The following is a 144,179-nucleotide window of genomic DNA, read 5'->3' as shown; positions in this document are numbered from 1 at the left end:
AATTATCCATTTCTTTTAGATTTTCCAGTTTTGTGGAGTAGAGGTTTGTATGACCTGATGATTCTCTGGATTTCCTCTTTCTCTGTTGTTATGTCCCCCTTTTCATGTCTGATTTTGTTAATTTGGATGCTCTCTCTCTGTCTTTTGGTTAGTTTGGATAAGGGCTTGTCTATCTTGTTGATCTTCTCAAAGAACCAACTCTTTGTTTTATTAATCCTTTGTATTGTTCTCTTTATTTCTATTTTATTGATTTCAGCCCTCAATTTGATAATTTCCTGGCATCTGTTCCTCCTGGGAGACTTTGCTTCTTCCTGTTCAAGGGCTTTCAGGTGTGCTGTCAAATGTGGTGTATTCATTTTCATTGACCTCTAGGAAGTCTTTAATTTCTTTCTTTATTTTTTTCCTTAACCCATTGGTGATTCAGTTGAGCATTATTCAGTTTCCATGAGATTGTAGGATTTCTGTAGTTTTTTTCTGTTGTTGAAATCTAACTTTAAACCATGGTGGTCTGATAGAACACAGGAGGTTATTCCAATTGTTTTGTATTTGTTGAGATTTGCTTCGTGGCCAAGTATGTCATCAATTTTAGAGAAGGTTCCATGCGGTGCTGAGAAGAAGATATGTTCTTTTTTGTTTGGGTGGAATGTTCTGTAGATATCGATTAATTCCATTTGAGCCATAACATCAGTTAAGTCCATTATGTCTCTGTTAAGTTTCAATTTGGCCGATCTGTCCAGAGGTGAAAGCAGGGTGTTGAAGTCTCCCACTATTAATGTGTGGGGTTTTATATGTGATTTAAGCTTTAGTAATGTTTCTTTTACATATGTGGGTGCCCTTGTGTTTGGGGCATAAATGTTCAGAATTGAGACTTCATCTTGGTGGATCTTTCCTGTGATGAGTATGTAATGTCCTTCATTATCTCTTTTGATTGATTTTAGTTTGAAGTCTATTTTGCTGGATATTAGGATGACTACACCAGCTTGCTTCTTAAGACCATTTGATTGGAAAGTCTTTTCCCAGCCTTTTATTCTTAGGAAGTGTCTGTTTTTGAATTTGAGATGTGTTTCTTGTATACAGCAGAAAGATGGGTCCTGTTTTCGTATCCATTCTGTTAGTCTGTGTCTTTTTATAGGTGAATTAAGTCCATTGATATTAAGGGATATTAATGACCAGTGATTGTTTGTTCCTCTTGTTACTTTTATTATTTTGGTGGTAGTGTGTGTGTACTTCTCTTCTTTGGGGTTTACTGCTGTGGTGTTATTTATTGCCTGTGTTTTCATGGGTGTATCTGCCTTCCTTAGGTTGGAATTTTCCTTCTAGTGCTCTCTGTAGGGCTGGGTTTGTGGATAAGTATTGTTTAAATCTGGTTTTGTCTTGGAAGGTCTTGTTCACTCCATCTATGATGACTGAAAGTTTTGCTGGGTATATTAGTCTAGGCTGGCATCCATGGTCTCTTAGTGTCTGCATTATATCTGTCCAGGTACTTCTAGCTTTCAAAGTCTCCATTGAGAAATCGGGTGTTATTCTGATGGGTTTGCCATTATAAGTCACTTGGCCTTTTTCCTTTATTTATTCTGTGCGTTTCGTTGTTTAATTATTATGAGGTGAGGGGACTTTTTTGGGGGGTCTAGTCTGTTTGGTGTTCTATAGGTTTCTTGTATCTTCATAGGCATTTCCTTCTTTAAGTTAGGAACGTTTTCTTCTATGATCTTGTTAAATATATTTTCTGTGCCTTTGAGTTGGTATTCTTCTCCTTCCTCTATCCCTATTATTTGTAGGTTTGGTCTTTTCATGGTGTCCCAAATTTCTTGGACATTTTGGGTCATGACTTTGTTGGTTTTAGTGTTTTCTTTGACTGATGAATCTATTTCTTCTACCGTATGTTCAACACCAGAGATGCTCTCTTCCATCTCTTGCAGTCTGTTGGTTATACTTATGTCTGAAGTTCCTGTTTGTTTACTCAGATTTTCTATTTCCAGCATTCCTTCTGCTAGTGTCTTCTTCATTTTTTCTATTTCCCTCTTTAGGTCTTGGACTGTCTCCCTTGCTTTTTCATGATTTTCTTTCAAGGACTTATTGTTTTCTTCTGCTTTAATTGTCCTTTCCTCTAATTTTTTATAGCGTTCTTCCCATTTTTTGTCTGTTCCTATACTTTATTCTTGATTTCTTCTATATAAGGCTCTAGCCTCTTCATGATGTTACTTATAAGGTTGTTTTCTCCTTCCTCTTCTTCTTCTTCTTCTTCTTCTTCTTCTTCTTCTTCTTCTTCTTCTTCCATTCCGTGATGTTGAGGTCTAGCTGTTGGAGAAGGGCTAGGTTCTGGTGATGCTGTATTGCTCTTTATTTTGTTGTGTGTACTTCTGCCTTGACATCTGCCCATCTCCTCTTGTGTTTGTTCTTGGTCTTATCAGTGTGCTTGGTCCAGAGAGAGCTGACAGATTTAGGGAGCCTCTCTCTGGTCCAGATGGAAGCTCTGGGCCAGATGGGAGCACTGGCCCAGATGATTCAGAATGCTGGCTGGATAGGAGCTGTGGGGCTGGACTCTGAGTCTCTAGAAGTCCCTGGTGTCTCCTTATTTTGTCCAGATGGGAGCTCCTCTTGTCCAGATGGGAGTTCCTCTGGTCTCTTGTCCAAATGGTAATTCCTCTGGTCTCTGGTCGAGATGGGAGTTCCAGGGCAGGATGGAAGCTGGGAGCTGGTCTCTGATTCTCATGAAGTGGCTGTGGTCTCTCACAGATGGGTGTGGGGGCAGGGTGTGGAGATTGCAAGGTCTGCCTGCAGTCTTGGAAAAGGGGAGCCTTTCTGCAGGGCCTGCCGATTGGCTGGACACTGGGGCCAAGTTGGGCAGTTCCTCCCAGGATGGCCTGTGTCCAGTGGTGGGACCCAGGGGCAGTTGCCTCTCTGGCTATAACCCCAGGCACTCACCTCTCTTCCAGATGAGAGTTCCAGGGTGGACAGGAGCTGGGGGTTGGTCTCTGAGTCTCAGGAAGTGGCAAATGGGTGTGGGGGCAGGGTGTGGAGACTACAGTGTCTGCCTGCAGTCTTGGAAAAGGGGAGCCTTCCCCCAGGACCCGCCAATTGGCAGGAAACTGGGGCCAGGTTGGTCAGGTCCTCCCGGAGTGGCCTGTGTCCAGTGGTGGGACCCAGGCGCATTTGCCTCTCTGACTATAACCCCAGGCACTCACCAGCTTTTAGTTTTTAATTAAGTAAAAATTACATGATCTTTGGACTAAAAACTGAACTGGGACTTGAATGGAATCAAGCTAGATTTGTCAACCAAACAAAAAAAAAAAATGACATTGTAACAGTATTGTGTTTTCTTATTCTCCATGGAGATATTATTGTTTCTTGGGCTGTCTTTAATTTCTGTAAGATATGTTTTCTAGTTTTCAATGTAGATGCTTTATAAACTTTTTAATTTACCTTCAGATATTTTATAGTTTAATTTCTGTTATGTCATGTTGTTACTTTACTCACTTTTAGTCATTTATTGCTGGTATGTAGAAATAAAATTCATTTTTATACATGAAGTCCTTATTAAATGTATCATTAGTCCTTGCTAAATTCATTATTTTGTAGATTGTTTTGTATATTACTTAAGGCTTTATTTACATAATCTAAAATCTCTATTTTAGGGAGAAATTATTTAGTGTTTCACTAGTTAAAAAGTGCAAAGGTAGATACAGATTTGTTTTGTAGATACTTGTAACAAGAATAAGAATGTTCCCTTCTTTTCCTAGTTGAAAGTGTCCCCTGCTTTCTGCTTCTTGAGGGAGTTAGTATACAATTTCTTCTTTGACTATGATGTAGAATTTGCCAGTTGGATCATTTGGGCCATTTTTTTTTTTTGAGGGAAGATTAGAACTACAAAGTCTTTTGTTATAGGACTACCCAGGCAGTCAATTTCTTCTTGAGTGAGCTTTGTGATTTGTGTCCTTTGAGGACTTTTTCCATGTCACCTAAGTTGTTTAATATATAGTGCAACACATAGTTCACCATCTGATCAGTTATGCTCCTACCCAAAATGTGGGGCAACTCTCAGCATCAATCAGAGTCTCTTTTAGTGGTATAGAATGGTCAGAGCAGGGATTCATAACTCCTCCTGGTGCTGAGAATATCATTATACCAAGTGCCTGGACCTTAACGGGCATGTTTATCACCTACTTCAAGGCGAGGGAACAGGGCAAAGCAAGGGTGAAAAGACTGTGAAAGACAGAGGGTGGCAATAACAATTGCACAGTACTCCCTTCTAAATGTACTTTGCTATATTTTTAGCCCAAAAGTGCCACTGTTTTTTCTCTCATTCCTCATGTCATTAATTTGTATCTTTTTCTCTCCTTTCCTGAAAAAAAAAATCCATTGAGGTTTTAGCCATTTTAACAAAATACTCACATGAAGAGAATCTTAAAAAAAATAATAATAGAAATGTTCACCCCCAGGCTCCCACACCGCATGCTAGCATGCTAGAAACTCATTTTAAACCAACTTAACTGTATTGAGAGAAGGGCTGGGGAGATCCCAGCGGCATCTCTAGTTAATTTAAAACACAGCTTTATTATTTCTCCTAATAATTAAGGAAATCCTAGCTATTAAAATGCAAGCATTTTTTGAGATGGTGACGTTTTTCATTTACCAATATTATTATTTAATCAAAGATGAGCTGATCTGAATCTTCCAACATGAACAGTTTAAATAGCTCACTTCAGAACAGTTAAATGTTAATCTTGAAAGAGAAGAGGTTCTATGTTTGGAACTTTTAGTAGGAGTGGAAAGAGACAATCCTGGATGCCTGTGCCCTATATGAAGGGCTGTACAGTTAGAAAATGACACATAATGGAGAGAAACAATTGCAAAATAGATATGTAATTAAGCTACCATCTAAGTATTTATGTTCATACCGCAAAAGTGGTGCAACTCTCAGCATTAATCAGAGTCTCTTTTAGCAGTATACAATGGTCAAAGCAAGGATTCATAACTCCTCCTGGTGCTGAGAATAAGGCAATACCAAGTGCTTGGACCTGAATGGAATGGAACATGTTTATCACCTACTTAAAGGCAGAGAACAGTGCAAAAAGACAGAGGATAGGAACAAGAATTGCACAGTGCTCTCTTCTGTATAGGATATGGATTTGAAATCACAAACATACCATAGCTATGACTACCTCCATTGACTTGACTTGCACACACACACACACACACACACACACACACACACACACGCACGCACTTACAAGAGAGATGAAAACAGGGGTAGGACTAGTGAAGACAGGGAAGATTGACAGGTATGGAAGGAGAATATGATCACAATGCATTGTATACAAGTAAGAAATTGTCAAAATAAAAAAAATAGTGCTAAAGGAAACAAGTGAAATTTGCTGTAATTTATTCAATCAAATATTAAGGAATTTGTCATGTGTTCTATGTTACACACATTTATGCCTAGAACAATGATGAAAACAAAAGTCTATTCATCCCTCTTGGGCATATAGTCTGATATGGGGGAGTACAAAAAAAAAAATGGCCAAGTAAACATCACTTAATATATATTGGTTTTTCGAGACAGGGTTTCTCTGTGTAGCTTTTCGCCTTTCCTGGATCTCACTCTGTAGACTAGGCTGGCCTCAAACACACGAAGATCCGCCTGCCTCTGCCTCCCCAGTGCTGGGATTAAAGGTGTGCGCCACCACTGCCACAACCAAAAATCACTTAATATTTTAGATGATGTCAAAAGTCAGCTTAGAGATTAGTGCTGTTTACATCCTTGGCCAGAGAAACCTATTTCTGTAGTTCATGCACAGACTCATAACTGATCAAAGTGGTAAGAATAAGTGAATGTTGTCTGTTGAGCCCCAAGTGGGACATCTCTATCAACCACCGTCAGTGTCTGGGAGCACTGAATAAGAGGGAACAGAAAGAATTAAAGAGCCAGAAGATGGGAGGTATGCTGCTGTGGATATCACTCTGTATAAATAAAATGCTGATTGGCTAGTAGCCAGGCAGGAAGAATAGGGTAGGCGGAACAAGGAAGAGGAGAAGGCAGGGAACAGGAAGGTTGGGAGGGAACACTGCCAGCCACTGCCATGAGAAGCAACATGTAAAGACACCAGTAAGCCACAAGCCATGTGGCAAAGTATAGACTAACAAAAATGGGCTAAATATAAGAGTAAGAGCTAGGCAATGGTAGGCCTGAGCTAATGGCCAAGCAGTTTAAATAATATAAGTGTCTGTATGATTATTTTATATGTGGGTTGTGGGACCGCGGGGGCTTGGTGGAACCTGGAGAGAAGCTCTCCAACTACAGTATGCTGTGAGATGCTGCCTTCTACATATGACCTAGTACTGCACTCATGAACTCCCTGCAGCTGTGATCACCCGCACACGATCAAGCCAACAAGACCAGTCAACATTCCAGCTGGCAGCACTAACTGGACTCAGCGAATGAGGTTTTTCCAAGATGGAAAGGCATGAAGGTGGGAGGAAGAACCGTGTGTGGGCGAGTGACTTCTTAGGGAAATAGAAGGGGAGAGCTGGAGGTAGATATAATCAATATACAGTGTATGCATGCAGGAAATTGTGAAAGAATAAAATAGATTCTTTTAAAATTGCCAATAAATTCTTATACTGTAACATTTTTTTTTTCAAAATTCATGGTAAATGTGAAATTGGCAGAAAAGCAAATGAGTGAAGTTCTGCCCTATCTGGGGAAGACCATTCAAGTTCCATTTTTCAGATGAGAAGTGGAGTGTGGCAGGGTGTTCTCCATGTTCAAATAAAAACAGAATCAAACTTGGGTAGAGAATGAACTGAAGAGGTAGTGGGGGCCAAGACAGACACAGTGGATTAGACTGAGATGGGAAGAAAATCCAGAAGGGCATTATGAGTAGAGGAATGTTATCTGTGAATTTCTCTGGCTGCTCATGGAGAAAGACTGTCAAGAAACAGGAAGAAAAACAGATACACCAGTAGGAACTGCTTCACTCATCCCAGTAAGAAATAAGAAGACATTGACTATACTGACAGCTGTGGAATAATGAGAAGTGACTGAAGATATATTTTACTTATAGAGCAGATGAATGGCAAGCTCCACCTTCTTCACAATTTTGGTGAGAGTTGGCAAAATGGGATTGTACTTCACTCTTCTTAGGGCAGTTTTTACACATAGCTAGATGATTGTCTGCTTGAAGGCTGAAGATGTTGAAGACTATGCTTGGTCTAAGACCCTCAGTGAAAATGGAAACACTGCATTTGCACACTAAGTGATGGAAGCTGTTCTGGAGAAAACAAGAATATGGTGACATACAAATGGTCTATGCTAGATTACTCCTTCAACTAGCTGAAACTGCTGAAGAGCATCTTATAGATCTGGGTGCTTCAACTTGGTCCTAAATTACTTTCCAACAGCTTATCCATTGAGTCAAAAAAATGCATGTGACATTTACTACACACACACACACACACACACACACACACACACACACACACACATACACACACACCTTCTTTCCCACTGACAAAATATCTGTTCCTCCTCAAGAATTCTACTAAAGTTATTTTATTTATGAAGCTCCTCTAAGGAGGAGCACCTCTGCCCCCCTTCATATCCCAAACAGCATTTATCACTGGCCACCTCTCCACACAGTCTTGGGCATTTGCCTACTCCTACAGGTTATTTTCTAGCACCCTGGCCTCCCCACTTGGGTGAACCCAGCATATGACATAATATCCCAGATGAATAACAATGGAACTAGAACGTATCATCCTGAGTGAGGTAACCCAGACTCAGACGGACAAACATAGTATGTACTCACTCATAAGTGGATACTAGATGTGAGGGAAGGGATGGCCAGACTGCAACCCATAGCTCCAGAGAGGCTAGCTAACAGGGAAAGACCCTAGGAGGGACACATGGATGATCCTGTGAAGGAGAAGTGGATAAGATCTACATGAGTAGACTGGGTGTGGGGAGTGGTGGCAGAGGCGAGGAGTGGGGGATGAGAACATAGGGAAATGGTAGGGTCAAGCTGGAACAGGGACAGAGTGGGAGGGCAGGGAGGAAGATACTGTGATAGATAAGGACATCATGGGAATAGGAAGAGGTAGGATGCTGGGGAGGCTCTCAGGAATCCACAAGGTTGACCCCACCTTGGTCTGCTGGCAGTGGACAAGAGGGTGCCTGGACTGGTCTACACTTATGACCAGTCTAGCAAATAACCTAGCTGTCATCATATAGCCTTTGTCCAGTGACAGATGGAAGCAGTTGCAGAGATCCATGACCAGGCACCAGGCTGAGTTCTGGGAATCCAATTGATGAGAGAGGAGGGATTCTGCAGGCAAGGGATGTTGAGATCATGATGGGAGGATGTGCAGAGATGACCAGTCACACTAGTGGAAGCCCATGAACTGTGGCCTGGTAGCTGTGGAGCCCCATGGGACTGGACTAGGCCCTCTGGATATAGAAGATGTTTTTTTGGCTTGAACTGTTTGGGGCGGGGGGCACCCAGGCAGGAAAATCGGGATCTGTCCCTGGTGCATGGGCAGGCTTCTAGGAATCTGGTGCCTGTGGTGTGATGCCTTGCACAGCCTTGGTGCAGTGGGAAGGGGCTTGGACCTGCCTAGGATCAGTGTGTTGGGCTCTACTGACTCCCTGTGGGAGACCTTGATTTGGGGGATGTGGGGATATGGGGTGGCTTGAGAGAGAAAGCTGGGGGTGAGAGGAGGGAGGAGGGGGGTCTGTGGGTGGTATGTGGAGTGAGTAGAAAAATTCTAAATAAAGAAAAAGGGGGGAAAAAGGAAAAAAATTTCCAGCATCATGCAATAATGTACAGCCTGATTCATCCATAGGTAGACAACTACTTTCCTTTCTTACTCTCATTTGCTTTCTGCTGCTGTGATAAATACAGTGACTAAAAGCAAGTTGGGTAGAAAGGGGTTTATTTCATGTTACAAGTTACAGTCCTTCTTTGAGCAATGTCAGGGCAGGAATTCCAGCAAGGCAGGAACTTGAAGTAGTCACTACAGAGGTAGGCTGCTTACTGCCTTGCTCCCAAGCTCATGTTCAAATAGCTTTCTTATACAGCCCAGGCCCACCTGCCTAAAGATGGAATGGCCCACTTGCCTGTCACCCACAGTGAGCTGGGCACTCTTACATTAATTAACAATCAAGGAAATGCCTCCATAGACATGAAAACAGGCTAATCTGATGGAGGCAGTTTCTGAATTGAGTCTCTCTTCCCAGGAGTGTCAAGTAGACAATGAAGGTAAACCATCATCTCTCTTGAGACAGAACATTAGAGAGGTTGGATGATTTTGCAATGATCACTGTTCATTTGTGCTGCACTAGCATGAGGCCCAGACTATCTGACATTCTAGCCAAGGTTCTTAGGCAGTGGGCACAGAGTCTCCCACCAGATGGCTCAACAGAACTAGATAGTGCTCTGGACTGTGTTGAGACACTTATGGATTCCTCCAATTTTAGGAGATGAGAATGTCTTTACATGATGAAAGATGAAAGCTTCTGTTGCACAGCTTTGCAAATATACCCCAATGCAACAAATAAATCTTTTCAATGACTTTACATGAAGTTTATTTCATCTAAACATAGTCTGTCAATTTAAATCTTTACAAAGCCAACAAATACAGTAGAACTTTTTTATTTTTTTCACCATAATTGTTTCATCTTTAAAAAAGGAAGGATAGTAAGAAGGTAGAAAATTGAAAACATACCTAGACATATATGCAAACTGGCTATGTTGTATCTGTTGCTGGATAGGCTAACACAGAGTAGTGTGAACACCACTCTGGGTATGCCATGAATTTATGGTGTCACATGCATTACAATCATTGATTTACATAAGTATTACAATTTCTCTACTAGTGTAACAGATTTTAGCTTGAAAGGACCATAAACTGAGATGTTCACTGTAGTTTAGAGCTGGCAGCTGGTGGGAAGATAAATTTGAAGCTAGAAGAGAGAGTAGGCAGGAGGCTCCTGCTGTTTCCAGAGAGGGTGTCCCTGGGTGATACATCTGCCGTGGGAACATCAAAACACATTTCATCATGAGATCCTCCATAAAGACTTAACACACATTTCTTTGACTTTAAGTTTATTTGACAAAATGAAAAGAGACACAGTGTTGTATTTCCTTTTACTAAAAAAAGTCAAGGTCTTAGTTAATGTTGACTTATATGAAACATATGAAATAATGGCCTCAAAATGACCACGTTAAAATATTCAGATATGTGAAGGTGCTACCTTACATGATAAAAGACACTTTGCAAATGTGATTAAATTTAGAATATTAAATCCAACATGGTGATACATACCTTTAATCCCAGCAATTGAGAGGCAGAAGCATAAGGGTCTCTATAAATTGGAGGTCATCATAGTCTACATCTTAAGTTACAGGCCGGAGAGCCAAAACTACATAGTGAAACCCATTCTAAAAATAAATAAGCATTAAGAGAACATTAAATTAAGAATTTTGAAATAGAAAGTTTGCCTTAGTGTTGTGGGTGAACATAATATCTTATCACTTGTCCTTATCTCTGGATAGCAGACGACTCAGAATGAGAGATGTGGGGATGTAATTAACTGTCAGAGTTATGGCACTACAAAAGAAGCCAGATTTAGGAAAGTAAGTATTGCCAATTTTCTTTCATTTGTGGGTGCTATATTTTAAATAGATGGGTGATTAGATGAGAGAGAGAGAGAGAGAGAGAGAGAGAGAGAGAGAGAGAGAGAGAGAGATGATAGATAGGAAATGAAACCAGAAAAGAGAGAAAGATTGGGAGAAGAAAGAGACCAGTAGGATGAGGAAAGAGGTAATAAAAAAAAAACAAAAGGGACGGTGTAGGGGTGAATATGGTTCCAGTATATGATATACCTAAAATAAGTTATCTTTATGGAGCCCTGAGCCATAATGAAAAATAAGGACAACAGTTCTTGTATCTTCATGGGAGTAAGATCATGCTGAACTTGTGTTTGTATCTTCTCCTTTCACTAAGTATAATGATCCCCAATTCTATCTATATCATTATAGATAGCAGCATCACCTCCTTATATAGCTGAACAGCATTCCACTGTGTATATCCACGCATTTTCTCAACTTGTGGATCAGTTGATGAACATAGTGTGCTTCCATTTTATTTCCTTTGAGAGTGTGTTTTCTGGATCATACTTGCGTCTACATAGCTAACTGAATTTAAATTCCTATCAACAGCATGGAAGAGCTCTCTATTCTTTATGTCCTTGTCTGTATTTGTAATCTTTAGTCTATTTGATAATAGCAATTTTATTGGAGTCAGATCATATTTAATTACATTTTTGATCTTTACTTCCTTGATAATTAATGAGATTCAGTATGGATTTGTTTTCACGTTCTAAACAGCCATTTGTCTTCTTCTGAGTTTTTAGGTCAGGTGAGGTTTAGATTTTTATGTCCATTTTCTTAATGAGGTTGCTTGGGAGTTTGGGGGTTTGCTAATTTCTGTTTTGTTTTGATTTTACTTTCTTTCTTGTTCCTAGAGTTTTGTTTTCTTGCTTGCAGTTCTTGTACTTTTAGACATCAACTCCATTTCAGATGTGTATTTTGTGAATATTTTATGCCATTCCCGTTCTGCCCTTTGTCTCTTCGCTCTGTTGATATTTCTCTTCATTGTTCAGGCTTTTGACTTGATGTAACCTCATTTGTCTCTGTTTACTTTTGCTTCTACAGTTGGAGGCTCTTCTTCAAACACTGGTCTTCATCCATTCCAGTGTCCTGAAGTAGTTCTCCTACTAATAAACCAAGAGTTAATGATACCTAGAACAAAGAAGAAAAAGCTGAGCCGGGTGGTGGTGGCACATGCCTTTAATACCAGCACTCAGGAGGCAGAGGCAGGGGAGTTCAAGGCCAGCCTGGGCTACAGAGTGAGTTCCAGAAAAGGCACCAAAATTACACAGAGAAACCCTGTCTCAAAAAACCGAGAGAGAGAGAGAGAGAGAGAGAGAGAGAGAGAGAGAGAGAGAGAGATGAGAAAGCTTCCTGTCTGGAATATCTGGAACAAGATGAAACTTTTTACCACTTTTATTTAACATAGATCTAGTAGCTCTAGACAGAACAATTAGATGAAAGAAAGAAAGAAAGTAAGTAAGAAAGAGAGAGAAAGAGAGAAAGAGAGAGAAAGAAAGAGAGAAAGAGATAGAGACCATCATGTCAACTACCTTACTGTACATATAGACAATCCCAAAGTCTTCAGCAATAAAATATTAATACTAATAAACATGCACTGGAGAAAGAACAGTCTTTTCAGCAAGTGGTATTAATAAAATCTGGTCTCTATGTACAGAAGAATAAAGCTAGATGTCTATCTCTCACCGGTCATAAAAGTGAAACTCAAAAGTGAGAGAATGGCTTGAATATAAGACTTGATTCTACAAACACTGGAAGAAAACAGGGGAAACATGCCTGGGATGCTTAACTCGATTCTTATACCAACAGCACATTGATTTTTAACTTTAGAACTCTTTGTGACCTTATTCTTCATTTTCAACTTTATTGAGCAAGTCAGTTCTTGCTTCAAAACACACATTAAACTTTAATTTACTGATTTTGGAGATAGAGTGTCATTTTGTAGACCACACTGACATCATATCTATAACCCTCCTGCCTCAGCTTTCCAAGTTCTAGAATTACAGGCATGTGTGCCCATGACTGGCTAAGCTTTAATAATTACTCTCTCTCTCTCTCCCTCCCTCCCTCCTTCCCTCCCTCCCTTCCTCTCTCTTTCAGACAACAGAATGCTTTTCATGTTGTATTTTAAACATTCCAACTTGGTGTGCTTTTGTTGGTACATATTTTGATTTCCTGTGTGAAAATCCTGCCACAATGGTAGGGACTTCCTGGATTTCTGTAATATCATTTACAATATGTCTTTGTCAGCTCTGTGTCTTATAGGTGATCTGTGAATGTTTCTTGTCCATGTGCCCCAAGCCTCACTTTAAGAAGTTGTCATAGCTGCCTCTACTTAGATGTCCTAAAGGAAACGAAGCTCAGGAGTGACTCTTATGCTACTAGCTTAGGAACTTTGTGATAAATAGAGAACTTCAGTTCTGTGCAGTGCCTAATTCAAGGTCCTTATTCTGTTATTTTTTTTTCAAGTGAACCCCATTGCACCCTTGATAAGTGAAGATAGTTGCTTCAAACAGAATGTTGTCACACCCATAACAAGCCCTTTCTGGCTCCTCACCTATTAGATGTCCTGCATTTTAAGTCCTTTTCCCTGAGAGAGTGATGGAAGTCCAGCCACCAGAAAACTATATACTCCATCTCTAATTTCTCATTTCTAGACTCAGTTCCTTATTTGCTTCAGATGCCTAAAGATTCACATTTGTTTGTACATTTGTTTGTATTTTTAAGAACAGCTCACTCTAGCCCAAACTGCCCTGGTAGCCTGGTCTTCAATCTTCCTACATCAGCCTCCCACCTGAGATTGTAGGTGTGAGCCACCAAGCATGGCTACTTCATTTTTTATAAATAGAAATGTGTGTGCATTTACTCCACTATTGCCCCAAATTTACATGGAAAACAAAGAAAAAGTTTACATTATGCTGATTGTGGTATTTGACACTGTCATTTAATTTACCTATTTTCTCTATGAATTCTGTTGCCATTGATAGCAGTGGAAGAGACAGTTCTTCCTGCTGAAACCACAGACCTTTGTGCTTTGTGCTGTTTGTATGAAATGTATTTTTCCACTTGGTTTTCCTTTTGTTATATATGTACATGTCTTTTTAATACTACTAAAATACAGTTATGTGTATTCCAATTACTTAACTCTATGTCATCACAGTGAGCATTCAGTTTTATTTAAATTATTGCTCATTTTTAAGCTTAATGAATATTTTTATGGTAAAAAGAATTACAAGCACAAAGCTAAGGAGTTAATAATTAACAGTGGTGATCAATGCTTTTCAGTATGATAAATTACTATCTTATATTTCAGTGCAAATAGCAATTAAAATTATCAAAGTGGTTTTTGATTGGGGAAATATGAAATATCAGGCACACTGTCTTTCTCATCCACCAATATATGCTTTTATTTAATGTACTGATATAGAAATAAATGCTTACATTCTGAATCTGTATCTTGAAATATGTTAGTAAAAGCAAAACTTTGCAAATGTCAAGCTGGAGAAAATAAAATGAGACTAGTTGGTTGTCTTATGAAAACAATTAGTCAATTTCTCATGTGCGTCAGGTAGGTGGGAGATCTAACTTTAGGTGCCACCCACAAGTGCAGGAAGAAATACACACATAATTCTATCAGACCTGTCAGAGCAACAAAAGAAAGTGAGCTCCAGTCTGCTGTACTTCCCTAGTCTTCACAGTGTTAAAGTACTTCCATAAGCATAATTCCTCTTGATTGCCACACTAATGCTCTAATAAAGTCAGAGGGAAAATAGCAGCTTCAGTTTCAGTTTCAGTTTCCCAGTTTCAAAACTTTCATGGTAGATCAGTTAGGTGAGAAGCACTGCTCCCAAGCATGAGCTCAAGGATGCATACTCCTGACAAAGGTACCAAGGGGTCTGACTGTTGGTGTCCAATAGTATCAATTCTTGTATCAATATGAATATAAATATAAATAATTATAGACTAGAAACATGTATTTCATATAAAACAACCTTTTATGTCTAAAAGTATTTAGCAGCTAGTATTTACTTTAGTATCATGCTACCGATAGATAAATCTGTCTTTATTCTAAGGGATGACTTTCCACATTCCCCCTTTTGTTTTATCTCATTTATCCTCCAGGGGAAAAAAATGCAATGCATGCATGTGTGTCATTGTAGTGAAAAGTCTTGTAAATGGCAATACTATGTACAGTCAATGCTGTACTCAAGTAGAATAAATGTAAATTATTTATGATTGAAAAAGTGTCATCAATGAACTAAAGCAATAATGGTTGATATGTTAAGTGATATTATTATAGGGAAACAAGGAGTAATTAAAAATTTGAATCAGTCACATGTAACACCTAGGAAAATATCAACTTCTTATTTACTTGATTCTGTTTTGACAGATGAACCTGTATTTGATCTTTATTATGTTTTAATATTTTGAGGAGTAATTTGCATTCACAGAATGAATGAATTCATACTCTCACACAGTACAAGCCTCACATGTCAGTGAATCATCACTAATGGAGCACACATGTGCAGTCAATCCACAGCTCACTTTAGAGCCCTTGTCAAGTTCCCCATCTCATTTACAACCATTTATAAATTGGCTTCACTCATCCTTTAGATAAGTGCAATATATAGCATTAGTTATTAGATTTCTGACTTCATGTACTCAGCATTTTAAAATGATTTTTAACATGTTGCTGCACATAATTGTGGATTTTCATTCCAATTTCCAAATAGAATTCTACTGTATGAATGTACCATAATATTTTATTCATGTTATTGTTGGTGAGCATCCAGATAGTTCTTTTTTCCCTTTCTTTAGTCCACATATCTTTGTTAGAAAGTGTTAATTGCAATGATTCATTAGTCTAGTTTGAGGCCTCTGGTTTCTGCTACACCCTTGATACTGGGTCCTCACTGGGACTCCTCTTGGATATTTTGTTGTTGCCCTGTGTCATGGAGATCCTGTAGCTTTGGGTCTTCAGGTCTGCCCTTCACATCCTCCAGCAGTTCATAGACAAGGTTGATGTTGGGGTGAGCTAACTCATAGCTCTGGGTCCGGGTCTGGTGGTAAGTAGATTGGTCAGCCCTCCAGCTTTCCCTTAGCATCACTAGCTGGGCCATCTCTCCAGCACTGCTGCAGCTAGCTCATCCAGTGCAGCAGGTAGCAAGGATCAGGGCCAATTCTGTTCTCATGCCCTCAAATCTGGATCACCTGCACCCACACCACCAACGCCAGCTCTACTGGTTTGCCCAGGAGAGGTGCATGGCCTGCTCTCCTATGTGCTGCAGCTGGTAAGGGGCAAGGCCAATTGTCCCATTCTTTTGACCCCCAAGGCCAGCTCTCCCACCTGCCACAGATATCCAGATAGTTCTTATTTTGGAATATGACAAATAAAATCATTGTGAAGATTCACTTACTCTTTGTGGGTATGTGTATGAGTTTCTGTTGGTTGTGACAACTTGGAGCAGGTTTTTCCCCACCTCTGGAAGATTCTCTTTTAGTCTGACTTTGGGCACTCAAATATCATATAAACACTTGGGTCACTACTGCGATCAAGGGACTGATGCAACTGTAATTAAGTAAAAGTAAAATGTCTAGTTAAGAAGGATATCTTAGAGAAGGTAAATTAAACTATAAACATATTATCAGACAGAAACCCCACAGTAACTCATTCCTTTGTTCAAATATCTAACTTCTCCTCCAACCACAAAATTACTCTCATGAAGTATGTGTTTATTGGTGAAATTATTAAGGCCACTCCACATAGTTAAAAGGAAGGTTTATTTTGTGGGGTAACTTATAAATGAAGGGATAGGTTGCAGGGTCTGGGAAAGGTATGACACAGTCCAGCAGTGTTCTCTGGAGAACTCTGCTTGGTCCACCTCCAGTGTCCAGGGTCCTGGAACCAAGAGAAGCCTCTCCTCTTGATCCTGGGTCTTCAGCATCCTCTCTCTGCCCCGCCTTGTAGGCGTGACCATTACCAAAGCCTCAATGGGGGTTGGAACTTCCAGGCCAAGGCTGGAATGGCTACCCACTACATGTGTTAATCATTCCCTTGGTATAATATATATAACATATATATATATATATATGTATATATAGTTCATATATACATATAATTCTTATAGTATCTTTGATATCCTTTTTCAGTAAATATTAATTTTTATAATATCCATTCATTTAGATGCTTTTTTTTAAAAAAAAAGGGTAAAACCATAAACTCAGAAAGTGCTTAAATAGATGCACAAGTCAAGGTTCAATCAGAAAAGTTAGATGGCTGGAGAATGGGTGAGAAGGTTTACTTTGGGGACTTGGCTGCATGCTGTTCTGAGAGCCAACTTAGTTCTCTGAAGCTTGTGTCTGGTGCTGGAGATGGAAGCAGGACATGGTGAAGGAAAATGGATTTCAAGTAGGTAAAGTAACTATAGATAAAATCCACACACATGAGATCTAGTAGGGGAAGCAACAGTAACTGGAATCCACACATGTGAGATCTAGTAGGGGAAGCAACTGTAGCTAGAATTGACACACATGAGATGGGGCTTACAAGGGCAGCCTGAGACCATTGTGTGTTCTTATGGCCCTTTCTCTGATGCCATGAGTTTCTCTTGGATAGAGAACCCTTCATAAACCTGCCTGTGCAACTGAGAAGCTAGTGGAAGACCCAGGAAGGGTTACTCTCATGTCAGTGACAAGCATGAGGGTAGGCAGACCTAACTTCTGCTTCACCTCTACACTTCAGGTCTCATGGCAGCCCCTCTCTTGTTGCCATCTAAGCCTAACTTGAAGCATTCAAGGAAAGACAACCTAGAAAGTATAGTTTTTCCACCAGAAAATAAAAGTCACTGGGTAAGCTGCCATTTGAAAGAGAAGAGGAGGAGGAGGAGGAGGAGGAGGAGGAGGAGGAGGAGGAGGAGGAGGAAGAAGAAGAAGAAGAAGAAGAAGAAGAAGAAGAAGAAGAAGAAGAAGAAGAAGAAAAGGAAGGAAGAAAAGAGGGAGGGAGGGAGGGAGGAAAGAAAGAGAAAGAAAGAAAGAAAGAAAGAAAGAAAGAAAGAAAGAAAGAAAGAAAGAAAGGAAGAAAGAAAGAAAGAAAGAAAGAAAGAGGAAGGAAGAAAGAAAGAAAGAAAGAAAGAAAGAGGAAGGAAGGAAGGAAGGAAGGAAGAAGAGCACTAACATTTTGAAGAAATAATCAACCTGTTCCCTTGAACAAAAGTCAGAACCAGCTGCAGTGACTCTCTGCAATAAACATTTGTCAGTAAAACTGATGGAACAAAAAGATGTACTATATGGCAGACTGAAGCCTCCATTGCCACCAGGACAAATGAAGAGGTGTTGGAGAAGCAGGAAGGACAAGCCAAGAGATTGTTCTGTTGAAGTGGTTTGTTGTGTTTTGCTTTGTTTTTTCTTTTGCTTTGTTCACTTGTTTGCATACTTTGATTTATCTCCTTATGTGGGGGGGGGGCAGGCTGGGATGAAGGAAGAATATGGGGGGACCAGGAGGCAAACATAATTGGGGTGCATGATGTGACACTCTCAAAGAGTCAATAAAACATTTTTGAAAAAGGTCAGGAATTCTCCTCTCAGCTTAGGAACCCAGCTCGGCTTTGCCTGTCCCTCAGCTTTATTCCCTGCCTCTTGTAGCATGGTCTCTCTGTTCTAAGGCAGTGAACCTGTTTTCTGGCCTTTTTCTTTGCTTTGTTTTGCTCTTAGAAGTAAAACTCATATAGCATATAATCAGTTATTTCAAAATAATAATCAGTGGCTGTTAGAACATTCACAGTACTATGGATTCTACCTCCACCTATTTACAAAACATTATTTTCTTCATCATTAGAGAGAGAGAATCATTATAGTTAAGCAACTGAAACATGTCTCTCCTCACCTTTCAGTCCATAATGATGAACAATCTTTCCTTCAATGGATTTACCCATTCCCAATAAAGGGAACCATATAACATGTCCTTTTTGTGTCTGGCTTCTTTAATTTAGCATAATCAAAGTTCATCCACAATGTAATATAAGTGAATATTTCATTCCTCACTAAGGCTGAGCAGTGTTCTGTCATGGATGTACTATGGTTGGTTTACTCATGCCCTACCAATGGGCATGTGATTGCTTCCATATCATATGTTATACTTGTTTGTTGTTCTCTGTATTGAGCAGCATTTCTCTCCAGGCAAAGCACTAGGACTTAACTTATTAGGCATAGAGCTGCTCAAAATACCATGAAATTTAGTCTGTAACCTAATGAGACTGAGTTCTGCCTGGTGTAATTCAAGAGTAAGCTACTGTTGCAACCTCCAGGAAGTGCTTCAAAGAGAGGAAATATTCTCTTCTCCTTATTATGGGCGTTTTTGTAGCTTCTTCTAGCCTACAAGTAGGAAAATATTCCAATCACATCTAACTCTCTTCTGCTGGTAGCTTTGTCATTTGTTGCACATCATGTAGGATTCTGCACATATTTCTGAGGTAACCTCACCCTGAGACTGGAGACTGCCTTTCAGGCTCCGATTCTAGTCTTGTCAAATCTCCTGAGATTAGTAAATCCCACTTTTCTTTAGTTAGTAATGGCCAACTAGAATTTATAGACAAGTTCACATCTTTTAGATGTGTTGCCTCCTTTCATTAGCAGCCTGATTGGTCTTTGTCAGAGGTGAGTCTTCCAGAACAGAAGCCATTATTTCAGGGCCATAGTGACCCCCCTTCTTTCTTTGATTTTTGAAAATTAATTCATCAGTGATTTCTACAATTTGTTTCATTAATATTAATATAACAAACATTGCAAAGTTTAAAGCTATGAGATTAAAAGTCCTTGCAGGTAATCAGACATCCCAAACAATATTTAATACAACTCTCCTATAGTAAAACAACGTCAATTATGCCCTCTTGTCAATAAAGCTTTGTGTCTTGGGCCCTTCTTTTCAAATTCAGATATTCATTAACTAAGACAACTTAACTAGCAAATCTGAAGGATGAGATTGTGTACTTGAGAGCCCCTGGGGATAAGACTCTCTCCCTGATCTAGACTTCTGACTGCTGTATATGTAAATACCCAGATCATGCAGATTTGAACTAGGTGTTTAAGGGATGAAAGTACAAAGTTCTGGAGAGGAAATAGAGAGACACAAACAATTAACACTATTCAGTGGCAAAGAAGACTGCCCAGGAAAGGTGTCAAGAGGGTGTAATTCTTGAAACTACATGAAATGTGACCATTGGAGGGAAGGAGGAAAATGCTGACACCATGGGAGAGCAACATATACTGTTTATGAATGGCCAGTGTTTTGGGTGTTGGTCTACAATCTTGATTCTAAATAAAGAGGGTGGGAAGGAAATGGAACCAGTCAGGAATGCTGGCTTTGGGTACTAAAGACTAAGATTCCCTGATAGAAGACTGGAAGAGGACACATGGTGACTACATTAGACAGTAACCATCATATCTCAAAAAGTCCCTAAGGTGACTTAGACCAAGTTTTTAACCATTCATCAGGAAATGAAATTAACAACTCCATTTTCCTGAAGAGCTTTTTCATTGAGTCTTCTGCCCCTGCTTGGAGCCTCTCCTCTCAGTCTTTGCGTTATTTCTCCCCACTTCCTTTATTTTTCTTGAACCAGGTATTTTTTTTTTTAGAGCATTAAAATACTTTGTCTTTCTGATGCTTCACATTTTTAGACAATCCTGGTGAAATGCATTTTCATGAGGTGCTTTTGAAAGGGAAGATGACTGAAAATCATCTGACTCAAGCCTCTTTCCCATTGTTCGTACTTCAATCCTCAGAATATAAATCCATTTTGTAATTACTCCGATACCCTCAGCTCAGAAGCTTCGCCGGACATACCATTCCATATGTTTATGATTCTCTGAATGAAAAAGTGTTCCCTGACAACCATTCCGATTTTCCCTTTAATTTCCATTTATGCCTTATTGTCTTATAATGTTCGACTGAAAATATATGTTGCAATATTGTGTGACATTATCAGTATTACTTAAGATTTTATACACCCATATATCAGCCAAACATCAGATAAATCTCCCTATTCTTCTTCCATGCGTCTTCTTTGCTGGAAGACCACAGGTAATAGATTCAATTTCTTCTCTGTGACAAGTTGACTTTAAGCATTTCTTACAAACTGAAGAGAAGAATCAATTTGCATTTGGGGTCGAATTATTTCTAAAATAAGAGCTGAAGATGAAATTTGGCTTAAGGTTTGTGCAATTAGAGTGACGGTGATTGCTGCCATGCTTTTTGCTTCAACTTATTTCAGGGTTGATTTTTAAGGACTACTGCAAAGCCAGACACAAGACTAATTTGAAGGTCTTGCTAATAAATAATGTGGTTAAAGGAACAGGGGGTGCTCTGATGATTTGTAATCCTGCAATAATGGCTTCTAAATAGTTAAGATTAGTCTGAGAGATGAGATCCTTTCCACCCTCTATGCCACATGCCAGCAAGGGACAAAAATCAATCTTGCAGGGGCTCTGATTACTTCTGCCGCAAGTTTCTTGTCAGCAGATTCAAAATGTGCAGGGCCATGAATCTTCCACAAGGTAGAGGCGCTGCCCATCAGCGGGAAATCTCTTTCTCCCAACTTCTGGTAGAATATCTGCGTGTGATAAATTAAGAGGAGAGCAGAAAATAGAAGACTATTTGGTGCTACGATTTTAATCCTGGGTTATCGGGACAAAGAGAAAGTGACACCAGTTTCTATGGCTTGGAAATGAAAAATGTAACCTTGGAAGGAGCAAGCTTGAAAGTTAAGGAACAAATGTAATAATGGTCTTTGTCATCTTAAACCACCATGCTGTTTAGCAAATGATCGAGGGAGAATCATACTAAGAATTGAAACTTGAATTATTAAATACTAATGTTGAAAGCAAGATGTCTACATTGGATCCACATTGGCAGCAGTATGCAAAAAAAGAAATTGAAGTTTGATTGTCCTAAAAGACAGAGATGTGAACAATACGAGGAACAAGAGAGAGGGTTGATTCCTGAATCTGTCTACATTCTAATCCTCCAAACTGGATATATATTATTTTACATGGCAAAGGGGAATTGGTAGTTTTGTGATTAAGCTGTATACTTTTATCTTAGATTGTCCTGGATTATGAGGTGGTAAATATGTTATCATAGGGTCCTCAAAACAGAAGAGGGAGACAGAGGAGCTCAGAGTAGTATGAGCAAAATTCAACTCACCTTTGCAGGATTTGAGGACAGAGGAAGGTGCAGGAGTCCAGAAATGCATCATCTACAACCTGGAAAAGGCAAGAAGACCATCTGACCAGTGCTACAGATGTTGATGTAGCATTGTTCACAACTAGATTTCAGCCCAGTGAGGTTTGCATGAGATGTGTGGTCTACCAAACTATTGAATGTTGTCTAGGTCTTGTTTCAAGCCACTGAAGAGAATTGGTTAGAGCAGCAATACTTGGGAGGCAGAGGCAGGTGGATCTCTGTGAGTTCAAGGCTAGCCTGGTCTACAGAGTGAGATCCAGGAAAGGTGCACAGCTACACAGAGAAAACCTGTCTCAAAAAACCATATATATATATATGAAATAAGGAAAAATTTTCAAATGTGTAGTGCAAGTTGGCCATATTATCACTGTGTTTGGAGTGATCTTCCTATTAGGCATGAGAAGGTATTCTGGGACAGCCCTTTCCTGTCTCTGGTTGCCTTTTACTTCTCTCAAATATGTTAAAATCATTCACACCCTTGGTCAGAAATTGTACTTGTAGGAATTCAATAAAATAATTAAAGATGAATAATATGGTTATTGATAAGACCACTTGCAATTGTCTAAAAATGAAGAGTTCAATGAAGCTATTTAAACAAACCTTAGCATAACCTCCAACAATATATTATCACAGCAAGGTAGATGTGCTTATGAACACACAGTAGTTGTGACAACCTCAGCAAGGCCTGTGCAAGTCAAGACAGATAAAATACCAGCACAGGGGCTGGAGAGATGCTTCAGAGGATAAGAGTACTGGCTGTTCTTCCAGAGGTCCAGAGTTCAATTGCCAGCACCCACATGGTGGCTCACAACCATCTGTAATGAGATCTGGCGCCCTCTTCTGGCCTGCATGCAGTACAATGTACATATAAATCTTTAAAAAAAAATGCCAGCACAGTGGTAAGGTTAGACACAACGTCTACCACCCTTAACAAAGGAGCTGTTCACAACTGATAGTTGTTTAAAAGGAAGAATCAGTTTAAAGAGTGTGACACCTGGTAGGCTGACCATGCTCCAAAGAATGTTACCATACCCAAGAGCAGCTTGAATTGGACTCCGTGGGTTAAAAAAGGGGTGGCTGGGGCAGAGGGCAGGAATTTGGGTGGGTAGGGAGGTGGGTAGCCATTCCAGCTTTGACCTGCAAGTTCCAACCCCCACTGAGGCTTCAGTAATGGTCATGCCTACAAGGTGGAGCTGAGAGAGGACTCTGAAGACCCAAGTTCTGGAGGCCAGGGCTCACTTAGTTGTAGACCGAGCAGAGTTCTCCACAGAACACCGCAGGACTGCACCATACCTTTCCCAGACCCTGCAACCTACCTACCCCTTCATTTGTAAGTTACGCCACTAAATAAACCTCCCTTTTAACTACATGGAGAGGCCTTAATAATTTCACCAATAGCAGTGCATCAAGGAATATCTGAGGAAAAGGAATATGATCAAAATACTATGGATGATCTTCTTAAAGAACAATAAAATTTCTGTTTTTTTAAATCATGTAGCTGTTAAAAATTAGTTAAATGAAAATATATTTAAATTGGGAAAGTAATATCAATATCTTGATTTACCACCAGGTAAAAAGGTCACAAATTATGATTATACGAATGTATAATGGTAGAAATACTGGTGTCTACACTAAAAATGAAAAAAAATTGCAGTGTGTGTGTGTGTGTGTGTGTGTGTGTGTGTGTGTGTGTGTGTAGGCATGTGCACACACCATGGCACATGTGTGTGTGTTCTGAGGACAACTTAAGGAAGTCAGTTCTTTCTTTCCACCATGTGGACCCTAGGAATCAAACTCAGATCTTCAGGATTGGCTGCAAGTGCCTGTATCTTCTGAACTGTCCCACCAGGCCACAAATGATTTTTTTTTTCAATACTATTAAGATAGTGAATTGCGTAGTTTGTCTCCCCCCACCTAGCCCCTGGGCCTGTATTACACAAGCCCGATGACGTCCAGGGAACAGGTTTTCCAAAGGCCTGCAGTTGGTATAGATGTAAAGGGTTAAGATCTCTCTGAAATGTTATATGTATATTCTTTGAACCAGCAATGCCAATCCTAGGAATTCAAAGAAATAATAGGCAAAATCTCTCATGAGTACAAATATTCACTTGGAGGCTTAGTTATGGGGAGAAATAAATTGGGAAAGTCTTCATGTCCAATAAGAGGGAAATCGGGCAGTAATTTAAAATAATATTTTCAAAGAATATTTAATTATATGGGAAAATGTGTTCAATATGCTGCTAAGTGAATAAGAGCAGGCTGAAAATTGAATATACAATGTGATTCCACTTTAGTCAGTGAAAAAGAAAAACACCAAATGTGAAATGCAGTCGTTTTTGAGAAGTATAACCAGTTTTGAGGTTCTTTTTGTTTGTTTGTGTGTTTGTTTGTTTTTATTGTTTTAAAAGTGTGTCTATTTGGTGTATACAGTAGAGCTTTATGGGTTCTGTTTGTTTGCTTGCTTGTTTTACAATATGCAAATGTTATATTTTTTTTCAATTAAGAAGATGGTTTTGCTGGTTAAAGCACACCGTGCCCTCTGGAAGCAGCTAAGAGGCTGTCAGGCTAATACTGGAATTCAGAAGAAATTGAGGTGTTGTTGAAACTGAGGTGTTCCTGCACGAATGCCTTATAGGCCCTGGTGACTTTGTAATCCACTAGCTACCAATATTACCTCTAATGTTGTCACAGGGTCATGGCACAGGTAGAGAACTACAGCTGCCTCTAGGAAGGCTTCCCCTACAGACAGTCAGGGTGTTGGGCATATCACTGATGACATCACTGTCAGAGCTGATTGATAGTATGTGTTGCATAGTAATTCCCAGGCTTATCCACCCATTCCCCCCTTCTCATACTTGTTTCAAGGAACATCCCAGCACATCAGAGAACACTGCCAGCCTTCCAGCAGGTCACAGGCTTCTTTCTAGTCATAACCAGATCTTGCACATACTGTCATCTATTCCATCAATGACATCAGGGTGCAGACTAGCACAGTATCATTCCATCTCATTCTAAGGAAACTATGGAGTCTCAGTTCAAGAGATCAAAGCTGCATTAACTCTTCCAGTTAAGGCCATTTGCTATCACTTGGCAATCGGGAAGGTAATCAACTCAATGGTACCCAAATGGTCTGGCAATTTATTAAGTGAGCAATTTATTCCTTTCTCCCTCTACTGAGATCAAACTGTTCACCATTCAAACTTGCCACATTCCTCAGAGATAACAAGATGGGAAATAGTCTTCTTAGAGATGGGAAAACTATGGTTTAATATTTAATCAAATGAACAGGCGGTAGAAAAAGGAAAAGATTTTTCTGACACATGCTCAATTCCCCCCAAATACATTGTTCCTGTCCTAATGTGACAACAAGTCATTCAAGCTATAGCCTTCTCATTTGTACAAATATATAGAAAAGAAGCTGATTTGGGGGCTCAGAAATGGCACTAGCCCGCAGGAGAGTGAAAAGGCAGCAGAGCACGGGGAAACATGGGTGAAGACGATGGATGAATCCAGCCAATAAAGTTGTAAATGAGAAATAGCCTCATGAGACATGGAGATCTGGAAAGATTTAAAAATCTTTGTTTTTCATCAGCAGTTATCAAAAGCAAATATTCCAGTTAAATCCATGTTTATGCTTTTTAAAAAAACACACAGCATGTTCTTGAGATTTTATCCATGTGTCCTGCAGTTCACATTAAGGAACACTGGTTTACACACCAACCCTCCTCATCCCCAGTCAAATTGGCCTCATAAAGCCATGGGACTGTCACTCCAGAGTCTGAAGAAATTGCTGATACCATAGGTTATAGCCAGTGACAAAATTCTTGGACTCTGCCATCCTGTGAGGTCCCCTGGAAGCCGCCTCCTTCGTGCAGACAGCAGCTATAATGACAGAATGCACACAAATTCCTAAGATGCACGATCTCATTTGATTTGCACCAAACACTCCTGCAGGATAGGTGGTGGTGTTACTACCATGAAGATGAAAAATAACTGAGATGCAGAGAACCCACTGGTGTGCTCCAGTCACACATGTGAAAAAATTGTAGAGGCCTGTGAAGCCCCAAAACATGGCTGTCTCTGTCTCTTTCCACAGATGACCCATCAGTGTTTCAATCTACTATATGGGCTTTTCTAGTGAAAACCTTCAAAATACAAGGAAGCCACATGCAACATTCCCACAGTGGTGGTGCCCAGATACTAGGCACAGTATGCCTGATATGCATACTTACAGAAACATTTCCAAACTGAGTCTATGTCAAATGTGATTCTGCAAAGCCACTCTTTGTCAAAAGTCGACATGAGGGAACTTGAGATCTTGCCACCTCCATGGAACCAGGTAACTTGTCCACAACCCATGCACAAAGTCACAGTGCAAAATCTGCACTAAATGCAGTCTGTGTTAAGTTCAGAAATTTCTTAAAGAAAACTCAAATTAAACATTCAGGAAATGTCTATTGTTTGTTCATCAACAAAACTTGTTTACCCTTAAGTTATCACTGATATACCAACAACATTTAGTAGAACGGAATATGTCCTAGTGCCTGCCTGATTCACTTCTCATCTCCAGGAGAATAAAGCATATTAGTCACAGACCCAGGATAATTAACTCTATTAGAAAAGCTACGCCCAGAGTTCCATGAGCTACCTCAACATCCAGTATAAAAATTTACTTTCAGAGAGATATATGGAAAAATCTCAGTAACTTTCCTATTTAAGTTTTGTATTTACTGGTTACCTTCAGTGATTTTTATTTCCTCTGTATTTCAACAATAAAACAGTTTGACTTTTTTGAGAAAAATTAGACAAACTGGGAAGAAACTTCCTTCCAATATATAAAAATACTACCAATAAATAAAGGCTAATGCTTATTGCTCATTGTTTAATAAGCAGTAACTTTCTCACAGTGATTCACAAAAGTGGATAATATCACCATTCTACAGAAGACAAAGCTGAGGCATAGGATTGTAGATTCATTTGTCTATGTTCAAAGACACTCAGAAAATCAAAAATGCAGCATTGAAAAAGGCAAACTCATTCTAAAGTTCATATTCTTAAATATTGTATCATTTTATCATATAGCAAATACATTCAGGGTAATGTAGTAATCTAAACCATTTTTTAAAATACAGAAAAAATATGCATGGGAAAAGCCACCAAAACATTGGTGGGTGTTTTCCTGTAACACAATTATGGCTCAGTGGGTAAGGACACTTGCTGCTCTTTCAGAGAACCCACGTTCAGATCCCAGCACCCACATACAATCTCAAAACTGTATTCCAGAGGATCCCATGCTCTCTTCTGGTCTCCATGGCACCAGGTACACATATAGTTCAAAAACATGCAGATAGGCAAAACAATTACACATACAAAATAAAAATAAATATTTTTTAAAAAATCATAATGCAGAAAGGCCCTAGAAAATACTCTCAGGTAAACCTATAAACATTAGAGACAGACTAGTTCATAAAGAACTTTTGGATCAGAATCTTGAGATCTAGCATATAGGTGAGGTCCCAATGAATTCATTTGATGACTCTCGTATACAGTTGAGGAGGCAAGAGACTGTTACCGGGCAGTCTCAAATTATTACAGAAAGCTAAAAATAGGCTTCAGACTTGGTAGAAAATGGCTACAATTTTGGTCCTATTACTTCTGGAATGTTAGTGGGAAAATGGGGGGGGGGGGCAAATTCAGTCAACTCTAATTTTCAGAAGACAGGATAAAATGAAAAAAAAATTTAAAAAAAGATAAAATGAGTCCACTTCCATAAGATGTTCTAAGTAGCCTGGATATAAGAGCAGTAGAGCACACAAATGAGGTGCAGTAGAATATAATGAAAACTATTCATATCATAAACATAGTGATATGTTCCACATCATTCTGTGAAGCCAACATCGAATCCACCAAGCATGTGCATACATACACATACACACACATACACACACACACACACACACACACACACACACACACACACGGCTGGGGGTTGCGGGGGAAGGCATGGCCTAAGGCTGCCTGTTCTGTACTCAGTGAGCCCATCTTTTAATGGTACAGGCCCATCTGTTAAAAAGTTCAGGCATGTCTTGTCTCCTTTGTCCTGTCGCTCTGGGTTCTGAATTTACTCAATGCCTTTGAGTCTCAGGAGCAAACAGAGACAGCCCACATACACTCACTGTTGTCCCTTCTCCGTATTCATTGGCTGTGACCACAGTGGAAGTTATTCAGTTGCCCGGTCACCAGACTGCTCATACTAACTTTTGTTGATATTTATCTTAATACCTAGTACAAAGCTATGAGTCAAGTGGACTACCTGTTGTTTAAACTGAATTGATTTGGACTCTATCATGTATTTTTCCAGGGTGGTTGTGCTTAAAAAGTAGGAGTAAGGGGAGTAGCCTAACTTCTCAAACAATTGCTCAGAAAAGTCAATGTTGTATACATCTGTTTAAATCATATGCATTCATTTTAAACATGAGACATTATTCTGCATGTTTATGATTCACTTTCTAGTTTGACCTATGCATTTGCCTGTAATTCCTTGGATTTAAAAGATTGTCTGCAGTACCAGCTATGATTGTAGTATTAACAGTACAACTAGAGTTTCAATCTTCTTCAGCACAAAACCACTGCAAAGGACTGTGTCCAAGATCACCAGGGTACTTGAAGTCAATGACCTCACAGAGATTCAAAGACATTAATAAATCTTTTCTTGTCAGCCTCAGCAGACACATGATCATCATCAAAGGTGTCCTTGATGTCCCTGGGCACATAGCATTTGTGATTACCTTACAAGACCTAGGAAAGAGCAGGTCCTTCAACATGGCATCATGGATGAGAAGTGGTCCTGAGGATCCATTTACTATTGAGACACTATTGGCAGGTAGTGGTGGCCTGTGGAAAGGTAATCATTTTCTTCAGTGTCTTAGTTTCTGGTAAATTCCTCTTGCTCCAGTAACTACCTCACCCTACCCATGCCCTGTACACTCAAAAATAGGGGAAGGGAATCCTAGTGGGGGAAGACTAGTGGGGATGAGTCTGATTGCAATGCAACCAATTGGTCTGTGAAATGGCTGGATTTTTAAGCTAAAATAATAATAGCAAACCGTTTATGAATAAAGCATGAGGCCAACAGATTACAGTACACTGAAGGGCTTAGATCAAACAGGCTACTCCAGCTTGGCATCTCCTCTTATTGAACTCCATCCACATATACTCCATAATTATAAATTACACCTTAAACTTTAAGCACACTACACACAGAAGGGGCTCTTGGGGGCTAGAGAAATGCCTTCATGGTTACAAACACTGCATTTTTTTTAAATAAGACATGGACTGGGTTCTCAGCATCCACATGGCATGTCACAACCCTTCATGCTCCCATCTGAAGAGGATCTGATGCCCTTTTCTGGCCTCTGCAAGCACCAGGCATGCACTTCATAAAAAGACATACTTGTAGGCAAAACACCTGTACATGAACAATAAAGACTTCTTTTCAGAAAAAGAGAGGGTTCCTTAATACTTTTCTGTTGCTGTCTATGATCCAGCAGGAAAATCTCAGTCTCTGGTTGGTGGCATTTTAAGAGGCATTGGATCAGGAGGCTGCAAAGGATCTGCTGAGGAGTTCATAGACACATGGGCTTCTCAGAGGTGGGACCTTTGGAGAAGAAGTAGGTCACTGGTAGTGTGTATTCGAAGGGTATGCCTTTGTCCCTGGTCACATCCTGTCTCTCTCTTTCTGCTTCCTGGCTATTACGTGGTTAGTAGTGTTTTACCAATTATGCTTCCCCTGTCCTGGTGTTCTGCCCCAATAGCAGCACAGTAATGGGCCAAGCAAGCACATGTGGAAACCTTTTGGGTCCTGAGCTAATATAAATTTTTCCTTCTGAGTTTCTCACTGTGTGACAATGATGAACAGCTAGCCGCCATAGTCTCTCACTAGCTGGTGGGCTATCTCCTACATGGATGGCCTGCTCCTTGGAGTCCGTACTGACAAACTGTCTATCCTGCAGCTCACCGCCAAGCTTGAGCTCTTCTGATTACATTTCTTGCCTCCTCTTTTCATTGACCAAGCATCTGGTGCTGTCCCCTCAGCCCCTCAGCCTTCCACAGGTAACAACTGACTGGATCTCCTCCCCCTCATGCTTTGAGACTTCTGCTTCCATGAAGGAGGAATATCACATGACATGTTCTCTCAGTCCCCGACCTCCTGAGCTCCCTTCAGTCTCTTCAGCATTCAACCCTCTACATAGTGATGTCAAAGACCTCACAGGTCACCACTAACAGCAGCGCCTGCAGAGTTTTAATCTTCAGCTTTCTATCCAGCAATCACCTTTCCTCATTATCTATCCTTTCAGCTCACTCGTGCTAATGAGAAACATTTTGCTGCTGAGAACCAGCCCCACCACTCACTGTACTGTACGGTCTTGCCACTGACCATCTCAGTTCCTCCCTAATGCAGCCAGGATTACACAGATATGCACACCCTCCCAGCAATATTGCAGTGGCCTACTGTCCTTCCATTGCGTTCAGATGGTAAGATGTCAGCTCTGACTACATTTATTTCCTCAGAGTCTGCAAGAAAACTATGAAGTATTGCTGGGTAGGATCACATCTCCACAATTAACTGGCTCTCTTCATTTATGTCTATAAATCTTAGTGCAGGATGCTAAAAAAAAAATAATACCAGGATGGTAGTTTTCAATTCACTTGTCTTCCTCTCTTCAAAAATGTCCATTTCATGGCATCTCACTCTGAGTATAAACTTGAGACAAGTGTAACAAAACCACAAAACCACAGGGTTCTCCCAAAACTATATCTCCTCCTCTTATCCATGCATATTCTACCTAAAAAAAAAAAAATTATTCGGACTCAAAACCTTAAAGCCATTCTCAAATTCTTTCTAACCCTTGCCACCCTTTTATCTAGTGCTTGGTGTTTTTCTTTCCATTGCCTAAAAAACTATTGTTCTTCATTTGTGTTGTGCAGGTACGCACTTGCCACAGTGATGGTCAGAGGACTGCATTCAGGGTTCGATTCTCCCCTACTACTCTGTGGGGACTGGGAACCAAACTCGGGTCCTCAGGCTTGACGAGAAGCCCCTTCACACAGGGAGTCATCCCACCCGCCTGCCCATTCCTAAAGTACACGTGAGATTTAACTAACAGTCAGCATGACCGAGAACAGGCAACTGGCAATTGGAATAGCCCATTGTTGTGGGCTGCTCCTATTTCTGTACAGTCCAAACTCTGTGAAGCAGGGAGTATTCAGAGCATGACTCATGTCGCTCAGCTCACACACGCAAGCACACTCACATACACACACCCCATCAATTCCTGCTGGGCTCTGCTTAAACCTGCCCTAGGGCTTCTAGTTGCACAATAGAATCATAATTTCACTGTGCCATACAAGAGACTCCATCCACCCCTGCCTCCCTCGCTGGCATCACTCACCCTCCAAAAGATTTTGTTTTGAAAGTCCTAGAACAAGACATGTGTCAATTCTAGTATTCTTGTGTTCACAGTTTCATTTTTTTTAATTTAAGGGATTTTTTTATTCATTTTACATAACAACCATAGATTCCCACTCTCATCCTTCCTTCCACTCTCCCTAGCCTCACCCACACCCACATGTGCCCATTCTCCCATCCCCTCCAACAAAATGGTAAGGCCTCCTATGGAGAGTCAGCAAAGCCTGGTACATTCAGTTGAGGCAGGACCAAGCCCCTTCCCCCTGCATCAAGGCTGAGCAAGGTGTCCCACCATAAGCAGTAGACTCCAAAAAGCCAGCTCATGCACCAGGGATAGATCCTGATCCCACTACCAGGGGGCCCTCAAACAGACCAAGCTACACAACTGTCTCCCATATGTAGAGGGCCTAGTCCAATCCCATGCAAGATCCACAGCTGCCAGTCTGTAGTTCATGAGTTTCCATGAATTGGGTTCAGTTGTCTCTATATATTTCCCCATCATGATCTTGACTTGCTTAGATAATCCCTCTTCCCTCCCTTTGACTGAACTCCCAGAAACTAAGCCTGGTGCTTGGCTGTGGATCTCTGCATCTGCTTCAAACAGTTACCAAATGAAGGCTTTATGACGACAGTTAGAATATTCACCAATCTGATTACAGGAGAAGGCCAGTTCAGGACCCCTCTCCATTATTGCTAGTAGTCTAAGCTGAGGTCATCCTTGTGGATTCTTAGGAATTTCCCTAGCACCAGGTTTCTCCCTAACCCCATAATGTCTCCCTCTATCAGGATATAGCTTTCATTGCTCTCCCACTCCATCCCTCCACCAGCTAGACCATCTCATTTCCTCATGTTCTCATCCCCATCCCCTCCCCTTTACTGCTCCCATCACCTCCAGTTTACTCTGGAGCGTTCATCTATCTCCCCTTCTCAGGATGATCCATGCATCCCTCTTAGAGTCCTCATCATTAGCTCATGTTTGCAATTTCTTCTACCTAGGTTTCTTCTCAATTCTTCCAAAGCTGTCCCCTTAATATCAGTAGCTATCACTTTCTCATAAATACACACACACACACACACACACACACACACACACACACACACACACCATTCATCCTCTGTCATATTAATCTGTTTGATCTCCTTCACTGAATTTCTGAGGAATCATCTTCATTAGTCTTTGTTATTTTTCCTCCCTGATGAGAGGGTAAGCTTCCTGAATCCAGGGAATGTTTCATTTGGTCACTGCTGTGCTGCCAAGGCAGTGTCTAGTGTTCAGTATATAGATGCCATTAAATGAAATAGGTTTGACTGGTAGTAATGTCTGGCATCATCCATTTTGGTAAGGTCACAGAGTAAAAACTAGGATGACCTCACATAGTTCACAAAGGAAACTCTGGGCCATGGATGGATGGAGAGTAGGAAGGGTCAGTCATGGTCTTTGAAGATGGAGATTGCTGCTTGAATGTGGTTGTTAACAGAAATTTACTCAACCTTAAGAGATATATTTAACCCAATTAAAAAATATATGATGTCATTAAAATTGGGGTCTCAAATGAGATTTATGACCGCAGAAATAGGGCTACCACCAAAAAAGCAAAAAGAGCAAATGCGGACAGTGTGAGGACTGTTTGTGGGGCCATGGCTTTCTGTAGCCACTATGGAAATCAATGCAGGGGATCTGCAAGAAAATGAAATGAAAATGGAACTACCATTTAATGCACTAGTCAACACAGCCCAAAGTGGAATCAGCCTAGGGGCCCATCAATAGGTGAACTGATAAAGAAATCGTGGTATGTTTACACAGCAGTGTATTATTTACTCATGAAGAACTAAATCTTGCCATTTGCATGAAATAGATAGAAATGAAGATTATAGTGTTGAACAAAATAGGTTATGTATAGAAGACAAATACCAATTGTTTATGAATGTAGACGGGAACTGTTAGGGAAGAAAGGGGTGTGTTTGAAAATGTCACAATGAAACCTATTGTTTTGTACAGTTAATGTATGATAATAAAAATCTTTTAAATATATGTTCTTGAAAATGGATTTATTGGGAAAGTGTTACAGGTAGTTAAGAGTTTGTTGAAGAACAAAATACTTTAGACGTTAAGAGAAGACGTTTTTGTAGAAACCTTAATGCTAGAACCTACCCGGAAGGAGGTAAGATCTTTTTAAGTCACATCCCAGCTTATTAACTACTGGTGATAAGACATTTTCCATGTTCTCTCTTTCAAGCATAGAAGTAATGTGGAGACTCCCACCTGGGAGTCTCCCTAAAAGGTGAAAGTTACCTTGAATTTAGTGTTTATACTGAGAAGAAGTCATCAATTAGTTTCCTAACAATGAGATAATTGAACAGAGGTTCCTAATGAAAATGAAAAGTAGAAATAACCAGAAGGAAGATTTTGAAGAGCCATCTCTCAGTTTTGTAAACTAACCCTTGCCTAATGGCCCTTTTTAATGTAATTTACAGTTTCATCATTACCCTTTTTGTATTAGTAATTATTTCTAAAATACCAAAGAACCATCTTTTTTTTTTTCAAGGGCCTTCCCCTGGTCTGATTTACAGCCAAGCTCAAGTTGGACTCTGTCTTTCTCAGGTTTGACATTTCAAAATATTTATTGCTCTTTTACATTAATGCCTTTGTCATGAATCTGAAGGTGACCATTATTTCTTTCATCACGTTGTAATTAAATGGATCAACTCTGGCCACGTTATTTCTACTCTCTGTCTGCACAGCACATTAAAACCCTCTGATGAGAAAGTGAGACCAAGCCCTGTATGAACAGCAACAAACAAATGTTTCTGAAAATATAGGGTCCTCTTGATGCATCGCTAAAGAAGCTGTTCCAAGCGGAAGCACAAAATCTTTAATATTTTATTGATCAGATCTAAACCTTCTGCCCAAAGTGGCAATTAAATTTCAATTAAACTGACTGAAAGCATCATATTAAATTTCAGCACTTTACGAGCTATCAGATAATGCTGCAGGACAAATCTTTAGTATGATCACACTCTTTTCAAATTATATTATCCTGTTCATTCACAATAAAAGTGACAGTTTTAGGTATACTTTCAATATTTCTTGAATATAAACCCTCTAATGAACACATTTTATTGCCTTTAAATCAATTATTATTGGATATTTTAATAAAGTGAATTGAGCACTTTGTTTTACACACTGCTTAGAAGTTATTATATTTTGCAGTCAGCACAGCAAAAAAAGTGGCTTAGAGAGAAAGAGACGGCTGTATAGCTGATATACAGGAGGCACAGACACAGCCTTCCCGAAGAAAGGCTTCCTGCTTCTCTCTGTCATTTAAATTATGCATAATAAATAGCACCTTGTTAATGCTTTTTTCCCCCCTTTTATAAACTTAGGCTCAAATTCTCAAATGACCTAGTGGTAAAGTAGAAATCACCAAATCATAGTTTGGTAAAATCTCATGTATACTTTATTATAGAAACTGGAACACTTAGGTCCTTGTTTATCTATCTTCTTTGCCCTGTGAGTGTGATTTATAATATTGTATTTTAATGTTTCAGAACAAAATCTGTGTTTAGCATTGACCACATCTGTGAAGATCTGAAGGATGTAGGTAGCATTCTGATGTAACTGGTTCTTTGCTTTGGCCTTTGCTGTGATGAATGCAGACTCCAGGCCTCAACTTACAGTTGAGGTATTCAGAATCGATTGCCAAGATGGAAACAAGGAGGCTCCAGTTATATGTTGCTCAGATTTCTCATCACACCCTTGAGTCACCATGCTGCCTTTGCCTCATATAAGTCTAAAATACTGTTTCCATTGCATACACAGGTATCCATTCACTCACAAGCCAGAAAAATGGAGCAGAAACCCATTCAGAGAGATCACTAAGGGTGAAACTGCCTTCCACTTTAAGAGAACCTAGGCACACAGAAGATTCTGGACTGCTGTGCAAGTTCAGAGAAGCCTTTACTGCTAAAGTTGAAAGAATACTGTAATAACCCCAGTGTAATTCATTGAAGTGTATTAAATTAAAATTTAGATGAAAATCATGGCTTCTTATTGAAATGATTCAATTAGATTATGGTCCCTGAATTTGAGTAATTGAGTCGCTGAGCTACAGGGACTTTAACAAGTCATTAAACCCGTTCCTGTGAGGCACTGGATTAAGAGACCAACAGTGAGGCTATGCACAGCCATGGCACTAATCCATAAAAAAATGGTAGAACATTGTGTCAGTTTACACTGGCCAGCCAAGTCTGCCTTTCACACATAACTCATATAACTGGTAAGCCACAAATTGCTCACCCCCTGAGAAACAGCTTCTGCGAGCCCCAGTTCAAGAACACTATATCCTCACTGTCTTCCTATGGAGCCAGCCCTACTCTGCTGGAGCTGACTCAGGCAGAGTCAACTACTCATTGTGTACTTGAGTGTTAGGAGCCCACTTCTCAACAAAAATATGTTGTTTACAAATGTAAAGGCAATGTATGCAATTTAAAAAGCAGGATGTATCTTTTCTGATTATTTTAGAATTTGTTGTACTTTGGGAAGTAGGTATTAACTAATAGACCTGGTCCCTGGGTGACTTTTCTTAAGGCAAAATCAGTCTCTAATGGAGAAAGAACCCAAAGAAATATGTCAAGTAAGAGTTCTTCTGCATCAGCCCCCACAGGTCATCTTAGGGTCCAGACCATTAGAAATACATTCTCGACCAAAACTAAAATAATTCTCACTGGACAAAGTGGCCCACACTTCTAATCCCAGCAATCAGGAGGCACAGTCTATGAGTTCAAGACCAACATAGTGAGTTCCAAGACTGCTAGGGATACATACTGAGACCCTGTCATTAAAAAATAATAATAATAACAGTTCCCACTATTGGAAAACTTCCATATACATCATCAAAGCCTTAATTAGGCTTCAATCTATTCATAGGGGGTTCTGCTTTGGTTAAACAGAGAAAGTAACAACATATATGTCTGAAAATTCTCACAAATTGAACTCTTGTGAGAGGTCATGTCCAACAGCAACAGACATAGGGGTGGTGTCACAGAGTAACCTTTGTTTGGACTGGTTTTGATTTTGGTTTTGGTTTTGGTTTTTGTGTTTTGTTTATGAGGCATAAAAACTTCAAATTAGTTGTTGACTCCTTCAAAGCTAAAAGCCGAGGAGTGTGTCTGGCTAAACTTTGTCAGGCACTATTAAACAGATGAGGAGAGCAGACCACACCCTAGGCACCTGTCTGCACTAGTCAGGTCCTCTGGGGTTCGTTCTCTTTCCCAATGGTTTCAAAGTGTTCTTAGTAAACCACTTAAGTGAGCATTTACTAGAAATTCTATTTATATTGGTTTTTTATCTAAAACTAAGGAAGACATTAATCTTGATTATTCTTTGGTGTACAGTTAGACTTTGTCAACTATCATGACAAATGCCACAGTATAAGGTACACTGAGCAAAGTATGAACACCACAGGGACCTTTGCATGAAGGCCCGCCCATTGCATCATCTTCAAGCAGCCAGGCCGCCAGGTAACACTACCCTGTGTCACTAAACGAACTCTGATAAGATAAACAAATTGTTTGTTTATTTCTTTACATTGCTTGAGACAGAGTTCCACTATGAAGCTCCAGCTTACTGAAAACTCAAGATGTAGCCCAGGCTGGTCTGAAACAAGTGATCATCCTATCTCGGTCTCCTGAGTGTTGAGGCTATGAGTAAATCCTACGACACTTCAGAGCCAATACTTTTCTCATTATCATCAAAACAGGTTAGCAAATAAGTGTTCCTAGCAACAACCATGGCAGAAGATGTTTGAAACAATCAGGATTACTGTAAATATGAATTCGCATCCAGAGCTGCCAGTAATGACCTTTGCTCTGCTCATGGAATAAAAATGACTTGGCACCTACCTGAAGCCAAGCAGGGCTCTGTCCCCGGAGTTATGGGAGTCAACAGATTCTTCTCTATTCAAGGGACAGAGGAGATGGTTGTAAAATAGATAACACCGTACGGTGTTGCCAAAGGTAAAGGAGAGGACTGAGGCAGGCAGGGGAGAGGGGAATATCAGGGAAAGACTTACATTAACTGGGTTCCTCAGAGAAGACATCACTGAGGAGATATGACCTAGAAAATCCTATCCAAACTAGACAACCACCCTGTGAAAGAAAAATCTACAATTTGAAACTGGAGGAAGTAATTTGTTTAATAACAAAACATTGCTTTAAAATTTCTAAGACACACTTCCAATCTAGTTTGTCCTCTTATATATTTTTCTATGTTATGAAATAAGCATTGGAATTGATATTTGCACCATAAACAAATGTAATCTTTATTTATTTGTTTTTTTTATTCCACCATGCCCAATTGGTGTTGCCCATATGTGCATGGCTATGGGCCATCCACTAGGGCATGGACAGTCATCAGTGGTTCCATCCTCTAACAAAAAAATAACTGTCCCTTCCCCAGCTGCTGTCAACACCAATAGCTCCTTAGCTAGGGGTGGGCTCCTGTGACACCTCTCCCTCCTTCCATACTGGAATTTTGATTGGCTTGATCTTATGTGGGTAACAACAGCTGCTGTAAGACCATAAGTAAGTGCAATAGCCATGTCATATCCAGAGGAAAGTATTTCACAGCCTTACCTCCCATCTTTCAGTTTTTATAATCTTCCTCTCCCTTTTCTCACTCCTTGAACCTTGGGGAGCAGTATTACATCAATGTTACTGTGGTGATATACTGTGTCCCCCAATATATTATGCACCCTAATAAACTTATCTGGGGTCAGAGGATAGAACAGCCACTAGATAGACATAGATGCCAGAAAATGGCGGCACCATACCTTTAATCCTACCATTCTGGAGGCAGAGATCCATCAGGATCTCTGTGAGTTCAAAGCCACACTGGAAACAGCCAGGCACAATGACACACACCTCTAATCCCAGGAAGAGATAACAGAAAGCAGAAAGGTATATAGGGTGTGAGGACCAGAAACTAGAGGTCCTTTTAAGCGTTTAGGCTTTTAGCAACAGTTCAGCTGAGATCCATTCGGATGAGGACTCAGAGGCTTTCAGTCCAAGGATTCATGGAAACAAGATCAGCTGAGGAGTTGGTGAGGTGAGGCTGAGGCTTGTTTTGTCTCTCTGATCATTCATCATTCACCCCAATATTGGTGAAATTATTAAAGCCACTTCACGTAGTTAAAAGGGAGGTTTATTTTGTGGGGTAGCTTACAAATGAAAGGATAGGTTGCAGTGTCTGGGAAAGGTATAGCACAGTCTGGCGGTGTTCTCTGGAGAACTCTGCTTGGTCTACCTCCAGCATCCAGGGTCCTGGAACCAAGAGAAGCCTCTTCTTTTGATCCTGGGTCTTCAGCATCCTCTCTCAGCCCCTCCTTGTAGGCGTGATCATTACCAGAGCCTCAATGGGGTTGGAACTTCCAGGCCAAGGCTGGAATGGCTACCCACTTACACCCCAATACCTGGCTCCAGGGTTTTGTTTTGTTTTTTATTAATAAGACCCTTTAAGATTCATGTTTACATTTAGGGCTGAGCACTCTCAGTCATTTATTTTCAACAGTTTGACCAGGTATCAGTTTGTATGTCATACCCCCACTACCAAGAGAAACTTCTCTGATCGAGGTTGACATTCTTCCCACTCCCTCTTCTACATTGTTCTCTGTGTGTGAAAAGGGTGGTATGGTATAAACATCCTTATTAGGGCTGAGCACTTAGACTCAGTATCTTGAGTAGCCATGTGTCTCTGCATTCACGACCTTTGGTTGGGAAGAAAGCTTCCCTGATTAAGACTGAGTGGCATTAGGAGGCAATGAATGTAAGCATTTATTTAGGAGACATATTGACACCATGTTAATTCAGCTAAAGAACAATGGTCTGTTCTGCTCTTCAGCCATGGGTTTTGAATCATGTTTATACAACCGAACATAGATAACTTCTTGTGGAGCATGCCTCAAGACCAGTCAGAGAGCACTTAATTTCCCCCATAACAATCATACCTCTAGTGGATGCACCTTGCTTGGAAGGTTGCTATTGCAGCAGATAGGGTTCTCAGCTGGATAAGACCACTGTGGCCCAGGGAAGATCCTGATCCTGACCCTAACCCGGCATATGGACAGCCCTGGACAGGGGAAATAGATGAGATCTCCTGGACAGGGGCATGGAGGATAGAGGGCAGGGGAAGAAGGTGGTAACATGAGGGACTGGGATGGTTGAGTTGGGGGAGAGGAGAAGAGCGAGAGCAATGGAAGAGAAATCTTGAGAGAAGGAGCCATTATGGGGTCAGGAAGAAACCTGGTGCCAGGGAAACTCCCAGGAATCCACAGGGATGACCCCAGGTAAGACTCCTAGCTATACTGGAGAGAGTGCCTGAACTGGCCTTCTCTTTGTAATCAGATTGGTGACTACCCTAATTGTCATCTTAGAATCTTCATCCAGTAACTGATGGGAGCAGATGCAGAGATCCACGACCAAGTTCTGGAAGTCTAGTTAAAGAGAGGAAGAAGGGATTATATAAGCAAGGGGGGTCAAGATCATGACAGGAAAACCCACAGAGATAGCTGACCCGAGTTTGTGGGAGCTCATGGACCCTAGACCTACAGCTAGGAAACCTGCCTGAGACTGATCTAGGCCCTCTGCATGTGGGTGACAGTTGTGTAGTTTGGTCTATTTGTGGAGCCCGTAGTGGTGAGACCAAGGTCTGTCCCTGGTGCATGAGCTGCCTTTTTTGACCCTATTCCCTGTGGTGGGATGCCTCACTCAGCCTTGATGCGGAGGAGAGGAGCTTGATTCTGCCTTAATTTGATATGTCATGCTTTTTTGACTCCCATGGAAAGCCTTACCCTTTCTGAGGAGTGAATGTTGGGGGTTAGAAAGGAAGTGGGGAGAAGGAATGAGAGGAGAAGAGGGAGGGGAAACTGTGGTTGGTATGTAAAATAAATTAAAAATAATAAAAATATAATAAAGAAAAAAAGACCACTGTCACCCTTTCTCCCCGACAGCCTGTACTGAGTCTTCCTACACAATGAAAACTGGCCAGAAGACAGGGAGCTTCTAGTTCTACTCTGGTTGATTTTTTTGTATGTTTTGTACCCAGGATACATGGTGTTTTTAGCAATAGGGTCATATCAACTTGTTTTGCTAGACAGCCAAGAGGAAAGGTGTTCACTTTTTTATTTTGGGGGCATCTGGGACCTCCCTGATCAACAACTAATTCTGATCACCAACTAATTTTTAAAAAGATATTATGAAATTTGTAGGTAAATGGGAGGAAATGGAAAAAAAACCATGCTGAGATAAGCTGAGCCCAGAGAGACAATGCCACATTCTTTCTCTCTCTTCTTATATGTGGGTCCTAGCCTTGAATCTTTAGTTTAATGTGTTGAGTTTGGAGTTTGGCGAATCCAGGAAACTAGAAAAAGCTTATTGAGGTGGGTGATGGTAGCAGAACTTAGGTGATATGAAAACAGAGAAGGTGGATAGTGCTGAGAGCAGTCAAGCAGGATTAGGTGATGGGGAAGAAAGGGAGAAAGGGAGGATTAACTGAGAGGAAGGTGTGGGACAAAGCCACATGGAAACCAATTGCTTTGTAAGCCAACTAAAACATACAAAACACAGAAGGTAGAGATGGCCTGCACTGCTGAATGATGCAGAACCTAATAGCCAGGAGTTATTAAAACAGTAGAACATTTATAAGTAAATAAATATTCATGTGCTGGAGATGAGTTCTCAAAAATATTAACTGACAGAAACAGAGAACACAAGACTTTGAAGAGAAAACTCCTCAACTACAGGCAGCACTGTGGTCCTGAAATAACAATGTGACCACTCCTTGTTGAAAGCACACTCACTGTTTCTGATTACCCTAAAAGAGGAATCCAGATGCCTCTTGACTCCTCAGACCCTCTGTGTCCTGGATGTTCCTTCCTCCCATCCCAGTCTCCTTCTTGATCTTTATATATATATATATATATATATATATATATATATTTTTTTTTTTTTTTTTTTTTTTTTTTTTTTGAGACGAGAGTATCTCTCACCTTGTGGCCTTCGCCTCAATTCCCTCCCTCAGAGCTCAGAGAATTCCTTCACTCTCTGGACTTCCTCTTTTTCTTTTGGCCAACTGCACTTGACTTTCTTCTCATAGGTCGCTTTAGAAGGCGCTTTCCTCAAGCCTTCCCTGACTCACTTCTCCCAGCTCGCCTGCCCTCGTTAATCACAATCTGTCTATATTTACTCCAGTGCCTCATATGAAATGAGACAGGAGGATGGCCTGACTCAGAACCAGGCACCGAAGGGGTTTTCCATGCACACATGCTAAATGAGTAAATTATAAGCAAATGGATGTGCCTATGGCATATTGAAATATTGCTAGCAATTTTGTGATATCTCTAGCCATACTTGTGGAGTTTAGAGTTCTACAGAGGGCATTTTTGACATTTTGGTTGCTAGTCTAGACTTCAACAGCTGAGCCACCTCTCCAGCCCCACTGATGGCAGACCTGTGACAGGCTTTGTCTATGTGTCTTTATAAAAGAGCTTTTGTTTGTTTGTTTTTGAGATAGGATTTCAGTGTGTAGCTCTGGCTGTCCTGGAACTCACTACATAGACCAGGCTGGCCTCGAACTCACAGAGCTCTGCCTGCCTCTGCCTCCCAAGTGCTGGCATTAAAGGCATAATCCTCTATACCCAGCTTAAAACAAAACTTTTCTATCCTGAATTTTAGTTATTTTCACCCTAAATAGTGTAAATGTTGATGGCATTTGACAAGTTTACAATGCTTTGGATTGTGTCTGATGTAGAGTATATATACCAGAAATGTTTAACCATATGAAGTCCCTGGGAATGTAAAATATAGCCCTCAGTTATAACAAATCTGTAGTCATTGGTGACCAATTTTCTTAGCTACATGTCTACTAAATAACAATTCTATGTTTATTCTGGGCCACTATTAAAGATGCTATTTATTCAAATTCATAAAGTTGAAATTTCTGTATTTTTTTTTAGTTATTTATCTTTGCGCCATAAACACAGAAGATGAGTTATAGTAAAAACAGCAACAATTTACCCTATAAATTCGACGTGTCTTACACGATGTAGGGCAGGGAGGGGGTTTTCCCTTGTGTAACCACAAGCTAGGCTTACTTCAGATTACCTGCAAGGGGAACTTAATGCAAGAGTCCCAAGACCCCACCTGAGTTAGCACACTCACTGAAAAGGCACATTAGAGAATGAGTGTGACTGTAAGAAACCAGGCATTCCTCCTAAAGAAAGGCTGATCAGTTTTTGCCTGCTGGAAAACATACCAGTCTCTTATTCTCCCAGTGTCCTGATCATGCAAAGCTTTGAGCAGCCAAACAGCACAAGAAAAGAAAACAGGCAAGCACAGTTGTTATGTCTCCAAACTGGAACACTCAGTAGCCAGTCCACATTCTTTTCACAAACACTTGCAACTGAGTGGGATTTTTTTCTTCATGTTTTCCTAAAAGTGACATCCATTTCTAAACAGATAATTAGAGGAAACTGCTAACTTTGACAAAGACAAGAAAGAAAGCAAAAAAGAAAGAAAGAAGGAAGGAAGGAAGGAAGGAAGAAAGGAAGGAAGGAAGGAAGGAAGGAAGGAAGGAAGGAAGGAAGGAAGGAAGAAATCAAATCAACGAATATAAATACAGAATGAGTTCCTATTTATATACAAGGATACATACTCATAGCACTAAGCAAAAACAGCCCAGGATCTGAGCTGCATCTTGTGTTGATAAAGGGTGATATGTTTGACAGAGTAATTTTTTCCCATGATTCAATGTTTGGTTTACTTTTGGTTATAAATACCTTTCTCATGCAAGTCTGCCTCTCCTTCTAAGACACACATATGTACGTACCCCTGACAAACTGATCAAGCTAAGCTGCTAATAAATTCATGTGATGGCTGCTCTTTGCCTCTCTTGCCCCTCCTAAATATGTAAATTCCCAAATGTAATAAAAGACTAATTTTTATTGCGTTTTAATGGGGTGATTTGACAATTTTTTATGCCTGTATTTTATTTCACTACAGTGAGAGATTTCAGAAATGGATTCAAGGAAGAGATGTAAGGAGGCGGGGCAAAGAAGAGGACTCGGAGACAGAGAGAGGAGCTTCCGGTGCATGAAATGCTTTGCGTTTGTAGAGTCTTTCCAATTATTTCCAAGTATAAGCAACAGTGTTGTGTGAGTAAATCTCTTTGCCGAGACCGTCATAATTGAACTTTCCCAGATTTCCAGAGTACGTGGAAGCTGCTGCTAAATCAGAAAGGGAGAGCCTGCGCCATTCTAACGCACTTACTCATCTTCAATGCTATGCTGGATTTATATTTTTGACACTAAGAAAAGAACCATGAATTTTTGTCAACTGCAGCACAGGAATTTACATTTGTTCTATAAAATTCACTGAAAGGACCAGGCTGCTCTTTGAGAACGGGAAATGTAATCTATCCAACTCTCAATAAACTTGAGAATATATATCTGGTTAAACCCACCTCAAATGAGATGCAGTCCTGACAATATGGTGGGCTCCGAAAGGCTGGCAGTAAAAGTAGATATACAGTATCTGACATTGGATTGTTTCGAGCTTAATTTCAGTAAAGTAATAATGTCAGGAAAACAAACGCTTGGTGATACACAGATTGATACCATTAGATAGGAACCCTGCAATGCCTTATGAACACAATCATTTTTGACTTGATATTATGTGTAAAAAAAATAAAGTAATATTCAACATGCCAGCTCCAGATTTGCAGTTATAAAAGACCAGGATAGTGGTCAGGGAGAGGGATAAAATATGGCAAAATATAGTCTTCTATAAATAAAGTCAAATAGGATTATCTTGTTCTAAAATACGTTCTGTATGAATGCCCTCTGTGATTTGCCCTGGGTAACAAGGAACTGCCCACACTCAATGACAAGGAGTTTTCAAACAGGATGGTGAACAAAGAATGTATGTGGATCACAGTCAAACAAAACAAAAGCACCCCAGTGACACTTCTGTCCTCCACAGCAGAGATGCATGGGATAATTAGGGAAAGACAATGGCTATCTTGAGAAACCCAAGCAAGAAAGCATCACTTCCATTTATTTTTCTCTTAAATTGCTTTTCCAGTCAATAAATAATAGTGTAATCCATCCTACTTGCTGGAGAGCATCCCTGGCTACCACCTGGAACAGGTTTCATCTGTGGGCTCACACCCCTCTTCAGGAGCCCAAGTGGCAGGTCTGCCTTTGACTTTCACAGGAAGAAATTTCAAGTGTGTTTCACAAATAGTGATTTCTGGTTTTGCTCGTCCTATACTGAAAAAAGGTGGTTTGTGGGGGAGGGGGATCACTTCCAATTCTCTTTTCCCTATTGGGAAAGATAATTAGTAATAGATCAGGTTTATAGAGACTGGTATGAAACAAATGTGCACAAAGAAATAGGTATTCTACATCCCCCCATACTCTCTCTCTCTCTCTCTCTCTCTCTCTCTCTCTCTCTCTCTCTCACACACACACACACACACACACACACACACACACACACACACACACACATTCTCCAAATATCTCTAGAAGCCTTAACAAAGTAGCTACTTGAAAATAGACCCTTAAGATTCAGGATACAAATAAATGGCCCATAAAATAATTATCCTTTATAATTGTAGAAAATACTATGACAACCTTCAACCAATAGTTAATGCCACAATGTTCAAAATTTCTAAATACTTTTATTTAAATATTATACTCATTCCCAGTTAGGCTATGAAATGAGCAAAAGAGAGATTATGTTTTTCACTTTCATCCCCAAATAACAAAATTATTATTACTGAAAAAAATCAATATTGTTGCTATTAATAGTTACATCTGTAAGCCATTTGGGGGAGAATGTTATGCTTTCCTGTATTTGTACACTGTAGTCTGTCACTCTCTTTCTCTTTAATCTTGTTTGAATGTACAGCTCACTCGTCCCTATTTTATTGACTCCATCACAGGCACACTGTCACTTTTTATAAAATGGTCACTGCAGCATCACATCAAGCAAATTTTTGCTTCTGCAGTCAGTAATTTAGTGCCTTTATGGAATTGCAATTTCAGGGCTCACTGCTTGTTTTTCTAAAATGTACTTTAGGAATTAGTTACTCCAGCCACAAATCAGTTGAATTTATACACAGTTGTAATACAGTTTATGGCCTCATGGTACATTGCTTCAAAAACAGCAGATGTGAAATTATGATAAATATAATGAGTGTTTTTTTGCCTGATCTAGTGGAGTAGAGAAGGATCTGGAGCGTGTTTACCTATCCCATACAGTACATTTAATGTCTTCGTCAGGAGCCCTGACAATGGCTGATTAATGTCCTCATCTCCTTTATTAAAGATAAGAGTAGCACTGCAGTCAGGAGATAGAAAGCACACCATAAATCTTCGTAAAATGAGCAGTCAAATAATCACTCATCAGAAATAAAATCTACATACATTAACACCAACACTCAGCCTTCCATGCACACTCCCATAAAAAGCAAGGGGAGATGACGGTCCCGAAGTTTTAATTTGAACCAGTTCTTTAGCTTGACTATCACCAGCCCTGTAACCTGGATGCAGAAGCTGGCATTTAAAAGCACATGCGAAGGGAGCAGATGCCTCATCATTACATTAAGAGCATGAAGCAGGCAACAATTAAGCGATTCACTGGGAAGACATAATGCTGATCTATGCTAGCAATTAATCACAGAATACATTAGACAATGATGGGTGACCTACAAATTTTTGACAAAATAATTTTTCATCATGTTGGCGATTTCTTAGCCTAATATGCCTGCAAGGCACAGAGTCAAAACCTGTCATTTATTCCATCTCTCCTTGACAGGCGGCAACCTGTCTTCCAGACAAAATGAACATTATCTGTGCTCACTAGACATTTAGTGCAGGGCTTAGCTTATGACTAATGATAATCGACAGACAGAAATGTTAGAGTCTGGAATAATGTTCTCTTTGTTAAAGAAATTTCTCGAGGTAGAATTTTTTTTCCCCAGAAAGATGTATATAGATAAAAACTGTTTTTTATCTGGGTGTTAAAGCAACTCAAAGAACCAATATTTCCCTTCGACCAAAATAAACAGAATGATGGAACACTTTTGAAATTCACATCTCATTTGAATACTGACCCTTGCCCAAAAACCCCTTACATGGTTAGGAACAGTGCTACAAAAGAGAGCTTCAGAGACAGAGCCTTCAACAAGAGACTCAGACAGGCTGGCTGTGCTCTTGTGCTTCAGGTTTTATTTTGAATCTTGTGGAAATAACTTGGAAACATCCTGAGCATGTGTGCTGCAAAATGTAAATACAGAAAGGCTCCACGAGGACTGAACTCCCTCCAAACACTCTTGATTGCCATTCATCACTGGTTTCTTCAGAGCTGAGATGACCTAAAGCATATACTAGGGAAAGACCATTATGAGTTGACGAAATGCATAAAATTGTAAGTTTATTAAATTAATTTAAAATTCCACAAGCAAGTACTTTGTCTTATAATTAATGCAATTGTTTTATGGGCTTCGGATGAAGAGAAATGCATTTTCTTTAGTTATTTTTCTTCTGCATTCCATGTGCAAAATGCCATCGTAGAGGTAGATTTTTCTCTGGATTCAGGCACCAAATTTCGATTAGCCTTAATGGGACTTACACATGCACACTGATGGGCGAATGGACCCCTTAGGCTGGAAATTTAAGAGAACAAATGGCAAGGACATCAAAATAGTAAAGTCTAATTTAAATGATACATAAGTCTGCACAGCTCCTTCCCAGGAAAGCAAACAAATGTTATGCCTTATGATGTCTGGATTGTTTTGATAGCCCTGTAAATACATCCTCTAGACTCATTAGTTAAAGGGAAATCTCTTTATCTAGCAATGCAATCTTTGATCACACACTCTTCGACCATTTTTTTCTATATTGCATAATTCATTGTTGCATGGTAGCACCATGTAGGTGATTGTTTCTTTCACAGTACCCTGCTTGATACCTATTGCAACAGTTTGTATGCCATTTCTTTCCCAAAGATAGATGGAGGAAAACAAAGATTCTTGACCCCAAATTATGGGTGTTTTATCATAGCTGTTTCAAATTCCTTCTGGGAGGAAATTCACTATTGTATGAAAGAAGGGATGGAAGCAAAGACGGGAGGGAAGGAGAGAAGGGAAGGAGAGAGAGAGAGAGAGAGAGAGAGAGAGAGAGAGAGAGAGAGAGAGAGAATGAACCAAAGATTAAACCACAAAGGAGAATGGTCACCCCTTATCCCCCATTCCTGAACCTCACCCATCTCTACCATATTTGAATCACTTCCTTGGTGCCTCTCAACAAGGTGGTAAGAACTAAGGGCTGTGGCAGCTCCTTGAGGACCTCACAACCATCACCAGCTAGTCACCATTTTAGAGTCATTTTGTCATCAGGGCAAAGTCAGGTTTGTATTCACTGTCTATTCCTCTGTGTTGGAAACCTTCAGAAATTCCTTTGTGTTAATTCAGAACTGAAATTTGACCTCATCAAAGCTATGAATGAGAGAGAAGGACCTTTGCAGACAAATGGCTGTTTGGTACTGATAATCTATTAAATGTCACAAAAGAGTAAACTAAATTTATAAAAATAAATAAATTATGGACCAGGGAAATGCCACACCTCTGCTCTTACAAAAGACATGAGTTGGTTCCCAGCATCCATTCCTGACAACTCCAGCATCCATTTCCAACAACTCTCGGTATCTGCAACTCCAGATCCAGGGGGGTCCAATACCTTCTTCTGGACTCAATACACGCCTGCATTCATACATGCACAGACCTACACATAGATACCCATAGGCACATATTTAAAAAATATAAATAGATCTTTTTATTTAAAAGGGGGGCAACTGATATATTAATATTTCCAAGTGTCCAGTCCATGTTGGAGCCAAAGAACCAGAGTTGTGTGTCTGCTAATTCTAACTGTGGAAAAAACATACTTTGTGAACTCACTGCTTGCAGCTTTTATTTCACAGCTTGCTCATTTTTCCTTGTTTTCCTCTCATTCCCATCTTCTTTCTCCACAGTTTCAATCAACAGACTCATAATAGACTGCTTCTCAAGTGAGGGATGTGACCCAGATGAGAGAGCACCTACCTAGGATGCATAAATGCCCGAGTTCAAGTTTCACACACGAAAACAGACTCTTCCTCAATTGCTAAATAGAAATGGATGGAAACCAAGGGTGTGCCATCTCATGGAACAGGTAGTTGACACTGGTGTGATGTGGTGTGGTGTGGTGTGTGTGTGTGTGTGTGTGTGTGTGTGTGTGTGTCTGTGTCTGTGTGTCTGTGTCTGTGTGTGTACATGCTTGGTTATGAATGTATGGAAGACAGAGGTCAGCTTTTTTTTTCTTCTTCTATCATTCTCTGTCTTGGGTTTTGAGATGGGCTCTCCCTAGATATGGATCTCATTATTTTGCTGTGTTGGCTAGCCAGTGGGCCCTTAGATCTGATGGTCTCCCTTCCAGCAGTAGAGTTACCAGGCTGAACACCACACATGGCTTTTTATGTATGTACTGGGAATCTGAAATTGGTCCTCACACTTGCCCCAGAATTAGCTTACTCACTGAGCCATCTCTTCAGCCACACTGCTTTGGCTGTGACATTCATGTGTCATCTGAGTGGTATTTTTTGAGGAACCATCCTCCTCCCAAAAACCAGGCCTTCCAACAAACTGCATTCATCATCATAAAACAAATCAACTGAAGTCCAGTTCTTAGATGCAAAAGACATCATTCTTTTATATCTCACCAGAATCAGGTTTTTGACAACTAGAACATCTCTACCCTGCTCGCACGCCTCTAGTCCTGGAATAAAGATGATCATGAGGATTTTTTTTTAGCTTCTTACTTGTGGTCATCTCTGACAGTGCTTTGTAATTCTTTATGGAAGAATGAGCTAACACAAGGAAAAAGTTACTGACCTCCCCAACAACACACAGAACAGAGGAAATTGAAGGTAAAAGTCCCTGGTATAGAAAGAATACCCCCAAAGTCCATGGGTAACAGGCACTGTCACAAGACAGCTTTGAAGGACTGATTCTGGCATGTGCAGTTCATGCAAATAGCTGTAATTAATGTTATGTAATGATTGTATGGAACAGAGTAGATTCAAATTAGTGATGACCCACTCACTCAGTATGATTGAGCTTCAGGAAGCCCAACCATCATTTAATTCAGTCCCTTCATCCTTCTGTTAAAAAAAAAAAAAAGCATAGCTCACTTCTTCATTCATCTGGTAAATATTTACTGAGTTTCCACTATGTGCTAATCATGTCCCAGGTGCTAGAGAACAGCTAAGGGTGGAAGCAGAGATGACGACAGCCCTGTCTTTATGGAGTTCGCAGGGCCTGTTTAGAAAGGCTTTTAAGCTGATGGGTGAGGACAAATCAGTTTGCAATGTTCAAGAGAAGAGCACTGTTATGGTTTGAATGTGAAATGCCACTCCCAGACTCATGTGTTAAAGGATCAGCTCCCAGCTGCTGGCCTGGTCTTGGAAGTGGTGAAGATTGCAAGTTTCAAATACTATCCATAAGGCAGACTCTCAGTATCTCACAGCCTATCTGCTTGCTCCATATTAATGAGCTGCACCAAAGATATTATAAACATGAACATTATACACTAATCCTGCTCCTCCTGTTTTTGCCTTGTTCTGGAGTATAGGGGGAACACTGTCATCTCCCTGGCAACTCAAGCTAAAATTCTGGGAATCATCTTTAATTTCTTCATTCTGTTTACCCCCAGCATCCACTTTTTCTTCCAGCATTGACTGCATGTGTTTTCCATGAAAGCATATGAAAGCATCATGCCTGCCTTTTCCATCACAGCCCAAACCTCTCAGCCTCAGATTAAAACAATGGCATCCTTGTCAATTAACTTCTTCCATTCTTCCCTCTGCAGATCCACTCCTCCCACGTCATCAGAGAATAACTATACCCTGCCATTCTCCTGCTTCCATACAGATTTCCTACCCAAACCTACATGTTCACCCCTGTGCATTTCTGTCACCTCACTTCTCATGAGCACTTTCCCACTATGCTTGAGTCACCATGAATTTGTATTCTTCATTCTGAGCCATCCCTACCATATTTCTCTCCTGAAATTATTCACTGATACCCCCACATAGACAGCTTTTTCATAAACTTGACAAATAGCTGACAAAACATCTTAGAAGGAGAAAAGACTTATTTTAGCTCATGGTTTCAGAGATTTGATTTTGGTGTCTGAATTATTGAGCCATAGCAAAATGGCAATATAAATAGGGATGACCAAGGGATACTTGATATTTTATAATTAATTGTATAGAACATTGTAGACTATTTTAACACACATAATAGTAAAAACACCTATAGTAATACTACTAATAAGGTAGATATTGTCTCACTTGATCCTCTTCACATACAAACTTAGACTATTGCTTTGATATGACATGTGCCTATTTCAAGATGGTGTGATTTGACTGATGTTGTCTTCTGAGCCCCACAGAATTTTTATGTACATTTTTATGATCATTTTTTTACCTATTCTCTCTGGAAATCTGGACGAATGTCCTAAAAACTATTAGACCAGATTGTATAGACTGTATTTTTCTGGACCTTGAGTTAGTAACTGAGTGTGCAGCAGTCACCCCAGCTGTGAACAATACCATTGTGGTTAGTATATAGTGTGGAGACTTGGGTGACTACAATTTACATATTACATTTTTCTATGTGTTGCCTTTACCCAGCTCACCTGGAGAACTTGAGTAAATGACAGTGTTTTGTAAATTCCTTTCAATTAGTCTTGGCTAGATCCTCAATATATACATGAAGCCTTAATTGTTGAAAAGCTAAGTGGCCTAATTAATTTTGTTTTATTAAAAAACAAAACTTTCAGGGCTGGAGATATACCTCAGTGGTAGAGTCTTTGACTGGCATGTGTCAAGTCCTAGATTCAATCCACAGCATCACAACCAATCAATAGACTTCCATTTAATCTTCCAAACTAAAATTAGTTTTACATTTTACTCATAAATATAAGAAAGCATTCCCCTTATGTAGTTGCTTCATACACTCTCTACATCCCAATATATTTTACATCTATTTTTCTCATATTCTTGCTTAGAAATTCATATCCACAGTACTGTACCAAGCAAAGGCTTGAAATAATTTTTTTGGTCATTTTAAACACATGTTCCCAGGGTAAAAGTAGTCATCTTCAATCGCACAGAGCCTGTGACCTCATACTGTGATGATTTCATGTTACTTATACCAGGACAAGCTTTACCCCAGGTGTCCCATGGGATTACACAGACATGACAAGAACATGTTAGTAACCGTTATCATTTGATATTTGGTGCTTATGGAGAAAACAAGCAAACTGCTCTCCCCTTGTGGGGAGATGCAATCTTTAAGCCATACTCTGCTTGTGTACATCAATATTTGTAGAGGTAGGCATCTCACAGTACCACCCATGTAGTTATTTGTTGATCCTTTCCCCTTGTCCATCAATCTTATTTCAATCCTGGGTTCACAGCTAGAATAGTGTAGTAGACTGTATTGCATCTCTATGATAATTTAATTTAACTGCAGCCTGCTATGGTCTAGATTGCTCCTCTTAGCAGCCAGGGCTGACTGCAAGCAGTGCCAAGGCCTAGGTTGTTGTCAGCAATAATTACTGGCTAAAGAGAGCTATGAAAGAATATGACACTCTACATAAATACCCAGAAATAAAAGCCAGAGTATACATAAGGATACATATAGGGGTATTTTAACAAAACCATACATTTCTTTGTCAAAACAGTTCATAATTGATTAGCTGACAAATTTTCTAACTCCCTTTGCATCTTTATATAAGTCTGTGTACTGGCTGCTTGCTCCAAGCATAATTCTTTAATGGATTTATATGTATGAATAATCTTAGAATGAAGTAGGTGACTGAAAATGTATATGAGAGCCAAACAGAAAGGGGAAAATTCTGATAGCATGTTTTTCTTTTTCTAATCAGAAAAATAAATTCAACTTCAAAAATCAAAGGTAAAAATAAATGCCTCTGCCCTCTCTAATTACTACCTTTGAACAGAGTTGTAAGGACACACACATTTCAGCAAGTGGAATGACTCTGAGTGATGCCATATGATGGTGAATGAAGATGCTCATGCCACAGAGCACTCCATAGTTATGTGATAGATGTCCCAACCCTTGTGTCTAGAAAGTAGGAGTCAAAAAGAAGATAAAAACTATCTCAATGCCATCACTGTAAAAGCATTCTTCCCTTCCCCCATTTTCAAGCTAACTTTGTAGGAAAGTAATTACTGAAGAAAAGAAACTATATGGTTAAGTTAAAATTTTTCTAGTAGTTATGGAAACAAGTTTATTTTCAGATGAATTTGCATTAACTCTGAAATAATGATGAAAACTTCCTTCCAGTGATACTACAAACAATGAATGCCTCATGGAGGATGGGGGGGGTAGTTGGTGAGTCATTTAGGGTGAACACCAAAAACTAGTAAAATGTTAACATAACCTGATGGGAGAGATGGAAAAATAAGGCTAGTCCTAAGGTTACTTTGAACAGTGAGAAGAAAAGGGCATACATTTTTAAAAAAATGTTATCTTGTTGTGAAAATTACCTCACACCATTGTATACGAATTATCTCACACCATTGTCTCAAATAAAAAAGGTAAATAAAAATTCAGGAAGTTTTATGGCCATCCATTCCCTTGCTTGGTGTCCAGGAATCTCAAGACCTAGTAGGAGATGGAGGCTTGAGTAAGGGTGTGGTCATATTCTCCCAAACACTTAGCATCCATCTCAGTGTGGTAATTGCCTCATAGTTAGGTGAAACCTTGAGGTTGTAAAGGAGTTTTAACTGCCATCAAGTTAACCACCCACACTCTCATCATAGCAACATTAATGTGAAGCATTCTTCCACAACTTTGATCTTTCATTTCCTTATCTGTTCAATGGAAAGACTTTAATAGCAAGGAACCTTCTGGAAGAAGATGCCTCAAATAATGTCATCATGGCTAAGGTGATATTTTTACACATTACTTTCTTGAGTTGTAGCAAATAAGTCTTGTATGTTTCCTATTAATTTACTGAGTATCCAACTTATTTCCCCAGCTAATTTATAAGTTTATCAATGATAAAGTCTTTGTCTAATACATAAACTGTTGCTTTTTCCAAAATATGTGGCTCAATGAAAAAGTAAGATTTGTTTATGTATATGGGAAGAATATACATATAAGTAATAAGAATTTTATTTGTCCATTTATTAATTCCACAAACTCTATTAAGAACAATTTACTGGTTTTCTGGTTGGTTGGATGGGTGGTTGATTGATTGGTCCACTGGTTGGTTTTTCTTGAGTGAGGAATCAAATCCAGGGCTCAGAGCTTACACCTGCAAGTGCTATATTATTGAGCTATATCATTCACTCTTAACTTGGACAAAGATGATGATGTGATGGTTTGAATAACAGTGGTCCCCATAGGCTCAAATATTTGAATGTCTGGTCCCCAGGTAGTAGACATGTTTGGGAGGAATTAGGAGATTCAGCCTTGTTAGGAGAGGTGTGCTGCTGGGGGTGAGCTCTAAGGTGTCAAAAGCTCATGTCAGGCCCAGCCTCTTTCTCTCTGCTTGCTGCTTGTGGATAGAGATGTAGGCTCTCAGTTACTGTTCCAGCACCACGCCTGCCTGCCTAGTGCTATGCTCCCCACCATGATGGTCATGGACTCACCTTCTAAACTATAAGCCTCAAGTTAAACATTTTCTTTTAGAAATTGCCTTGGTCATAGTGTTTTGTCACTGAATAGAAAAGTAACTAAGATATATGATAATAATTTTCAAAGTAAAGAGGGAAAGTAAAAATTAGAATCCTTGGAGTATAGTTAACAAATGAATTATGGAGGAAAAATTGAATAGGTAAATGTGTAAGAATATAAATGCACTCTGCCCATAGACAATGCTTTATTGATGTAGATGCCCACTGAGAATCACCTCAAGAACCCACCCTTTCCATAATACTTTGTCTCCATGATTCAGTTCTAAAATTCTCCATCTATCCCTGGGCATATCTGCATCTAAGACATAAGTATTCAATCCATGTGTTCTTTTACCAAGAGTCCTTAGCCAGCGTCCAAGATCTTTGCTGAGAAGAGAGCCCACATCCATCACCCTTCTACATACACTAACAAAAACCCAGTGAACTATTTTGCCAACTGTTGTAGGTTTTGCTAAGGAGTTTGGTCTCGTGTTCATTACTTTTCTAATGTTGTCATAAAACACCATGACAAAGGCAATGTACCAAAGAAATTATTTAATTGGGTGATGGTTTCAGGGGGTTTGAGTCCAGCAGGAACAACTGAGAGCCCACTTTTTTTTGTTTGTTTGTTTTTTGGTTTTCGAGACAGGGTTTCTCTGTGTAGTTTTGGTGCCTGTCCTGGAACTCACTTTGCAGCCCAGGCTGGCCTGTAACTCACAGAGATTTGCCTGGTTCTGCCTCCTCAGTGCTGGGATTAAAGGCGTGTGCCACCACCGCCCTGCTGAGAGCTCACATCTTTATCTTCAAGCACAAGACAGAGAGCGCACACTGAAAGTGTCCGGGAGCTTTTGAAACTTCAAATCCCACCCCCATGACACGTCTCCTCCAACAAGACCACTGCCTAATCCTTCCAAGTTGCATCAAGTGACTGAGGACCATGCACTCAACTGTATGATCCTGTAGAGTTATTCTCATTCTAACCTTCACAGCCATTATCCTCCAGACTAGATAAGCATGATGATTCTTTGTCCAGAAAACCCTAACAAAACAATAAATATTCAATGGAATATAAATGCGTAGCATTAAATGTCAGTCCTGATCTCTAATTCCTGCCATAGTCTTCAGAGAATTAATGAAATGATCAATTGAAATCACTAATCTTAGTTAGTGTTTGCTTGATCCATTATTGTTTTTTGAAAGAAGTATGTGAATCAAACCTTAAAATACACTCTGATCCTACTGTACAATTGCTGGCAATATACAGAAAACCATTTTCTGATATCCATATGCCATTACACAGAGATGATTGATAATCATCAGAACCATTTTAACATGCAGAACATACACAGATTATATAATGCTAATAGCCATGTGCTTTAACACAAGATTTATGTTATAGAATTCTGTGTCAAACATAGGGGTTTTGTTTCTCCTGGAGATCATCTATTCAGAAAAAACTGGCCTTCTGTATCTGTTGTCTTTCTATAAATAAAGAGGTTTTGTGTTGTGACACTAAGGGACACTCTCTGAGCAGTAGCTACATGGCTGATGGTGTGGTCCATCTTATCAAGCACCAAGATGAGTATCAAGTATTCAGCAGTCATAATCTTTCATTAAAGATGGTACTCTGTAGTAAAAGGGTACAGTCATGATTTGAGCATAGTGAGTACAGGTAAAGACTTCCTGTTTCCTGTAAATAATGGAGGAGGTTGGACACTTGCCTGCTCTGGGGATAAAGATTCAAAATCTTGTATTTCTTCATTAGAGCTCTTCCTGTAGCAGGCAGCAGAAGAACCTCCTGGGGGTGAAAAAAGAAGCCTCTTTTGGCACTAAAAAGTAAAACATATGAAGTTTTCCTGTATTTGTTCATTAATAGTTCTTCATTCCAAAACCCATGCTCACTTAAGAGGTGGGCTTGATAGATGGAAATATGAAACCAAATACTAACTCAGAAGAAAAAATACTACTCTAGAAATGTGATTGCAGGTTTAGGGTCCAGAACTGCCTCAAAGTCAAAATTGTCTGACTCACTGATTTTTCTCTGAGTATAACTTTTATTTAAAAAAAAATCGAGCTAAGAATGTTCAGACAACAACCAAACCAAACTAGTGGGAACTCATGAAATTTAGACCAATGCCTGTGTAGCCTCCATGGGACTGGACTAGGCCGCACATAAGTGAGACAGTTGTGTAGCTTGATCTGCTTAAGGGTCCTCCTGGCAGTAGGATCAGGATCCACCCGTGGTTCATGAACTGGCTTTTTGGAGCCCACTACCTATGGTGGGACACTTCACACAGCCTTGAGTGGAGGGGGCTTGGATTTGCCTCTACTGAATGTACTAGGCTCTGCTGACTCCCCATGGGAGGCCTTACCTTCTTGTAGAAGATAATAGGGGTTGGTGGGTAGGGGAAGGCTGGAGAGATGGGAAGAAGGAAGAGGGGCATCTGTGATTGGTCTGTAAAATGAATAAAAATTTCTTAATAAAAATAAAAGAATGGTCAAACACCCAGACCCCACCCACACACACACACATTAATGATTGTTTTACAAGTACTCAGAGAAAGATTTTGAGTCTTTATCTTGTCTTGAGACCAAGCCTGGCACATGGGGACACCATGAGACCCTCCTCTGAGCTGGGATCATTTTACCTCTGGGTACAACAGGGATCACACCAACTTAAAGCAAAACACCTCAGAGGTTACAAAGAAAACAATGCATAGAAACAGGAAAACAGCAGTTGTCTGGACTGTCATAGTTAAAAGACCTTCTAGGGGAAAAATCATTTTTTAATTCTTTCTATTTGTGTTTTTATTTCTTTATTTTTTTAGAGTAAGCAAATTGGGGACAAAGTAAAACCACCTTGTCAAAGGGCTGACCTCTATTTTACATAATGTATAGCTAAAAATCTTATATTCTAAAACATGTAAATATATGCAGATCTGAGCACAAAGCCCTCAGAAGGGAAATGGTTTAGCAAGACAGCAGGGACTATGGAAAAATGCTAGGGCTCTTGAAACCTGGAACTTACAATGAATTATTATCAGAATCTTATTGTGACCTTTACTTCATATCCTGGAAGTTTGTTGGCTTAAGGAGAAGTCTGGGGCTGTAAATATCTCTTATTTATCTGACCTTGGAGATATAGGAATGGGTAAGACAACTGCTGATTCAGCCCAAGAGCTGATATGGCTCTAGTTTCAGGAAAAGCCCAATGCTTTAAGGTGGCTCAGCTGTGCTCAGGACAAAGGGGACTAAATCCTATGCCTGCTGCAAAATAATTCTTTGCTTGGAAGACACTATAACTAATTTGTAAGTATTCTAGACAGTGGCACTAACAAAAGCAAAATGTATACCACTTTTTCCAACCACATCTTTTTGTTGTGATTGCTAAATCTCAGTGAAAAGACAAACAGAATATGAAAGCAATTTGAAAAAAGAATTGGTCTGTGCTTTGAATGCCAAACCTGCAGAGTGAGATGTGCCCACTGATGCAACAGTGGTATAACTGTTATGGAGGTAACCAACTGGATTTTGGAGCTGAGGTTAGCTCTACAACAGAGGATTCATTCCTGGTACTGTAAAGCTAGTCAAAATCCCATGACTGGGGAGGTCTTAGGTCTTAGGAAGAAGTCTGACATTTTTGTGTAGCTAAACTGACATGACTCCAAACTCCCTTCTAAATATTTATGCTTATATTCACAGACAAATGCTACTCTCAGCCTTAGTCAGAGAAACTTCTCTCCGCAATGAGTAACAATGAATGCAAAGATTCATGGCTGCTCTAGGTCATGAGAATAAGTGATGGTTGAGTGCTTAGGCTTAAGCAGGACATTTATACCACTCTCTTGGCTTGTGGAACACTTCAGCAGTGGAGGTGGAAAGAAAATTAAGAGACAGAAGCCAAGAAGTGGGGGCTGTGAAATGTTATCTTCTGGGCACGCCACAGCCATTGCAGTCATTCTACAGTAGCAGAGATTGTCTCCAATGAACCTGCACAAGACTCTGCCTGTCATTAGTCAATTACAGGTCAAGAAGGTCTCATGTGGCCCTATCCCTTCTTGGTGAACTATCAGTTTCTGACAGATTCTGTGGTAGGGGTTAGTTATTGAGTAATCCCAGTTGAGCCTACCAGACTGTAACAACAGTTTCAAATCCATGATCAAACAGTGGGTCCTGCTTAAACTCAGTGGGTAACAAAACAAAGCAAAAAGATATAGATATAATAAGGGGACTTGCAGGGAAAGAGAGTGACAGAAGTATTAGGAAGATAGGACAGCCAGAGTGCATTATGTACATGTGTAAAACTGAATCAGTTACTTTGAAGAAAAACAACAAGACATTTCTTCAAAAGTGGATGAGAATACATGGATGGAAATGGGACCTGCCTATCTGGAGTAAGACTGAGAAATGAGCATAACATGTTCCAAAACCGCCTAATTTCTCAACTAAGGATTGTGGTGCCATTGAAGAGCTGGGATGATTCAGTGCAAACACCATTTCTGAATATTCAGAATTACAGGAGATGACCCAGATTTCAATGCTGTTCAAAGTATGAGACAAGAATTCAACTATCCAGTCCTTCGGACTTCTCCATGTTTGGGCCGCACACATACTATTGGTAAAATGTTCTTTCTGAGTCTCCTCAGTCATCCTTTCTTGTGACTATGTGAGCCAGTTAAGAGTGAGATGAGCTGTGGAAAGCCTAACAGCTCCTTACTGTATTTTCTTCTGTTGAGGAAGAAGTCATGGAAAGGCCAAATTGTGCCCTCCACTTCAGTCAAAGCAGACATGAGTCATGGTTGAAATTGGACCCTACCTTTAATTTTGCTTGTGTACATTCAGTGTAAAATATGTGTCTCACAAATGGATTCTTTCAGAGCAGCAAAATCTTGAGAGGCTATGATTGATGGAAAATTCCAAGAAACCCAATTAACATCCATGAGGAAGTCATCAAATGTGAAAACCTTAGGCAAATTAACTGCCATCCTGAATGTTATGATGAGATGAATAATGGGCATCTAGGGTTTTATTAATGAGTATCTAGTGGGAAAGATGGAACTAGAACCAACAAGTTTAATCCCCAATAATGTATGAAACAAACCTGAGCCAAAGCCAAGAGATCTGTAGGTGCCAAGGCAGATGACCTATAATAGGAAGCATCTTAACACATAGGTGTGTTCATGCAAAGACACATACCAGCCAGCCCAAGATGCACTCATAGCACAGGGGCCTCCACTTCATAAAAGTATTGCCATTATTCTGTTGTCTTGAACTAACACAAGATTATCATATGTTCAAAGAATCACCAGTCAATCATGGCTTCCTGTAGTTGTAAGATAACCAGAAAAAAGAGGAAAGTATGACAGACTGCATAGATGTGGCCATGCCTGGATATATTCTGTTTCATAAAGGCTTTATATTAAGAATATTTCATGCAGGTAGTAGTGACACATGCCTTTAATCCCTGTACTCAGGAGGCAGAGGTAGGCAAATCTCTGAATTCTGGGCCAGCCTGGGCTACACAGTATGTTCCAGGACAGCCAGACGTTCACAGGAATACCCTGACTCAAAAAAAGAACAGAAGAAGAAGAAAGAAGGAGGAAGAGGAAGAGAAGGAGGAGGAGAGGGAGTGGGGGAAGGAAAAAGAAGAATTATTTCAATATGGAACTGGGCTTATTTGTGGCCAGGATGAATAGATGCCTCTCAAGGGATATCTTAAACAACTCAAGATATCTTGAGAAGTTCCTGCTCCTGCCTGAAATGCCATCATTAAATTTTGTTCCCAAGTCATGGACTCTCTTTTCATAAAGTGGTTATTTTCCAAAATAGTAGCAGTTTACCACCCTGTAAGCTGATGGTAAATAGTCACATGAAGGTTTGGGTCTCCTGCTGACAAATAGTTATGATAGAGAAAACAGTAGAAAGGTTCTGATCCAACCCTGTTGCTCAATGGGAATCCACATGAGTTTGGATCCCTAGATCACCACAGCATAGTGCTAGCAGATTTCATCAAGGGAATTGTTTTTAATAAGGCTGAGTCCTGGGAACTCCTCAAAAGTGCCACGCTCTTTTGTGTATCTAATCTCTGCTCAACTTGTTCTCCCCTTATGGAAATGTCTAGCCCACTCTGATTGTCCCACACGTGTCCTGGCTGAGAATGTTTCAAAACTGTGGGTGGAAATCACTTCGTTATTTCATTACCATCACAACAGCTAGAACATTATTTGTGCTTAACAACTTTTTAAATGATACTTAGAGAAGAAGTTAATGGGACAGCTAAAAGCAACACAAGTCCCTCCAATAAAATTGAATTATTTTTCTAGCAGGTCAATGTCAGTAAGATGAAAATGTGTTTGACTAGAAAAAATGTCAACAATAAGTATGATCATATGTTAAAAATCACATTCATCAAATTGAAATCTGAGCCTGGTGGTGATGGGTCATGTTTTAATCCCAGTACTCATGAAGCAGAGATGGGTGGATCTCTGTGAGCTCAAAGCAAGCCTGCTCTACATAGCAAGTTCTGGAACAGCCAGAACTACACAGAGAAACCCCTGTCTCAGAAAACAAAACAAACAAACAAAAAGTTTTAAATCTACATCTATGATTAAAATTATTTTAATTTTTAAGAACACACTAAAAACAAAATAGCCATCAATGCCACTATGCCTGTCTGGGAGAGCATGGCATTACTAAAAATTTTGTTTTAATTTAGAAACTCATTAATATATTTTTTCTAAGTCACATAGACACTTTGAGGAGAAAATAATGAGGATTATTCATATTTTACTAGCCAAAAATTATTCCACATTTTAACTTTCCTATATGAGAATTATATCTGTCCATTTTTTCTAATCATTTTGGTTGCCTTTCAGGTGTGTGTGTGTGTGTGTGTGTTCATATAGTTTTAAATTTTCTGCATGTAGTGTTCAGAAAGAGATAAAACACATTCCAAAGAATTCAGAGACCCAAAGCTTCAACAAGTCTGAAGCCTGAGTCTGCAGAGACATATGCTGCACCTCAAAGATGATCTCCGTGTGAGAGCTGGTCAGCAGAGAGCCTTCAGTCATTCTATTTTCAGCTCATGGTGCTAGCAGTCTCTTAGATAGCAATAAAAGCCTGGTGTGGGCACATTACAGTGCATTAGTTTCTTAGCCAAGGAAGTAAAAGAAGGCAGTTTACACGTGGAGCTTCCTCATGAAAATGTCTTTAAGGTATGTGCTGACAGGGGCAAGAAAAAAGGCATGAAAAGGGCAGTGTGGGGCCCTGGAATTCTAGAGGTGAGAAGTCTTTCCTAGAATGGATCAATGCACAGGTGAGAAATTATTTACTTTATTTTTTGATAAAGTAAATTTCTACAAAATGGAAGATTTTTGCATTTGAAAAAAGTGAAAATATCAGTTGTTGCTTGTCTGTCTAAAGAAAGAAAGGAATGAAGGGGGCAAAAAAGGAAAGAGAAAAATGAGGAAGAAGTTAGGCACTCCAGCACACTCTAGAATGATAATTGTGCTTGTAATTATCAGTCATAGGACTTTGGATCAGGAGTTGCTTCCTGAGGTAGGCTGATAGAAGGTGATTATGCAATATGAGCCAAAGCCTTCAAGCTCTTCAAAAATCTTGCAATAACTCTACTTCTTGGAACATAGTTCAACAAAATCAGTATGTTTAAAATGCTATGTATGTGTGTTATTTGATCTTTCATTATAAAGTCAACTAATTTAAGATGAGAAGTGTTGAGTGAAACAATGCTCTTTAATGATGCAGATGTGTACTGACATGGAAAACATTGGGAGAAAATTACAAAACAATATATATTTATCTGTAATACATATATGTCTATACATATTTCCTAACCCAAAATTATAGTATGTTTTTGAGTGTTTTGCTAAGAATGTTTTCTAGTGTATGTGTCTGCCTCTATCTACCCAAAATGAAACTATAAAGAATAAGTGTGTGTGTGTTCACCAATGAAGTAAGTAATTTAATTGTTTATGTGATATTTCACAATCTTATTTTTTTTAATAATAGGAGTGGTACAGATAATAAGTACAAGCAAACAATAGGGGCTTCAGGCACAACTTAGAATAGACCTAAAATACCTTAGGACAACTTAGCATTCCCAATATCCTATGTTCAATTTGTAGCATCAAAAAAATTAATGTAATTATAATGAAAACTATGGTGCACATCTGTAATCCAAGAGCTCTGGAGGAAGAGGCAGAAGAGTCATTACAAGTTCAAGACCAACCTTGGAGTACTGGGACAACCAGGGCTACATAGTGAGATCTTGTCTCACAAACAAACAAACAAACAAACAAACAAACAAATAGGGGCTGGAGAAAGTGCTCAGTGGTCAAGTACATTGGCTATGTTCCAGAGAACCTGGGTTTGATTCCCAGCACCTACATGGCGGCTCACAACCGTCAGTAACTGAGTTCCAGGAGATCCAATATCCTCTTCTAACCTCTGCAAGCACCAGGCACACACATGGTGGACAAACAGACATGCAATCCAAAAACCCACACACACAAAATTTAAAAACTAAAACAACAACAAAATTGATTGTAGATGTTAAAACTCAAAACTGTTTTATGTTGATAACACTTTTCACTGGTTCCTTTTTTATTCAAAACTTGAAAAGAGCACATAATTTAAAGGAATAAAAATAATTCAACTCCAAAAGTTTTTGGTCCTCAAAGTACTTCTCTCAGACTTGTATTTCTTTGCTATATTTTCTGGGACACGGGTATAGATTGTTTCCCAACTTGGGAATACACAACCCCAAGCTAATATGTAAAACAAATTGTTCTGTCATCTCATCGTTAACAATCGAGAAGAATTATTGGTATTATAAATAATATTCAATTGAAATTTTAGAACAGATATGGTTCTGCCTGAGTAGTTTATTGGAAAATCATTTGTTTCACATCAGCTTTGGCATCCAGTATTCAATGTGAATTATGTGGTTATGGCCCAGTTTATTATATTTCTTTTTGTTCCAGTGTGTATATATGTATCTTAGGCTCTAAAAAGGTAATTTGTGCCCTCAAAATGTATTATGTAACAAACTGCGATTCATGCAAATCACTTTGATTTGTTTTCCAAAAATGTAACCTGCTTCAATTAATCAGTTACTATTCATTTTGCCTGTTTCAATTGCACTCAGAACAAAAGCTCCAGTGGGTTATCACTTACACGGGGGTTTGGCTTCCAGAAGGTCTGAACGGCACAACAATCAGACGTTATACCAAGCATACAATTACAGTGTGTGTCCCACAAACTCCAGTAAATAACGTGTCCCATTATGTCGGACTCCCACCTTCAGAAGTTCTCCACCACCCGAGCCACCTACCTGCTCTAATCACAGCATTCTGCAGGGCGTGGGTGCACAGCTTTCAACCTGCTGGGACCTCGTCCATGATTCCCAATGGGTAGCAGAAGGCAGATTGCTATATCTATGTTCTGCAGCCTGCCCGTCACAGCAAATGAGTGGCTGGGAGTGCTGTGCTTCTGGGGCCTGGACTTGATTCAGAAAAGAAAGCTTGTAAAAGCACAAACAATGTTATTCTCCATTGTGCTTGGAAATGGATGGGGCTCAATATTTTCATGTAGTTGTTTTTTTTTTTTTTTTTTTACTCAAAATGTAAAAATGGACATAGCAAAACCTTATGAGATGCTATAAGGCAAGGGAAGAAAATGTTCTTTTCTATGGAAGTTTTAATTATGGGCAACATAAAGTATAATTACCACTCTGGCTTTTACTTAAGTGTCTCATTGTTTCAACCCTATGCAGAGGACGAACCAGTAATAATGAGGTGGGATTAGCATTTTATATGAAGTTTGTTATTTATTTTCTTTACAAGAGCAGGATATTTAGTGTCATCTAAAATAGAGGGCATTATTAAGTACTTTTCTATGCCAGCTATTTATAAATCACATACAAATAGTTGTAAAATATAGGGTACTGAAGTGACTAATTGTGGTGGGTAGGTGCTCATTATGGGCAAAACTGCCCACAAAGGGAAGCTATGTATGGTGGAATTCTGATATTGCTTTGTTTACCATTGCCAAGTTACTTGGGAGATGATGAGAAATTCTATTTTGGGATATTCTTCTGGGGCCAATTATCATAGAAAGAAGTCATCCCATGAGATGTTAGACAAACTTCTGCCTTGGAAGAATATCAGATCTAGACTTGGTTGTAGGAAGTCTCGGGAGAGTCAATGGAACAGGTGCCCATTGTGTGTCGGGTGATCCCATATTTACATGTTTGACCATCAAAAATAGCAAACCTCAGTTCCAACAAGTTAAAGCCTCCACCAGTACTGAGGAACACCCTGAAACATATCATCTGATCATTGCACTGTTATGTTTTGTGTAGACCCTTCTAGTGTTTCCCATAGAGGTGGTATTAATTTACACATCCGCTGACTGCTCATGAGGCTTCCTTTTTCCTCACATCCTTGCCACTGCTTGTTACTTTTCCTTCTAAGCGTGTTTTGTTTTGTTTCTGAAGGTGATTGCTATCATTGTTTTGGGGTTTTTTTGTTTCTCTTTTATTATTGTTAATAGATACTCTGACTGGAGTAACATGAAATTTAATGTGGCTTTGATTTAACATCCATAGATGCTTTGTGATGTTGAGCATTTTTTATATACTTCTTGGCCATTTGGACTTCTTTTGAAAGGTGTTTATCTGGCACTTGTCTTTTGTTTTTACTTGATTCACTGCTTTTGCTGGTTTTTTTAATAGTTCTTGATGTACTATGAATATCAGTCATTGTAGAAGGCTATCTGGAGCACATATGCAGGTCAAAAGACAACTTGGGGGAATCAATTCTCCTCTTCCACCATGTTGGTCTCAGGGATCAGATACATACCGTCAGACCTAGCAGCAAGGGTCTTTGCCAACCAAGACATCTCATTAGTCCTATTGCCCAGTCCCTTAGCTGTAGAAGAGCCTTCTGCTCAATGTGGTCCTTTCTGTCAATTCATGACTGATTTCCTCAGATACTGGAGTCCCGTCCAGAAAATAATTGTCTATGCCAATATCTTGAGGTGTTGTTCTCTTCATGTTTTCTACAGTGAATTTTAACGTTAGGTTCTTTGATTCAGTTTGAGTTGATTTTTGCAAAGGGTGAGAGGTAAGAGTCTCATTTCAATCTTCTACTTATAGAATTCCAGTTGTCCTAGCACCATTTTTAAGAATATGTCCTTTCAATTGTCTCACTTAAACCAGGCTGTGGGACTGGGACCTATCCTTAGTGCATGAGCTGGCTAGTTGGATCCTTGGGCTTACACAGGGACACTTTGCTCAGCCTGGAAGGAGGGGTCTGGACCTGCCTGGACTGAATCCACCAGGTTGAGCTGAATCTCCAGGGGAGTCTTGGCCCTGGAGGAGATGGGAATGGAGGGGAGGGGCTGGGGGGAAGGTGGGGGTGGGAGGGGGAGGACAGGGGAACCCATGGCTGATGTGTAAAATTAATACACAAATATAATAAATAAAAAGGGAGAAAAAAAGAATATATCCTTTCTGCCATCTATAATTTGTCCAACTCTGTTAAAAATCAATTACCTGGAGATTTATGGATTCATCTAGTCTCTTCCATTGTTTATTCCAGACTTCTGACCTCCAGAATCATAAAATAACACATTTGTGTTGTTTTAAGGTGTTAACATTACAATAATTTCTACAGCAATGATGGGTAGCTCTTAAAGATATAAAAAACCAAAGTGAAAGAAGCACTTTAACATATAACTTTTAAATTTTCTAGAGAACTAATGACTAAAACAATCTTGAGAGGATTAACTCTCCATGTACTTTCTAGAAGACACTCAGGTGTCTGGTTTTATTGTTGAAGAATGGTCATGGAAGATACTAATCTCTACTGGTAGAGCATGAGCGAAATCTGATCAGTTCTCAATGAATTATGAACATATGTCTTCAGATCACAGTCCCAGAGAACCTGAGTCTCTGTAGAAATTAGCTCTCAATGGCCAACTATGTATTATCCATGACATTATCTCTGGGTGATGGTAACAAGAAGTCAAAAGCTAAAGGCAAGAAAAAACTGAGAGAGACTTCCCCTCCAGTAACCTAGTCCTTAACAAAGTTCAGCACAGAGAATACTAAAGACTACAGGTAGAAGGAGTGAAGGAGTGAAGGAGTGGGACAAAGATCGCCTTGGTGGTGTGAGATATTCACTGTGTCTTATTTCAAGTCAGTGGCCACAGAAAGAACACTAGGAGCAGGACAGAGAATTGAGAACATTGTCCTGGGAAACAAGGAAGCAAGATGGACAGAGATTTTTTTCTGAGAAGCAGAAAAGGAGAGGTATAATGGTTCTGGGAAGCAAGACAACCAACCTCTGGTAACTCAAAAGCTGAGAGCTGAGCTTTCAAATGTCAATGCATCTCTGGAGAACAAATATGCTTGTATCTCAAGACCCATATAAGGGAAAATGCTGATCCTGACTGCAAAATCTTTGAAACCAATGGAAACTGAATCTAACTACATCTGCTACATAGCCACTGTGCAGCTCAGGCACAGGAGACACTGATTCAGTACCCATCCTAGCAGCCTGGCAGAGGAATGTAGATTCTCTTTTCTGGAAATTTTGACTCCTCTTGACACCAAATGACTTCCATAGGATGAAAATTAGAAGATGTGAAAAAGTAGCGAATGTGATGAATAGGGAAAATGGCAATCAACAGAAATGGGCTGACAGATGACCCAGATACTGGATTTAGCCTGCAATAAAATGTCTCTACTAAGGGAGATAGAATCTAGTGAAACTTGATGCTGGAAGAACTTAAAAGTTTTGGAAGAAATTTGAAACTGTTTTGTTGTTGTTGTTGTTGTTGTTGTTGTTGTTGTTGTTGTTGTTGTTGCTGTTGTTTTTAACCACAGCTGAATGTTAGAAAAAAAAGTAAGAAACGATGATGCCCTTCAGTAGGCAGAAAAGGGCACACTGGGCAAAGCAGAAGAAAAGATAGGTAAACTGGGTAACAGGAGAGCAGAAATTACAAAGACTTCAATGCAGAGAGATAGTTTCACAACTGACCAAACCCTCTCTCTCCAGCCCTTGTTTTAGTGTGTATGTGCATATATGTGCGTCTATGTGTGTAGATGGGTGTGTATATTCGAGAAAGAGAATGGAGAAGAAAAAATAATTTTAAGAGGTGATGGCTGGGAATTTTCAAACATTTATGCAATGTGTCAAACTACAGATAAACAAAACTTAAAATATTTCAAATCAAACAAATGAAAAGGAAAGCCACTCTCAACATACATGACAAACTACTAGGAATAAAAAAGTCAAACTAGAAACAACCATAAAGAACACATTACATACAAGTGAAGGGAGTGGTAAGAGACAACTGAGTCCACAGCAGGAAAATGTGCAAGGGAGCCAGAAGGCAGCACAACACCATCTTAAAGTGACGAGAGTGAAAATAAAACATGATGGGCAAAAAATCATCCCAAGGAAAAATATTTCAAAATGGAGAAACTATACCTTAGTGATTCCCAAAGAAACGCTTATGAGGTATGAAAGAATGGCCCATAGTAGGAGCAGACATCTGCAGGGAAAAGTAAATACCAGCAGAAAAAGAATGGTGAGCAGTTATCAAAATATTTATAAATAAATTAGTAATATCTTATGAATAATATATATGGTGTATATTTAATGTGTATGTATGCCTCTGTTATTCTAAAAAAGATACAGTAAAAATAATAGGAGAATAAGGTTTTGTTTTTGGTTGGTTGGTTGGTTGGTTGGTTGGTTGGTTGGGTTGGGGTTTTTTGGGGTCGGGCTGGTGGGTTTTTTGTTTGTTTTGTTTTAGTTCTTTGAGACAGGGTTTCGCTGTGTAACAGGCCATTCTGTCCTACTTACTTTGTAGACTAGGCTGGCCTCAGACTCACAGAGATCTGCCTGCCTCTGACTCCTGAAGCGCTGGGATACCATGGGATAACAAGTTTTTAGAAGTGTAATGTATACAGTGACAGGAAAGACAACATGAGGAGTGAATACAAATAAGCTACCACAGGTAGACTAAGTCAGAGCAGAACTGTGGATTCTCTAAATACACACTAGAAAGTTAAAAATAGTCAACTAGAGGCATAGAATAGGACCTTCTGCATTTGTCTTTGATGGATGGGTGTTTTGTTCCTTGGTTTCTGTTTCATCTCTGGTCTTCTGGCCTAAGTGGCCAAGGGTGAATGGAGTAGAACACCAACCCAGGCACAGAAACTTTGATCTACAGTCTTTCCTACCTATGGGATGTGCTGGGGTAAGGGTGGCCTAGAGATTGAGGGAGTGGCCATCCAATGACTGGTCTATCCTAAAACCCATGTCAGGAGAGTAAACCCACCCCTGACACTTCCTAGAGCACTAGGACCCACAGACTGGATGACCCAGAGACCTAGGATAGAATCAAACATGACTGGAGGGAAAAAAATGTCGACATCATGATGCCTAATGATAGTTTGCTATACACATAGTCTACCCCAGTTGTCATCAGGGAGGTTTCATCCAGCAACTGCTGGAAACAGATGCAGACCCACAGCCAAATATTGGGTGGAGGTTAGGGAATCCTGCAGAATAGTGGGGGGAGGATTCTAGGAGCCAAAAGGGTCAAGGACACCACAAGCAAACTCAAAAGAATCAACTAACCATGCTCATAGGGGCTCACAGAGACTGAACTGACCACCAGAGAGCCTCAAGGGACTGACCTAGGCACTCTGCATTTTTGTTTAGCTGTGTAGCTTGAACCTATTGTGGGACTCCTATCAGTGGGAGGAGAGATCATCTCTGACTCTTTTCCTGGCTTTTGGGACCCTACTTCTCATACTGAGTTGCCTTGCCCAGCCTTAGCATATGGAGAGATGTTTAGTCTTACCACAGCTTGATATGCCATGATTTTTTGGTATTCATGGGAGACCTGCCCTTTCCTGAACAGAAATGGAACAGGAATTGATTGGGGTGGGAACAGAAGAGAGGTGGGGGAGGGACTGGAAGGAGAGGAGGGAGGGGAAACTTGGGCAGGATGTAATATAAATAAATTAAATAAAAAAATCACATAGATTGTTGTGCTGGCTGAAAATATGCTTCACAAAAAGTGAGAGGGGCTGGAGAGATGGCTCAGCAGTTAAGAGCACTGGCTGCTCTTGCAGAAGACCCAGGTTCAGTTTCAGCGCCCACCTCAGGCAACACAACCACTTGCAACTCCAGATAATTCAGTGTGTTCTTTTGCCATCTCCTACACACATGTGGCATACACACCCACAGACACACACATACTCATAAATTAAAATAATAAAAATCTTTTTTTTTAAGAGTGTTCTAACTAGACACCAACACTCAGCTTTCTACTGAGTTTGTTGTTGTTGTTCAGTTTTTGTTTGTTTCAGTTTTGGTTTTTCAGGACAGGGTTTCTCTGTGAAGCCCTGGCTCTCCTGAAACTCACTCTGTAGCCCAGGCTGGCCTCAAACTTAGAAATCCACATGCCTCTGCCTCTTGAGTGCTGGGATTAAAGGCGTGCACCACCACTGCCTGGCTAGCTTTCTGCTGCCTTTAGGATAAACATCAGAACAGCATCAGACAGATAGAGTTTGAAAACAGAAGATTAATGTGGCTAATAGAATAGACAGTATTAAAAAAAAGATTAAATGAGAGATTTTCAAGGAGTAAAAAAGTTTATTTTTAATAACAGGGTTTCAAAATGTTATGGACGAATTGCATGAAGAGAGTATGGTAAATATGTTCATGGAATATGATTCAGCTCTAAAAATGGGAAATCTTACAATTTGCAGCAATAGGGGTGAAATGGAAGATTGATATCAGGGTACATGAAGAAATCCCGAAAGAATGACAAATTCCACAGGATCTCACACAGACACAGAATTTTAAAAGTCAAATGCAGAAGCAGAGAATACAATGGTGACTGTGGAATGATGGTTGAAAATAGGACACTCAAAAAATATCAAAAATTTCTCTTGGACAGGAGAGATAACCTCAAGGAATCTAATGAGCAACAGAATGATCACCAAGAAAAGCAATGTGCTGCTTATTTGAACACTGTCAACCACAAACAGGACCAGCACATACGGTTAAAAGAAGAACCTAGAAGGGACAGAACTAAAGAGGGAGCTGGGCAGACCTACCATGAAATCCTTTCACATCAACAGCCTTCCATGTCTGCCTCTGACAGATCACTAGAAGGGTCAGCAATGCAGAAACTTGGGGTGACAGTCTCAACCAAACAGAATGGTGCCGTAGTTCAAAGTCTTTTGATTTGTGTATGTAAATGCTTGTCAACACAGATTGAGTTCTGGGTCATAAAATAAATCTATGAGGCCATCCAGAGCATGGTACGCCATGGGACAGTTCTCTGACTGAATCACCATAAATAAAGAAATCAGCAGTATATATAGAGACCCTCAAATGTCTAGAAAAAAGCCACACCTATCTAAATGGCTCAGATCAAGAAGAGTTTGGTAGTTCCCAGCTGCAAGCCCAGCACTCTGGAGGCTAAGGCAGGAGGATTATGAATTTGAGGCCAGTCTGTGCTACCTACTGAGACCCTGTCCCACGGAATCAGAGAAACAGAGAAACAAATGAGATGAAGACTGAAATACAGAAAATTGTATGCATTTTTCAACAGAATAATTAAGAGTGTGTGTGTGTGTGTGTGTGTGTGTGTGTGTGTGTGTGTGTGTTACACACCACATATAGTGTTTCAGGAAAACATATTAATTTGATTTCCTGATTATGGGAGAAATATCTATCTAAAATAAAGGACTCCAGATCTTATTCTAAGAAATTAGGAAAAATAAAGTGCATTAAGCTGGGAAAACATGGAGAGAAGAAGACACAGTTATCTGACATGACAGGAAGAGAATCAAACAAAAAGGAAACCCAGACCATTCTACAGATCCAAGTGCTGCCTTCCAATCATCCTGCCATACATGAGTCACTTACCAGCAACAGGTGAGTCCTTAAAACAAAACAGCATGGCATGTGTGATCCCCCTTAAAAGACTTCAGCAAAGATGAAAATGTAGGCAAAGAATATTAGCAAAAATAACATGATAAAAATTAAAATGTAGGAGATTCATGAAAAACATTATCAAGCAAAAATTTGACAATTATTGAAGCCTGGTAAATGGAACATACACAGTTGTGAACTATTATTATTTCATGTTGTATGTGTGATGAATGTATAATAATAATAAATTTTATTGAATTATATATAAGCAGGTTCCCCCTACCTTCAGTGAGAGATATTGCTGATGATTAATCAAGATCTTGTTATTCATAATCTTCTAAATTACACATAAATCATTCATTGCTTTTAAATTTTTATGTTGCACTGATCTTTATGTCATTAAATAATTAACACTAATGAGCTAATTAAAGCAAATTCCATAATTGATAAAAGCAACCTCTTTTATTCCTGCAGATAGCACATAATTAAATGACTATTATGTGCATATATAGACATATGAATATTACATGCATATGTATCTACATATATATTTAAAGGTGTGTGAAAGTATGTGTATTTTGTATATTTATATAAATCAGATGCCATCTCTTTTGTTGTTGTTGTTTTGGTTTGGTTTGGTTTTTTTGCCATCTCTTATACTAAGATCAAATTAAGAAACCTGAACTCTGTAAAGCTTCAAAACCGGACCTTTCATCCCAAGGTTTTTTGTCATTGTTTTATTTTTCAAATGAATAAAGTGAAGAAAATTTATTTTTGCCTACACTGACCTCTGAACACTGGTGTGCATTTAGAATTTATCATTTAATATAGACACAGCTAAAAGTGAAGGTAGACAGTCTCTTCTGAAAAATTACAATCTAAATTTGACACACCAAAGATACCTTATTCACCAAGGTAAAACTTCTACTCTGTTCCTAGGCTCAAAGTTCCTCTTTTCTTTCTTCCCTTCTTCCTTTCTTTCTTCCTTCCTTCCTTCCTTCCTTCCTTCCTTCCTTCCTCCCTCCCTTTCTTTCTTTCTTTCTTTCTTTCTTTCTTTCTTTCTTTCTTTCTTTCTTTTTTTCCTTTTCTATAACATCTTGAATTTTTTCTGTTAAAATCCTTCTGGCTAATCATTTAACAGTACTCATCCCAGGCTGAGGACACACTACCATTTTTAAGCTACAATTGCTTCCTTCACCAGTGGCAGCCCTAAAACCTCTGGGTCAACTTTCTGAACTAATTTTGAGCTGTGATTTGATTAGGGCCCATGAAAGGTACAACATAAACCACCAATTCAAACTACAAATGATGATGCTGGTCTGTGGTGATGTTTTATTTGTGCTCTAATAAATAAAGCTTGCCTGGAGATCAGAGGGAAAAAGCCAACCACTATAGTAAACATAGAAGTCAGGCAATGGTAGCACACGCCTTTAATCCCATCACTTGGGAAGCAGGGATCTGTCTGGATCTCTGTTCACACTGGAAACAGAACCAGGCATGGTGGCACACACCTTGAATTCTAACACTAGTTAACTATAAAGGTCTGGAGGTCTGTAAAGACAGATAGGAAGTGACAGAGCTAGGAAGGAGGAAGAAATGATGCAGCTGAGTGGAGAGGAAATGAGATGGCAGAACAGAAAGGCATATAGGCGTAGGTAGACAGGAAGTAGGTCTCTTTGAAACTTGCGAAGTTGGTGAGGTGAGGTTAGCTGTGGCTTTTCCTATTCCTCTGATCTCTGAGGTTTGGTTTGGTTTTGTTTGGTTTTGTTTTGTTTTGTTTTGTTTTGTTTTGTTTTGTTTTGTTTTAATCAATAAGGCTGTTTAGCACTTTGTCTTACACTGGCCTTGTCCTGCCTCTGCCTCTAATAACAGTGTGAACTCCAAGAATCATTTATTCTCTATGGACTTCAAGGATATACCAGTAGAACTGAGACAAAGACACTGACTATTCTGAATAAGAAAGATAAGTTCCCTGCTCCCCCCCCCCCCCCCGCTCTCTCTTGCTCTCTCTCTCTCTCTCTCTCTCTCTCTCTCTCTCTCTCTCTCTCTCACACACACACACACACACACACACACACACACACACACACATATCATTCAAGGCTCAATTTCAACTCAAGCATCACCTGTAATTCGCCCACTCTGCTGCCCACTATCTTCATGCTTTCTCTTCACCCTCATATACTATGATATGCACTACAGTTGTTTGTTGTGCAGTGTGGAGGACACATATGTCATGATGCATATATGACATGTGGAGGTCAAAGGACAGTCCTCTAGAGTCAGTTCTCTCCTTCCACCATGTAGATCCTGAGGGAACTCTGGTCCTCAAGCTTGGCTGCAAGAGCATTTACACATTAAGCCTTCTTGTCATCCCTTTATAAGCTAACATTTATATTGCATATTACCTTGGATCTACTATATGATTCTGCTCTGGGGAGTTTATGCCACATTGTGCAAAAGCCCATTGGTTTTGGCACCAGAAAGTCTAGTTCTTCAGTCAAGCTTTATATATATATATATATATATATATATATATTCTCATTTGTCATAAGTAGGAACAATTCTAATCTGTCTTGCAGAGTTACTCTGAATGAAATTCTCTGTGACATGAATACAGTGCCAAGCTCATAGTAGGATCTCCCATAATGGTTAGTCATTCATATTATTTTGTATTTATTTTCACACATCTCTGTTTCCCATAGTTCTCTGGAAGTTCCTTAAGGAGAATAGGTATGGATGATTATTTCTTTGCATGTGTTCAGTTCCTAAGGAATGAAGGGAAATGATGTTATATTTTAACAAAAAAAAATGTTAATTTAAAAAAATAGAAAAAGGATACACAAAGAAAGGAAAGAGAATGTTATAACTAGAAGAGAAACATTTAACATTTCAAAACAAGTATGTCCATGCAACATAAATGAGTTCACTCACAGAACTGTACCAAGTACACATTTCTCTACCAAGGAATCCAGTGCAATGAGGTTCCAGCCCCTAACACACTATATTCCATTTAAAATACAATGCCCAAGGAGTCCAGTGCCATGAGGTTCCAGCCCCTAGCACACTACATTTCATTTACAATACAATGCCCAATGAATCATTTAGCATTTACAGGAAAAATTCCAACTCCTAGGCTAAGTGCTTCCCTCCTCTGCCATAGTATCACCATTGTTGGAGGACTCTCTGAGCATCAAGAAGTAGAGAATGAAATCCTTGGGTAAGAACATGACCTGCATTTGCTCCCCAGAATGCATGTGGCATTGCACACATGTGCTGTCACACACACACACACACACACACACACACACACACACACACGAGAGAGAGAGAGAGAGAGAGAGAGACAGAGAGAGAGAGAGAGAGAGAGAGAGAGAGAGAGAGAAATAATGATGATAATGACAAGTGAAGTCAATATTTTTAAACAGAGTTTAGAGAATGAACCTACAATGACCTGCAGAAGAGCAATGCACAGGGAGATTGAAAGGCAACTACTACTAGCCAGAGGCAGAGCAACTGGAGGATTAGAAGTTCAAATCTAGTGAATAACAATTAAATATTTCCCATTCTAATTCAAAGAAAGAACAGCAGTATTGTCTAGTAATGATTAAACAGTTCAAAATGTTCTGAGATAACCCAAGCTACACTCACACATGTGGCTGTAAGAGTCTACATGGTTCTTGACCTAAACTGCAACTAATGATCTTTTTTTTCTTTTAATATATGAGTGCTCTGTCTTCATCTATGCCTGCATGACAGAAGAGAGCATCAGATCTCACTATAGATGGTTGTGAGCTACCATGTGGACTCGGGAAATTGAACTCAGGACCTCTGGAAGACCAGCCAGTGCTCTTAACCACTGAGCCATGTCTCCAGCTCCCCAACCAATATTCTAAGTCTAGCTAATATCTAAGGATCCCATAAAATAATCATGGTGATGCAAGGCCTTGCCCTTTCTGAGGAGTGGATAGGAAGGAGGTAGGAAGAAGGGGGAGGGGACAGGAGGAGACAAGGGAGGGAAAACTGTGGTTGGCATGTAAAATAAATTTTTTTTAATGTAGTAATAAAAAAATCATGGTAAGGGCTTAAGACATGGCTGGGTAGTTAAGAGCACTAGTTACTCTTCCAAAGGATCTGGATTCATTTCCCACATAGCAACTCACAACAGTCTATAATTCTAGTCCCAAAGGATCCATCACCCTCTTCCAAGCTCTGCAAGCACACACAATACATAGACTTACATGGAGGCAAAACACTCATACACATTTTTAGGTATCATTTCAAAAAATATCAATATGCATGGGAAAAGATCCAGACTAAATAGTGAAGATGTCTAAATTTTAAAAAAAGGAGGATGACATTGGGATGCAGTCTTTTCAAAGTGGTCTAAGTTGCCATACTGTGGTCTCAGAGATGGCCAATTGATTTACTATGATCTATGAGCTATATGGTCTAACTGCAAACACAAAAGTGTTTTCTTAGAATTTTATAAATACTTACTAAGAATTTTATAAATATTTCTTTTTCAAACCTCTCCCCTGAAAATCTTTTTCTATTCCCAATGTCCCATTCTCATTGAGTCTAAAGGGAAGTCTTTAGTCTAGCCTTATGGAATGTCATGGAAGGTTATACCAATAACATAAATCTTGACACCCCCAAAAAAACTGAAATAATGAAATTATCATTAAAAATAACTCACCTTCAAAGCTATCATTTCAAAAGACACAGAACTCAGGTGCCACTAACTGAAGCTGATATTATCAGAGTCTAGCTTTTCTTGGCTTATTTATGCATGCTGCACTCACAGTAGAACAAAATTATAATGAAATATATTTGCATTATGACCTAAGGCATCCGCGGGTAGCCTGGAGTTTCTGGGGCATATCCAATTCTGTATAATTTTATTCCTTTTAACAAATTAAATGTCACTTCATTTGTATATCTTTGTAAAATTTTTTTCTATAAGAGATTTATAATTCAGAGGGAAAAAAATACCTTCAAGAAAAAGGGTTTAATTAGAAAGATGCCACAACCATTTCTGAGACCTATTTGAAACTAAATTTCCTTCAACTCCAGCTGAATTCCCAGAAAGTGATGTGGGAAGTCAGTGGCTCTCAGAGGCAGTCCTCCTCCAGGTGGGTCCAGGGTTGGCTTTGAATAGTTCTGACCATCATTCTTCACTGGCTATGGCTGCTGGCACTAACCTGGGTTACAATCAGAGCAAATCGCAGTGGCTCCAAGCCATCCAGACTGGTCCTCCAGGTCTCAAAGGAATCATTTTTTATGGGTCTAACTCTCCAGTGGGGAAGAGGACTGAGAGGGGATCTGGCCTGGCAAGGACATGAAGGTATCCTCAACCATGAATACACAGCTGCTTATCAGGCTGCACCAGAAGTAAGCCAAGGAGGTCTTTGTTTCCAGGTTTTGGATGGTTTCCTCCCACTTGTTTCTCATCCACCTCCTGGAAGAGAAGCATTCTTCTCGTCTCCTAACCTGTCATATCTACCATTTTCCTCTGTGGATGTTAGGTCTGTTTTCTTGTCTGCTTCCTTACTTCCTTTTCTTTTTCTTTTCTTTATTTTTAATTCTCACATGATTACCTTCCAGTAGCTCTTTGATCTATGACGTTCTACCTTATAGTAACCTTTTCTTACTTTGAAGAGGCAACATTTAATCTTCTGAAGACACCAGCAATGTTTGTGAAAGTTCCTACCCCAACCTGGACTATTCCCCCTATGAGACAGTTTTTAGTTTATGTCTCCAGTTGTCACATGAAGGAGTTTCCTCATAGGCCAGTGAGCCTTGTTTTCCTACTCAGAGAGAACTCTACTGAAAATAGAGTTCTCCATATTGGTATGAAGTTCCAAGTTCAAGAACTAGGCTTTATGGAAATGAGACTGTGCTTGTTTTACCAGAATAATTCTGGGATTTGCATATTTAAGAAGAGTCCCAAAGAGACATATCACAGGCTCCCAACCAGAGGATCCATCTGTGCCTGGAAAAGTTCTAGAAATGAGTTAGAAGTCAACTTAGGTATATGGTGTCCTTCACATGTGGAAACGGTCATGTATGTTCTGAGTTGCTGCCTCCAGTCTCCTCTGTAGACAGATTTTCTACTTGATTACAGCCTGCCTTCTCTATTTTCAGAGACATGTGAGGTTACCAACTGCTAAAACTTTTCAAGGTTCTGTGACATCAATCAGATTCAACTCACTACTACAGTATTTCTTCTACATGGTCAGAAGTACATTGCCCTTGGCCCTGAGCTTATTCATCTTCTGAGCTTATTTATTTGTGTGCATCTCAAGGGAGGAGTGCTGTGCCCAGCAATACATGGGAAATTTGTAGAACTGGGTTCTTGTCTGTTTTGTTTTAGCTGTCACAATGAGTAGGGGGTACTTGTTAGCATCAGACAGGTACAGTACAACTTTGCTATATTCATTCCATAAACAGTTGGCTTCTAAAATCACATCACAGTCCAATCCTAGACTAAGAAACATGGCATTTTAAAATTCAATATGTTATTATTGATTCTTTGAAACTTTCATGCAATGTATTTTGATTTTATTCACCCATCATTCCTCCTCTTAACTCCTTCCAGATCTACTCCTACCTCCCCACTCATGTCCAACTTGATGGGGTTTTGTTGTTATTATTGTTTTAAATAAGGCATTAAGAACATTTGTGCTGCCCATATTCTCTTGTGTGTGTGGGAAATAGTCAGCCTACCATAGACTTCATGGACTTGAAGAAAAACTGAGTCTCCCTCTCCCAGAAGCTATTGACTATTCATAGGTTCTCAGTTAGGGCTCGTGCTATTGAACTCCTTACTGCTCCATAATGTAATATTGACTGGCTTGATCTTGTACAGGTCTTGGACAGACAATCTGTGATTTCATGAATAAAGTGGTCCTACCTGTCATGTCCTGTCAGGTCCTCCTGAACCTCTGACTTCTACAATCTTTCTTCTCCCTCTTCCACGATGATCCCTGAGTTTGGGGATCATTGATACAAGTGTCTCATTTGTAGATAAGCATGTCACAGACACTTACTCTCAATACTTTGGTCAATTGTGAGTTTCCATGGTAATTACTACCTACTGCACAGTATTTTTATTTTTAGAAAAGATTTATTTTTTTATTATTACATGTATGTGTGTGTGCATCTGCATGTATACATACATTGTTGGATCCCTTGGAGCTGGAATTACAGATGATTGTGAGCTACCAGACATGAGTGCTAGGAACTAAATTTGGGTCCTCTGCATGAACAGGAAAGCCATCTCTCCAGCTCTTACCCACTGAGTCATCTCTCAGCTCCATCATGAGATTTTTTTAATGTACATTTAAAGGGACCCTTTTGCTTTTTTATTTCATTTTGCTCTGATTAGAAGAAAATATTTTCTCTCTCTAATTTGCCCACTTAAAATGCAAATGGGTTATGTTGATTTTATTAATAGCGTGTTGAAAATTTTAGCAAGCTGAGTTTGCAAAAGCGGAAGCTGATATTTTTGTTGCCTTTCATATTTATAATTTAGTGTTCTCTAGGAGAATGCATAATTCATCCTTGAATCTAATTTGCAATAAATATAATTAACACAAATATTTAAAAGAAATTAATGATATCACCCTAAAGAACACAATTACTGAAATCCACAAAACAGCTAAACAAACTTGAATTTATTGTCTTATTTTCTTTACTGACTCCAAAATATGAGTCTTCACTAGCATGAAATGAAAAAAAAGGAGATATGATGGAGGAAGAGACACCCAGCACCATCTTGTGTCTCCATGAATCTGAAACAAAGCATTGGGTGTGAGATGGGTGCAGAGAGGAGGGTGGCCCAGAAAGCCATGCTAGCACAATAGTAAACAGTAAACAAAAACCAAGTGAACCCAGAGATACTGAACTTGCAATTTAGAAAAGAAACAACATGCACTAATATCACATACCAGGCAAAACAGAAAGGAAGGCTGAGGTCCTCTGGCTTTGCATAAAACAAAACAGAAAGTAACAAACAGAATGAATCTGGAACTCTGCACAAGCGTAGTCAAGACCTGAGATGTGTGCAGTGAGCATATGTGGAAAGACCTGAGATGTATGCAGTGAGCAGATGTGAAGATACCTGAGATGTGCGCAGTGAGCAGATGTGGAGAGATCTGAGATCTGTATAGTGAACAGATATAGATAAAGAGCTCATTGCCCTTCCCTCCCTTCTGCTTATTGGTGGAGAACATTTCAAGGCAGGCCTTATAGTCCAGGAAAGCAGAGTTGGCATTGTTATATCTTTCAGTCCCAAAGGCTCCTCACACTGCACTGGATAAGCAACCAACTCTTCCAAGAATCGTTACGGAACCCCAAAGCTGGCTGTGGCGTGAAGACAGATTCACAGACATAGGTCTACTTCCATGGGATGTGTGATCTGTGCTGTAGAAGGGTGTTTGGACTCATTACATTTGCCCAGCATCTTAAGGACCAGAGGAAACAGGTGTGTGGTTAGGAGGAAAGGAACAAGGTGATCCTAGGACAAATGTGACCCTGGGTAGGGCTGCCAGGAATAGTGTCCTTTGTCTCTTCCTACATTGCTTTCATTTAAATGCTTTCTCCACATTCAAGGCCCCAGTAAAACTTTGTGGAATTGTAGCATGCTTGGATATCCCCACACTTCGGTCTATACTGATAGAACTTATCTGTTATGGGGGACACCCAAGTCGAGGGGAGCAATTTGAAAGTAAATACGGTAGCTTCACCTTGCAGAGCATGGGTGTAGAAGACATTCAGGTCATACACAAAGAAAAACATAGCCGGAGCTCAGCTTGAAAATGGGCTTTTCTGGTCCAACCTGTTTAAACCATGGACAGAAATGTTTCAATACCTGGACACTAAGTAAGAGTAAAATGACAAATCTAAGGAAACAGTGAAATTTCTCTATCCTGAATGGAAAGGAAGCAATATTGTCTAGTCTTGTTAGTCTTTGGGGGGAGGGGTGTTATTGTTTTATTTGGTTGGTAGTTAGTATACATGTCTTTATTTTATCTATGTGTAGGAGTATTTTGTCTGTATGTAAGTGTGCATACCACATGCATGTCTGGTGCCCATGAAGCTCAGAAGAGGGTGTTGGATCCCCTGGAGCTGGAATTAGGGATGGTTGTGAACCACCATGTGGGTGCTGGGGACTAAACTCTGGTCCTCTACAAGAGAAACAAGTGTTCTTAACCATTGAGCCGTGTGTGTGTGTGTGTGTGTGTGTGTGTGTGTGTGTGGTGTTTGTAGGAACAGGGGGAAGTACATGCCACTCAAGTATGTGGAGGTCAAATGAAAACTTGCCAGAGTCAGTTCTCTCCTTCCACCCTGTGGCTGACGGGGACACAACTCGGGTTGCCAACTTTGTGGCAAACATTTTACTCACTAGAACATTTTGCCAGACCTATTCTCTTTTGTCTCTTTGGACTCATCTACCCTGTGTTTGCTGTGCTGTACCTCATCATTATCTCTGAGACTTCCATCCCTGCTCTGCCTTTTCATTATCTTGTTTCCTACCTCTTTCTTCCAGCCTTTCTTTCCTTTCTTGCCAAATGATGAATAATTTTGTGTTTAATAACTTTGAAATTCCTCATTTAACCTATAGCATCCCATCTCCTTTCTTACCTTGTTGGAGTGTAGTGGATGTCTCTAGTTTTTAAACTAATTTTAACTATCTGGTTTGGTTTTTGGCTGTTGCTCATTACTGTTGTCTGCTTTCTCTCTGAAGGGTGCCAGTGCTGAGACTCTAAGAGATGACTACCCACTGTAAAAATCCAGGTATAAAACTGAGAGAGGCATCTTTCCAACCAAGACACAATTTCAATGTAGAAACAAAGGAACAGGAAAGAGGAAGGCTGTAGTTCATCTCCTTCAAAACCCTTCAGTAACTGAATCCACAGGCATTGAAGTCATTGAAATGCTGAAGACAAAATTTGAAAGTATACTTTTTTAAGTTATCAGTGACCTCAAGAAGAATCCAAAGACACTGATAAATAAAGCGAGAAAGTCAATTCAAGACCTGAACAAGAAATTCTGTAATACAGATGAGTAATTCAGTAAAGAAATTGAGATTCCAAAAAAAAATTCAGTCTTTGAAACAGAAGTAAATAAATCCAATTTTAAAACTCATCCATTGACTATCTCAAGTCAAAAAAAAAAAAAAAAAAAAACATGAGAGCTGGAAGAACTAGTCAAAGAAATATACTAAAATATCAATATAAAAATATATAACCAATCATGACCACAAATGATCAAACAACCAAATGTAAGAATACATGGGTGAAGGAAAGAACTAAGATACAGACTAATGATGTGGATGACCTGTTCAGTAAATTTATACTAGCTGTCTCTCCAAATTTAGAGAAGGATATGAACATTCTAGTATGTGAGACATTTAGAACCACAGACAGGATCTAAAAAGGACCCATGTGTATTATATTACAGTTAACATACCAAGAGTAAATAAAACAAATATGTATATGAAATTATTTCATAAGAATAATAATTAAGTCAGATCTTTCAGCAGAAACCCTAAAAACACAGAATGATGTACGTAGCTAGAGTTTTCTCTTTGTAGTTAGAGTTTTCCTACCTGGCCCACAGTCAAGACAAATCTCTCTTACCTGCCAGTCCCACAGCCGCTCAAACCCAACCAAGTGAACACACAGAGACTTATATTGCTTAAAAATTGTATGGCCGTGGCAGGCTTCTTACTATTTAGTTCTTCTTTCTTAAATAAACCCATTTCTATTCATCTATAAGTTGCCAGGTGGCTCATGGCTTACCAGTACCTTATATCTCACTTGTCATGGCGGCAGCCGGCAGTGTCACTCTGCCTCAGCCTTCCACTTCCCAGATGCTTGTCCCACCTATACTTCCTGCCTGGCTACTGGCCAATCAGAGTTTTATTTATTAACCAATCATAGCAACACATTTGACATACAGAACATCCCACAGCAGATGTATTTCAAGTTCTGAAAGCAAATAATTGTAAACCAAGGTTACTATATCCAACAAAGAAATTATTTATAATTGATAGACAAATAAACACTTTCCAGTATACTCACAGTCTTTAATAGCCACTAAGCCTTCACTACAAAAATTACTCAAAGGAAAAAACATGCTTATGATCAAGAGAGCTTAGGAAAGAATAGATTTTTGTCAGAGGAATACATAAACAAATCAAAACTAGGAAATAGTCAAACATGCTCAGCTCAGTAAAACAGCAAATAACTCAGACAAATGAGTAAAAACAAATATTATGAGTTTGAATCAACAAAGAAATTACAAGAATTGGTACATGCTCCTCAATAATATCTCTAAATGGAAACATTCTTAACTCCCCAATCAAAAGATGTAGTCTGGCTGATTGAATTCAAAAACAAGAACCAACTACTTATTGTCTGCAAGAAACACAAATTCCTGGCAAAGAAGTGTAGGAACTTGAAAGAATGAAGAAAGATATACCAAGCAAACAGAAACCATAAGCAAGCCACAGTAGCTATACTCATCACTGGTAAACTAGACTTCGAGGCAATGCAGATACAGAAAGTCACTGTGTATTAGTAAAAAGGATGAGAAGAAATGAATGTGAAATGCAAATGAATGCACCAAACATGCTGCATTTCATTTCATAAAACAAACAGAACAAGAAACAAGCAACAGTGGGAGGGCTCAAGATCCCACTCTACTCAACACATTGATGATTTAGACTGAGACAAAAATAAATGACAACAAAAATCCACTTCAGAGTTAAACTGTACCACAGGTCAAATGAACTTAATAGACATCTACAGAATATTTCATTTAATAACCATGGGATACACATTCTTTTTAGCATCCCGTGGAACTCTTTCTAAAGTAGATCTCATTTTGGGCCATAAGGAACATCTTGAAGGAAGAAATACTAGGAATCAAACATTTAAGGGTAGTGGGGCAAGGACATAGAGAAAAGGGGATGGTGTGGCCAAAACTAAGGATATATGGGGAAAAACTTTATGGAAATCCACTACTTTGTAATTTAATTTTAAAATATACTTTTTAAGGGGGTTTGAATGGAGAGATCCCACATAGGTGAGCAGTGCTGCTTCCAGAAGACATGGGTTATAAAATGAAAGTACCTGACATATCATAACTCTACACGTTGTTGCCTACAGAGACCCTAAATAAGAGTAAAGGATGTGCCAGGCAGTGATGGTGCACACCTTTAATCCCAGCACTCAGGAAGCAGAGGCAGGAGGATCTCTGTGAGTTCGAGGCCAGCCTGGTCTACAAAGTGAGTTCCAGGAACAGCACAGAAAAAAAAAAAAAAGTCTCAGGAAAAAAAAAAAAGAGTAAAGGAAGATGAGTTCTTAGCCATAAATAGGGTTATCTGTATCAACCTCCCCTAAACCCTCACTCTGTCTGTTTTCATGAAGTTTAAAAGCCACAGAATGGGTGAAGGAGCAGTTCTGACACCAAAAAGAATTCACTTTCAATACCTAACACGTTGCAAGCTGATGCACTTTCTACTTCTCCTTGTGATCTGTATTGTACCTCATTATTCTACATCAGTGATACACTTTCAAGGAACTATTTCAATAACATCCAAATTAGTGCACCATCTTTCAAATTTAGTGCAAGAATAGGGGCTACAGAGATGGCTCAGAATTTTAAAGGCCTTGCAGAGGACCTGAGTTCAGTTTCCCACGCTCTGATCAGGCAGCTCTCAATCATATGAAACTCCATCTGCAGGCGATCCGGTGCCACTATCTGAACTCTACAGGAAACTTTACTTATGTACATACCCCCACATAGACACACACACACATACACACACACACACACACACACACACACACACACACACACACAGGCACACACCATGTATGATGGTACATGTCTTTAATCCCAGAACTCAGGAGGCAAAGGCAGGTAGTCTCTGTGGGCTCAACATCAGCCTGGTCTGCAGAGTGAGTTACAGGCCAGCAAGGGTAATGGGATCCTGTCTCAAAATTAAAAAAAAAAAAAAAATTTAAGGTAAATATTTAGGTTTTGTTTTATATACAAGAACTAGAAACCATCAAAATAAATTAATTCATTCACTTCTTGCAAAAGTGGATAAATATGTATTTGTCATAGTAAACTGATAATCTGACAGAAAAATATTCATAAATAACACATACAATATCTTGTTTTTCTGGTTTATTATAATTTTTAAACATAATAATTCCTGTTATATGACTTAGAAGAAATTGCTGATATTTTAGAGAGCATTACCATCGATAAAATAACATATTTAAATTACTACTTGCAATTCCATCCACTAAAAAGCAACCACATGACACGCATACTGTGGCTACTTCCTGTGAGTGAGTAGTTGGTTGCTGTTTCTCCAGCTCTTTGCATAGGCTACACCTCCTTGGGTTCTTTAGTAAGAATCTTTATTTGTTTTCTAGGTTAATTCAATGTGGCTGTAGGTTGCATCCCCACTTCAGCCCCAATGACACAATTTGTATCAAATTTTGAAATATACTTTCAATGCCCAGATATTTCTAAACAAACAAACAAACAAACAGAAACACCCAGTGTCCCCAAAAGTCTATTGTCACTGTGCCTATAAATTACTATTCTGGTAATTTATCACATGTAACCAGCTTGCCACAGCTAGTTGAATAGTGGCTAGGAAAGATTTCCCCATCCCCTTCACCCCAAATCATTCCTACAGTAAACGAGGAGTATCATAGACTTGTTTTCCACAAAAAGGCTTCAGAGCAGCCCAGAGAACTGAGCCATAGGGCCACACATACCGAATATTTTATTTTTGAAGAAATAGTCAAATATAATTTTTTAAAGATGCTTGTATCTATGGAAGTACATTTTAAAAATACAGACTTTGAAAGAACATTTATCCCAATCTAGAAACAGCAAAAAGCTACATATAACACAAAAATATCCATCACAAACCAAGAAAGAAGCCTGACAGCTAAAGAAAAACACATCTCTCTGAGAAGAAAGGAATGGTCATTGCTTCAATTATGGAAACCATGCGACAAACAGATGCAAAAATCATAGAATTAATAGTGGTCTCAGCTAAAAACTTTAAGAAATGTCTAAGTTTTCAGTGTAGACTAGCATAAGACTTTAAAATCTTGGGCCAATGAAATGGCTCAGTTAGTGTCTTGGTTTTATTTTGGTTGCTGTAATAAATAAGGTACCCTGACAGAGAGCAATTCAGGTGAGAAGGAGATTGTTTGTTTTAGCTTATAATCACAAGTTACACTCCATCACTGCAGGGAAACAGTGGCGGGAACTTGAAGCGGTTAACCATATTGCATGCACAGTCAACAGCAGAGAGCAATGAGTCAATGTATGCATGCTGATTACTACTCTGCTCACTGTATCCACTCTTCTAATGCCCAGGATCCTGAGTAGAGAATGGTGTCACCTACGGTAGATGGGTCCTTCCACCTCAATAATGTAATCAAGATAATCCCTTACAGACATGCCTACAGGACAACTTGACCTAGACAGTTTCTCACTGAGACTTGCCTGCCTGAAGATCCTACAGTGTATCAAACCAACAATCAAAGCTGATCATCACACGCCTGGAACATTGATGGAAAGAGAGGCCTGAACACACATACACACGCATACACACACACACACACACACACACACACACACACACACAAATAATACCAATAAATATCAATGATATATTTTAATATATCAGCTGGAGAGATGGCTCAGCCGTTAAGAAAGCACACTGCTCTTCCACAGGACCTGAGTTTGGGTCCCAGCACCCAAATTAAGAGGCTCTAAACTGTCTGTAACTGTAGCTCAGGGATCCCACACCCTTATCTAGCTTCCACAGACATTCATGTGCCTATACCCAAACACAGACACATAACTAAAAGAAAAATAAATGCTTTTAAAATAATGATAAAATTGGAAATCTCTGAGAATTGTACACCAGGGTCTATACCTAACTGACCACCAATGTGCATTTTTCATGGACATCTTCTGGCCACTAGAAAGAAAGAAGAGTGTGGCCAAGGCAGGAAACCAGTAAAATCTTCTGTCAGTAGTGTGAGTATACTTAGGAAATGAAGCTAGCGCTGCACAGAAAAGATTGGAAATTTCCCCCTACCCTTTCCTGTTCTGAAATAAAATTGTAAGATAATGGACCAAGGGCTGCAGGGCACAAGCAAATACCTACTGACTTTGATGAAGAAGAAAAGATGGAGACCCAGTGGAGTGTGTTGGTAAATGAATAGAAGCCAGCCTATCCCTGGATTAACAGTGCTCTCACTGACTGCCAAGAGACAGAAAACCTATCAATGCTAAGTTTAGCAGGCACGTTGAGGAGAAATAATATTTCCGAGAAAGTTCATTGTTGAGACCTAAGGATTAGGTATGTCTGAAACAAAGCCTGGACGCAGAGAATCGCTCCTGTCCCCACCCTCCAAAGCTCTGTATAACCAACATTGGTAGCCTTCCACTGCAAGAAGATCAAGAAGATGGAGACATAAAGCTCTTCTTGGGCACAGGCACTAAGAGGATGAAAGCAGGAGATGGGAAGAAGCAACTTTAAAACCTTCTAGCAAGCCAGCCTGTGCCACTGCTAGGCATGGGCATATGCTAGAGAAATCTGCAATTATTTGTGCACAGAACAAACTATAGGAACAATGGCAGAATACAAACAACTCTAATTCTGAGGCTATTGATGCAAGCTCCAATAATGACACCTTAGCAGATGAGATGTGCACATTTCTGCACATCACTCCTGTTTCCCTCAGTCTCTATAGTTCTGCAGTTAACATCAACCTTCAAATGCAACCTCCTATCAAACAGCTACCAATGTATGGAGCCAAAGCCAAGGACAAACCAGATGTAGAAACTATGAGCTGCTTAAAGTAATATTTGTAACATTTTCATGGCTCCAAAGGAAGAGAAAAGTTTCAAGAGATGAAGAAGTTCAACCAATTTATCAAAAATTCTAATGGACTTACTAGGGAAAAAAACCATGAAGAAGTAAAGAAAAATGTGTTTGACAGGCCCATAGGTAAACTTCACTTAGCAGGGGAATCAGTAATCCCGAAGCTGGGACCATAGGAATTTCACAGACCAAAGCATCAACATCAAAAGGAGAAAAAAACAAAACAAAAACACTCTTGAGAAGAATCAAATAGTATCAAATTTGGGTGATCATAATCCCAGAGGGGGGAAAAAAGGAAAATGGCCAATTGTCAGAACACCATGAAATACATTTTTTAAAAAACTAAGAAAATCAGAAAATAATTTTAATCTAGTCACATATGCAAGCTGGTGAAAAGAAAGAAAAGAATAAAATTTGAAAGGTAAGAATAAAATATGTATTACTCATAAAATGAATAAAGATAAGGCTCCTTTTATTTTTAATTAATTGTAATTGACTATTTTAATTAATTGTAAACAAGAATGCAATTCCAGTGATGTGCATGCCCACTGTGGGTAGCACTATCCCTAGACAGATATCCCTGAGCTGTGTAAGAAAGCCTGGCAGCATCCTCCATAGTTTCTGCTCCATGTTGCTGCTCGAGTCTCTGACTTCCCTGGATGACTGTGACCTGGAATTGTTAGCCAAAGCAGTGATTTCCTCCCCTAAGTCCCTTTTAGTCATGACATTTGTCATCAATGAGAAAGGAAACTAGAATAAATCCCTTCTCCCTCACCCCTCCCCAGTTCCTTGATGTCAAGTTATACTAAAGAGCCAAGTTGTTAAAAACAACTTGTTACTTACACAAAACATACACATGTATCCGTGACATAGAACAAAGAATCCAGATACTAATCTACATAGCTGCTGATTTTTTTTTTTAAGACTCAGAAATATATACTGGAGAAAATAGCACCTTCAATAAGTGGTGCTGGGATTTCAACATGCATAAAAATGAAATTGGATCCCTATCTCTTACCCGGCACAAAATTCAAGACAGGAACCAGGAGGTAGGAATTGAGGCAGAGGCCTTGGAGGAACACTACTTACCCACTGGCTTCCCGTGGCTTGCTCAGCTTGTTCTCCTCTTCAACCCAGGACCACCTGAGCAGTGGCCTGTCTCAAAGTGGACTGGGCTCCTCCCGCCCAATCATTAATCATGAAAATGCCCCCATGACATTTCTACAGTCCAATCTGATGGAGGCAATTCCTCAGTGAGACTTCCATCTTCCCAAATGACTCTACTTTGTGTCATGTTGACAAAAACTTACCAGCACATAAGGTTTAGGAAGCAAAAAAAAATGACCAATAAGTGGCATTTAGTGAAATTAAAAGTGTCTGTACAATAAAGGACACTGTCAATTATGGAGTACAGAGGACTGTAGAGAGCTGCGTGTAGCCGCACCCTAAAGATGGCGCTGGCTTCTACCCTCTGCCTTCCCGATGGCAAACACTCTTTATGGTAAACAGCTCCTTATTTGGCTATGTCTGGATTCGTGTGCTGCTGGCATATGCGGGAACCTGTGGACAGTGCCCACGTGGCTGCCTGGGGTTGGTAGCCCAGCCCTACTTAGGTGCTGGGAGAGGCTTGCCCCGAGAGAGACAATGCAACTAACAAGAGCTATTGAAATTACCACGTCTCTCTCCGGATTCAGAACTTTTTACAGTCAGGCGGTATACCGGTAAGTTCTCAGGAAAAAAACTGAGGATCCGCGACAAAAGCGGGTAACGCTCACCTGTAGAAGGGAGAGCGGGATAATAGGGCCGCGACAAAAGCGGATGGGTATTTAGAATAGCAAAGTCAACAAGGGAAGCCTGCTTTGTGACTGTAGCGGACGGGTAATTTGCATAACAAAACAAGCAGGTAAAACACAACCAGCAGGTGAAATAAAACAAACAGGTTAAACCGGAGGGCTGGAGCAGTTCTGCAGAGGCTCTGAGAAACCTCCGAGAAACTTCTCAAATTGAGGAAAAAAAAAAAAAAGTATACTAACATGGGCGCTTCCTCCTCGCACCCAATTTTTCTGGCTCTTAAAGAGCTGCTTCTCTCTAAGAAATTGAAAATTAAAAAAGAAAACACCCTGGAACAATTTTTGGAACACTGTGATGCAGTTGTTCCTTGGTTTGCAATTTCAGGAAGCCTCACAGTACCTTCCTGGGAGAAATTGGGAAGAGACCTAGATTTGGATACTGGAGCAGATTGCAGGAGCAGATCGCAGTATTATAGCTAGCAAAGATTGGCCTCGAGGTTGGCCTATACAGGCTTCCTCACAAACATTGCAGGGACTGGGTTATGCCAGTGTTCCAAATATTAGTGCAAATTTGTTAAATTGGCAAGATTCAGAAGGTCACTCTGGCATTATGCAACCCTATGTCCTTGAGCTTCCAGTGTCCCTCTGGGGGAGGGATCTTATGAAATCCATGGGCTTTCAGTTGAGTAATGAATACTCCAAAGAATCTAAAAATATTATGAAAAACATGGGGTGTCATCCTGATTTTGGCCTGGGAAAATTTTTACAAGGCAGAAAGGAGCCAATACAAACAGTACCTAGGAAACCCAAACAAGGGTTGGGTTTTTCCTAGGGGCCACTGAGGAGGGCATTCCCATATCATGGGTAACGGAGGAGCCAGTTTGGGTTCCTCAGTGGCCACTCTCCTCTGAGAAATTACATGCTGCATATCAATTAGTGAAAGAGCAATTGGAGGAAGGGCACATTAAACCCTCCCTTTCTCCCTGGAATACACCCATATTTGTCATCAAGAAAAAATCAGGAAAATGGAGATTGTTACATGATCTTAGAGCTATAAATGAGCAAATGAGAATTATGGGACCTGTACAACGTGGTCTTCCATTGCTGTCAGCCTTGCCTGAAAATTGGCCTATTATTGTGGTAGATATTAAGGACTGCTTCTTTTCCATTTCACTGAATAGCAAAGACAGTGAGAGATTCGCTTTCACTTTACCGTCCACTAATCATGAGGAACCTGATAAAAGATATCAGTGGGTTGTATTGCCACAAGGCATGGCCAACAGTCCTACAATGTGTCAATTATTTGTAGCTACTGCTTTAGAACCCTTGAGAGCACGTTTTCCTGGCTTGAAATGCCTCCATTATATGGATGATATACTGTTAGCAGCAAAAGAGAAGAGCATTCTTCAAGAAGCATATAGCTCACTTGTAGAACTGCTAAAGCAAAAGGGACTCTGTATTGCCCCTGAGAAGGTGCAACAGAGCAAAGTTGTCAATTATCTTGGCTCTAAAATAACTAATCATCATATCACACCACAAAAGGTAGAGTTAAGGAAGGATCATCTTTGCACATTGAATGATTTTCAGAAATTTTTAGGAGATATAAATTGGATAAGAGGAAGTTTAGGAATGGCCAATTATGAATTAAAACCATTATATGATATTCTAATTGGAGATACAGCCTTGGATTCACCGAGGCAATTAACCAATGCAGCCCAGGAAGCCTTAACAAAATTAGAGGATAGGCTACAAAGAGCTTTTCTTCAAAGAGTGCAAAATAATGATGATATTACCCTGTGCATTCTGCCTACCCAATTACAACCTACGGGAATTTTATGGCAAAAAGGACCCTTGTTATGGATTTATACTAAAAATCTCACCTGCAAAATCAATTGAGTATTATCCTACTGCTGTAGCATTACTTGCGCAACAGGGTATTCAACAATGTTTACAATATTTTGGGACATCACCACAAACGCTAGTTGTTCCTTATGATTCTACTCAAGTCAAGGTATTATGTGCTGCCATAGATGATTGGACAATACTGCGTTGTACCTATCCAGGATACATAGATTGCCATTATCCTAAACATCCACTATTAACTTTCTTTAAAGAACATCCTGTAGTTTTCCCTAAGGTAACTGCTTCCCAGCCCATTCCAGGAGCAAGTGTTATATTTACAGATGGGTCTAAGACAGGCTGTGGTGCTTATATGGTGGATTCTAATGAACCTGTAAAGCATCAATTCTTGCCAGGTGCACCTCAACAGGTGGAGCTTTCAATAGTTCTTGAAGTTTTCAAGGCTTGTCCATTTGCATTTAATTTAGTGTCAGATTCTAGTTATGTTGTTAATGCTTTGAAAAGCCTTGAATGTGCAGGTCCCATCAAATCTTCTAGCCCGGTTAGCTCATTGTTTGGCCAATTACAGAAACTTATCTGGCAACGTAAAATCCCTTTTTTGTGCAACACATCCGTGCACATACCAGTCTGCCAGGTCCATTGGCTAAAGGCAATGATATAGTGGACCAGTGTACTATACAGGAATGGATGTTTGTGGCTTCTGCCATACAATGAGCACATGCTTTCCACAAAGAATTTCATGTTAATGCAAGGACATTACAACAAAAGTTTTCTATCTCACGTGCGGATGCATGAAAGGTGGTACTAGATTGTCCCCAATGTGTCATTTTTCATCATCCTTCTAGATTAGGAGTTAACCCTCGTGGTTTGCTCCCCTTAAAAATATGGCAAATGGATGTTACACACATCTCTGAATTTGGACGTGTCAAATATGTACATGTATCTGTTGATACTTGTTCTGGAATCATTCATGCCACCTCAATGGCAGGAGAAAAAGCCTCTCATGTTATTGCTCATTGCTTAGAAGCTTGGGCAGCATGGGGTAAGCCTCAACAGTTAAAGACAGACAATGGTCCTGCATATACCGGACAGAAGTTCGCTTCCTTCTGTCAACAGATGAATGTGCAACTTGTACATGGCCTACCATATAATCCACAAGGTCAAGGCATTATGGAGCATGCTCATCGCTCCTTAAAGGAGTTGCTTCAAAAACAAAAAGGGGGAATGGGCTATGGCCTTACCCGTAAGGACAGACTTTCTCTTGCATTATTTACTCTGAATTTTTTGAATTTGGATGCTTCCAATTGTTCTGCTGCAGACAGGCATCATTGTCAGCACAGTCCTTCTAAAGGAATGGTGAAATGGAAAGATGCCTTGACAGGTGTTTGGCACGGACCTGATCCCGTGCTGACATGGGCACGAGGTTCTGTTTGTGTTTTCCCACAGGATCAGCAAGACCCGGTGTGGGTTCCTGAGCACCTCGTGAGAAGAGTCCAGTGCCAGGAAGAACATGTCTGCGAGGACAGTGATCTCTCTGTTCGCGCTAATGATGATTCAGCTGGGAATGACGGACCAGAGATGGGGGATACTGTCAGTGTTCCCGAGACCAATGCCAGTCCGTCATGATGCAATATTATTCCCACGGCTATTCGGTAGTAATAAAAGTATGGATGTTCCATATCTCCCTATGGACCCAGAGGAAGCTCCTATAGGAGAAAATAGGTCTTTTGATTTAAACGGAATTCTTTATTTCCAAATTGTCAGAAACAGATCAGATGTTTCCCCATGTGTCTTGATATATAACCAGACGGCTGGATGGTTTGATTTGCCTGGACCAGGACCTTGTTTTTCAGCCAATGCCTCTTGGGTGTCTGGATGGTGGCCTGCTAAAGCATTGGGAAATGATACACCAGGTCAGCCAAAATGGGCCCCCTTTTGTTGGGGTCAAGATGGAGGGAACGTCTGGCCCTGGACAGGTTGTCAGTCTCGTATTGTGATCTGGGCCAATCAAGGAAAGAGTTTCACCTTTTCTCCTGGAATAAGCACAGACTTTAATCAGACTTTTGTAGGTAGTAATTATAGTGAGCAAAATCCCTCTCAGTTGTATATTTCTAATCCTTTTGATAATTGGCTATTGTGTGGCATTAATGGAAGTTGCATGAATTTAGAGCCCCTAGTTATGATTGCTGGGGGAGTGCATGGGATTAGTCAGTTTTCATGGAGTAGCTCCAAGCCTTGGGGCTCCTGGGATTCTGTGCCTGGCCCGTTATCCACAGGCATCACTGCCAAAACTGATACAGGCTGTGCGTATGACGGAGTTAAGCCATTGGCTAATATTGCTTATAATCCTACTCCAGTTTGTGTGTATCCTCCATTCTTGTTTGTAGTGAGCAAAGAGAGGCCTGTATCTTGCCATAATAATACCTGTTTTTATACTCAATGCTGGAATGCTTCTAAATATGATTATGCCATAATTACCCGTATGCCTCGCTGGGTGCCTATGCCAGTTGATGCTCCTAATGCTATGACCCTGTTTAGACAGAAAAAAGATTTTGGCATTACTGCAGCCATTGTTACAGCTATTTCCTTGGCTGCTGTTGGAGCTGCTGCAGCCGCCATTGCCATGAGTCATACTGTACAGACGGCACAGACCTTGAATAATCTTTCTGCCAATGTGGCACATGTTCTGGATGTGCAAAAGGTCGTCAATGCTCAAATACGAGGAGGATTGATGGTGGTCAACCAGAGAATTGAATTCAAGAGCAAATTGATACCCTCTGGCAGATTGCCCAACTCGGCTGCCAATGGAAGTATGAAGGGTTATGTGTGACTAGTGTCCCATATAATAATTTTACCCATGCTGCAGATTTATCTAAAAAGTTGTCTAGTTATCTTTTAGGTAATTGGACCGGAGAGTTTGATAACCTGATGGATCAGCTGAGAGTGGCTATTGTCACAGTGAATTCGACTCGAGTGGATACCGGACTGGTGGAGGGATTGTCTTCCTGGATTGCTACAGCCATGGATCACATGAAGGAGTGGGCGGGAATAGGAGCCCTAGTAGGCTTACTGGTGCTCACCTCCTTAGTATGCTTGTGGTGCATTTGTCGCATTAGGATCTCACAGTGTCACCATGCAGCCATGATTGTCCAAGCCTTTATGGCCATTGATGCAGGACAGTCCCCCCCAAGCCTGGTTGGCTACTTTAAAAGATATTTAGGCACAGGATGCAAGGCCTGCGCACTGCACTTGAGGTTATGATACGCTGACCTCAAGAAGAGCAAGTCTGATTGCATGTGGGTTGGTACCCTAACTCCCACCTCTGTGAAAAGGGTATCAGACAGGTCTAGTGTTCTCTGGGTGGACGACGCCTGGACAAACATTAGTACATGTTCCATTTTAGCAGAGATCAGACCTCTACTCTTGCCTGTTGCTTTGTAAAACAAAAAGGGGGAACTGTAGAGAGCTGCGTGTAGCTGCACCTTAAAGATGGCGCTGGCTTCTACCCTCTGCCTTCCCGATGGTAAACACTCTTTATGGTAAACAGCTCCTTATTTGGCTATGGCTGGATTCGTGTGCTGCTGGCATATGCGGGAACCTGTGGACAGTGCCCACGTGGCTGTCTGGGGTTGGCAGCCCAGCCCTACTTAGGTGCTGGGAGAGGCTTGCCCCGGGGGAGAGAGACAATGCAACTAACAAGAGGTTCCGATTAAACTGTATTAAGAAGAATCCCGGTGTTGCGTCATCCTTGCTGGTCGAGGCGGGCGCGACAGAGGACCCCGCAGAACAGGAGAGAGTCTTTGTCAGCCCTACATTTGCAGTATGGATTGCTGGTAAAACTGGCTATGTGCCCACAGAAGCATGGATGTAGACACCTATCTCTCAGCTGGGATTCAGCCTTTTCCTTTCAGAGGGAAGGTTCTTTCCCCAGCTGTGAATCCAAGACAGCACATAGCTAGCTGCTGGAGTGGCTTATTTATTTCTAGGCTATTGCTGTGGGCTACTGAATCTTACAAGATCTCTCTCTCTCTCTGTTTCTCTCTCTCTGTCTCTCTCTGTGTGTCTCTGTCTCTGTCTGTCTCTCTGTCTCTCTCTGTCTCTCTCTGTGTCTCTCTCTGTGTCTCTCTCTGTGTCTCTCTCTGTGTCTCTCTCTCTCTCTGTCTCTCTCTGTGTCTCTCTCTCTCTCTCTCTCTCTCTCTCTCTCTCTCTCTCTCTCTCTCTCTCTCTCTCTCTCTCTCCCTCTCTCTCGTTCATTTCACATGATCTCCCATAATCTTTAATCTCAAGGCACAGCTGTATACCTGTTGCCTGGGAGGGAGTAACGGTTTGTTTTTTATTATCTGCCAGGAGCCGGATGAGTGCAGACCTCTATTCAGTCAACCTGCTTATGGTAGATTTCTCATTTTAAGGTATACAAGCCAGAAAAAAAAATGATAAAAGCCAATAAAGTGATGAAAAGGCAGATGTCAGGTTTGTTCATTCTCAAAGTCAGCTGTAGCCAGGAGTTTTTCCAGTCATGTCTGGCCCACAGTTAGGATAAATCTCTCCCACCTGAGACCGACAGCCCCTTGCTCTCAAGTAAACACACAGCCTTGTATTATTTACAAACTGTATGGCCTATGGGTCAGGCTTCTTGCTAACTAGCCCTTATAACTTAACCCATTCCTATTAATCTATATGTTGTCATGTGACCATGGTGTTACTGGTCTGCTGGCATCTTGTTGCTCCTTGGGCATCAGGCTGGCATCTCCCCCCACCTCCACCCTTCTTCTCTCTGTATCTCTGCTTGGATTTCCCACCTGGCTGTAAGCTTTCTTGCCATAAGCCAAAGCAACTTTATTTATTGTCCAATGGAAGCCACACATATTCACAGCATACAGAAAGACATCCCACAGCAGTCACCCTTCAAATTAACATGGATAATGACAGCTGTAACAAACAGCAAATTCAATATGAACAGAATTGAGTAGCAGGACATACATCAAAATACAAACTGAGTTGTGTAGCTGTGGGATTGTGTTCTCTTCTATATATTAGTATCTGTCATAGTTTGCTTCTGACTGAAAGCAAGGTGTGGGGGGTAGGGTTGATTTGACTTCCATGTCCTAACACAATCAATCACTGAGAGAAGTCAGGGCTGAAACTTAAGGAGAAGCAGAGGCAGGAACCACAAGGAACACTTCTTACTGGCTTGCTCTCCATGGCTTCTCGGCTTGCTTTCTCATACAATCCAGGCCTGTGTGCACAAGGGTAGCAAGGCACACAGTGGGCTGTGCCTTCCCACATCTACAACCAATCAAGAAAATGCTCAACAGACAGGACCACAGGGCAATCCAATGGAAACAATTTCTCTATTGAGATTTCCTCCTGCCACTTATGACTAGGCTTGTGTCAAGTTGACAAAAACTAAACAGTACAATAGCTTACAAAGTTTCTGTAACTGTCTTGTGGTAAAATTATTTCTATTTAAACATAAATTAAATGATGACTTCAAATTTTTAAATATGTGCTGCCTACATGGGGTCATGGGGTCATCTGGGCCAGGCTGTAGAGGGCCATGTCTGGATATGTGGCCCTACCACAACCAGCATCTGTGTTGATGTTCATGACTCCTGATATGTCCATTCAAGGCCATGCCAATGCCAGGGGTCTGGGCTGCCATCTGGGGCCATATTGGTGTCCAAGGGCCATGCTGCTTCTGGGGCCTTGCACATCTAAGTGGCCTGCACTGTCACCTGGGGCCATGGTGACATCTTGGCCCAAGCTGCAGCTGAAGGCCATGTCTGAGTCTATCGTTCCACAGCAGCTGGGGTCTGTGCTGATGTCCAATGTCCATGTTACCACAATGGGCCATAGGAACATGCATGTTGAAATCCAACGGCCCTGATGGGCTGTCTCTGCCCCTCACTGGCCCTGGAATGGCTGGTCCTGCCCTTACTCACTGGTCATTGCAATAGGAGAGCTGGTCCTACCCTCCATGAGAAAGCTGGCTCCTGTACTCAGGAAAGATGGTCCTGCCTCTCACTGAAGGCTTGGAAAAGCTGTCATGGGCCTAGGAGAGCTGGTTCTGCCCCTGTCCTGAGCAGGGTGGTCCCAGTGGTCCAGACTGACCAGCTCAGCTACCACCTAGACCTCTATCCTGGACCCACTCTAATATCTACCTCATGTGTGATCTGCTGGAATGTGTGCTGAGAGGAGTTGGGGGGTGTCTAGGGCTGACGGCATGTCAGAGACTAGAGGTCTTGAACAAGACCAATGACTCACTGCAATGAACATTTGCAACTGGACAAAAGGGTCTACTTTGTGACACACCATAGCTCCAAATGCCATCAGGGTAAATGAAGAGGTGTTAGAAAGGCAGGAGAGGAGGTGTGAGGTGGGGTTTGCTGTTTGGATGGTTGTGTTTTTAATTAATTGAGGAGGGGCTTTCTTCTGGAAATACACTGAAGGGGGTGGGGACAGATATGGAGGGACTAAGAGGTGAGCAGGATCAGCGTGATGTGAAATTCCCAAAGAATCAATAAAGAATTATGTTATACATAAAAACATTAAATAAAAAAATGAAAATTTTAAGTTTGTCTTTAAAAAAAAGATCCCATTTAAACTTATTTTTAATTAATATTAACTTTTCTCTATTCTTGAGAATTTCATACATTTATACAATAAAATAGATCATGTCTACCTCATCACGCTCTAATTACTCCCTAAACTTCCATCAACATGGGTTCTACCCAACTCCATGTCCTCTTTTTTTTTCAATAGTCAACTAAGTCCAATTATGTTATGGATAGGGGTCAGAATTTAATTTTTTAATTTACATAAATTAACTTAATTAAAATAAGTAAATTTAAAATAGGAGGGAACTTGAATTGGGCAGGGAGTGAGGGGCAAGACAGGAGGAAGAAGTGGGAAAAAGGAAAACAACCCTAAAGATGTTTTTTAAAGCCTGGCATAGTGGCACATGCTTTTAATCCCAGCACTTGGAGGTAGGCAGAGGCAGGCGGGTCTCTGAGTTACAGGACAGCCAGGCCTGTGTAGAGAGATCCTGTCTCAAAAGAAAAGAAAAAAAAAAGGATGTCTGAAAATCCACAAGAAAACATATTGTTCTTATCCTAAATTATTACCTGTAAAATATATGTGTATATATATGTGCGTGTGTGTGTGTGTGTGTGTGTGTGTGTGTGTGTGTATACATACACACACACATATATATGAAGTGGGATTATATCACTTTAGAAGACATTGCTCCCCCAAAGAGCCATAGACCATCTAACAAAAACCCCAGTACCAAATGTAAGAAACCCCTTTTTGAGTTATTGGTCAAGGGAGTCCAGGAGACTCCCAAAACAACACGGGCTATGGCTTTGGCCCTTCATTTCCTCCCAGATGCTGAAGGCATGTCCCTGTTGCTGAAGATACCAGGCACTAGGAAATCTTCTGTGAAAGAGTGTCTCCTAGAAATATCCCAGAAGCTTCAACCATGGTACCTCAACAATATGGCTGCCTAAACAAGACCTCAACAAGCACAACACCAACAGACATGGGAGGTGGAAATCCCAGTGGTGAGTAAAGTATTGTAGGGTTAATATGAACTAAACTCCTAAGAAACCAAAGAATAGAATAAGCAAACTGTAAAATGTGGAAAGATGATAACATGCTTCTAATATGATACTATCTCTGACAGAAAAATTCAGACTCAATATAGATCATTCTTCTAACTGGATGCTTAAGGTGCATAGAGACAAAAGGATACAGTTTAAATTTTTTATGCCAAATAAAAGAGTCATCTAATTTTCTGTTAACTGAAATATTTATTTAGTATTGCCACAAACATGAAAATGTCCTAGGAATTTGGAAGATAACAGTGGATAAAATAGAACACAGTGCCAGCCCCTATGAATCTTCCATTTCTGTGTGTGCTTTAATGCAGATCTTATATCTAATTCTATATTTAATGGAAATATAGTTCTGAAATAAAGTATTGTTCACGTTCAATTGTTAGTATCACTAGGGACCTATTAACATTGAATATTTTTTCTTTCAGTGTAAGATTTGAATGTAAAAATAGAAGACATTATAAATTATTTATATATTATCTCACTTTCATGCCTAATATAATATTCACATGAATGAAAAAATTGTCCTCAATTTTCAGTTGGTACAAGATGAAGCAAAATCCCGTCAGCAGAGGACATGGAGGTGATTTTACCTCTCAAAATGTTTTCTTGTTTTATTTTGTTTTGTTCCTCCAGGGGGCATGTGTGTATTTGTGCGTATATGTGGGTATGTGTGCATGTACCTATAGGTGTTCCTGTAGATATGTGTGAGCATATGTGTGGATGTGCACATATGTATGTCAGTGTGTGTGTCTGTAGGTGTGGGGATGTGTGGGGGTATGTGTGGATGTGTGAGTATATGTGTACATACATGTATACACTCCTTAAAATTCTCAGTTGATGGACCAATCTGTTTTCAGATAGTTTTTCTGAGCATAACATAAAATCTCAAGTGTTCTGCTTGAAGTATTATTTTAATACAAGCTACCTCCTAGAATAAAATACAGGATATACTTTTATGTCTTGAGTCTATTGCTCAATTTCAGCTCTGAGTTTTCATCTATTTTGATGTACTGTAAGGTACTTTCTTCTCTTTGTGCTATATTGTATGTCTTTAAATAAATATATCATAATTTATATCTCCAGCCTGATGTTGGTGGAGGTATTTGAATCTTTTCCAATTTAGGGCTATTGGAAATGATACAGTAAATATTCTTGTGTCTTTTGTTAGATCTTTTGCTCATTTCTCTTGGGTAAATGCCCAGAAGTAGAATTCTTGGGACAGGGTGATGTATAAATTGAGATAAATACAGCTAAGTAATTTCTGAGAATGTTTTCACCCATTTGTTCTCCAACCAGCATCATATGTTAACATCATTACACATCCTTGTCATCATTAACATTGTTGGTTTTTTTCTCATATTTTAGCCATTCCTATAGAGACATATTTACATTTCTTTTTGGTTTTAATTTTTGTTTAAGTTGCATTTTGAGCAACTTGTCGAATCACCAGTTTTCTGAGAGCCTTCTCTGAGGAGGTTCAAGCCCGGCACATGTTTCACTAGACTGTCTCTTGTTTTCCTCATTGCATTGTGGGAATCACTTACCAGATTCTTGCCTACTCATAATTAGCTCTCACAGGCCATTCCACTTAATAAAGAACCTCAAAATCTCAGTGGTGTATTGACAAGGCTTTCAACAACATTGATTCAGTCAAGGAAAATATCCTATGTCCTTGCATGCTGTTGGCCAACACTAATAATAAGACCAATCCCAGAGGCAAGGGGATAGAGTAGTTCTATTCTCTTTCAAAGGAAAACTAGGGGGGGGGGGGGGCAGTGGGAGTTTAAAGAACAAAGCAAAACAAAAAAGTACAGCATGTACTTTCCCCCACTCTCCCTCAGTAATGTCTTCCAAATGAAGAAGAAAACTGTAATAATAAGTAGAATGTGAAAATATTTTCCTTTAAGATTTACAAGTTTTTATACCCCCCCAATTAAAGGTATCATCCCTAGGCTGGAAACATAGCTCCATGGCTAAGTGGCAAAACATTTGCCCAGCATGAATAAGGGTTTGATCTCCAGTGCTGGAAAAAACAACTCTTTTAGATTTGAACATGAGAGAGAAGCGTTTAGACATCATTAATATATTATCATTCATATGCTTTCTTCCTTTCATCCTTATATAACTTTGATATAACAGAAACTCATTTTCAGTATTCTAATATCCTTCTACATTGAAAGTTGACAACTTTTTCTGGGAAGAACCAAACAGTGGACGTTGCTACTTATGGGACTGTGTGGTCTGCTGCCACCACTCACCGCTCCCACTGCAGCACGGAAGCAGCAGAGGTGACATGTAAGGCATTGGATGTGAGGGCAGGCTGTTCTGTCTGCACCCCTGTTCTGTCATGCTTCAGAGAGTTTATTTTTTGGTCAAAGATGGTGGCACATGCCTGCAACCCAGCAACTGAAAGGCAAAGCCATAAGCTAGGCTATACATTGGCTTCTGGCCAGCTAAAGAGAGACATGGCATAACCCTGTTCAAAAACACATAGTAAATTGTATTGTTTAATCTTTCACAATTACACCCCAAACGTGTATGGAATTGATGTCTTGTATTTAGTTTTAAGAAAAGAAACTAGATAGATAGATAGGTAGATGGGTAGATAGACAGACAGACAGACAGACAGACAGACAGATAGATAGATAGATAGATAGGTATGTATAAATATAAGCATATATTTGGTTAGTTCAGTGTCAATTACTAATAAGACTCTTTCCCTACTACACACTGAACATTGGCTTTTTCATAATTTCAGTGATCATAAGTATAAGTGAGTTCAGCAACTTTGATCTTTTTCAAAATTTAAGTTGCCATCCTTCATATTTCTATATAAATGTTAGTGTCAGGGTTTTTTTTTTTTTTCATTTTCAAGCACACATAAGACACATTTTCAAAGACACACACATGTACACACACACATGTACATACACACATGTATACACACACACACACACACACACACACACACCTCTACTGGAATTTGTATTGGTTTTGCATTTTATTTGTATGCCATTTATGTGTATATGTTTGTGTGTCTATGGGTGCCCACAGAGGCCAGAAGAGGGAGCTGGGGTAACAGGTGGTTGTGAGCCTCCTGCTGTGTATGCTAGGAGCTGAACACAGGTCTTCTGGAAGAGCAGTCAGAGTTCTTAACCCCTGAGCTATCATTTTAGGCTAGGATTGCATGTGCGTGCACACACGTGCATACACACCCAATTTCATGAAGAATAACATCTTTCCAGTGTTAAATTTTCCAACCCACAAACATGATGTAATTTCCCACTCATTCTGTTTTGTTTTCCTTTTCCACAGTAATAGCTTATAATTGTATCTATCAGAAGCACACATATTCACTAGAACTAAAGAGGGCCACTTTATCATGATAAAATAATCTTGCCCATTGGAAAACACAATTATCTTAAATTTGTATACATCTAAGCATATAACCTCACTCACATACTAAGGCACGTGTTTGCATTGACATCATACACACACAAACACACACACACACACACACACACACACATGAATAATAAATAAATAGCTAATTTGAGAAGGAAGGGGCCACTGCAGCATGATGGTCTGAGTTCAGTCCTATAAAGGTAAAAAGAAAGAACTGACTCCACAAAGCTATCCTCTGACTTCCACACATGCACCCCACACACATCACACTCACATAATAATAATGTGCTTTTAATTTCTTTAAGAAAAAATACAGTCTCAAAACACAGAGAGCAAAAGTTGAAAGAAACCCAGTGTGGTTCACACCTGTCAGCTGAGCCCCTGAGAGGAAGATCGTCACAAATTCAAGGCAAACCTGAGCTACAGAGACAATTCCAGGCCTTCCTGGAATTGAGCATAATAGATAGATAAGTGCTGTCACCAAGTTACACCTGAAGGCCTCCTGTGCCATTTTCATCTCATCTTGTTTTGGAGCTTTAATTACACACACACACACACACACACACACACACACACACACACACACGCATGCATACACATACATAATCACACATACACACACAAGCATACACACATAACCATGCCCCTAAACACATATGCACACATTTACACCCATACATACATACACAGTACATACAGACATGCACACATACCATAACCACCCTCAACATAGACAGATACATCCACACAGATACAGACACACATGCATGCACACATACATATACTCATAAACACACACACACACACACACACACACACAGAGAGAGAGAGAGAGAGAGAGAGAGAGAGAGAAAGAGAGAGAGAGAGAGAGACTTTCTTTACCAAATCCTGTATCTTTTTTTAAAGCTATTTTGCATTTCACACTCCACCCAAGCGTTTTCTGCTTGCATTTTCTTTTTTTCCTTCTTTCTAGTCTATTGTTTAATATATCAATCAGATTTCTCATTTCAACTATAGTATTAATTCTAGAATTTCCTCTTGAATTTTTCATTCCAGTAAATTTTACATCTTTTCATTTAATTTCTTGAACTTAAGAACCATAATTGCTTCAATATTGATCTGATCATTATAATATCTTCATGTTCTACTCCTTTGATTCTAGCTTATAATTTTATACTTTATTTTGTGTCATCTGAAGCTGCTTCTAGAACATCTGGTAGCTTTGCCTGAATGTCAGATATCTAATATTCTTCCAACAGGTAGAGTATCTGTTGACCCACTAAAATTGATTTGTCTACAGCAGAGACCTTCATGGAGCCTCAACTGTAGCCCTGGGGATTTCACAGATGGCCCCCAATGTTTCCCCAACATCTTCTTTCTAGTCTATTGTTTAATATATCAATCAGATTTCCCAGATCCTTTCTCAGCTGCTTTCCTTATTGCTGTTTCCTTCCACTTCATTTTGGACATTTGCTTTCAAATACAATTAAAAACTTACAAAAAAAATTTTAAGTTACAACTGTCTCTAAATTTCGCATAAATCAATGGACCTATTTCTCTGCAGTTCCATTTTCTTCAGGATCTTGGCCCCTCAAGTCCCTTCTGACTTGATAATGTTCCACCCCAACCATATGCCACTGAAACTACCTCCCACACTGAGCACTTCCCGTTCAGACTGTGGGCTCCATACTTGACATCAACAGGCCATCGATAACAAAACCCCAACTCTATGGCTAGCCTAAAGAGTAGAAGAAGAGCAGACAGGGTCTGGATCCTCTAAAGGTGTTTTCTTTATTCTTAACACTTTCTCTGGTTCAGTCAAATGGGAGTTTTGTATGGGCAGGAACTGTTTCTTTCTCTTTTTTTTGCCATTTATCTTTTCTATTTGCTGTGTGAGTGGGGCATCATTCCACCATGGACAGAACCTGATATCCTTTTCGAATATCAGGGTGTGCTGTCCCATTTTCTACCTGGCCAAATGTATGCATTTCTGCATTACTCTTGCACCCATTCATCATGCATTTTGCTGATCCCTGATCTTTTCAGAATGCAATAAACTAGAAATATATATCTTTGTACAATAAGATGCCAAGCACTCTACCCTGGGACCCTTCAACATTCCTCAATATGCCTACACACCTCCCAAAAGGTGTATCTTAGAATCTGTTAAGGTGATGATCTCAATCACCTTTTCTGGTTTTATTTATTTCTCCTGTTTCTATGGAAACTGAACTGGCTATGGTAATGAGCCTTGAGCACAACAATGAGATTAATACCAAGACAGTAACATTATTTTAGGCTGAAGCTGTGAGGGTGGGGGTGGAAAATGAGCAAGAGCTACAACAAGGATTGCTGTTTACCCATAAACTAAAATCTAAATGGACTGAATTTTCCATCACTTACTTGTCTTGTCCTCTATATGTCTAGTCAAGGCTTATCTTTATCCCCCTGACCAGTCTGACCCAATTCTTCATCTCTCTCCTGCTTTCTTATGCCAGCAATGGCAGGCTTCCTCCGTCCCTTGTCGACTTAATGTGTATAAGGGCTGGAAGCAGAAGCTAAGTCATCCTGGCACACTAAAGAAGTGTGGGAGGCAGTGCTGAACAGCCAGAGGACACGGGAGTTCCACCATATTACTCTGTTTGTCACTCTGATGTGAACAATGGCCATGAGGTTGTTAAATAGACTGTCCTGGCTTTTTCCTCTTGTTAGTATTTTAGCATTCTCTTCCATGCCATTGTCCCAGGTTTCTTTTCATGGTAACCTCCTAATTACCTTGCAGAGAGGTGATTTGCCCACTGGAAACCAAGCAGGCTTGGGTTGTTAAAATCCACTGGGCTCCTCATTCATGTGTTCCTATGTTTACAATTTAACTGAGTTAACTCATGGAAACTGCTCTGGGACAGATTTAAATCAGAACAGACAGCTTCCATTTTTGCTCTGAAAATCAAATGAGAAGACTTATTTTAAATGGGTCGTTGGTGGCTTGCCCCAACATGTGTGGCATGTGTGTTTACTTAGATGCAGTTTGGAATATAATTTTTAACAAGCCCAAGTGTCCTTGTCAAAACAGACTTTAAAACAAAACACCTCATGTGGAGTGTGGACTATGATGGGTACCCAAGGGGCACTACTTTCTTTCTATAATACATGTATCTAACACAATGAGCAAATTTTATTCAAGTATTTATGATTCTTATATTTTCATAGAGAATCCTCTGTGAAAAATAGATGATAGATAGATAGATAGATAGATAGATAGATAGACAGATAGACAGATAGACAGATAGATAGACAGACAGATGATTGGTTATTAAGGTTTAGCTTCAGTGCTACAAACTGAATATGTTTGTAAGCAATGTTCAAGTGTTTAGCCTTCTATTTGTTAACTAAGATTTATTGAATAAGTACTGTAGGTGTGTACATACAAAGTGGTCCTAAAGGTAAAGAGATAAATAATTAAGTAAATCTGGGCTGGAGAGATGGCTCAGTGGTTAAGATGTCCTGCTGTTCTTCCACAGGATCAGAGTTCAGCTGGGTTCCCCACACACACAGCAGGCAGCTTCCACCTTCAACTCCAGAGAATCTGACACTCCCTTCGGGCTTCCAACGACACATGCACACAAAAATACATAGATAGATATATCATCATGTAAGGTCTCTAATATAATTCATGGAAATATTTATAAGTCCCAAAATGGAGGTAACTATGGAGATGATGAACATGCTAATTTTTTTTAACTATAAAACTCTCTTCATTGCTGATACCAAAACAATATGTCATTGGGCTGGAGAGATGGCTCAGAAGGTTAAGGGAACTGGTTCCTCTTTCAGAGGTCCTGAGTTTACTCCCAGCAGCCACATGGTGGCTCACAACCATCTATAATGAGACCTGGTGCCCTCTTCTGGAATGCAGGCATACATGCAGACAGAATACTGTATACATAATAAATATTTTTTTTAAAAAAACTATGTTATTTACCCTTAATTTATATAGTTTTATAGTTAAAAGAGGAAAGACCTTAGATTAAAGTTAAAATATCAATCATACCATTTAAAAGAACTGGACTAAGAAATCATAACAGCCACAATGTGAGTTAAACAGTATCCTTTATCCAATGTGAGGTAAACAGAATCTTTCCTTCCATGTCAAAGAACGTACATAAGCATTTACATACATGGAGCACACCTTGAAATTCTTCACCTGAATTAGTTAATTAGCTAATAATTATTAATTTTTAATTTAGCCTTTACATTACCCTGAGAGGTAGGTGTAACAAAACTTTACTATTAGAATTAAAACTATTTAAAATTGTGCAGATTATCTTCTACAGGTTAAAAAAAAATGAATGGCATATTTCCCTACCTCAACAAAATCAGTATCTCAGGAAGCACACAAGCCTTATCTCGTAGGACTCTACACAAATCCCCCAGTGTCTTTTTTCACTTCTCTGTGTTCTCCTCCTGCACTGAACAGCTCCCAGACTACCAAGAATGAAAGCATCTGAAGGATTTGCACTCATCAGGTCTCAAGTTCAAGCCACAGAGGCATCCCTTCCTGGGAAGTTCTTATAACAGCTTGTGAGGTAGCAGACAGCATGGTGCCGTGGCTAGTCTGCAGGCCATAGATACAAAGGTAGTTGGGACAGCCTGGTTAAGCACAGCAGCTCGGCTGGGCACAGTGGTGTACACCTTTAATCAAGACACTTGGGAGGCAGAGGCAGGTGGATCTGTGTGTTTGAGGCCAGCCTGGTCTACATAGTGAGTTCCAAGATAGTCAGAGCCACATAGTGAGACCCTGTCTCAGGAAAGAAAAATGTCAAGCCATGGTGATGCACGCCTTTAATCCCAGTACTCGGGAGGCAGAGGCAGGTAGATCTCTGTGAGTTTGAAGCCACTCTGGTATATAAAGCCAGTTCCAAGACAGTCAGGGTTACACCAAGAAACCCTGTCTCAAAAAACAAAAACAACAACAACAAATTAATTAGTTCAAAAAACATAAACAAATGAATAAATAAATATAAATAAAGCAGATCAAATGCAAATTGTAATGAAATAGTTTAGTCATGTGTATGCCTGGCTATGAAAGTTAAAATAATTATTTTCGGTAGTCAAGAAGGAAACCGGGAAGTGACCCCACCTCTCTTTTTCTTTTTCTCAGGCTGCCGGGAAGATGGCCGACATTCAGACGACAATCTTTCCAAACAAGAAACGTGTTCTGCTTGGAGAAACCGGCAAGAAAAAACTCCACCGGTTCTACAAAAACATCTGTCTAGGCTTCAAGACACCCAAGGAGGCCATTGAGGGCACCTACATAGACAAGAAATGCCCCTTCACTGGTAATGTCTCCATCCGAGGTCGGATCCTGTCTGGTGTCGTGACCAAGATGAAGATGCAGAGAACCGTTGTCATCCACAGGGACTATCTCCATTACATCTAGAAGTATAATCGCTTTGAGAAGCGCCAAAAGAACATGTCCGTGCACCTGTCCCCCTGCTTCAGGGATATACAGATCCGTGACATCTGTGGGAGAGGGCAGGCCCCTGAGCAAGACAGTACACTTCAATGTGCTCAAGGTCACCAAGGCTGCTGGCACCAAGAAGCAGTACTAGAAGTTCTAAGGGACTCTGGATAACTCCCCAGAACAAATAAAGTGGTTTTCTAGCTCACAAAAAAATAAATAAAAAAATAATAATTAGTATTATTATTTTCAGCCATGCTTTTTAGTCTGTGACAATTTCATTATAGCCTAGCAGAGTGCTATGGTAAAATAGCTAACCTTTGCCCTTGAGTCACTTCCTGCAAAGGAGTCTTTGCAGAAGCTGGGCTTACTCCACCCTCTGATTTGACAACCATGAAGGCAGTGTCCTACCCTCTCTGACCTGACAAGAAAGTGTCATCTTCTAAGAGTCTACAGAACGACAGTCTTGCTCCCTTTTCCACAGCACGCCCACCATGATGAAGGAGTAGTGCTGCTCTGCTCAGACTCCCCATGATTCTGTTCCAGGGCCTTGAGTCTGCATGTGCTTCATTCACCTGAGTGGCTGCTCATCACACAGAGAGGTGGAGACAGAGAAAGATAAAGGAGAGAACAGGAGAGTAGAGAATCTCCTACACCACCACTCTAGACCTTGGAAATGAGCCTTTCATCAGGCAAGTAGGAAAAGGACATTCCCGGTCCTCCAGGATAGACAGTATTGCAGCTGCTCCTGGATCATGCCAACCAGCTGACCCAGTGCGGCCCCCTGGGGGTCTTCCCTTCATCCTGATGCTGCTAAAATAGCCTGGTGTGGAGATCAGTTTTGATACAGACATTTAAAATGGTAACTTTAGCCAGACCAGTGTTCACCCCCTTTCTGGGCTCTAGGTGTGTTTGTTACGGAGTGTCCTTACACAGGGTCCTTTCAAGAGACAGGGAGAAGGAGAGTCCTTTACTTAATAGGCCTTCTTTAGAGTAATTCAATAAATATAAATAAATACAAAGTATTAATATATGTGAATTATTTACAAACATATATATCTGTAAATATATTAAAATGTATTTATACACATACATAAATATGCAAAATATACTTGTGAATATACTTATATTTCCAAAAATAAGTAAAATATTTATGATAATTAAATATAGAAATATAAGTAGAGTTTCCAACGCCAGGTGACTTAGACTTTGAGTAGCCATTTCAAGTCCCCCACAGTCTCAGTGGCACTGGTGGTCAAGTGTCACTCAGTTCCTTCAGCCCAATGTTAGGAGGGAAGGTGCCTCTTGATGAGATTTGGAGTCTATTTCATTTCCTCCATTTTCTAATTTCTCCTTTCTTCCATTGTGATTTCTTCTGCATTTTACTGATCTTCGGACAATATTATTTGTTTTATATTTTATTAGACAATTAGATCATAAATGTATGTTTTCTGGAGAAAGAGAGGGAAATGTAGGCCAAAAGGAAAAGCCATATGGAAACCTACTGTTCATCTACTGTTGTCTTTATATAAAATAGTTTGGTTGCAGTTACCCTATACAGGGGATAACAATCCTCCCAAAAGTCATGGGTTGCCAAATAAAATATCCAGTGCCAAGAATGGGCTACCTCCCCTAGAGTGGTTGGTCAGAGATGTCCCAGAGAACCTCAGAAGAATACAGCCTATTGCCATTGCTCTCAGGAACTCACAAGAACTTGATAATAAGACCCTATAGTCAAAGACACCACATACTTTGGCCAAAGGACATGGAGAAACAAGGTGATCAGGAAACTTACTCCTTGCTCGCTAACATTCATAGTACTATGATATATGATAGATGTCATGCAGGCTTTTGGGGGCTGGAGGAGTCCATAGTCTTCTCCAGTTGTGAACACTGTGAACTACAATTATAACCAAGTGGCAAGCTGTGCCTATAGATGCAATAGTGGTAGGAATGCTATGGGAGTAACCTATTGGTGAAATTATTAAGGCCACTCCACATAGTTAAAAAAGGAGGTTTATTTTGAGGGGTAACTTACAAATGAAGGGATAGGTTGCAGGGTCTGGGAAAGGTATGGCGCAGTCCGACAGTATTCTCTGAACTCTGCTCAGTCCACCTCCAGTGTCCAGGGTCCCAGAACCAAGAGAGCCTCTCCTCTCGATCTTAGGTCTTCAGCATCCTCCCTCAGCCCTGCCTTGTGGGTGTGACCATTACCAAAGCCTCAGTGGGGGTTGGAACTTCCAGGCCAAGGCTGGGATGGCTACCCACTACAGTAACCAACTGCTTTCTGGTTAGATTTAAGATGCACTCCATAAAAGAAAATAAATACCTGATACTGTAATTCTGTCCAAGAACCCATGATTAGGAAATTCACAGGCCAGAAGGGTGAAGCTAGTAATATTATTCTAGTATATCAAACTGTTCTCTTCACTCATATCTCTATACCCAGAGATTGGTACAGCTCTCAGACCTCAACAGAGAAATTTCTTTGTGTGGTGGACAGTGGCTAACACATAAACTCATAACTGGTCAAAGTACAAAGATTGTTACTGGAGAATTCAGTTGTAAATTGGATATCTACCTGACCTCCAAACCCCAGGATTAGAGACCATCTTAGAAGAGATCATGGGAGGACATGAATGAAATGGTGTCCTCTGGACCTGACAGGACAGTTGCTCTCAGGAATCATAGCAGTTTCGGTTGCCTACACAAGACCAAGCTAGTCAAAATTCTAGCATGGAAAGGAGAGGGGTTCCCAAGCCCCTCACTGAGGAGCAACTGACAGTTGATGGCTTCTGGAGGATGGGGAATGAGTTTTCTTTAAAGGTGTGCTCCCTGATAGAGTAATCATGTTCTAAGAGATAGCCTTACATTCAGAACTCTATAGGAAGCATGAATGAGACTCAATGGGTTTTTTCTTTAACCTATTGAGAGAGAAAGAGAAAGGAAGAGCACCACTCCTTCTAGTTTATTCTCCTCTAATCTCCCAGTCTAAGGTTTATGTTGTAATTACAGGAATTGCAGACAAAGTGTATGAGGTTGATAATTTTACTTCATAGACCATGGGTCTTAAATTTATTAAATACTTACAGATTTATTTTTACACTAAAAAGTTAACAAAATAAAATATTTGTTAACACTTATTTGGTGAAGAGAAAAAGGTTCTGGAAACCAAATATCTAGCTATAGATCATCAAAGCTACTTTCACAAGTATGTGGCCAGTACAATTCCACATGAGCCCACGGTAGGAGGCTCACCATGTAGGATTCAGACCTACCATGGCAGGTCTATTCCCTGCCATTACCATTCTGAAATTCTTAGTACATTTAGAGCTCTGGGTGTTCATTTTGTACCAGGCCCCTCAGTTTTGCAGGCAGTCCTGGAAATAAACCCCCTGTCCCCTTACATGTAGAGTACCAGTGTGTTCCTTTGTGCTTAGGATAATAGTTCCCTTTGCCTTCTGTTAATGGCTATTATTTCAGGTCATCCTGTCCTCCATCCCAGAAGTTTAACTGATAAAATACATAATCCCAATGTTGAAGTGAATCACTGAATGAAAACTAAAGGCCAACTGTGATTTTATGTTAAAGGGTACACGCAGGGACTGTCCTGATTTGTTTTTATTGTCAACCTTAACATAAACTTAACATAACCTTGCTAGTCACCTGGCAAGAGAGAACATCAACTAAAGAATTGACTGGGTCAGATAGGCCTATGGACATGTCTATGAAGGCATTTTCTTGACAGCTAATTGATATAGGAAGTGAGTGGTACCATTCCTAGGCAGGTTGTCCTTGGCTATATAAGAAAGTTAGATGAGTATGAACCTGAGAAAAAGTTAATAAACAGTGTTCCTCCAAAGTTTCTGCTTCAGTTTCTGCTTGAATTCTTGCCCTGGCTTCCCTCAATAATAGGCTGTGATGTATAAGTAGAAGGTGAAATAAATCCTTTCCTCCCCAGGTTGCTGTGGTCAGAGTGCTTTATCATAGCAACAGAGAAACAAACTTGAACAGGGACTAAAACTGCTTGTTTGACACTCCTAATACTTCCTGAAATAACCAGGGTGAGTGAATCCCTTCACTCTTTGATGGGAAATGATAATGGTATAGTTCCAGCTCTAGACTAAAGTCCTCTGTAAGCTCAACAAACCTTAGTGACCAGAACTTACAATGTCCCCATTCACCCTATACAACCTTTGAGAAAAATATCAAAATTGTGTCAATGCAGCCCACTAAGCTACCAGGACACCATGGTGCTCTTAATCTTCCATGCTCTGCCTCCAGATAAATAAAACTCCATATGAAAGCTTACACTCACATAGGGGGGAAACCCAAAACATGGCTTCTGACTAATTGCATGCCCACAGAGAAAAGCTGTGAACCCACTGTGAAGTCCTTCCTCCAGCAAAGCACTATGAACTTCAGGGGAAATTTTGCCAAAAGCAAGCTGGTGAAGCAGGACTCAGTGGTGTCAAGTCAGATTAGTTCTGTCTGCCTACTAGCTGGGTGTCAAACAAACAGGATGGTACTCTTTTATTGTATATAACTACTTATAGCTCAATATGTTTCTATCTTTGTGAATAGCTAGATGTGCAAAATGTGGTGCAATTGCCTTTTATGAAGGTGATAAATTTCATTTACAGCATGTACATAATATGCATGTTTGCAGAAAACATATTGATCAAACCAGCTTCCTTTACTATACTTAAAATGCAGAGAAAATGTAACATTTCTAGATTAACATATGTTGACACAGCCAAAAAAAAATGAGAAGGAAAACACTAATAATATTCTGTTGAAAAAGTATATACCCTAAAATGTCTCGGTTTGTTTCTGCCAGTACTATCACAGGGAACCTATGCCCAGAATGTGTCCTTGAGGTCTCAGAACAGTGACCAGTCAAGTTGTGGAGTAAAAGCAAAATGGCTGGGCTTTTTCTGCCCTGAACAACCCAATTCATTTAATCAAAAATTGTCATTCAGCGGGATGTGGTACCAACATGTCTATTCAGTACATGGAGCCTGAAATAGGAGAATCTTAAGTCTGAAGGCAGCCTGATATTCAAAAAGGTCCTGTCTCAAAAATGATAGATAGATAGGTAGGTAGGTAAGTAGGTAGGTAGGTAGGTAGGTAGGTAGGTAGGTAGATGGATGGATGGATGGATGAATGGATGGATGGATGGATAGATGAATGAATAAATAGATAGATAGATAGATATACATACATACATACATACATACATACATACATACATACATACATACATACATACATACATACATACATTGGAGTCCAACACTGCAGAATGCCAGGCTGTTCTGCAGTAGAAATTCACATCAAGAGTTTTGTAAGTTACTACTCTCCAGTATGGCAGCAGCCAAGGAGGGAAGGCCATAGAAGCAATTTGAGTCATGGTGAGATAACAAGAGAAGCTTAAGTGAATCCCTGGTTTCTCTGAACACAGATGACCCCTCAAAGATGCCCAGGCTGTATCCAGAGGGCCAGGGCATGGCACCCTTGCATTGACCAGTCCTTAAATGAAACTGTTTTCAGGAAGAAGGAATATTCTAGGGCAGAATGGCTGTTTTGTCAGAAAATGAATTTCTTAGCTGTGAGTCATCAGCCTGCAATTGTCCTGGCTGCTGGAGCATCTATGCCTCATCCGAAACATGGTCTAAGCAGCTGCCAAGTCCTGCACAACTCAGATTCACTTGCTTTGGATAAAGCCACTGCTCCTATATCATGCTATCCTCCTGGTCTAGGGAATAGGAAGGGAGTACATAATCATATCCTAAAACTTAATGTGTTTATTAGTTATTATTGCTGCAATAAAATACTGGGGGAAACTTATAGAAGCAAGTTTATTTGGGCTTATGGTTCTGGAGGGTTGAGTACTTCCTGGTAGGCAGAAGCATGGCAACAAGTGGCAAGCCTAGTGGCAGGAACAGGAAGCTGAGACATCACATATCTATCCACAGACAGGAAGCAGAGAGAGAAAATAGGAAATAGGGTACAGCAATGAACTTCCAATGCCTGCCCTTGGTTATGTATTTCCTCCATTAAGGATGCACCACCTCTCCAAAATACATCACCAACTGAGGACCAAGTGTTCAAATTCCCGAGTTTATAGAGAACATTTTCATCTAAGCCATTACAATGAGACTCTTGCTGCAGACCCTGGTGACAGTGCCCCCACTCCTGTCTAGCCTTGGAACTTACAGAGCTGGGAAGACAAGAAGCACAGACTCATGAGTTGAGTAAGTTCTTAGACTGATGATGTTTTTTCAAGTTTGCTTCTATTTTTGCCATTAGTTTTTAGAGATATATATTCTAATTTGGGGTATATAGTGTCATAAAACGGTTATTAATTGACATATATACTGCATCCTGAAGAGTTGGAGCCTCTCAGATTACCATCTCCAACTTCAAGAGCTGATTCATTACTTCATGATGCAAGCATCTCCTGCCTGATATGGGATATGGGAGGACAAGTAGATACCATGGCTTTGTTCCACTACACATAAATCATAATCTCAAGATATGTGATAGAGGAGCCTACATTAGAGAAATACACTGTATAGGCTTTCAGGGAGTAGAGTTTGGTTGTAAATGGTTGACATCACAGAGCTACAGTCCAGTTTAGAGATGCATTGGACCATAAAATCAAGTTGATCCATGCTAGACTTCTGACCTCAAACACTTTGAGATTAATAAATATGTGATATTTAAAAGTACTAAATTTGTGATATTTGTAAATACAGTGTAGAAATTCTTACAGGTCCTGTGTGTGCCAAATCCATACCCAGAATTTTGGTGGACAATTATCTTGATGAATGAGAACCCATGTTTCTGTCCTTGAGCATAGCTACCACCACTGACACTGTGGCTGTTCTGCTCACATACTCTTTGTGTCATGGCTGATGACATGGAGTATTTATTTAATTGTTTGACCTGTTGGTACTATTTTTGTCATGGATGCTCTCTGGCATCAACATGAGATACTGAAGTTTTCACACTTTATGATCAAACCTTTCACCACCACATATGAGCCCATCTTTATTCTAAAATGGGCTCTTTTCTTTCCACGCAAAGTAAAGGGCCTGACAGCTCTTCCACAAGGTTTTCTTCATTCCTGGCTTACAAGAGGAGTGGTATAGAACAGTATGTATCTATCATTAATTGTGGCAACCTCTTTCTCAATCACCTAGTCTCCATCCATCTGGCCTTAGGTATGATCTGAAGTGAAGTTGTAAATTTTCTCTGGTCCCGCCAGGCTCCCATAGCCCCAAGATTCCACAGCCACTTGACCCAAATAAACACACAGAGGGTTATATTATTTACAAATGTTATAGCCTACTGGCTCAGGCTTCTCACTAGCTAACTCTTACATCTTAAATTAACCCATTTCTATAAATCTATACTTTGCTACGTGGCTTGTGGCTTACCAGTACTTTACATCTTGCTTCTCTTGGCAGCAGCTGCAGCATCTCCTCTGCTCTTTTCTCCTTCCTCTCTCTCTAGTTGAAATGTCCTGCCTAACTTTATCCTGCCTCACAATTGGCCAAACATCTTTATTCATCAACCAATCAGAGCAACACATATTCACAAAATACAGAATGATATCATCCATCACTGAGAAAGACATTCTAACACCATGGTGGACTCACAGAGATATGTTCTACCTGCTCAATGAGCTTGATCATGTATTCAAGCCTTGCCAGGTCCTCTTCACTAATCAGTCACTTCTATCTTATAGTGGATTGCTTCTGGGCCTTGGGGAATCTGACAGTTCCAAACTCATGATGAGCATTGTTGGCATTCTGAGATATACAAGTAGGACTCTTCCATTTGCTTTAGAAGAGATGTCCTGACATGCACCCAGCTGCTAGACCAATAAATCTTCACTGAGTACCTGTTTGCCCTCTGGAGTACATGTGACTTATCAATATTTACAATAAGCTTGCCCAATTTTGCTTGTATAATTTTATGTTATGATGAAGTGGACAGCCTTGATGCTCAATCCTTGGTCATGATTATGAGATAAACAGAAAAGTTAACATGACACTGAGAAAAGGGTGTAGGTGTGTGCTGCCATCCATCCCATATGAGTGGAAACTGCTTCAATTCATCTTCTTGATATGTATTTAAAAATTATGAGATCAATTTCTAAACTCATGCACTGGCTGCCACCTATATGTATACATCTGACCTAACAAAACTACTACATTAGGTACAGCCTTGCAATTACTTTTTTGGTGGTGTTTCTATTGGTCCATTGTCTTCTTCCATGATTAGTTTGGTGCTTATAATGGTAGGATACTAAGTCAAATAAGACTACAACAAGAGGATATATAGAGATGGCTCATCAGTTAAGATGAACTCTTGCTTCTCTTCCAAACTTTGTTTCCTAAGACCCACATTAGGCAGTTCACAACTATCTATAACTCCATTTCCAAAGAATTTAATGCCCTCTTGCAGGCTCCATAGGCATTCATACACATGCAGCATTCACTCACAACACACAGGCACATGTGCAAATAAAATAATTTTAAAAAACAAATCACATAAAGGCTATACAAGACAGCAGGTTGGGGTAACTCATAACTTTAATCCCAGCGCTCAGGAAGCAGAGGCAGGCAGATCTCTGAATTTGAAGGGAACTACAGAGTAAGTTCCAGGACTATACAGAGAAACCCTGTCTTGAAGAAATCACAAGAAAACCAGCAGAAATAACTAACCTGGCTCATAGGAACTCACAGAGTCTGAACCAACAATCAAGGAGCCTGCATGGGATGGACCTAAGCCTCCTACATATATGTGACAAGTTTGTAGTTTAGTCTACTTACGGGACTCCTAACAATGGGAGCAGTGCTGTCCCTAATGCTTGGGCTGGCTTTTAGGAACCTACTCCTCATACTAGGTCGCCTTGCCCAGCCTTAATACAAGGGAAGGTACTTAGTCTAACCACAACTTGATATGTTGTACTTTGTTGATACTCATGGCAAGCCTACCCCTTTCTGAAGAGAAACAGAGGAAGAGTAGATTGGGGAGGAGTGGAAGGAAGGAGGGAGGATGGGAGAAGAAGGAGGAAAGGAAACTGCTGTTGGGATGTAAAATAAATAAAGTAATTAAATTAAAAAAATTTAAGTTTGAGGAAGAGAAAAAAGTTATTAACAGTATGGCCCTTTTATTTAGAGGAAAAACAAACATAAAATGTGAAGGTAACAAAGTTAAATTCATTACACTTTATCTGGAAGCATGAACCTCATTCTTAGCAACACACCATTGCAAAAGAGGAACAGAAAGGTGAGGTACACAATGCACTTTTTCTAGATCATACAGTTCGAGGTGGATCTTTCAATGTGTATATTGCTTGAAATCTGTCATTTACATGTGACTATCAAGTTAGGGTAACTAAGGACTGAAAAGCAGGAAGCATGTGTCTTAACATACATGTGGATGAGCAAAAGGCTGTTTGCCATTCATTGATATTGTTTTTAAGATTCTTGATAGTTATTTATGGATTGTTTTATCTTCTTTAAACTTAGGTGTCTTGAAAGAAACACAGCTTCATTACACCATTGATGTTTATATAATCTTATAGTAGTCATGTAGCCATTATTAATTATCTGATTATTAATATTCCATGCCTGATCTTTTCAAAAAGATGTATTTATGTAATAGAACCCTCATCAGAAATTTATGGATTATGCACTATTATTAATCTCATTTTACAAATGTATGAAAAGAAGATACAAAGGTCAACTAACTTGTCCAGAGTCATAGCACTATCTAAACATTTGTGTGTAAGTCTGTAAATGATAATTGTTTTGGAATGTGTAAAATTAGTTGGACACTGTGGGTTAGAAGGATAAATACAGATTGGTAATATACTTAAATTTGCTTGCTGTTGTTAGGTATTAAATACACATAAAGAATGTAAATTTTTTAAAAGCTGAGCAAAAAGAAAGATAAATAAGTAGATAAATGAATAAATGAATGAATGAATAAATGATTATACAAGGACTTCCTCCCTGAAATCTTTGTGCCTCATACATGGCACAAGTTTTTCTCATTCACCATCGTATCTAATATTACTTCTTGTTTGCAATTTCCTCTGAAATCTGTCCCAATATAATGGATCTAGTCCTATAGATCAGGGGACATATGTAAGGATTCTACCAAAATTTCTAAGAACTACTCATTCTAAGTATGCATTCTGATACTGGGAAAACGACCTGAGAGTTGGTTCATGGACCCAGTGGACTCATTCTAAGCTGGGACTTCGGCCAGAATTTATTTTCAGGCCTTAGATACCCTCATGCTAATGGGTCATAAGGAAGTTTGGGGTCTCCAAGTCAGAAGTCCTTAAAATATCTGGTCATTCCCCTTCCCCAGTGAACAGTGATATGAGTAAATGAGCCAGGGTTCCCTTTGGGAACAGAATTAGAGAATCACTGCTCGGTGTACTTTTTATGGTGTGGCATGGTCCTCTCTTGGGAATTCTGAGTCCAAAAACTGGATCAAATCCAAAAACTGGGCAAAAGGTCAGCATTTTTCCTTAGCAAAGTTGCTCTAAGTATTCTACATTCCTACATTCCTTTGTTTGCAGGATGAGTAATGTCATTGTCAACTGCTCATCTGTCTTGTCCCTAGTGTACTGGGTTCTGTTCACCATTCCCATTGCACTCTACAGGTGAAGACTCCAACCTTGTCACTATGATCATGCATCGTATGGTATGGAGTGTGCTGCAGTTACCGAAAAGCTATCCCCTGTGCCTGCGATTTCTGTGTCTTACCATCTCTATCATCGCTATTAAGAAGCTCTTTCTTGTTTTAAAATGTAATGTTTATTTACTTACTTGTTGTATGTTGTTGGGAGTGGATGGATGGATGGATGGATCTATCGATCGATCGATCGATCGATACCTGTGTGTAGGAACATGCAGTAAGTTGATCACAGGACAGCTTACTGCATCAGTTCTCTCCTTTCGTGGGGAGTTTCAGGGACTGAACTGTGGTCATCAGGCTTAGTGACAAGTACTTTTTCCTGCTGAGCCATCTCACCAGCCCCTAAGGGGCTATCTCTACAATACCTCAGCATGTACTTTGGCCTGCACTGGAAAACCATGGTGCAATTCAATGCACTCAACAATCTATTTCCTGTGGTTTTGATAAAGTTAACTCTAGCTTTCCTACATGAATATATGTGGGTGGATGACTTTCTGTTTGTTTGTATAACCACTGTGTCAGAGATTCTTAAATATTTTCTATTTTTATATAAGAAATTCTTATGTGACACCTCCCTTAATATATAGGCATATATATATGGATACTCATTTGTAGATATTGAAAATCAAATATTTATTAATGAATCATAAAGAAATTTACTTTAAAAAACTCATTTTATATATGTAATTTAAAGATGAGAAATTGGTGAGATGGCTCAATGGTTAAGAGTACTCGTTGCTCTTCCAGAGGACCTGGGTTCATTTCCCAGCAACTATGAAGTACACATGCATTTATGAAGGCAAAACACTCAAACATACAAAAACCTTTAAAAGAAAAAGATGAAAGCAAATTTCTATACTTATGGACAGATGCACTTTTTTGCTTTATATAAAGAATCAGATCTTGGCCAAGTGTGATGGTATAATCTTTAATGCCAACACATGGAGGTAGAGCCAGGCTTATCTCCAAATTAGGGACCAAACCAGTCTACATAGTGAGTTCCAAGCCAGCCAGAGTAATATCATGAGACCCTGTTTCAAAAATAAATTAAATTTTGGTTGAATATTTGTTACTACATGACATGGAATATTTTTAATATTTTCCAGAGTTAGTCAATATTTTGAACTTACAATCATCAATGAATTCCGAGACCATCATTTGGCATAAATATATAACATAAAATAGCAGAAATACACTTAGGAGTCATTTCAGAAACTGTTCAGAATTTTGTCCCAATCCTAAATCAAAATTCATTAAATAATTTTGTATAAAGTTCAAGTCAGCAACTCAAACAGCAATTTTTAAAGCCAAACATTCTTATATAATACAGTCCAAAGATAGACTTACATGCTGAGGGTGGTGATGATAGGAAAATATCAAAAGTCTTGGTTCTCTGTAATCAATCATTATGTCCCATAACTGCAGAAAACTCTGTATATATGGAAAGGAAAAAATGCAATTCATAGCATGCAACAGTCTCAGATCTCAGTGGAGATGTGCATTCAATGTTCATTGGCCACAAAGGCATAGATAGACATCACCAAGTGAGCACATCACATGTTCAGATCCAAGGCTTCGCTGAAGTCACATTGCAGTATCCGCAAGCCCTGCCAGAAACCACTTGGGTTCATTAGGTGTTTGATTTTGAGCTAATGCTTTTAACGCTTCAGACCCTTTTCACTGTTGCCAAATGGTTTATGACTCACACATTTGATTACTGGATTCCATTTTGCTTTGCGACTTCCATTTAAATAAGCTGTGCACTGCCAGGTGTGATGGCACACGCCTTTAATCCCAGCACACAGGAGGCAGAGGCAGGTAAATCTCTGGGATTTGGAGGCCACCCTGATGTACACAGTGAGCTCTGTCTCCAGGATAGCCAGAGCTACATAGTGAGACCTTGTTTTTTTTAAAAAAAAGAAAAAATGCTGTACCCCGTAGTATCATCCCACTTGTCTAGATTTTGGGTCCCTTCCCCTGTCATCTTCCATGCACACTGATGTGAGCTGTTCTTCCTTCTCCCACTTTTCCTTCCTTCTCTTTTTTTAGACCAGATCCTGCTATACAACTAGGCTGACCTTGACTTTGACCTTGAATTCACTATGTGACTCAAATTTGGAATCTTTCTGCATACTGAGATAATAGGCATGAGCCACCAGTAGCTATCACTTCCTTCATAGTTAAAAATAGCAGCATAACAACATGCTAACTACTAGCAACTTCCACTGGGGTCTTTGATAGATGCCTATCACACAATAGAGTCCCTATGTCAGTAAATTTCCTCTAGTTTATGTTCTTTGCCTTGCTTCAGCACCTTTGGAGTCCAGTTTGCTTATATATTTGCTTGAACTTCACATGGACATACTGGCTAGATCCTTCAACTCCTAAGATCCAACACTTTCCCAGCTGAAATATGTTATGAATTAATCCTCTGAAGAGTTATGGGTCTAATATCTAGAAGGTGAGTTGGTAGTATATTTTGAGGGGAAAGAAAGGGACCTCCCTATTTCTTTAAGTAAGAAAAAACATTAACTTCTAAAAAAGGAAAGTACTAAATCAGACATCTTTGTCAACCACAGCCACCACTACCATCAATGCTCAGAGAACATTTTGAAAGAGGAAGGAGATAATGTAAAAGCCAGAGAATGAGGAAGAGTGTTGTGAAATGCTGTCTTCTAGACAAGATGCAGCTAGCTATTGTACCGATGAGCTCACAGAAGCTGTGGTTACCTGCACAAGGTAAAGCCAGACAAAATCCCAGCATGGATAGGAAGAATCTCACCAGGACCCTCCCCTAACCTAGGAGCTATTAAAAGTTGGTAATTGGGAGGCAGACATGTGCAGGAAGATGCAGAAGTGGTTAGAGGGAAGAAATGGAGGTAAATATAATCATATTTCATTGCATCCATACATAAAATTCTCGGATAATAAAAATAAAAGAGAAGAGTGATACACTTCTGAAGACATGGTGAACTCAGGGAAATCAGAGATTTGAGCTTTTGAAGCTTGGTGACCCAGGGTCCCATTCCTTCCCACTCAGAGCCCAAGTTTTGGCAGTCAGAATTGAAAGTTAAAAATAGAACCTCTAAATCCTGAATCACATCCTTGGCTCTTTCACTCTCTAGTTGCAATGGGTGGCAGCCTCTGTCTGTGCTGCCACTGGTGACCTCTGGCTTTTATCCTTCACCTCAGCTTCCTGATTAATCATCCTGAGCCTTTTACATCATCTCCAGTTCCTGGATAGTATGTTATCCAGACACTCACTTCTGTCGTCTCCTATTACCACTTACTGCTAGAGTCTCAAACACCTGAGATATGGCATCTTGAGTAACATTTCTTTCTGTGGATAACCCATCACAAACCTACTGTCAGTGAAAATTTTGACAATTGTGTTACCAGGTATCAGCACCTTACTGATTGATCACAGGGGTGGATGGGTCCTCATTTCTACCACTCAGCAGAAATTCAACTACATTTGACTACCACATTTCACTTTAGAGCCTGCATCACAGGACCATGTCACCAAGATCAACCATCATAAATTGGCTTTCCTATGACATAAACTGCTTCTAAAATTGGTAAATAGGTAGCTTATCAGGAAATATTCCAAGTTACAACATGTGTAAGGAACAGAAGAACTGAAGCTTGTGAGGATAATGCTGACCTATAATGTAGGGACCACAGAGGCCTCAGACAGCTCCCTGTAGAACTCTGGAGCTGGGAAGACCCATCAGAAACATCTCACTGATGCAGGGCTCACTCAGTAGATCCACACTGACCCTGGAGAAGGACTCTAACTTTGAGCAAGATCCCTGTCTTTGGCAAGATACAGGCATATCCTGTGGGAGGTCATGACAGTCCGCTATTGAGAGAGACATACCTAACTCTGAGAAAAGGAGAGCTTCCATCCCAGTGAGAATCTGGGTCAGCATACCACCCTGTCTATTTATGAGCCTCAGGGCGAGGGGGAGGGACAACACAGCCAATGAGTAGTAAACAACTGAGTCTTGGTTAGCTCTTCTAACGGGAAGACAGGCAAGCTCAAATCACTGTAAGCAGCAAGTGATTCCAGATCCCAAACACCTCTAATTTCAGAAAGCAAGACATGGAATCAATGACAGAGAACACTCCTCAAAACTCATTCTTATCCATCCTTAATGTAGTGCACTCTCCTCTTCAGCCACCCAAACTGGGTAAGTAAATCAGGAAGACTAAAATCCCAGAGAAGTATCTAAAGAAAAAAATGTGTTTTCCCGTACAAAGAATCAGGTTGGCCATTTTCATACATCTATGCCTTTTGTGACACTTTTATTCATCCCAGGGAATTTCTCTCAGCACTGAGAGTATAATTTGAAAACAAAACTTATTTGAAATAAATCATAAAGCCTAAAACGTAAGGGAAAAAAATCAGGAGCAATGCCTATTGCCACACACCTTGCATCAAAATGAAGTCCCACTGCTCTGCAATGGACTCTTACCAATTAGTTCTGGACTTGCTAAAACAATGAGGACAGGATGGCGATGCTGTCATTTGTATACCCTCCCTCAGTTCTCTAATGGAAAGCATCCCTTCTCAGCCGAGTCACTCCTGACAGTGTTAATGACTCACTTTAAAGCAGTATCTGGGCTACGAATCGTGACATTCAGACTGGTCAGGTGGGAGGGTTCGGCAGGTTTCTAGGGAGTGTCTTGGATGCAGAAATGCCTTGAAGACAGCACTTTATTATATTTAGGACAAGTATGACATCCTTCTTCAAGGGAGAGGCTCCTATACATATTGTGAAGGGATTTCTGTGGTTTAAGTGGGGAGGAGAACTTGCTTGAAAAGAATGTCTCTGTGTTTTTCTTTTTTTTTTCTTTTTTTTTTTTTTTTGAGGTGATATAAAGACGGGAAGCAGAGAAGTGGAGGCAGGAGGCAGTAGGATTATGGGTAACGGAAGAATTCTGCCTGAGGGTATATGCCTGCTTTGCCTATTCCTGTATAACTAGAATATTTATAATTCAAATACTTAGCTTTAATAATTAAAAACCAAGGAACATTAAAGACAAAAGGTAGAGAATATTATGTACACATGTGTAGGCGCCATGCATTAAATCCCCACCCTAGCAAAATACAGCAAGAGGTGGCTTTTAAAGGAGGTTAAAAAGTGAATATTTTAAATGTCTTGAAAACAGAATTTCTAATTCACTCCAGTTCTGCCAGGAGTGATACCTTGACTTCTGATTTCTACACACATCATCAGTCATGAGGCTGAGAACTAAAAATATCCAGCATGGTGGTTTGACATCGGCACATCAACAATTAAAAAGGATACAAATATTTCAGATTTTCAAAACCATAAGATTCCCCCCCAAGATTTATGAAAACATTAGGTTTGCACAAGAAAAGGAAAAGTCATTTTCAATTGTTTTCACTGAATACTCGGTAGCATCGTCTATGTAAACCACTACTCACAATGGAATGTAATATTCTCCACAGCCAGGAAAGCTCTCTGATCTTCTGCCTCTTCTCAGACAGCAAAGACACAAAGAGAAACAGCCATTGCTGTGAGTCAGAAAGAGTGTTTGAAAGGAGAAAGAGACCTCAACTGTGCCCCCTGGTATTCTAAAGCTGTCAATTATAACTATGATTACAATGAAAATACTGAAATAAAAAAAAATACTTGTTGTGGAGAAGAAGTAACTGCATTTAAAACAAAAACAAAGAGAAATAAGATGATGTGACTGAACTGGTGAAATAATAAGTATATGTATACCTATAGTTATTATACGTATATATGATAACTACAGAGAGAGAGTTATTATTCCAACCTAATGATTAACGCAAATGGTGATGATTTAAAAAAAACTTTAAAGCAAAATAAAATAAAATAATAGACCAACAGAGCTCAATTGTTTATGCTACAGAAAGCAGAATACTTAGCAACCAAAATATGAACAAATGAACATTGTAGGTGAGATGATCCGGAGTCATTGTTTTTGAGGAATGTGATTTCCATGGCAGTGAATTTACACATGATAGTTTTAACTTGTGTCTAAAAACTGAGGTGTTAATATTTACACCTCTGCTAATTACAGCAAGGAAGAGATTAATGAAGAATTAAATGTTCCTATCGTTTTTACCTTCCCATCACATCACGTAATTCCTAGTCGAACATTAACCCAACCTGACAACAGTATGCTGCAGATGAAGAGGTAGGAAAGGAGGCACACAGACCCCTCTGTTCCAAAAGGATGAGTGATAATCAGAGTTGACTCAGTGATTACAGGCAGTGAAAAAAACAAAAGGTTCTGTTAAGACTCATTTTGCGAAGCTGCTCAGTTTTCTAACAGGAACTAGGTTTGGGTTGCTATAATGACCCCACCAAAAAAAGAAAGAAAAAAAAAACATCTTTTGTCCACCCAAGAAGCTACTATTTCTATGCTATTAACACCATCACTAAACCCAATTTGCCAGGGAAATAAGAACCTACTGACTATGTGATTGGGATAAAGAGAATAACAAAATTACCCTTCTGCAAATATGTCTTGTTAATTGAAAGGAAGTCTAATTTTGCAAATGCTATGATTTGGATCTGAAATGTCCCCAAAGGCCAGTGTGGAAAAGGATTGGCCCACATCCTTTTGCACTGTTGGAAGCTGGTAAATTCTCTCAGGGGTGGGGCTTAGTGGAGGTGCTTCCTGTCATTGGATGCTTACCTCTCTGTTCTCTTGTCACGTGCTCCCACCATGAAGTGCTGTCTCATCACAGTGGGTCCAAACACAAGGCCAGGAATGTACTACCACCTCCCAAACTGGGAGGCAAAGGCAGACCTTTATTGGAATAATGATTGAGGCAAGAGGATACTGTGTCTTGTGTTACCCAAAGATGGGCTACTTGAGAGAACAAGCTCTGTGTTCAGATCGCTGCCATGTGTGGGGCGAGTTTTGAAACTCTGCAATTGCCATTGTGTAATACTTTTCTTGTCTTTAAGATGAAATGACTCACAGAGAGGGGCCCTTATCTACTTCCACTCTTGCTGTTTGTCTTATATCCTTATTAGCTTTCAACAAAGGGCAATCATAATTAAATTCTAAAGCCATGGATGGAGTCACCCACACCATCACCCGACTAGCTGCAGATGATGACAGTGCCCATGACAGTGTAACCCTGCTTTCCTTCGGTTCTGGCTCAACAGCATTAACTCCCTGACCTCCTGCGGCTGTCAGTGCCACGGGCTGCTTAAGTGCTGTGCAAAAGCATTTCTGTTTTATTTGTTCTAAATTTACTGGCTATTAATTTCACAGTGTGACCTCCTAGTCTCTCATTAGTTGGCAGATTTCGCTGTAGCCTTCAGAAAGCTAAAGATTCCCATAAGTTCGTTCCTTTCTCTGTGGTTATCTGGCCACCTTCCATAGCATAGGAAAATCTGTCTTTAAAGGTCCACGGTACCCTTTTCTGAAATTCCTGTTACCTGCATATTCCTTATACTAAGAAATTTATTCCATTCTTTAAATTTAATAAAGGCTTGCATTCCTTACTCTCTTTCTCATTTTCTGACAAATTCTTAGGGAAACTACTTATATTGTAAAATGAATAGTTTTCACAGAATTGAGTAATTTAAAGCTCGTACTTGGTGTGGTTCTCATACAGACTGAAGAACAGGAAATGTCTTCTATTGTCTTAAGGTAGCAAGTGAATTCGTCAAGTCTGGATATCATTATCAATTCCTCTAGGTATCTCTCAAGGTCATGAACCTCCCATTCCTGGCCTAGATCTTAGATTTTAGAAGAAAAGTTGTTGTTCCATTCAGTACCAGAAATAATAACATTTTCTGCTTATGAATGGATGTGTGAATCTTTAAACTACATGGACTTGCGGTTCCAGGGATTTTGTGGTGTCCAGGGTTTGCTTTTGAGGAGCAGTACCCTCCTGTCTTGCAGAAATATCACCTTTGCTCCAGCTTGAAGGGAGCATCCTCGGTATTGTCAGCCTTAAGGAGAAGAGCCCGTCATTGAAGATAGTGTTTCAAAAACTCAACTCTGTGGCATTTGCCTCACTGTACTCTGTCTAGAAAAGCCACGGAGGATCTGTAGGAATGGTAAAAACCAAGAACAAGATAAAAGCTTGTAGGAATGAGTGACAGTGTCTCCAGATCAGCTATACAAAATTTTTAATTTGAGCTTGGCATGCTGGTGCACCCATTTAATAGAAGCAATCAGACAGAGACAGGTGGATCTCTGTGAGTTCAAGGCCAGACTGGTCTCTACAGTAAGTTACAGGATATCCAGGGCCCTCTCCAAGAATATCAAGCAATCTTAAGCACTGAGCCATCTTTCCACCCCCCCCCCTTAATTCTTTGTCCAATCATTGCTTTATATTGAGGGTTACACTCTGAGCACTGTAACTTTACACTCAATAAATTACAATAGCACAAATGTGCCATCTTTTCATTTTAAAAATATATCATGGAAACTATTTAATAAAGATTATTATAAGCAGCTCCCTCCAGTTCCTAAGATTCCTATTGCAAACAAATCAAAATAGAGACATTGGGAAGATTATGCCACATTGGGAATTATCCTCAAGTTGACTGATAGGCTAGAAATAATAAGCATCATTAAATTGGGGAGAGTAAGCTTCTATAGATTAAAGACTGGGAATGGAGCTAAATGAAACACCCATACTCATGCCCTGATGGAGAAAGTAAATAGCTGTGAGTCTTCTAAAGGAGAAAGAACTCTATACAGTGGAAGATCTTAGGTGGAAAATTTAAATGGAATGAGATTTAATTTAGATAAATCTATAACCACTTGCTCATGAGAAAGGAACTCCTATCAGGTAATAACTAGCAAACTTCTGCAGGGAGTCAGAAGCAGTGGCTGATGCTTGCCCAGCACTGACCACAAACCACAGAGGGAAATGTTTTCGAGTTTAGCCTTTTCTATTGTGTTCATAGTCACCAGTTTGCTGAAAACACACATCTGCCTGCCTAGTGTCTGCGGCTGTGACTTCCTATCATCTGATCAGTGGTTCCACCTCTAGCTGATGCCCAGACTTTAGACAGAAAAATTTCTGAAGGCTGAAGAAATAAGCTCTCTCAAAAGTCCAAACAAGCACGCTACACATACTCCCTTCCACTTCAAATAGGCATCAAAAAGCAGTAAACAAGAATCTGGCTTCAGGTCTGGTGATGTCAATCTCAAATAAACAGCAGAGGCAAATAAACAGCAGTAGATGACATTGCTTAGCTTTTATTTGGAAAACATACAATACATACAGATCACAAATGGTAGTCAATAACTGCTTGACATTGAAATCAGAGTTAAGAAAAATATCTATCTGATTACTTAACAATTTTGATAAGAAATGAAAGTGAAAGTTGAATAACATGCCATGAAGACATGTGCCAACAAACCTATATATATAGATATAGAGAGAGAGAGATAGATAGATAGATAAATATAGATATAGATATAGATTGTATATATAAAATACATTTATATACATAAGCCCATATATATGTGTCTCTGGAGATGTGTATATACAAGAAATGAACACATTACAGGACAGTTCTGGTTCTGGTTGTTCTGTAACCAACTATGGAGAATAAACAGACAGACAGACAGATACATAGATAGATAGATAGATAGATAGATAGATAGATAGATAGATAGATATTACTTGTCACGTGAGCAAAGCTTAATCTTTACCCAGTGCAAACACAAACTTTAAAATGAAACAGTACCTAAAAGCCATCAATGAATCTAGATTAAGGAGAGCATTCTACAAATTTAGCAGGAACTGAAACCAGCAATGAACTCATACACTGTTAGGATGTAGTTAAGAATAATGTATTTGCCCGATTTCAGTTTTATTTTGTTACTTAGTTGATCTAGGAGTCTTATAACCATGACAAGAGATTTCTTTTCATCGAAGTTTTTTTTAGCTTTTTCTCTCTTTTCTATGAATTATATAAGAATGTAGTAAGTACTGTGATTTCATGGCTAACTATAAACTCACAGGACAGGAAAAAGCCAAGTATTGAGTTAGGACTGCAGTGGACACGCAGAAAAGGGAGTAAGTGCCACTAGTCAGAAAGCCTGAAGTAATCCAGAGACTGTTGAGAAACAGTAGAATTATTTCTAGCTGCAACCTTGTTTGAGGTTGGTACAAAACCGACATAAAGAAAAATTCAAGGTCTTGGAAGACGGCTCAGTCGGTAAAGTACTTGCCAGGCAAGCATAAGAAGTTGAGTTTATATCCTCAGGACCTACAGTAAAGGCCTTGTGAAAAGGAAGTCACTCCTGTGAAAGCTAATTTGTTTCCTTCAGCTCTTCCCGACTTCTCTCTCTCACCATGATCTTATTGATGTTCATACAAGTGTCCATCACCTCTTCTATAGAAGTTTGGATATATAACACAGGATCATCTATACTCTGTTTTCTATAGTTGGAAAACATTTGGGCTGCTATTTGCTAAGACACATTGCAAGACTGGATAATGTAACATTCTTAAAGGGTAATTGGCCGTCAAAAATCCCTTATTTGTCTTCCCCAGGGCCCACAATAGCTACTAGGAAGTTATGAAGTAAACTTCAAGCAAGGACAGAGTTTATAAGGCCTGTAGCATACATGATTTAGCAGCTGCTCATTAAAAACAGAGGGAGGTAGGGAGATGGTTAAGAGCTTGGGCTGCTGTTCTGGAGGACCAGGGTCTGGTTCCCAGCACACACATGGCAGTTCACAACTGTCCTTAATTCCGTTTCTAAGGGATTAGATGCTCTCTTCTGGCTCCATAGAAACTAGCCACTCATGAAGTACACATACTGACATGCAGGCAAAACATGAATACACATAAAATAAAAATAAATAAATACTTTTTGAAAATTAAACCTACAATATTTCTTTAGGATAAGAAATAATTTATAACAAATTATGAAGGTTAGGAAATTGTAAGTGCCGCAAACATCATAAAAATAATGTTTCAATTCACTATCCCATACCTCCTCTAAAATACATTTTACTGCATACTCCCTTCTACAAAATTAATTTGATCATAATAGAGATAGATAACATTCTTTTGCATAACAAGGTGAATGAAAGTTATTTTTATTTTGGGAACTGGCATATATTCATTTTATAAAAGAATGGGTGTCATAATATACATGTATACATCATATTTATCCACTATTAATTCTCTTGTCTTCCTTCTCAAACCTCAATCTCATTGTACCCTTATCTCTTTTCAGATAGTGGGAACTTCTTTTTTTTTTTTTTTTTTTGACTTATATGTTTTGTCTTTTTGTTTTCAACTGTATCCTACATAAGAAAGAAAACATCTAACACGTGTCTGGATCTGGCTTATTTTACTTAACATGATGATCTCTGGTTACATCCATTTCCTTCCAAATGGCAGAGCTTGTTTTCTTTCTAAGTGAATAAAGTTCTATTGTGTATGTATACCACATTTTCTTTACTCATTAATCAGTTGATGGGCACCTAAGCTTATAACACCTATTGTGAATACAGCCATGATGTATATAACATATATGGAGATGTTACTGACTTAATTATATGTTGACTTTGATTTCCATACATCCAGAAATGATAAGCTTGCATCAGAAGGTAGTCGTATTTTCAATTTAAAGTTACGTTTTACTATTAATATTTATTACTTCAAAAGATCTCTCATTTTTCTTGCTAAATGGTGATTCTGATGTGGTGCCAACTCTATCAGGACAAGGTGTTAAGGCAGTTAAAACAGAATGCCTTACATTAAGGATCCATGCAAAGATAACTTAGTGGCTGGAGAGATGGATCAGTGGACAAATTGCCTTCCACAAAGCATAAGGACCTGAATTCAGATCCCCAGAACCCACATAAATATCAGACATCCTAGTACTACCCTAGAACCTCAGGTTAGCAGGAGCTAAGATGAACAGATCCCTAAAGTTTACTGGCCAGCCCACCTAGCCAATTCAGTGAGCTTCAGGTCTGATATCTCAAAGTAAAGATGGAGAGAGATCAAGAAAAACACCTGATAACAGACCCTGGGCATCCATGTGTGGACCAACCCTACACATACACATATACACCACATATGTACAAACCTTATATGTACACAACACCACCCATACACACTTAAAACCAAAAATAATTTAAAGGAAGAGATGACTTTTCATGGTCATACCAACCTGTTACAGGTTTACATTTGGAAATTCTTGCTGTTACATGAGTCACACCAGAAATAAAAACTGAGGCAGGTAAGGCCAAAGCACTGGGTCATACCTTAAGCAAACAAAGAGCTGTGACATGCACAGAGAGCCTGGGGAAACCTGACCCATAAGCTCCAGACTCAAAAGATGATGAAATGCAGCCCAGAGCCAACCAGGAAATGCCACAGCAGCTGGAAGCAGAGCCCATCAAAAATTACACACATAAATACCTCAGCCCTTTGTTTAATAATTGCTTGCTTACCTCCCAGAATCTGTGCCATTGATCTGCCTACCCTTTGACCCTGGGATAAGAGACAGCAGGACCCCAGCTGCAGAGCCAGCAACAACAACAAAAAACTACCTTTGGAGGGGGCAAAGTTTCTCTGTGCAGCCCTAACTGTCCTGGAACTCACTTTGTAGACCAGGCTGGCCTCGAACTCACAGAGATCTGCCTGCCTCTGCTTCCCAAGTGCTGGTATTAAAGATGTGCACCATCACCACCTGGCTAAAAACAATGTATTTTATTCTGTAATTATGTAAGATTTGGCCAAGACCCCATGTGAGCTGTTGGAGTGGATCATGGTAATACCTCAGTAACCAAACAGGAAAGTAACTCACAAAGTCCCAACCAAGATTATGGCCACATGAACGTTCCCTCTAGCAAAATCTCAAAACATAATATCTCCCCAACATTGCCTAGCATGAGAGAAAAGTTATAACAGACTCACAGAGCAATCAAAATGAACTGTGGTTAAAAGGGCTTAATCTCACAAACATTTAAAAACTATCACCCTGGAAAGAGATCATGTGAGTACTGATCATGGAAAGGGCACACTCAGGCATGGGACCTGGGAGGGAAGCAGCATTAGCTCCATGGTGCAGCAATGAGCACCAGCTATGGAGTCAGGAACATGAAGATTCAAGTCTCTTCCTAGTTTTACCACACTATCTGAAGCAAGGCAAACCATGCCTACAAAACAATTGACAAAACTTTTCTTGTGTGATTGTATTAAGTTTAAATGGAATTTTATGCACATAATATTTAGACTTGGATTACTGAATAATTGGTAACTGTGTTTACCAGGCTAAATCTGGATTAAATGTTCAAAATGTTTTTTAAAAGACCTGGGTGGGGTTGGAGAGATAGCTCATGGGCTAGAGAGATGGCTCAGAGGTTAAGAGCACTGGCTGCTCTTCCAGAGGTCCTGAGTTCAATTGCCAGCAACCACATGGTGGCTCACAAACATGTATAATGAAATCTGGCTCCCTCTTCTGGCCTACAGGGGATACATGCAGGCAGAAAACTATATGCATAATAAATAAAAACGACTTGGGTGTCTGCATTTTTATCTAAAATAAAGAATTCAGGTTTCCAGTACATACTCCTTTACCCTAATTTCCTGTGGAATATTCCTTTACACTATGTGAATATATGTCATTGTAACAGGTTTAATAAAGAAGCTGACTGGTCAATACCAGGGCAGGAAGAGATTGGGCAGGAAAGCCAAACTGAGAATGCTGGGAAGAAGGATAGAGTCTGAAGAGTTGCTAGCAGGGCTCAGAGAGAAGCAAGATGGGTATGTTGTACTGAAAAAAGGTTCCAAGCCACATGGCAAAACATAGATAAGAAATGTGGGTTAACATAAATGTAAGAGTTAGCTACTAACAAGCCTGAGCCATTGGCCAAACATTTGTCATTAATATAAAGCCTCTATGTGGTTCCTTGGGAGCAGCTTGTGGGACAGAAACTTCTGCCTACAATTTCCTATTCAAGAGTACAGGCAATGTCCCGGAGTTTTTTTATTTGAGAAAAGTATGTTCTTCCAGACTCAGGGGCACTTTACCTGTACTGTACTTTGTTTCTTCCTGACGGTTAGCATGGTCACTGAGTTAATTCTGTGAAGGTCTGTAGCAGCACTGACCAAATAAACCTATAATGCGTGCCACACTTGTCATTTTAAATTTAATAAAATCAGGTAGAAGCTAAAAACTTAAAAGCCATGTGAATTATATTCTACTAATATTTTTATTTAACCCTCTATATCTAAAATATAGACATATATATAAATATAGAATGCACTTATGTTTACTTATCTTCCCTGCATGGCAGACCTCCCATAGCTAGTCTCCAGGTTCTTCGGAGAAGCGACTTTCTCTTAATAGTCCTGTATTTCTGAGATGCTGTACCCCACCTCAGTAAACATTTACTGACAGATGACTTGGATGTACTTAGTAATCCTAGATGGAAAAACACTCTCGACAGTGTGGCTTCTGGTCGCACTACACTCATCCCTCGGAGTGCTGTTTATTCCAGAATGTAAACGCTCAGAGTGTGTGGAATAATGCCAAGTACAGCTAGTATTAGTAACTCCACTCTGGCATGTGTGTGAATAATGCAAGTGGCAAAAATGTAAGAGGTGGGAAGAGGAAGAAAAAGAGAGAGAGGAGAAAAGACCGAAGTACTTCACAGACGCCAAACAATATAATCTCAGCACCACACCTCAAAGTGCAGGTCCAATTTTAAAATATTTACTTAGCAGTAGTCAAAAAAAGAATGAGACACTTTAAAAAAAAAAAGATTTTGAGTCTGGGAAGGTACCTCAACTGTTAAAGGCTAGGCTAAAAACTATATTTACTTTATTTTTATTGATGTTTATGCGTATGCATGAGTATATATATTGATACAGGTACCAAAAAGGCCACAGGCTGCCGAGTCCCCTTTAGCTGGAGTTGCAGGAAGCTGTGAGTTTCCAGTTACATGTGCTGGGACTTGAACTTAGATCTTCAACAAGACTAGCATATACCCTTAGCCACTAAGCCATTTCTCCATCTCAAAGCTAGGATAATTTTCTTATTTGTTTTATTTTTCCTAAGACAGGTTTTCACTGGATAGCTGGCCCTTGAACTCACTATATAGACCAGAATGGCCTGGAACTCACTGAGATCTTCCTGCTTCTGCCTTTCCAGTGCTAGGATTAAAGACAAGCAGCACCATGCCTAGCATGAGACACTTTCAACTTGTAAGTGTTGTGAAAGCAGAGGTTTCATTTGTGTCACACCCAATAACATACTGCATTCAGGATATTATAAAAATGTTCAGATCTTTTCATGAACCTTCAAAAACTTGGTAAGAGAAAAATGTCAAATTTCAAGCCAGAATATTTTTAAATTTTTAGATAAGAATCATCAAATCACATAATATGAATGCAAAGGACTCAAATTTCACAACCCATATTGTGATAGAACTGAAGATTTTGATACCAGCTAAGCTTCCAAACAGGGATTTCATTGTTGCTGGCATCTAGAAACTGCAATTTGTGATCTGGAAAATCTCCAAGGGACAGTGAAAGAAGCTAAGATGAAAAGGTGTGACTCATCTGGTAAAGCATTAACTATTCCTTGGGGAAATGAGTATCTTGGTGTTTTATGTATACACTTATTAAGAAAACAAAAACTTGACAATGGATCCTGATTATGAACTTGACAACAGGAATGCTTTCCACATTCTGTTACATTTGGCCAAAACTGTCTCTGGCCTTTACATCTTTTCCTTTGTGTATCAAAGACAAAGGAAAGTTCAACAAAATACAATGACGTATGTTAAGTATTGAAAAGCCACCTCCTGGAGCTGGAAGGATGGCTCAGTGTTTAAGAGTGTACACTGCTCTTGCAAAGAACTGGAGTTCAGTTTCCAGCACCCACATCAGCTCACAACCACCTGTAACTCCAGCTCCCTGAGATTGGATGCCCTCTTCTGGTTCTGTTGGCACCAGCATTCACATATACACATACACGAGGGTGCACATGTAAAATAAATAAATAAGAAAGCTTGCCTCCAAAACATAACTCACAGAATGTTCACAGCCACGACTAAAGAAAACATAGGCATCTTCAGATCAAGGTATCATTTAACCTTCATCTGAGAGTTTCTATTTGCATATAGATGGTGATTAACACAGAGACCCACAACTGGCTAAAGTGCAGAGAACAAAAGAGCATCCTGTGGAGATCCTCAAACAACTCAAGCTGATGCCCAGACAGAGAGACACTCTCCAAAAACCAACAGTGGGGCCCTATTGCTGAGGTCAGCATCACACAGCTCACTAAATGTGCAGCAATCCAACCAGCCAGTGCCTATGTGAAGCCTTTGCCCCTGTGTTCTAGTCTCTTTGGTGCAGAGAAATGCTATGCAGGCTACCAAAAGAGAAACATGGATACCAACCCAGCCACAAAACCTTTGACCTACAATCTGTCCTGCCTGCAAGATGTGCTAGTGCAATGGTTGCTCAGAACCTCTGGGGGGGGCAATCAATATCTAATTTAACTTGAGACCCACTCCATGAGAGGGAACCCATGCCTGACATTGCTCAGATGGCCAGGAACCAAAGACTGGACAGCCCAGAGACATAGGATAGAACCAAATATGACTTGTATTTAAAAAATAAATACATAAAAATCAATGAATGGCTCCTGCTAGGGAATATTAAGAAGTGTTACATTTGTTAATGCTGTGGAATATTTGTTTAATGATGCAAAGATGTGTTGCATTCCTTTACGTTGCATTTATTTAACTCTGTGAAGCTGTGCTGCTTTGCCTGTCTAAAACACCTAACTGGTGTAATAAAGAGCTGAATGTCCAACAGCAATGCAGGAGAAAGATGGGCAGGGCTGGCAGGCAGAGAGAATAAATAGAAAGAGAACAACATAAGAGGGGAATCAAGGAACAACAAAAGAAGGAGAGAAGGATACTAGGGGCCAGCCACCCAACTGCACAGCCAGCCATCGAGTAAGAGTGAAAGTAAGATTTACAGAAGTAAGAGAAAGATAATAGCCCAGAGGCAAAAGGTAAATGGGATAATTTAAGTTAAGAAAGGCTGACTATTATCAAGCCAAGCTAAGACCAGGCATTTATAATTAAGAAAAAGCCTCCGTGTGTGATTTATTTTGGAGTTGGGTGGCAAGCCCTCCAAAAGAGCAAAAGAGAAAAAAAATAAGCAACCAACCACAGACTTCTGATGATATTCATCAGTGCCTTGTCCAGTCATCATCAGAGAGATTTCCGCTGGCAGCAGATGAGAGTTAATGCAGAGACCCACAGCCAAACACTGGGCAGAGAGAGTCTAAGTTGGAAGTTTCTATTGGGTCCCTCCCCTGGGAGATTGGGGAATCTGGAAGAAGAGGGGCAGAAGAATTCTAAGAGTCAGAGGGGATGGAGGACAGCAGGAAAACTGGTGACTCTGAATGAATCAACTGAATCAACTAAGCAACTAAGCAGGGCGCATATGAGATCACAGATACTGAAGTGGCAAGCACAAGCCCTGCATGGGTCTGTATCAGGTCCTCTCTGTATATGTTGTGGCCATTAGCTTGGTGTTTTCGTGGAACTCCTAACTGTGGGAGTAGGAATATCGTTGACTCTTTTGCCTGCTCTTGGGACTCTTTTCCTTCTGTTGGGTTGCCTTGTTCAGCCTGTGTGAGGATTTTGCCTTGTCTGGCTGTATGCTGTTTTAGTTTGTTTGGTTGTTGTCTCTTGGAGGCCCACTCCTTTCTGAAGGTGTGGGGCAATAGGGAGGGGGTGGAAAGGGGGAAACCTAAGAGGGGTGGAGGGAGGGGAAATTGTGGTCAGGGGTGTATTGTATGAGAGTATGTATTGTATCCATTTAGAAAGAAAGAAAGGAAAGAAGAAAAAAAGAGAGAGAGAGAGAGAGGAAGGAAGGAAGGAAGGAAGGAAGGAAGGAAGGAAGGAAGGAGGAGAATGTTCAGCCCTAAAGAGACCATATATAACTCCACTCCCCCTCCAAAGCCTAGGCAGTTGTTACATGAGAGTGAACAGAAAGAGCATAAAGAACCAGAGAAAGCTGATGACTAGGAATAAATGTCTTTTGGATGTGGCAGGGCAGTTGCACATGTGAACTCACATGATTGCAACAGCATGTACAAACCCTGTGCAAGCCCAAACCAGACCGAATCCCAGCAGGAGAGAAGAGCTGGGCACACAATCCCACCCTCATCATGGAGTGAGCAGCAGCTGTTAGCTACTGGGAAAAGGGGAGACAATGTTCTCTAAGAGTGCAGCCCCGGGTGAGTTGACCACACTCCAGGGGGAGACCACACATCCAAGAATATTTGGGAAGTACAAATTAGTCTTGAAGTGGGAGACACGATGACTAGATGAGTGGGGAATGAGGGAATTATCTGGGAAGAACTGAAGAGGAAGATGAATATGATCAAAACACATTGTATAAATGTGAAAGTACCGAAGGGGGAAAGAGAACATTGAAAAACAAGTAGCTCAGAGGTAGGGCACTTGCCTAGCATGAGTCCCCCTTTCCTAACCAAAGACCACAGTCCTGGCCATGATGATACACACCTGTAATGCTAGTACTCTGGAGTGTGTGGAGACTGAGGCAGAAGGCTCAAGAGTTCAAGGCCAGCCTGAGATATAGAATGAGATGCTGTTTCAAAAAAAAGAAAAAGGTTTAAAAAAAAGAAAAAGGTAGCATTGACTCCTTCAGTATTAGAATATTCCACTTTATTTTTTTTTTTCCAGCTTTCTTATCAGAGCCTAAGCAAGGGCTTGAGGAAATGCCATGTCTCCACCAAGCCTTCCTGAGCAGATTCCTCTTCCTTCAGTAATTTCCACTCAGTGCTGTTATTTTCCCACACACATAAATCCTAGCTCAACCACACAACTATAAGCTGCTCAAAGCTCTACATGATGTCCTACTCATCTCCTGTGGCTCCTGGCAGAGCCTTGAATCGGATCAGAGCTCAATACCTCACAACAATGTTGATGATGGTTATGAGACCAACCTTCAGCAGTCCATCCAAAGGGCTCGTGTGGTATTGGCCTTCATGGAGTCACAGGAATATTCTGGAATTTCTCTCTCTTTAATTCCATTCTTTGAATATCTTTTAAAATAAAGAAGGTTGATGGGCCATAAACATTTTTGTTCCAAAAATCTCAAGTTGAATTTAAATTAAATCAAAAACCTTTTTACAAAATCTAATTATGGTCCACTATCCAACAGAGCTTCCCCCACACCCTGCCTTTTTGGATTTCTTTTTCTTTTTTAGTGTCTGGCCATAGTAAAATTTTAGCTTATACATATATACCTACCATGGATGTTCTCCAAATTTAACGTCCTAAAAATTAATTCTGAGCACTGGATCCATTTAAAATGTGGTTGCTACTCAACAATTTCAGAAGAAAGGAAATTGCATCATATGTAACATTTAAAGGAAACTCAGAAGCCAAATTCTCTATAAATAAGAAAAACGGCCTCAAAAAGAAGCAGCAAGAAGCCCGCAGGGCTAGTTAACCTCAGCGGAAAGGCCTCTGGCACCATGAGCCGCTCGCCCAATGGATGCGCAGTAAGAGAATGTCACGTGTGACCTGCAGGAGGGGGAGTGAAGTGCGTGGGCTTTGGATACCAACTAGGGAAGTGGTTCAAGAGTAAGAGGCCATTGAGGAGAAGGGGGTTGGTTGAGCTGTGGCCTTGGTGTTACCCCCGGGAAAACGAGTAGTAACACTCAGTTGTGAGAGGTGCATTAACCTCTTCAGACCACTAGGGTTCAAAGTGTTTCATAAGGGGTAATTTATTAAATGGCTCCTAATTGCTTGGTAATGTACCTTCCAAAAGTCATTTCTCTGAGCTATGATTAGGCCTGGGCTTTGCCAAGAGCTGTCACTCTCTTTGAAACTCTATAAGGGGAGTCGAAGATGTGGAAGTGGAGCCACTGGGCAGCTGTGTCTCTAGCCGAGAATTCCACCACCATCAAAACCAAACAACTTTCATTTCACCTCCCAGGGTGTAAATATTCAGATACAAAATTAGTATACCATATCTTTATGCGTCTTATAAATTATATATACGTTTGAATAGAACATGAGTAACCAGCTCAACTATTTGGGAGGGAGGGACTTTTTTTGAGACGTGTAAAATTGTTCATTTCATAAGACACTTTCTTCAAGATATAAAAATGATCATGGTATACATTTGTTTCTATCACTTATGAGCAAATTTTCTTAGGTCAACTTTGCTTCATCTGGAGGCCAAGCAACATCAATTTCTGACACAGAACTGGCCATCCTTCAGTGGTCCTCCCCAGCAGTCCTCCCCAGAGTTGTCTTCAGTGGTCCTCTTCAGTGATCCCCAGCAGTCCTCCCCAGAGTTGTCTTTAGGTGCCCTCCCCAGAGTTGTCTTCAGTGGTCCTCTTCAGTGTCCTCCCCAGCAGTCCTCCCCAGAGTTGTCTTCAGTGGTCCTCTTCAGTGATCCTCCCCAGCAGTCCTCCCCAGAGTTGTCTTCAGGTGCCCTCTTCAGTGATCCTCCCCAGCAGTCCTCCCCAGAGTTGTCTTCAGGTGCCCTCTTCAGTGTCCTCCCCAGCAGTCCTCCCCAGAGTTGTCTTCAGGTGTCCTCTTCAGTGATCCTCCCCAGCAGTCCTCCCCAGAGTTGTCTTCAGGTGTCCTCTTCAGTGGTCCTCCTCAGCAGTCCTCCCCAGAGTTGTCTTCAGGTGTCCTCTTCAATGGTCCTCCCCAGCAATCCTCCCCAGAGTTGTCTTCAGATGTCCTCTTCAGTGTCCTCCTCAGCAGTCCTCCCCAGAGTTGTCTTCAGTGGTCCTCCCCAGAGTTGTCTTCGCATTGCTCTACCCCCCCCCCCCCCCGCCTGCACTTCTTAGAGGCTGATTCTGTTAATTAGCAAGACCAGCAGAGGGAGTGCAAGAGCACTGTCACGAAAGAGAAGAAGAAGAAGAAGAAGAAGAAGAAGAAGAAGAAGAAGAAGAAGAAGAAGAAGAAGAAGAAGAAGAAGAAGAAGAAGAAGAAGAAGAAGGAGAAGAAGAAGGAGAAGAAGAAGGAGAAAAAGAAAGAAAGAAAGAAAGAAAGAAAGAAAGAAAGAAAGAAAGAAAGGAAAAAACAATAAAAAGAAATCAAATTGTAAAAACTTATTGCCAAGTAAGAGTTGGAAAGCTGGTGTTGAACTGCAGAGGCTTAACCTCAGTGTGGAGCCAGCCTTAGAAATATCTTTCACGTACCAGGCCACAGCCGAGGGAATAGCACTTTCCATTGATGCTAACACACTGGTTGACTAGCAGGACGCAGGTAGCCCGGCATTTTCAAGCCTGCAGCATAACTATACCAATAATTTCGTTTAAGACAATGAGAACTTTGGGTCACAGTAGAAGGTGATTACTCCAATGGAGAATGTCTCCAGAGTGAAAGTGATGTCATTTATGTCTTTCATTGTCTAGGTCCCTGTGTAGACCTAACAACAAAGGGAAATGTCTGGGTAGTATTCCCCAACTCACTGGGATAAGATATCAAAATAGGACCTGGAGTTAGATACACATCTAATTAGCATAAATGGATGAAAACCACTAGGCTACAAAATAACTCAGAGGGGGACTCGTCACAGAAAAATCATATATTCAAATCCCAAATGTGGTTTTACAACTCCCATTTCCAGACCACTTAGAGAAGTTATGTATTTTCTAAACGCATTTTGAGACTAATTGTTAGAAAGGGCTCTTGTTCAAATCTACTCAATGAATTATCTAAACCCTTTGGGGAAACTGTTCCCTACCTGTGTTTCCCAAACTTCAGTAGAACTTCTTAGGAGGTAATTGTGTGAGTCCCTAACTACTGTTTCCCAATGGACGTCCCCAAGAAGCTGATAAGACAGGCAAACCAGGCTTTACCACATTGAGTCAGATCAAATTCTTTGTTTTACAAGTTTTGAATAACCCCAGGATCCTGCAACTTGTCTAGAAGTTTGGCAGGAAAAAAAAAAAAAAAAAAAAGTTTGGAAAGTAAATATTCAGTTCTGCTTTCTCCAGTAGATGTCACTTTCTGTACATGGGATATGATACCAAGATCTAGAAGAAGCGGAGTTCCTCATGACGATGGCAAAAATGAACATTGGGTTCCAGACATATGCAACCATTGCTAAGCTTTCAGTGGTATTTTCTTGTGTGTGGAAACTTAAGGAATAGTTAAGACAAAGTAAATTCAGTTAGTTAAGTGTCGTCCACATCTCTAAGTAGCGTAGGTCATTAGGCATAGCATGTAATAGGATACTACTAGTACCTGCACAATGGTTATCTTAAAAAATTATGCACTAATCTAAACCACAGTATAAAACGACTTGATTTTTAAAATACTGTTTTCAAGAGAATAAGCTATTATTATTAATAATGCACCCCGTGTTTACCAAGAATCTAGTTAAAAATGAGATTGCTAGCATATGACTCTTTTGAAGTTTCTCTTCCTGAGTTATCTATATCATTTCAATATTCACATCCCCTTCACATGGCTGAGGTGGGGAGGGGACTCCAGCTCCCTGAAGTGTTCCACTGTACAGCAAGAGTGGCTGTACCGGGATGAAAAAGAGAGAGGAAGGGAGGAAGGGAGGGAGGGAGGAAGAGAGGGAGGGAGGGTAAGAAAGCATTACAAATTTTAACATCATTTTTATAGCTTCCACACGTTCAAGAATGAAAATCAAAAAATTAATAGCTGGAATTAGATTAATACTTCCTAAAATACTTTCAAAAATGTTTTTTTCGTTTCTAAACATAAGCCTCATTATGCAGTTCTATTTGTATTCCAATGCAGTTGAATTTTATATTTGAGTCGTTGTAATGGATGACTTTGAAATGACAGAGGAGAGGACATTTTTGTTTCTTATTGATCCAATCAAGGCTTTTGCTTGTAGCTACCATACACTGAAATAATAGAAAAGGCTACAGAGGCTTTTGAAAGTGTGGCCTTCTGGGTCACATTTGATTCAGTCGTTGTATTGACAAATGTGATTTGATAATTGCCAAATTAAGCTCATGAGAAAATTAGTTAAACAACTACTTTTATTTTTTAGATGGTTCAAACAAAAGATATGAAGTTTTGGAGCAAATAATGATAGGGTACTAGAACAAAAATTCCCCCAAGGAGGCAAAAACTGGGCACCGCAGCATTTTACAAAACAAAGAAATCTGTTGGCCGTCAAAATAAACAACATCTAAATGGTTGCTTTGGGTTTTAAATATTTTTGTTCAGAGTAGACCCGAAGAGATTCTTATCTGAGGTAGAGATTTCTTGATGTGTTAACTGGGCAGTTCTGCTACCATTCTTGTGTATACTGGGTTAAAACAAAGAGATTTTAGGGGTTGGGGTAATAAAGGATTCAAAGGCATCACCTTTAGGCTCCTGGCTTTCAGAGATCAGGGTAAGTGCTTTGCTTTTAATTCAGAGTTAGAAACCCACGCCGTAACAAAGCCTAGAATGTTGTTTTTAACCATTCGGAAAAAAAGGGAATTATTACCAAAAGAAAAGAAAAGACAGGCAGCACAGAACCCGGGCTGAAGTTGCCCAACTTGAGAGAACAGGCTGTGCCCTACCCGGTGCGCGCACGCTCCCAATCTTGTACTCAACCATATCTTCAAGTAAATATTGATCTGCCGTTTTTATGAAAGAAAAGAATGTCACAAAAAGTGTCTTGGAATTGAAGTCAACTGCTTGACGTCACGAGGCTGGAATCCTGTAGTTTGGTTTGAACCCTAGGCGGCGGAGCCACGCAATGTGTTCCGGGGCCTCGGGCTGTAGACTCCTATGCAAAGCAGGCGCCAGCCAGCCTGTTAGCGGCGGCGGCTGCTGGCAGAAGCTAGGAAGGCTGCAACGCCTCACAACTGGCCTTCGGCTTTGGCCTTTCTTTGTCTCTGTCTCTCCCGTCTGTTAAAAGATCTCTGTCTGCCTCCCTCCCTCCCTCCCTCCCTCCCTTCCTCCCTCCATCCATTCATCCCTTCCTCTATCCATCCATCCATCCCTCCCTCCATCCCTTCTTTCCTTCTTGCTACTTTCTTTCCTATTTAAATACTTCTCCTTTTCCTCTAACACTATGCTACTTAACAGGTTGGAACAAAAATGCCAGAACACAGTGAGAACCGGTCAGTTGCTTCATTCCTCACACTCGCTTATTTTTACTTCATGACTTCATTGTCATGGGTGCTGCATGTACTGTAATTCTTTCAGTGAAGTCGTTTTATTCCATATCAGATGACTAGAGTGAGAAATTTGGGGCATACATGTAGTAACAAGAATGACAAAATAAATAAGGTAAGACTCCACCACATCCCACACCCAATTCAAGAAATGTGCCACCACCGGGTCTCCTTTGGACCTGGAGCCCTGCTCACGCATCCTCCTGCTTGACCATCTCATACTCCTCTCCCTCCGCCCACCTCAAAATGCCTCCTGGAACTTTTGAATATAGACTATTTATTTAGGAAAATAAAACAAAACTTTAGAAAAATTGAAATACTCAAGTAATTTTGATTAGTTAAAAGACCATGTGTATTATTTTTACAACTCAGTAACAGACATATCAAAAGCTCAGGAAAACTAAGAATGCTGTCACCTGCAGGTGTCTGTCAAAGCCTACCCAGTGCTCTGCACATTCTAGCATTTCAAACACATAGTGTTTTGTGCATGCATACAAGTTTGGGATTCCAGACAGTATTACCCCTCCTCCCCCTCCTCCCTTCCCCCCCTCCTCCCCTTCCTTCCTCTCCTCCCCCTTCTTCCCCTCTCCATCCTGTGCCTGCTGCTTTTAGACAATGCCTCACTCTGGGGACCCAACTGTCCATAAACTCACAGCAGTCCTCCTGCCTCAGCCTCCAAAGTGCTGGGATTACATTGTTGCTACCATCCTTGGTTCTAGAAAGCATTTCTCAGGATAGATATTGTATTCTTTTCTGAAGGCTTTGTTTTTAATCTGTAAAGCTTCTAAGACCCCTTACATCACCCAAAGTTAGGATCAAAATCTAGATAATTGATTAGTAAATTTCTAGGTGCATTATTAAGGGAAAGACTCTCCAAATTACTGACCCCGTCTCAAATATCTGAAAATGAGCATATCACAGTAGGGAGGGGAAAGTATGTATGTCCCAAGGTCCTTGGTGAAGAAGGTCTGGGAAGTGAGAATGGAAGCAGAGACCTTCAGTGGCATCCCATCTTCCCAGACTCTCATTTCCTTCACTTCTGCCATCCAAAGGGAGTGCCAAGCAGTCACACGCAAACCAGGAAATAAGTTCTGAGGCCACTCAGCAACTAAGTTGACACAAATATGTACCTGCGTTTGCTTTTTTTTTTTTCCCCCTTCAGAACATCTGTCTATGATACAAGGAAACATTCAGTCTTTGCATCTTAAACCAGCATTGTTGACCTGGAGATAATTTTCTGTAACTAAGGATTTGGACATTCCTTTGGCATGGACAAATGTCTATGAGAAACTTCACCAACCAGCTCCAAGCTGTGGTTTTTAGCTAAAACTCAGTTTTATGCTAAAGTTAAACTCTGCTAAATTCACACATGTTATTAATACTAGTGTCTTTAAATTTTGTTTAAAGTTCCTAAGAAAAGGCTGGAGAGATGGCTTAGCAGTTAAGAGCACACACAACTCTTCCAAAAGACTAGAGCTGTGTTCCCAGTATCCACACCAGGTAGATCACAGCAAACTGTACCTCCAGAGCATCTAAAGACCTCTTCTGATTGTCTCAAATATCTGCACTCCTGTGCACATACCCACAGAGACACATACACAATTTAAAAGATGATAAAAACACATCTTCAAAGTTACTAAAAAATTCCAATAAATTCCAAAATAGGAAAGTAGGGTATAAGGCAGTGATTGCTGGAATTATGAATAAGAGACCCTTGATAGATTTATCACCTGATGGCACATGTGATAAGTGTGACAAGAGACTTCCAAGTGTTACTAGTGTTCAATATTCAACATAATTTTGAAAAAAACAAATTAATACTAGCAGATAAAAACATTGTATAAAAATATCTGTCACAATATCACTTACATACCTTTCATTCCATGTATGTCAGAAATACTCTCAATTTTTTTAAGCTTTATTTTATTTTTATTTATATGTATGTGTGAGGAATGGCTAGATGCACCTGAGTGTGGTGCCCAAGGAGGCCAGAAGAGGGCATAAGATCCCAGA

The sequence above is a fragment of the Onychomys torridus genome, chromosome 4 (genome assembly GCF_903995425.1).
Source record: "Onychomys torridus chromosome 4, mOncTor1.1, whole genome shotgun sequence".
Taxonomy (NCBI): domain Eukaryota; kingdom Metazoa; phylum Chordata; class Mammalia; order Rodentia; family Cricetidae; genus Onychomys; species Onychomys torridus.
Note: the sequence above shows the minus strand (reverse complement) of the source record.